The 144,179-nt window shown below is 37.8% G+C and overlaps 5 protein-coding genes and 4 non-coding genes across 9 annotated transcripts; 7 read left to right on the forward strand and 2 right to left on the reverse strand.

Moving 5' to 3' along the window:
- Positions 1 to 828: 828 nt before the first annotated feature.
- pgam2 (phosphoglycerate mutase 2 (muscle)) lies at positions 829 to 4,061 on the reverse strand. The gene is made up of 3 exons (XM_026941156.3): positions 3,523 to 4,061; positions 3,163 to 3,343; positions 829 to 1,776 (listed from the first exon to the last, which is right to left on the reverse strand). The coding sequence occupies exons 1-3, from the start codon at positions 3,937 to 3,939 to the stop codon at positions 1,607 to 1,609; spliced, it is 768 nt and encodes a 255-aa protein (XP_026796957.1). The 5' UTR covers positions 3,940 to 4,061; the 3' UTR covers positions 829 to 1,606.
- Positions 4,055 to 9,375, forward strand: nefla (neurofilament light chain a). Its single transcript, XM_026941155.3, has 5 exons — positions 4,055 to 4,190; positions 6,733 to 7,937; positions 8,119 to 8,243; positions 8,329 to 8,675; positions 8,746 to 9,375. The coding sequence occupies exons 2-5, from the start codon at positions 6,885 to 6,887 to the stop codon at positions 9,159 to 9,161; spliced, it is 1,941 nt and encodes a 646-aa protein (XP_026796956.2). The 5' UTR covers positions 4,055 to 4,190; positions 6,733 to 6,884; the 3' UTR covers positions 9,162 to 9,375.
- Positions 9,376 to 14,923: 5,548 nt separating this feature from the next.
- nefma (neurofilament medium chain a) lies at positions 14,924 to 20,170 on the reverse strand. The gene is made up of 3 exons (XM_026941153.3): positions 19,064 to 20,170; positions 17,966 to 18,090; positions 14,924 to 17,172 (listed from the first exon to the last, which is right to left on the reverse strand). Exons 1-3 carry the CDS (start codon positions 20,063 to 20,065, stop codon positions 15,855 to 15,857), a joined length of 2,445 nt encoding a protein of 814 aa, XP_026796954.1. The 5' UTR covers positions 20,066 to 20,170; the 3' UTR covers positions 14,924 to 15,854.
- A 28,955-nt stretch (positions 20,171 to 49,125) lies between these two features.
- Positions 49,126 to 53,496, forward strand: rpl17 (ribosomal protein L17). Its single transcript, XM_026941368.3, has 7 exons — positions 49,126 to 49,179; positions 50,103 to 50,152; positions 50,245 to 50,285; positions 50,911 to 51,045; positions 52,019 to 52,117; positions 52,988 to 53,179; positions 53,419 to 53,496. Exons 2-7 carry the CDS (start codon positions 50,113 to 50,115, stop codon positions 53,464 to 53,466), a joined length of 555 nt encoding a protein of 184 aa, XP_026797169.1. The 5' UTR covers positions 49,126 to 49,179; positions 50,103 to 50,112; the 3' UTR covers positions 53,467 to 53,496.
- On the forward strand, positions 49,953 to 50,019 carry LOC113543402 (small nucleolar RNA SNORD58). The gene has a single exon (XR_003404410.1). It is a non-coding gene; the product is annotated as a small nucleolar RNA SNORD58 (small nucleolar RNA).
- Positions 50,774 to 50,841, forward strand: LOC113543407 (small nucleolar RNA SNORD58). Its single transcript, XR_003404415.1, has one exon. It is a non-coding gene; the product is annotated as a small nucleolar RNA SNORD58 (small nucleolar RNA).
- On the forward strand, positions 51,874 to 51,942 carry LOC113543406 (small nucleolar RNA SNORD58). The gene has a single exon (XR_003404414.1). It is a non-coding gene; the product is annotated as a small nucleolar RNA SNORD58 (small nucleolar RNA).
- On the forward strand, positions 53,220 to 53,286 carry LOC113543408 (small nucleolar RNA SNORD58). Its single transcript, XR_003404416.1, has one exon. It is a non-coding gene; the product is annotated as a small nucleolar RNA SNORD58 (small nucleolar RNA).
- A 2,854-nt stretch (positions 53,497 to 56,350) lies between the features above and the next one.
- On the forward strand, positions 56,351 to 62,023 carry nkx6.1 (NK6 homeobox 1). The gene is made up of 3 exons (XM_026941292.3): positions 56,351 to 58,312; positions 58,925 to 59,097; positions 59,869 to 62,023. Exons 1-3 carry the CDS (start codon positions 57,775 to 57,777, stop codon positions 60,112 to 60,114), a joined length of 957 nt encoding a protein of 318 aa, XP_026797093.3. The 5' UTR covers positions 56,351 to 57,774; the 3' UTR covers positions 60,115 to 62,023.
- Positions 62,024 to 144,179: the final 82,156 nt, after the last annotated feature.

Consider the following 144,179-nt stretch of genomic DNA (forward strand, 5'->3'; position numbering starts at 1 on the left):
GCTGATAGAGGAGCTCACTAACAGTTTCAGTCATTTGTTCATTTTTAACATGCTAGATTTTAGCATGAACATTTAGGGCTTGGGCATCATTTTTGTTTAGTAGCATATATTTCGAGCCTTATTATTTTCTGTTGTTGAACATTGATGCCTGTGTACCTATAAAAGTAGGTGTAAAGCTTTATTAGCTATGCAAAGCTCTCAACAAGAGCTATAAATAAGCATCCCTACATAATGTATAAGGCCCTAAAGTGATCCTGCAGTTGGGCTGATGCCCAGTGAGAGTGTTTGGTTCTAACATTGTCCTTTTCAGAACAGAAACCTTGACAGAACATGACAGAACCTTACACACACCCACACACACACACCCACACATACACATAATGCACACACGCACATAACGCAAACACGCACACACCCACACAATCCCCACATGCACATAAACCAAACACACACACACACACATAACACACACAGACGTAACACACACACACGTAACACACACACACACGTAACACACACACACACACACACACACACACACCTGTTCTCTTTAATTGTTGTCACTATAGAACCTGATCTGCCTCTAATTGTGGTGTTGGTGGTTTTGGGATGGTCTGATAGAAAGTTGTGTTGGAGAGGTGCAGGCGTGCTGAAGCGACACTGCAGCACTGTGGGACGGGACGGCGGCCAGACCGAACCCTGCGACCTCCCCACACCACGCTCAGCGCTCTTAGCTTACACTGCACTGCGCTGCTCTGCTGAAAATGCTGAAATCATGCCAAGATGGAGGAGAACAGAGAGGAGGGAGGAATGACTCAAGCAAGAAACTACACAAAATGGCGATGGCTTTATTTTGTTAAAGTGGGAGCAGCCCCAACATGAGGGCTTTGTGAATCAGAAGTGCTTTATGGTGGATGACAAATATGTTTCTTATTTATTTATTTATTTATACATAAAATGGGAAGGCAGGCACATCTGTCATGTGACATGGTTTTGACTCCGGTTATTTCACAACCCTTTTCCAATAACAAGATGCTGGTTCTGGTGCATAATCTGGAACCGTTTAATGCTTTCCCACCGCAAAAAAGGTTCTTGGTTGGTCAAAATGCAGCTGGTCTGGAACCCATTTTAGACAGCAATTGATCAAGCTATTAACATGTCTGCCATTAAAATAAGATGTGAATGCTGCTAGAAGGATTTACAATATTTGTTGGCGGAATCAGTGCCAACAGGGCAACAAACCAAACAGAAGCTGCAATGCTAATATTAACGTCTAAAAGCAATAAAACCACACATCTCTCTTGATTGCATCTTGCACAATATTGTTGTTGATAGAGAATTTGGTATTGGATGGTGAAGTGTTCTCAAAGCTACAAATGCAATGTGTAAAATCCTCAAAGGTCACTGCTATTTTTTTACAGTGTGGCACATTTGGAAAACTTTTAAAAAGGTTTGCTGAAGAACTCAATGAGAACCAGTACCATGTTTGGTGGAAAAGGGGTGTCAGTGTGCTCTGATGATGGAATGATGGTCAGTGGAGTCGAGCAGGATGAGCGGGACAAGGTGAGAAGGGCAGTAGGTTCAGTCTTTGTGTCCTTGTCTGGTCTCACTTCTTCACCTTGCCCTGGGCAGCCACAGCCTCCATGGCCTTGCGCACAGTCTCCTCATCCCCGAGGAACTGCATGGGCTTCACAGGCTTCAGGTCCTTGTCCAGCTCATAGACAATGGGAATGCCGGTGGGCAAGTTTAGCTCCATGATGGCTGCATCAGACATGCCTGGAGAGGAGGAGAGGAAAAAGACACAGGTAAAAAGGACAAAAGCTGACCTCTGACCTAAATGAGTGCATATTTTTGGTCTCAGTTTGTTTTGGACAGTTGTAGCAGTATAAAACAGTTGTTTATTATTTCTGACATGTGACATTACTGATGCAGAACTCTGTAAAACTCTTCTCCTGTTTCTTTTGGACCGTTACACTGTGATTTACATCTCCCATGAACTCCTTAAGTCACCTTTCAACTAACAAAGTTAACAGGCTAACCCATGAACTAGCATTATAGGAAACAGGCTAAAGACAAACTAACATTATAGCAATCAGGTTAAAAACAAGCTAGTATTATAGTAAACAAACTAATTCATTAACTAACATTACAGTAAATGGGCTAACTCATGAACTAGCGTTATAGTAAATACACTAACTTATCTATCATTATAGCGAACAGGCTTAGCCATGAACTAGCATTAGTAAACTGGCTAACGACAAAAAAAAGATTATAGCAAACAGGATAACTCAGGATCTAGCATTAGAGAAAATAAGTTAATAATATATATAATTAGTGTTATAGTAAACAGGCTAATTCATGGAATAACAATATAATAAATATGCTAACTTGTGATCTAGCACTATAGTACATTAACTAGCATTGTATTAAACTGGCAAATTTATGAACTAGAATTATGGTAAACAGGCTAATTTGTGAACCAAAATTATCGTTAACAGGCTAACGCATAAATTAGCACTAGAGTGAACAAACATATGAATTGCAATTGATATAAATAGGCTAAATAACTACTGTAAACAGTAAACAGCTTTGGCTACTGGAAAAAGTAGCACAGTAAACAGGCTAACTGCATTACAGTAAGGCAATTAAAAGCGCACTTGTAACTAAAATAGCCTTTATTCAGAAAAACTGTTGTTTGGGAAAAAAAAAACAGCTACTTTATTGTTGAACATTTTCCTGAATGCTTTCCTACATTTCCAAACTTCTAGAGCTTTTCTGTGAACTACACAGAAAACAGGTTTTCACACTAGAAAGTGTTGTAGTGTGTTCAGTTAATTTTCAAAATCTTCTCCTGGGATCCTAAAGTGCTGATATAATCTTTCTGAGGTTGAGTGTGAAGTGATAAGGTTGCCCCTAACCATTCCTGGCCCTTTCTTTCCCTCAGGAATGACTGAGTGAAGCTCAGCTGATGGAGAATGTAAGACCTTTCTGCAGAAAGGTCGCAGCTGTAACGAGAATCTAGCTTGTGGCCTTTTCCTCTGTGTGTGAGCGGGGCCTATTATTAGATGCATGATCATCTGGGAATGTGAAAGCCTCATGGTCAGACTTGCAGTCTGTCGTATGTGTATGTGTGTATTCAGAGTGAAATTGTGTGAAACTCACTCTCCAAGTGCTTGACAATACCACGCAGGCTGTTTCCGTGGGCTGCAATGAGGACGTTCTTGCCGGCTTTGATCTCAGGGACAATGACGTCATTCCAGAAGGGCAGTGCGCGTGCAATGGTGTCCTTCAGACTCTCACAGGTGGGCAGCTCGCCCTCCTTCAGACCCTTATAGCGCCTAGACTGGTGGTAGAAGATGAACCAACCTGGAGTCATGATGCATGATACATTCACGAGACTTGTACAAAAAAATTAGTATAAATATGTGTAACTTTGTTAAGCAATTTCCCTATTACATGACTCATTACTGAATTGGTACTTCAGGGTCTAGGAATAATATTTTTTAAGAATCAGTGTCCAACCTCGCTGATGATCTTGTGGTAGGGATGGTCTTTATCCATGGGTGGAGGAGGGATGTCGAATGAGCGTCTCCAGATCTTCACCTGCTCCTCTCCATGTTTGGCTGCTGTCTCCGCCTTGTTCAGGCCGGTCAATCCACCGTAGTGACGCTCGTTCAGGCGCCAAGTTCTCACCACGGGCAGCCACATCTGGTCTGTGCCTTCCATGATGGTCCACAAGGTCTTGATGGCACGCTTCAGCACGGAGGTATAGCACACATCAAACTTCATGCCTGCTTCCTTGACGGCTTGAGCACCACGCTTGGCCTCTTCCACTCCCTTCTCGCTGAGATCTGCATCAAACCAGCCACAGAAGCGGTTCTCCTGGTTCCAGCTGCTCTCTCCATGCCGCACGATGACCAGACGGTGGACAGCAGTCATGATGAGTGTGTTTTGGATATGAGGTTGACCAAACCCGTGAGGTGCAGTCTTCTTTGCTGTTGCACGCACACACACAGACACACTGTGACAGTGAGCTTGGGAGCCCTGAGTTTATAAGCTTTGCTCTTTTTATAGCATGGTGGAATGTGAAGCTGTGTGGATTCCCGAGATCAGCCGCTCTGAACCAATGGAAACAGCTCGACCTCTAGACAGACGGCTGGGCTCAGCTAGTCAGATAGGGGCTTTTGAAGGTGGGTGGTTTGTCTGCTGGCTCTAAGGGCAAAGGTTATCTATAGATTCAAAATAGCAACATGACTTTTAAACTGAGAGCTGTGGAATAAAAGTGCAAATATCAGAGATAGACTCACAGGCTCATAGTACTTCTGAATAAAATAACCTGTACTGTTTTAATCGACTCTTTAAAGTTTTGAGAGCTTCTGCAGAATGAACTAACCTGAGCAGTTCAGTCCAATATTACAAAACTACATAAGAAAAAGTCTGAAATTTTACACTCAGTATGACGAAACACAAATACCAAACCAATTTAAGGTGCAATGTCAGAAAAATCAGCATAGTAAGCAAAAATTGCCAGAATCACTGCAACATATCAAAAATGCTACTTATTTGTTTCAGAAGATGAGGAGATAGAGCTCTTGGCTTGTGTGCAGAAATCTAATTCACTCTTTTCTCTAAAATTCATCAGTATGTGTGTCATTGCGTCTGGAAAGGCAGATTTAGATTTAGTGAGTGACTTTAGTACAAGGTGTACTAAAGTGAGTAACTAAGTACAAATCAGTGTGTGTTCTGTTTTATGTTTCATCTGTTGGTCTGGTCTCCTCATAAGTGAGAGCATCAGAAGGCTTTTCCAAAATCAGGTCGACAAAATTAGTAGCGTCTGCCATGTCAAGAATAGCAGCAATATCCAGCAACCCAAAACATAACCTTGGGGATGCTGAGCATCCAAAATACACCTTGTAGGAAATGGGCAGTATGGTACCATTTTGTATACCAGTTAGAGATTCTAGTTCTAAGAAATATGATAGATAAATGATAGGAATGGCAGTTATCTCTAGAATACATATAACATGAGCTGTAGGAAAAGGAGGCAGAGGACAAAGCAGTATGTAGGCCTCATGATGAGTAGGAGCTTGTGGGTCTCAGGAGAGAGCCTCGTGAATCTCCAGTGAGAGAGGTCGTGAATCAATAAGTACATCACATCTTTTTTAAAATGATCTGAGTGATCTGGTTATTATAGACAAATGTATAGAGCTAAATAACTAGTGAAGGATATGGATATGACAAACTGCATCTACATCTCTGGTTAATTATCTGTTGAAATCTTTGGATGCAGTACTCATGATAACCAGCAGGGGTAGTCACGTGTCATGTTAGAAGAATTTCAACGTATAAGCTTGTCTATCCCAGTGACTGTACAAAATTCTGTATCCCCAGAGCTTACAGTCTGAGTACAAAGTTGGTAATAAGTTCAGTTTAACATTAAATCTGATTACAGAAATACAACACACTTAACAGCACAATACAGTGCAGTGCATAACTGACTTCACAGTGCAGTACACATAGTTAATATCGCATGGTACACTTAATAGCTGAAACAGGAAAAAGCATTAAAGCAGGGTGTAAATGATATAATGATATTAATGGAAGGAATTCAATAGCTTTCATAATGCCTGTTTTTGGTTAGCTGTGCTGTATAGTGTCAGACAGTGGGGTAAAGATGAAAATGTGTGGGGTTGGATATTTTAGTTTTGTTTCTGTACATTTCTGTGCACATAGTTATTGTTTAAAATAAAAACAGACCTTAATGATAGTAAAGTTAATCTGAGACAATCCAGACAAGATTAACTGTAGAACCCTTAAGGGGTTCACTGATTTGTTTTACTGAGGGAACCCTTAAAAGGTCTGGATTTAACTAACCACCCTATCAAAGAGGGGTTCCAGGTAGTAGTATCCAAATATTTCTGAGTGTGTGTCATAAACATTCAGAACAAATGAAACACTATATTTTTTCTTAAACAAATATTGATGCATTTGTTTTTTCTTAAATAAAAATTGATATATTATTGCTTATTCTGAAAAGCAGGTATTTTTTGGGTTCCATGATTTGTATCTATTCCAATCAGTAATTATATTAGACTGTTTAATCATTTACTATTTTACATATACACTGTATGGCCAAAAGTATGTGGACACCTGACCAACACACCCATATGTGGGCCTTCCATAAACTCTTGGAATACCAACTGTGTGTCAGGCCTCTTCCCCAAAATAAATGCCCAACCTCATTAATGCTCTTGTGGCTGAATGGGCACAAATCTCCATAGCCATGCTCCAAAATATAGTGTAAATCCTTCCCAGAAGAGTGGAGGTTATTATAATAGCAAAGGGGGACTTCATCTGGAATGGGATGTTCAACGAGCACATATGAGTGTGATTGATCTGGTGTCCACATACTTTTGGCCATATAATCTACTTCAATTGGAAGTCTTGGGCTCAAAATGGAAAAGTCCTATTAAAATAATATATAATTATGCAAACAACAACAACAGCAACAACAACAACAACAACAACAACAACAACAATAATAATAATAATAATAATAATAATAATAATAATAATTATTATTATTATTATTATTATTATTCTCTAAATCTTTACAGTCTTGCACTATCCTTTCTCTTCCATAGTGCTTTCAATTCCTCCCACTCTGTCTGTCTCCCCTCCCTTTCTCTCTCTATCTTCCTCACTCTCTGTTCCTCCCACTCTCTCCTTCAGTCGATTCTGCATAGTCAGAGTTTAGAAAAGCACTTGCGTCAGACCTGCTCTTCCTGGCTATATAAGCAGTTGGGACTGCAGCAGAGAGAGCAGTGTCTCAGTCTGCTAGCTGTGAGAGGAAGAAAGAGGCAGAGCAGATTGTCCTTGAAGCCATGAGTGGCATCGGCTTTGATCCTTACTACACCTCCTCATACAAGCGCTGGTATGTGGAGAGTGCACCCCCACGTGTGGCGACACGGACCCGTTCCCGCACCGTGTACTCCAGCCACTCATCTCCGCTATCCTCGGCTCGGTTGCAGTACAGCTCCCCTGGGCGTGTCTCATCCTCCTCCTCCTTGCTGCTGAGCAGCGCTGCCCATCCTCTGGATCTGGACCTGAGCCAAGCAGCGCAGGTAAGCTCTGAGCTTCGAGCGGTACGCACTCAGGAGAAGGCCCAGCTGCAGGAGCTCAATGATCGCTTTGCTGGCTTCATTGAGCGTGTCCATGAGCTCGAGCAGCAGAACCGAGCCCTTGAAGCTGAGCTGCTTCTGCTGAGGCAGAGGCACAGTGAGCCATCCTGCCTGCGTGCCCTGTATGAGCAGGAAGCCCGTGCTCTCCGAGCCGCTGTGGATGAGGCTGAACTGGAGAAGCAAGCTGCAATGAGCCGGAGGGAGCACTTGGAAGAAACACTGAGGGCCCTGCAGAGGCAGTACGATGAGGAGGCACTGGAGCGTGAGAACTCTGAGGCCAGGCTCATGGATGCACGCAAAGAGGCTGACGAGCGAGGTCTTACCCAGGTGGAACTGGAGAAGAGAGTGGGTGTCCTTCTGGATGAGCTGGCCTTCCTCAAGAAGCTCCATGAGGGTGAGATCTCTGAGCTGCAAGCGCAGATCCAGTATGGTGCACAGATAGCTGTTGAAACTGAGACGACCAAACCAGACCTGTCCAGTGCCCTGCGTGACATCCGTGCACAGTACGAGAGGCTGGCAGCACGCAATATGCAGGCTGCAGAAGATTGGTTCCGTGGGAAAGTGGGGCATCTGACGGAGACCGTGGCCCACCACACCAGCGCTGTGAGGACATCCAAGGATGAAGCAGGCGAGTACCGGCGACAACTGCAGGCACGCATCCTGGAAATAGATGCCTGCAAGAGCCTTAATGAATCATTGGAGAAACAGCTGAGGGAGGTGGAAGAAAAGCAGAGCGCAGAAATCACAGCCATGCAGGTTAGTCTATATTGCTGCTGGTTAAAACAAATGAAATTATTTAAAGCAATTGTATAGCTCCAATAGTACTTTTATGTCATAAAATTTCAGATACAACTTTAGCATGTTTTAGCAAACTGATCATTACTCTGTCAAAAAAGGTCACATTATAATGCTAATTCGGCCTTTACATGCCCAACAGGACACAATCAATGAGCTTGACAATGACCTAAGAGCCACTAAAGGTGAAATGGCCAGGTACCTTAAAGATTACCAGGATCTTCTCAATGTCAAGATGGCCCTCGATATTGAAATAGCTGCATACAGGTAGGAAACACAACAGACAGAAAACTGTATATTTTATGTCTGATGAGATAACTGATGGCCTTTTCTTGATGCTCACTTCTAACAGGAAGCTCTTGGAGGGTGAGGAATCCCGCCTCAGTGCTGGCATGGCAGGAGGTTTGGCCAGTTCCTACACGATGGCTCCCTCCTATTCACGCTCCATCTATTCTGTCCCGTCCAGTGTGACCTCTGCTGCCCCCTATCTGCTCAGCTCTCGCCTGGTGAGCACCACCCTGTCTGCAGAACCTTCTAAGGAGGAAGAGGAAGAGGAGGAGGAAGAAGCAAAGGAAGAGGAAGAGGAAGAGAAGGAAGAAGTAAAAGAAGAAGAGGAAGAAGAAAAGAAGGAGGAAAAGGAAGAGGAAGAGGAGGCAGAGGGGGATGAAGAGAAAGAAGAAGCAGGGGAGAAACAAGAGGGTATGCTAGCATTTTAGACTTTCATCCTTCTGATGTCAATATATATTAATAAATAATTTCTATTTTGCAGAAGAAGAAGAGGAGGCTGCAGAGGAGGAAGAAAAGGAAGGAGGTGAAGAGGAAGTTAAAGAGGGTGAGAAGCAGGAAGGAGAAGAAGAAGCTGCACAGGTTGAGGAGGGTGGTGAGAAAGAAGGAGAGGAGGAAGAGGCCGAGAAAGATGAGGAAAAAGGAGAAGATAAGGTCGAGGCTGAGAAAGATGCAGGAAAAGATAAGGAGGATAGTAAGACAGCTGAGCCAGTTAAGGAGGAAGCTGAGACAAAACCCGAACCAGCTAAAGAAAAGGTCAAAGAGGAGCCCGAAAAAGCCAAACCCAAAGAAACAGAAAAACCAAAAGCAAAAGATGAAGGTGATGAAGCTAAAGCTGAGGGAAAGCAAGAGCAGGAAAAGCAGAAAGAGGAAGCAGAAAAACCCAAAGCAGCAAAGTAAAAAATCTCAGGCAGTACCAAAACCTGCACGTATTTACCCTCAGTTCTCTGACGATGGCGCTGAATCCAAAATGCAATGCAAAGATAACTTGCATATAGAATCAGCTAGAACAGCTTTGAAAGCAAATTACTGCACTATATTTATGAATGAAAGAGTACTAAATGTGAAAAAGTGAAATGTTGCTTCTGAAAGTGCAATAAATCTATGCCTCTGATATGCTTCTGAGACTCTCTCATTATTTCATTTACATCAAGCCTTCTGTGTGCAAACACACACACACACACACACACATATATATATATATATATATATATATATATATGCATATATGATACTAAATATTACTCTGTATTTTTTCCAATCCTAATATCATAATATAATTCTTCATGGTTCATTGGTTTTTGGCCCACTTCTGTACTTCAGTTCCAGTGTTGTGCTCATTATGCTTAAAATGATATACACACCAAACCCTAACACTATTTTCCATTAGAGAAAATTGTTCAGGACAGAGTTTACATTTGTGGTTTCTTGGTAACATGACAAGCTATAGTTTGACAAATGATTATAGCTGCTATTAGGTAAGTGATAACAGGAAATAACTTGTCTCCACAATATTAAATGTAATTCTAAATGGAAAATAGTTGTTATAGGAAAATAATCAGCTTTAGGGTGGTAACAGTAACTCCCTGTCACTCAGTATTTTACTATAACACTATAACAGCACCATGCACAGTGTTGTATTCCTTACTTATAGTCAATTTTCTTTTGGAGTAGCATGTGCCAAAAACAATTGGAGTGTACCATATGGCCAGCAGCTGCTAATAATTTCACACTATTGCCAGGACTTTAGGTTGCTGAGGTGGGTGTGGCATTGCCTTTTTTTTTTTTAAAGACTGGCATTTTATTTTTCTTTAATAAAAAGTGACATTGAGTAAAATTCAGTGTCACTTTTTAATAATGTGGTTAATATACTGTATTACTAACAAATCATCATCAAGAAAATAATGTTTTATTTATGACCTCAATAAAGATATTGAGATGCAAATGTGCAACATAAATAACGTTCTTATATACATATTTTGTTTTTTAAACACACACATACACACACAGACATTTGGAGTAGCACCTAGTTATTTTTAATAATCTCTACAAAAAAAAAAAAAAAAAAAAAAAAAAAAAAAAAAAAACAGCACCCACTAATATACATATATTTATTTATTTTTATTTTTTAGTGCAGTGTTTGTGTTTATTAAAGTTGTATCGATTCCTTTTTCCTCCTTTCATACTCCTTTGTGTAGTGTCATTGGGCAACTTAAATTGTGCTTGTAAAAATTTCTAATACATAATTTTAGAAAATTCCAAATCACACATAGATGTACAAAATTTTTTCCATATTTGTATAACATAACACAGGATGGAAATATATTGTTACAGATTATAATATGCTGTAAAATCTGCTTGGTCTGTTTCATGAACCTGTTTCAGTCATATTTTACTCAACACAAATTATTTTATTCATTACAAAATTATACAGTATAGATCTGAACCATGTTAACTGGGCACTGAAAAATAATACGGGTTTTTTTTATATGGTGAAAAGCAATATGTTACTAAAACATAAACAACACACCCCAGTTATTGGTGGAAAGTAATTTTCTCAACAGAGTATCTGGCTTGTGATCTGATTATGTTTAAATATGAGGCCTTCTAGAATTCAACTTTATTAGAATGTAATTTTCGATGCTGTACTGTGTTCCCACTCATTCAGGAATCATCTACAGCACCATACACCATCCTGCACACACACGTAACTCTCCTTATATTTTTACAGCTTCCTGCAAATGATCTGAAAGCTAGTTGCAGCATCATTTTTGGACTGCAATATATATTATATATAGTTGGGCACCCCTGGCTTAATTACATATTTTATTGATTTTTGAAGTGAAAAGAAATAAACACAACCTCTGCAGCAAACTATTTACAAATTTTTTTTTTCTGCATTTTCTTATGTCAATACATAATTAATTTATATTTGATTAACTTAAAAATTATTAAAAAAATTAATTGGAGCCTGTGCAAAACTTTGGACACCCTTCCAGTTTTAAAGTCCTAGAACGTAATTAACTTTTAAGGCATTAATTGACTCATTAGGTCTACTTAGGCATTAGGAATAACAATTCCAGAGCCTAATAAATTCTCAGACTGTTCAAACCACTTGGCAACAACCAAACCATGTGCAGTCAACAACCGTGGGTTCCTCTAAACAGCTGACCAAGGATTAGAAAATGAAGGTAATTGATGTCTATAAAGAAGGGGAAGGCTTTCAAAAATATCAAATCACCTGCAGGAATGTCTACCTGACACAAAATTAGAAGTACACCATTCTACTGGGCAACATTGCCTGTACAAACATGATCTGCATGGAAGAATCATCAGAAGGAAACCTTACCTGCAACAATATTGAATGTCTGATGTATGCAAACCAACATCTAGATAAACGAGAAGCATTTTGGAAACATGTATTGTGGAAGTAAGAATGGAACTCCTTGGCCCCAAAAGTACCAAAGTACACCAAAAGTACTTTTGAAGAAACAAGCAGTTTTTGATGAAAAGAACATCTTACAAACTATTAAGCATGGTATGAATCTATTACGCTTTGGGGTGGCATGTCAGCCAGAAGCACAGGAAACATGGCACATGGAACATGGTAGATGTAAGAATGGAATCCAAGAAATATCAACAATTTTTGGATGCATATATGACACAGTGAGTCTAGAAAGTAAAGCTGACAAGAGATTGGCTTCTATAACAGGACAATGCAAAACATACCTCAAATTCCACCATGAACTGCTTCAAGAACCGGAAACTTAAGCTTTTGGAATGGCCCTCACAGTCCCCTGACTAGAACATCATAGAAAATATGTATGTAGATCTTAAACATGTTGTGCATGCAAGATGCCCATGAATATCTCAGAACTAGAAGCATTCTATAAGGGAGAGTTGGTGAAGATTCCTTAAACAAGAATAGACAGACTCCTAACTGGCTACAAAAAGCTGTGATATCTGCCAAAGTGGGTGTTACTAAGCACTGACTTAGTAGGGTATCCAAACCTTTGCACATGCCACAATTGCTATTCTATATATTCTATTTGTAAAGTAACTTAACTACTAAATGCGTTAACATTAGCAGAAAATGTTATTTGTAAAAATAGTTTGCTGCAACTATGCTGTTTACTTCTTTTCACTGCAAAAATCAACAAAATATGTCATTTGACCAGGGGTGCCCCAACTAATGCATACAACAACATCATATGGATTAGCCAACAAAATAGATTTTATATTATTGTGAAAACTGAGTCCATGCTTTTGAACAGTATATATTTGCTTATTCAGTACATATACAGTTCAGAAGGTAAAAATAGACATTAGGTTTATGCATTATGCTGCAGTGTACTTCAGTGATAAATGGAAGCATGCAAAAACTGTAAAGTAGTACATAAAATCTCGAGGGAAACCGGGCTTTTCGGAATGAGGTTCCATATTAGTGGTGCAGGAAAAATGTTGTAGAAATAACAAAACTAAAAATCTGACCTTTTCAAATCATTTGTAAAAAAGTCCAAAAATACTGACTACCATTGCCAATATATAGTAATATTTACAAAGGATGAGAAAGATTAAATCCAATTCACTGGTGCACATCAAAAGCATTCATACACTAAATGATCTATTATATTTATATTGCTGTATATTAATAATTATATTATACCCCAGTGCTGTCGAATTCTGGATTCTGATTGGTCAGAAGGTGTTAATTTATTTTGTGTAACAGCATCTTTGACAGTAGCGCAGCTGCAAGCCACAGATTTATATTAATATGCTTGATTTTTGTAAGGAGATGTTTAGTTAGGAGGTGACAGCGGAGTTTACACTTTGCAGTTTCTTGGTAACATGACAAACTGCATTTTTATTAACTTTTGTTATTTTTATTAACAATCTTATTAACTTTGAGGGATAGAGAGACAGAGAGAGAGAGGCTGCTGAGGGACAACTGTTTATAACTGCTATAATGTAAGTGATAACAAGAACTAACTTATTCATGGCCTTTCAACAACATTAAATGTAACTATAAACGGCTAAAAATAATAATATCTTGTGCTTTAATAAATAAAAACTTGTTAGTATTGCTATGGTATAAGAAGAACAAAGGTATAAAATACAAGTGTCTTTGTATATTTACAAGATTATATACAAGGACATTCCACGTATCTTATATAGGACAATCACGGCTCCTGCTGTGTTGGAAATTCGCTATTAGGACTTGATATCCTATGTTTGCTTATGAATGTTGAAAACACTGTTATGTTTAAGTTATGTGTAATGTTAGAGATTTGTCAGTGGCAATGTGTGCCAAGAAATCATTCCCCACACCATTACACCACCAACAGCAGCCTGAACTGCTAATATAATGCAGGTTGGGTCCACTGAATAATGCTGTGTTGCCAAATTCTGACCCTACCATCTGCATGTCGCAGCAGAAATCAGACATTTATCATACCAGGTGATGTTTCTTCAGCAATCCAATCTTAGTGAGCCTGTACCCACTGTAGCCTCCGATGGCTGACAGGAGTGGAACCAGATAAGGTCTTCTAAAGGTTTGAAATGTTGTGCATTCTGAGATGCTTTTCTGCTCAAATAAGTTCTTTGAGTTATTTGGTTATTTGAGTTACCATAGACTTTCTGTCAGCTCAAACCAGTCTGGCCATTCTCCTCCAACCTCTCTCACTGGAAGTTATTTTCTCCCTGGAGTTATTTGTTTTTTGCACCATTTTCTGCAACCTCCAGAGACTGTTGTACATGGAAATCCCAGGAGATCAGCAGTTTCTGAAATACTCAGACCAGCCTGTCTGGCACCAATAACTATGCCACAGTTAAAGTCACTGAGATAAATTTTTTCCCCATTCAGACAGCTGATGAACATGTGAACATTATTTATAAGTTTTTTATCTGTATCTGCATGACTTTATGCATTGCGCTGCTGCCACGTGATTGGAAAATTGCATTAATGAGCAGGCGTACAGGAATTCCCAGTAAAGTGGCTGGTGAGTGTCTATTGGAATGTATTAGTCCTGGTTATTCTACCTAAACATGATTGGTCTTGTTTAGTGTTTGAGCTACATAGTCAATGTAGTGATTGATTTATCTGGCAGGAATTAAGATTTTTTTTAACGAGGTGATGCAGCTTCTAGGAACTAGTTCAAGTCCTTAGTGCTACATTTATTGCATGGGAGTGACCAAGAGAACTTCAGCAATCTATTGTACATGAAGTCATTCTGTTGATGTATACACACCCTCTCCTCTGTAGGATTGTAACATTTGTACTTTGACTGCATTGTGACAAGTTTTCTGTGTGTTTAGTCATGCCCCTTTAAAATTTCCACTTTTTTCTTGATATCATGTGATCAGACTCAGTTCTGTTGGCTTGTTGCTTGAACTGCATTCTCACATATACATTAAATATAGCATCACTTCAGAAATAAGCAATTAAATATAATAAATGTGAATGTAAATGTACAGGATCTACCACATTACCCAGCTTATTCCTATCCACTGTTTTACACCAGTTGAGAAATTCCTAGTAGACTTTATTTATAATATATAATGTATTTCCTGTTATACTGAGTGAATGTGGAAAAAATCTGAAATAGAAAAAAAATGAGACACAAACCACGTACACACAACAAAAGCACTTGAAACTCAGCACATTTCAGTATGGTGTTTATTGAGCATATGCTGAAATGCATTACGATGACTAAAGACATGGGATTGCAAACCGTAGCACCTCATTAATGTGTAAGAAGTATATTTCAAGTTCAGTCTATGCATACAAGAATGTATGTGCACATCATTGGGTTTTTATTGTCATTTGCACTCATCACGTAAACATAATAGACAACAGTAAAAAGCATGTTTAAGGCTAGGGAGTTTCTTAATTGCTTTATGTACTGTGTGAATATGATCATGGGCTTGCTTGTATCATCCTGTGTTCAAGACTGTATTTTGTGATTGTTGTTTGGCTCAGTCAGTGTGTCCTCACGCTTTTGTATTAGTAAGGCTACTTTGTTGTAACACAGATTTTTTTGTCACACTCAAATAGTCCTCAAGAGAAACAGCATTCGACAGCACATATATTTCTGCCACTCTCTCAGCATACATTCTTAAGCTGTGCAAATCTGATTTGCTGTCATACATACGGATTTTTCTACCCCGAAGAGTAGGGGAGCATGCTCCCCCCTGAGCTGGCATGCAGACGCGCCCACCCCAAGTGCCCTGCCCACCCCCCATGCCCACCCCCAGGTATTGCAGACAGAAAGGAAGACATTCGAGACCCTGATACCTACACAGCATCTGCAGCAAATCTGATTTAAAGCTGTCACTCAACATGCATTTAAAATTTTTAGCTCGCCGCATCGTATGGCTTCTCTCTATGCATATTTTTTTGTTTTTGTTAAATCGTGTTAAATTTTCAGAGTGGTTAATGTAATTAGATACACTGTTATCTAGCTTTATGGTTTCTTTGTAAAGTTAGCTTGGGTTGGTGCGCTAGCGTCTTCTTCGACTCCTCTTCGCAGTTTAAGTGCTTCTCTACTCGTTTTCTGTGATCTCCTTTACGGTGTGGGTGGAGACTTTCTCCAGTTACTTGGTGGCCGCCATTTTCTCCTCGACTGTCTCATCTACTGCTTTCACTGTTTCAGTGACTGTGACAGACTTGGTGACGTGCTTGGCTCCGTCTTCGCCAGTGGTGATGGTCTCCACTGTTTTGGTGATGACCACCTTCTGGCTAGGGTCATCCTTGGTAGGGCTTTCATCCACTCCATTTGAGATCACATCTTTCTTCTCTGGCTCTTTCTTCTCTGTCTCCTTTTTGTCTTTATCTGCCTTTTCAGTGTCTTCTTTCTTGTCTGCCTTCTTCTCTTCAGACTTTTCGTCCTTGCTGGGTTTTTCATCTGTTTCAGGTTTTGTTTCTTCTTTCTTCAGTGGCTCATCTGTGGCTGTTTCCTTCTTGGGGCTCTCAATTTTTGGAGATTCAGGTTTTGGAGTTTCTTTCTTGGCTTCCTCTGCTTTTGGGGCCTGTGGGCTCTCACTCTTTGGAGAAGTAGCTTTTGGGCTCTCACTCTTTGGAGAAGAAGCTTTTGGGCTCTCACTCTTTGGAGAAGAAGCTTTTGGGCTCTCACTCTTTGGTGATAAAGCCTTTGGAGATTCAGGCTTTGGAGATGGAGCCTTTGGTGATTCCGCTTTAGGAGACTCAGCCTTGTCAGTCTTGGTTTCCTTATCATCTTTTTCTTTTTTGTCCTCTTTCTCAGCCTCATCCTTTTTCTCTGATTCTTTCTCCTCAGTTTCTGCTGCTTTTTCATCAGATTCTTCCTTTCCTTCCTGTTCTTCTCCAGCACCTTCTTCTTCAGCCTTTTCCTTCTCTGGTGAGGCCTTTGACTCAGGTGCCTTGGTGCTCAACACGGTTTCCTCGACTTCTGCTTCCTCCTCACCTTCTCCTTCCTCACCTTCCTCTGCAGCTTCTCCCTTTTCTTCTTCCTTTTCTTCCTCACCTTCTTCTTCTTCCTTTCCTTCCTCTTCACCTTCTTCCTTATCACCTTCTTTAGTCTCAGCTTCCTCAGCCTCATCAGCGGGAGCACTGGCGCTCACTTTGGCCTGGGTGGCAGCGACAACCTCTTCCTCTTCTCCCTCTTTCTCCTCAGCCTCCTCTTCAGCTTCCTCCTCTCCTTTTTCTTCCTCACCCTCATCTTCTTTCTTTTCAGACAGTTCTGCTGCCATCTCTGCCAAGGCCTCTTCCATCTCCAATTTCTCGTCTTCCACTCGAGTCTCCTCAATGATCTCTTCCACAAACTTGTGCTGGACCCTCAGTTTTGGGGGTTCTGCTTTGACCTTGGGGCCTTTGGTGACAGTCTGGCGGTAAGGGTATGTGCTGAAGTGGGTTTCCTCTCCTTCAAGTAGTTTCCTATGTGAATAGATCAGGGGCCAAGATATATTTAGCACTTAAACTTAAACGTAGGTGGCAAATCAAATCAAAAGTAAGAAGACATATCAAACTTGACATAAAGCATTATTATTACTATTAATGTTAAATGTTATTGCTTTGTATTCCAATGCTCCCCAGTTAAGTCTTCAAAGGCCTATCCAAGTTCCAAATTTTTCCTCAAACCAATTACTAAAATGCCTATGAAAGATGGAATTGTGAGTAACCTTGCTCCCCCCTTGCTATTCCTGTTGTAACACAACTGACATAACTTGTTATTTCATTTTAAAGGAATCAGTTCTTCTCCCAGGTGATCTCTAGGGGAAATATTTTACATTCCATAGTTTGAGAGGACACACCGCAACACAACTGGATCTTTGGGTACATTTGAAAAGAAAAATTAGTCTGACGATTTGTTCTCTGTTGTTCCTTATCTTATTCCTTCTGTGGGTGTAAACACATGTCTCACATGTCTGTTGTGTGTCTGTTAAAAATTTAATGTTCAACCCAGCATATTAATCATTTGTGGGTCTCTGCTTTATCAGATATAATTTGCATTTGTATAGATTTCTGTTTACTTTATTCACGACTGTTGATTGTTTTATTAAAGAACTATGAGTATTTTGTAATCCTGTATTTTTTATGCAAATTTTGAGATTTTGGACTCAAAATGAAAATATAAAACACTATAATAATAATAATAATAATAATAATAATAATGTGAAATACAATAAAATACAATGTTAGAGCAGGGACTTTCTGACTAGACTTTTACCTGTATGCTGCAATCTCTATATCTAGGGCCATTTTGACATTCAGCAGGTCTTGGTATTCACGCAGATGTCTTGCCATCTCCCATTTCGTGCTCTTCAGCTCGTTATCCAGCTGGTGGATGGTTTCCTAGTGGGTGCAAACACATGCAGAGTTGCCTAAGGTTACTGCATAAATACATAAAGCAGTAAACAAGCATATTATTAGTCATGAAGCTACAAGTCAATTCCCATCCGGATTCTTTTCATGCCAACCTAATGTATGCATGAATGAATCCAGCTCACTGCAGTACCTCTGTGCTGCAGAAACATAATATTCTACCCTAGCAAAAAAAAAAAAAAAACGCCCTTTTAGTCAACGCCTTTCTTTCTTGGTTGCACACAGTGAAATGACTGCGCTGTTTTAGAAAGAGGGGATTTGAGGCGACAGGAAAATCCGCATTCTGGTTAAGCCAGGGAAACAGCAGGGACTGCAGAGGAGTTTACATACTCTCTCTCTCTCTCTCTCTCTCTCTCTCTCTCAACCTTTACACCATGACACAGCATCTCTGCTGCAGTGGACTCGCCTATGCAACTGCAGCCAATTTTGCAACGTATTTGATTTTTTGTTCTTATTTTGTTGATTACTGTAATGGCAATGTGCATATATTAATTATAATAATAATAATTAAGAATGCATGTTTCATTTACGTTGAGCCTTGTTCCAGCCCAAAGTCACGATCTGCATTTTTATTTTTCTGCACAAGGCTAAAAATGAATGGAAAGGTGTATTATACGTGTAACGCATGTAATAATAATAATAATAGCCTAATTATTAGAATAATAGGCTAGTCAAATGAAAGCTGTTTGATTTAAGTAAAGCCTTTTTCAAAACTCGAATCGCATTACCAAAAAGTTCAGTAAAACTATGCTATTAAATGTTAGTCTTTTAAGTAAGACTTTCTGAGCATACTCAGAAACTCGTGGAATATCGTGTAGTCCTTTTTCTGGTCTCATTAATAGGAAAGCTTCTCTATTTTTGCTAATTATCGATCATTTTTTTAATAATAGGTTAGTTATTCTATCATTGTTTATCGCTGTAATTGTAGGTGAGTGGTGTTTACCTGAAGACTGGCCAGATCGGAGTTGTGTCGTTCCTCGATGTCGCTCAGTTGCCTCTCCAGCGACTCTTTGGTCCCGCGGGCCGCCTCGAGCTCCACGGTTTTGGCCTGCAGCTGGCGCCGGTAGTCTGAGATCTCGTCCCGGGCGGACTTGATGGCGTCCTTGTTCTGCTCCGCGGCCTCCGTCAGTTTGGCGTAGCGGCACATGAACCAGTCTTCGACCTGCTGCAGGTTGCGGTTGGAGTGACCCTCGAGCTGGGCGCGGATCTCCTTCAGGGCGTCGGTGATGTCCGCCTTCTGCCACTCCCTCTTCTCGGCGGAAACGACATGAGATGCCTGGAGCTGTGCGAGCAGCTCGCCGACCTCTTCCTCGTGGTCGCCGCGGACGAATGAGATCTCGTCCTGGAGGGCCTGGATCTTCTTCTCGAGTTCTGCTTTGGCCAGGGTGGCGTCTCCGGCTTCCTTCTTCAGAGTGCGGGTCATGGCTTCGGTGTCGGAGCGCACACGGGCTTCGTCTTCCAGACGCTCGCGCAGGCGCTGGATGTCGTCCTGCAGGCGCTCGGCATCAAGATGCAGGCGAGCCTTGTCGCTGTGCAGCTGCTCGATAGCGGCGCGGAGCTCCTGCAGCTCCCGTTCGTTCTCCTCGCCCAGCTGTGTGCGGGAAACCTGCTTCCGCCGCAGCGCGTTGATCTCTGTCTCGATCTGCTTGTTCTGCTCCTCCAGGAAGTGCACCTTGTCGATGTACACTGCGAAGCGGTCGTTCAGACCCTGCAGCTGCTCTTTCTCGTTGAGTGCAGAAGACGGCGTGGTCAGGTCCATGCCCAGGTCCATGCTCTCCGCGTTCATCGTCCTCTTGTAGGCTACGGATGAGATCGGGGTGGCCCGGGACCATGTCTGCGAGCGGAAGCCGCTGGAGACCGAGCCACCGCTGCTGCGGCTGTAGCTCGTCCTAGTGTCCATCACTCTCCGGAAGGGACTTCCGAGAACGTCTACCGAGTAGCTCATCCGGACAGGTGCAGTGGAGACCGTGTTCAGATGAATGGGGGAAGTGTGAGGTGGAGGCGTGCGCCTGTATGTGTGGTGTGTGTGGCTTTCACAGCGCCCTAGAGCTTGTGCGAGTCCTTTATATACTGCAGGAGTGCAGGATTATTTCGACTGGACCATTGATCCCACCTAGTGGGAGGGTCTTTTTGGACACTGTAGTTATCAGTGGTTTAGCATCCCGGCTGAAAAGAGGACGTGGGACAAGGTTGTGTGTGTGAGAGTGGGTAAGGGTGGGCTCTCAGTGCTTGCCCTGAATTTCCCATGCATTGCAGCAGTCTGATATTATCATATGTGACTTACTTTATTAAACAGTATAGTACATTGTTAACAGTTATATACACACACCAAACTTACATTAAATATATAGTCAAATCACTTTCATTTCTGTAACCATTTTATATTGTTTTATTGGATGTTTTAACACTGCTGTTATTATAATTATCTATCTATCTATCTATCTATCTATCTATCTATCTATCTATCATTATTATTATTATTTTTATTTATTTATTTATTTATTTATAAAGTGATTGGCTGCATTGCAAATGTGGATTCTCTCTCATTGTGTTTTCCTGAAATAAATCCTTATGCATAGCCCCTTCTTTAAAATTTTTTTAAAAAACTGTCTATCTTCAGTTTTCTTGCTAATTTTTTAAACTGTATTTACTATATATATATATATATATATATATATATATATATATATATATATATATATATATATATATATATATATATATATATATATATATTGCTGTATTAACTGAAAAGCTGAAAACATCAATATTCAAATATATAATACACCTCCTTTTCCCAATTCTATTATTTCATATTTTTCCAGGTCTGGAGTTGAGTGACTTGATTTTTTCCAGATCTGCATTCATTATTGTTAAAAGTTTAAAGGGAATTAAATTGAAAACTTAGAAGGCGATGCCAGTGAAGCAGGCAGTCACGACATTATCAGAACCTTGGACAGAGACTAAACATGCAATATGTTCACTAAGCACCAAGGACAGCAGTCTTCATTGTGTCTGTGGTGAACACTTCTATCCTGTAATGATCTTGCAAATAATTGTTACAAGCAGTGACTTCTGTTAAAAAAAAAAAAAAAAAAGAAAAAAAAAAAAGAAAAAAGAAAAAAGAAAAATGTTTTGCCCATGAGGCCTTGCTGATATGGACCACAAATCTTTATTCTTTTAATTTAATCATCTTAAATAAACATGCTATTAGGTTTGTTAAAGCAAAAAAAGTTGTTCTTTCTTTCTTTCTTTCTTCACTTTTGCTTGATACTGGGCTGATGAGTATGTAGAATTGATTAAAGAGGCAATAACTTCTGTCTAAATGGCTTACAAGGTTCACATTATTTTAGCCAAAGAGCCATTTTCTCCAATGTGTTATTGCATTAACTTTTATTAGTGTGCACAGGTTCGGGGGGACAAGAAGATCCATAGTACAGGGGGTAATAATTTTCTGCAGATGGAACTCTAAGCAGACTTATGAATGACTTTTCTGGCTCCAGGAGGAAAATGCACCGTGCTCATCAGCTTTCATATATCAGACACAGGAGCTGTGGCCAGCATTAAGTGCTAAATCAAATTGACATGAATAGTCATTTACATACTTTCTGTTTCAGCTGAGCGCCAAGGTGCTGGGTTTGATACAGAGCTCCGGTTACTTTCTGTGTTCTCCCTATACATCTGTGTGTGTTTCCTTCTGGTGTCCTCCCACCTCCTACGGACATGTCTGTAGATGAGGTGGCTATTATGTACTTTTATTTCATTTATGTAGTGAGTTTGAGTATATTGTCCTGCACATGATTTTTTTTTTTTTTTAGGAGGGGCAGGTCATGCCAATGCTTAGACTAATAATGCTAATCACAGAAAACAGATCTGGAACCTTTATGACATTTCAGCAGATTCAGGGGTGCTATAAAAAGAAATGAGGTGCTCATTTGCATATTTCAAAGGCCAATATTTCAATAACAATATAACAAATGATATATTTTGCAGCCCTAATTCATGCTGAACCAACATGAACCTATTTCTTCTAAGATGTTTCATTCACGACTTTAGTCTCGAAGTCTTCAATCCATCTGTAATATTGATTTTTTTATTCCTTGTGCTGCAGTGTGATGTCACTGCAAACTCATTGACCACACCTGCTGCAGATAATGCAACCATGCAATGTGCTATCTCCTGATTCAAGTGCAGATTGTAATTTTGCAAATGTGTTATGCATTATATCAGAGCAGCAGGAGGTGCCGATTAATCACGTACCATTGAGGGAAAAGCTTTGTGCAATGTTAGTGCCGTTCTTTGTTAGAAAAAGGCAATGTTTTTGTCCTGAATGGGGTGACTTTGTCATATCTGGTATGTTTTTTCCCATAATTGTCTGATGCTGTGCTTCTTGTTTGCGTCTGTGAGTGAATGCAGAGCAACAGTAGCACCCCTGGTGATGCTGCATGTCTTCGTGTTGGCTGTGCACGCCCTCGCTGCCCTGGGTGAAGGAGATCTCCTTCAAATGTGTAAATCAGCCAGGCCCAAGCCAAGCTCAAGGTGCTTTTGTGGTAGAGCTGGGTTTTTTAAAATTCAGCACAGGTTCGTCCAGACGCCGCAGAGCACACAGAGTCATTTTAGGCAGCACTGCAGCAGTAGCATGAGAGACAGATGCAGCCCAGGTCCAATAATGGGTGCTTGTCACATTAGTCATTGCCATCGTGTTTTTAGAGCGGTGGACATATGGGCGCAGAATGAGCAAGTGCTTAAAAGCCCTCTGATTTATTGCTGTGATGTGCAATACAGATTCATTACAGAGGATCTGGAGACACAGGCAGGGAACATAAAAGAGATATAACACTGATTAAACTAAGCTGAATCTCATAATGAATCTGAATATGGCAGCTGTGCAATGCAGCAAATCGTGCAGGTACAGGTCAAGAGCATTCCAGTGACTTTCTTGGTATTTAGGTGTGTCACTGCATGGGACCATCAGAGCTGTCCTGTGTCCAGCTAGCATGTGACAAGTCATTTCTGGGTGTGTAGCGACCATTGCTGTCATTGATTGTGGGTGTTGCCTATCCAGCAGATTAGCAGAGTATCAAAGCAAGCTAACTGTACTAGCTCTATACACTCACCAGAGGCATCAACAATCTCTGCTACTTTATTGCCAAGCTTTATTTTTCTTCATAATGTCACTATACACATTTAATGAGAGGTTGTATATGAGAGGATAAGACGAAACCATGGTTATACGTTTTTCTTCCATTTGCAAGCATCAAACAGTAAATAACTAACTGCAGGTAGGAACTAATTTGTGAGTGGGGAACTGAAGAAACGTTAGACCACACGCACCATAGGATAGGTCAGAAAAATCATTTGAGCCAGTCATTTTAATGCTCCATACCTAATCTGCATAAAATTGAGAAAATCCTACTTCAAATATTGCTTGTCACTGGCACTGAAATTGTGGCTCTGTGTCAACAAAACTTGATGTACCAAAAATGTCTTGGTTGATTGCCTATTTGCTACTTTTTGGCTGAGCTGTTTCTTTGCATTCTCTATATGGAAGATCTGATGGTTGCAACATAAGAGTCCTGGCACTGTCATCACATGATCACATATTGTAGCTTAATATGAAGCACAGCAGCTGATGATTCAAGCCCCAGGATGGTATTTTCACCCCTCAGGGTGCTCTCTAGCCCTCCCTTTTAAACAGCGTGCAGTGATGCAGTGACTCAGCAGATATGAGGGGGCGTAAGGTAATATGCTTCACTGCTGGGAAGCACAATGCAAAAAAACTGCTATCATCTCAGAGAAGCTTTTTAATCTCAGAGTGGCCAAAATCCACTGAACTCCATGCACTCACTCATGATGAATGTCTTTCTCTGACAGTCATGTTTTATTCATTTAGGGAGGAAAAGAAGGAGACAAAGTGTGTGTGTCTGTGTGTGTGTGTGTGTGTGTGTTAGAGAGAAAGAAAATCACTGGAGGTTTGCAGGGGTGCAATTTAAAGGAACAGTTCCGTCAAAAATGACTTTTCCTCTATACCTGCATTGTAGTTGATATATAAGTATATAGGTTTTGCTTCTTTATTTATGCACTGGAGTTATGAGGTTAACATGATTAATAAATTAGGGCAGTTCATAACGTCTTATAACATTTTTTCTGACAGCAAACATGTCTTGGCCACAGTCGATGCACAATGTTAATGAGCTTCCTAACCTGAAGTGGCATATGATCGATCACTGAACTGAAGAGCTAAATTGTTCTTCAAATCTCCACACACACACTTTGTCTTTATCCTTGAATGTCCTGGACACGCCTGTGTCAGACAGGCAGGTCTTATTTTGAGCCTGGAGTTTGGTTAAATAGAGGTGATTGGACAGAGGGATGCTAAAGGACAGACGGCCTGTGCCTGAGGAGACACGGGGAGGAAAGTGGCCCGACGGGCCATAAATATCCTGAAACAACAGCTGCAGTCCCCCCTCCCCCTGTGTCTCAGTCTCATTCTTCCTCTGTCTCTCAGTCTTTCTCCCTCTCTCTCTCTGTCTCTCTCTCTGTCTCATTCTTTCTTTCTCTCTTTTTTCTGTCATCTAGCTCTGTCACATTAGATGTATTACGTATAACGTAAATACTTATTGTTATTTAAAAAATATTTTGTGATTGTAATCAGTGTGCACTGTAATAATCAGCAATGATTCATGTGTAATGATTGATTGATTGATTGACTGATTGATTGATTGCATCCATGCATATATACCCAAGCATCCTGCAGCATCCTGTTTGCTTGTAATGTGATATATGTTATTATAATGTTTTCTGTTCAATGTATGCCTCGGAAGTAAGACACTAAGACAGGTCTGGGCAAAACTATACGATCATATGTCTGCATTGCCTTGATGTTTCTATAAACATGGGTTCTCTGCATTACTAAAGAGCTCTGAAAACCTGCAGTGAGGCTGCACAATATATTTATCCATATATCATTTATTAATCATTATAATCCTAATTGGTCCTAGCAATATTGATATCATATGAAGTTGCAATATTCAGTTAAATAGTATTTGTGTAGCACTTTTTTATAAAAGCATTGTCACAAAGCATCTTCACAGAAATCTGGATGTAGAATTAAATTTCTAACGAACAAACCAGAGATCAGAACCCACCCTCTTCTGGGTGACACAGATAATGGTATTATAAATCGCTACAATATACAAATAGAGAAAATATACAAATAGAGAAAAAAATAAATAAGCCCTACATGTGTCAAAGGGTTACAGACCTGTGACTTTGTGAACATTGGATTTTTGAGCCACTAGAAAACAAAATTCAGAGTATTTTACATTTCTATATCAATACACAGATCCAATAATAAAAGCTCAGGGTAAAATGTGCTGTGTGTCACTGTTTAATATTTTCTTTCAGAATGTATCATATAAGGTCTACTTCATCATTTTCTTTTTTATGTATTGAGTATTTTGTGTTCCTATTTGGACAAATTTTTTGATTTGTTTGACGATTTCCTTTCATGTCTACAATAAAAGTGTAAAGACCAGTTTAAAAAAAGCATTTATAATTATTATTTTACATACATACGTACTTTATTATTATGTACAGTATAATTTGGACATGCAGTTTACTGCAATTGTGTTCATCTTGTGTTAATAAGCTTATAAATTCAGTTAAATCAGGAGCACTAGTGAAAGTCAGAGTTGTGTTTATTAACCTGCTCACGTTCTGGGTGATGAGGCAGTGCTCAGTCTGCTCCTACAGATGATTGAAGACTCCAGCGTCTGATTGAGACTAAAAGTGCTATCTGTGTGTGTGTGTGTGTGTGTGTGTGTGTGAGAAAATGGTGGCTCAACCCATTTGAGACAGTGCCATTAGAGCCATTAAAATGAATAGCAATGAATTTTATTTATACAGCACTTCTTAAAACAGGCTTACAAAATGCTTTACAGAGTCATGAAACAATAATAAAGTAAAATATGAAGAAATAGAAACAATAAAACAATTGAATAGAGCATAGAGGTCGGCTTCTCTGCTGGACAGTGTAGCATGGCAATAAAGAGATGAGTGGATCAGGATACTGACCCCAGTTATTAGATGGTTATTAGATGGTTAACCCACATGGGAACAAATAACTTACAAGGTAAGAACATGTAATAAAGTGTTTAAAAAGTGTTTAAAACCTCAACAACAATATTGCTGTCGCTGATAAACTCGTACCTGCACCACACACACAACCATGTCAGTGTCACTGCCATATTGAGAATGAACCACCAGAAAAATGAGACATTTCTGCTGCAAAACTACTCACTCTTGTCAGTGAGTCAGATCACTGGGCTCAGCATACCAACAGTAGTTGACTCCTTTGCATTCCTATATAACGTGAGTGTGTCTGCTGTGTAAACAGTGTATCTTAATTGCCTACCTCTACAAAAAAAACGGCTCATGAATCTAAGTCGGCTCTTAACGTTCACCTAAAAGAGCCGGCTCAATGAGTCGACTCTTTTGCTGATTCATCTCACTGTTTTATCACATTAAATAATGAATCAGCAAAATTTCTGCTCAGGTTTGAAGCAGCAACAGGATACAAAAGACTGATAAAAGTCTTCTTCTCTTTGTTGAGAAGGTTATTAGTAAGCTGATAAATATTAATGAACACTGGGGAGCCTGCTTTATGAATATTAATGAAGGCGTTAGTTAAATATGTCATGAAAAAGAGGCTCTACAATGACTTTCAGGAATAATACAAAAATGGCTGAAAGTAACACAACATGGAGCCTTTAAATTGTTTATTATTCCATATAGATTATTTTAATAGCTTACAGGTGAATAGGATGCGACAGGTGAATAGGATCGTTTTTTGCCAGTTAATTGCTGATTTTCTTACAAGTATTTATTACATTAAAAGTTTTTCAAAAATTTGCATTTATTTATACAAATGAAGTTGACTAAATACATGTAAACTTGCATACTTAATAAAACCAACACTCCAGCCTTTTGAGGTTTTTTAAATATTTATTTCACTTTGAAGATGCCTTTAATAGAAGATCTTTTTTTATTGTTTGACCAAGAAAATACCATGCACTCTTATAAATAATTATATTATGACATTTTTCTGCAAAAAGGAGTGAATGTGTAAAATGTCATGAATGCAGTTCATAGAAATTGAGATTTTTGGTTCTGAATTAAAAAACAGATGAAAAAAAAGTATCATAATGCCACACACACACACACACACACACACACACACACACACATACATACACAGTATAATCAGAAAGCAAGCTTGTCAAGGATGACATGATGTTATTGTGAAGTGGGCGGAGCGTAAAGCCTTCTTCAGTTGTTTAATTTCAGATAAGGAGGTGGTTGTAAAAAAAAACCCCATAGTGTGTTTAGGAGAAGACATGTTAAAGATGCTTTTTTAAACAAAATGTAGCATATTATAGTGATGAGCGTCACAGTGGTTTTACTGTGGGCCCCGGGCACCGAGTGAGAGAGTGGCTCACACCCGGAGCTTTAGTGAGGAGGTGAGGGTGGAGACATGGTGATGTCATCTGCAATGTCTGGGTGGAAGCGAGGGATGGAGACAAGGGAGGGGTTGCCCAGGATCTGCAGTTTATCTGCAATGCATCAGCAGCTCTCTCTCTCTCTCTCTCTCTCTCTCTCTCTCTTATCTCTGCCTCTGTAATTTCTGAATCTGTACCTTGTGCAACAAATGCAAAACTTTATAAAACTACACTATCTTTTCATAGTATCTACACAGCAAAGCATATAAACATACTGATGATGCTGTCAATCTCAATTCATTTTTTTCTTTTTTTGTTTTTAATCTTATCTTTCCCCTTAGGTATTTTGATATGAAAAGCTGACTAGAAAAACCTTACGTATTATTAAAAAAAGCACTAAACTGCTATTAATATTAGCAAAAACAGCATATACTGTATATTATATAAAAACACCATATATTAAGAAAAATCACTAAACTGCTATTAATATTAGCAAAAACATCATATATATTATATACAAACACCACATATTAAAAAAAGAAAAACACCAAAATGCTTTCCTGAAAAGCTGCAGCAACATCATCTGGACAGCCAGAGTAAAAGGGAGGGGTACGGCACATTATTTATGACCTTGCATCCTGAGGTAACATCATCAGTGCGTGTGGGCTGTGTGGTCACATGGTTTAGCCGACCAATCGCAGCACGAGTCCTCTATCAGGTGAGAGTTCCATCACATCAGTAATGTCTGCGTCTACACAATATACCACACTGGGGACACAAATAACTTTAACCTCCATACAGTCAACGCTGATGATATGACACTCAGCAATAAAGGACACAACACACACCCTGACACACACCTACATATATTTACACATATATACTGATTTATGTTTGTTAACTTGCTGATTATTAGCTCCACCACAAAGACAAGTGAATATGACACAGAAAATGGTGCATGGTGCAGTTTCATGAATCGAATGACTCATCAGACAGTGTCAGCGTGAAGAAAGTGCATAAAGTTTTTTAAATGAGTAAAAATATAATATTTTTGCATTTTTCAAAGTAAATTTACCCAGCGCCCTTCTTTACTCTAAATTAGCCAAGTGGATTAGCTGAGTCATGTTTGGTATCTGATATTTCTTTATTTTTGAAATAGAGCTTTGATGCTAATGTAGCTATCAAGTAAGGGAAGCTCATAGCCTCAAGTTTAGCATTGTGCAGGCTTAACACCTAAACACCTATATATGAACAGCAGAAATGTCAGTAATAACAATACTAATAGCAGTGATCATAATGATAATGACAGTAAAAATACTGGGCATCATTTATCAATATCTTAGTAAAGTTGTCTGTGTAAATGTCTGTGTAAGCTAAACCAGATGAAAATTTTTTGTCAGATTTACAAAAGTTTCGGAAACGCTGAATTTCTTCATACTCGTGTGTATGCTGATCACTCAGAACGTGCAAAGTGTGTTCTCGACACAGCTTATTTGTGTGAAGTATATATATAATATATAAAAGTTCAAGCGCACAGACAGCTGGGAGCACGAAATGAACGATAAAGGTAAATGCTGAAACTCAGACGTGGACATTATAATGACTCACGTCCATGCCAATAAAAATTATGAATATACAATATTAATAATAATAAGGTAAATCAGTCGAATAGTATAAAATGACTTTTTTTTATAAAATTTTTTTTTTTCAGTGGTATTCTTAGTCCCTGACCTTGTGAACTAGCAAGACACTATGAAGCACTTCTGTAAGTCACTGTGGATAAGTGCTGTAAACATAATAAAGATAAGCAAATTTAACCTTGACAGTATATTCCATATATAAAAGTGCAGTAATCCATGCAAATTATATGATATTATATGATATGCAGCTGATCAAGTCTTCTTATGCATAAATTTACACACACTCAGGAGCAGGAGTAGAATACAAACGTTTTTCTGGATTTACAGGATTTTCATGAATACCAGATTTCTAGTGTAAATGCTCATATGGAGGATTTATGAATAAATTGTCAATATGAACAAATAAATAAAGCTTGATAAATGAGCCAATAACAGTAAAAACATTAACAGTAACAATAATGACAACAATAATAACTGAAGGAATGGGGTCAAGTCACCCCATGGCTTTCTCTCTCTCTCTAGTTCTCTCTCTCTTTCAGTCTCTGTTGGTCTCTCTCTATCCCTTTCTCTCTTTCTGTTTATCTTTGTCCCTCTTTATCCTCTCTGTCTCTTTCTCCCTCTGGTTGTATATGTCTCTCTCTCTCCGTCTTTCTCTTTTTTCCTGTGTCTTTCTCACTCTCTCTGTTACTTCTTCTCTCTCTCGATCTCTCTTCCTCTCTCTCTCTGTTCCTCTCTCTGTCTTTCTCACCCTCTCTGTCTCTCGCATTCTCTCTCTCACTCTCTTCCTCTTTCTCTTTCTCTCTCTTCCTCTCTGTCTGTCTTTCTGAGGGTCAGGCAGGACATATTGAACTGCAGACTCTGCCTCTCTGTCACTCTCTCTCTCTCTCTCTCTCTCTCTCTCTGATGGGATCTAAAAGCATTAATGGCTGAAAATAGCCCCACTCTCATTCTGTGCATGTGGACAAATCTATCCTCGCTCTCATTTTTGTTTCCTGATTTTCTCTCCCTTGCCCTTGTGCTCTGTAAATCCTGACATTTTTATAGTAATCATTAAATTGACAGTTTTATTTTTGCAGAGTCATTCTCTCTCTCTCTCTCTCTCTCTCTCTCTCTCCCTCTGGAGTTTTAAATCTGTCGACAGGGCTCTGCTCTGCTCTTATACAGAGCTCTGAAACAGCACAGCACTGAGATTTCACATTTTCCTTGCTCACACCTTCTAATATTGCACATTTGGTCCTGTAGTCCTCCGTGTCAGTCTCAGCTTTCTCCGTGTAGAGAAAAGTTGAAGCAGCACAAAATCTGAGTGCATTTCAGTGTTTAGCTAAGCTACTTATGTTGCTTACAAAGCTATTAGATAGAAACCACTTCTGAACAATCATCTTAAAAATATTTCTGTGACTGTTGGCTGTTTAGCTAGCTATGTTATATGGCCAAAGGTTTGTAGACATCTGACCAATTATAACCATATGTGCTTGTTGAACATCCCATTCCAGATTTAGCGCCCCCTTTGTGGTTATAATAACCTCCACTCTTCTAGGAAGGCTTTCCACTAGATTCTGGAGCATGGCTGTGGAGATGTGTGTCCATTCAGCCACAAGAGCATTAGTGAGGTCAGGCAGTGATGTTGGGTGAGGATGTTGGGGGTGCAGTCAGCTTTCCAGTTCATCCCAAAGGTGTTCAGTGGGGTTGAGGTCAGGGCTCTGTGCAGGCCACTCAAGTTCTTCCACTTCAACCTCAGACCATGTCTTCATGGACCTCACTTTGTGAACATTGTCATGCTGGAACTTGTTTGGGCCTCTTCGTTCCAGTGAAGGGAAATCTTAATGCTACAGCATACGAAGACATTCTATACAATTGTGTGCTTCAAACTTTGTGACAACAGTTTGGGGAATGCTCACATATGATTGTGATGGTCAGGTGTTCACAAACTTTTGGCCATATAGTGAACCTATGAGGTTTTGGATTATGGGGAAGTCTGAGCCACCTGAAATAAAATAAAATTTGAGCTTAGGAGTGGCCAAAAAATGATAAGTAATTGAGAATTCTCTTCTCATTAATAACAACGTATTTTTTTCTTAAAATGTTTAAGAAAAATACGAGTGTAATAAAAGAAATGAAACTCCAAAATCTCATTTCTCTGGAGTTGATGGTGCAAGGACGCAGGAAGTGGGGATGCTGAGGGTGCTGCAGCAACCCTAATTTTCAGGATTCCTGAAAATTTCCAGGATTTCCCAGTCCCGACTAATTTTGGCTCCCCCCAGCTTGGCAAATACTTGCTGTGCGCTCCTGAAGTGACTGCTTGTCTAGTGTGCAGTGTCACGATTTTCTCAGTCTCCAATATTTGCTCCAACGTTTTTAAGCATGTTTGAGAATTTGTCTGACTTCATGTGCAGTAGATTCCTAAACTCAGTTAATCATCTATATATTTGTGTGGGACATTGAGGATAAAACATAAGCACAATATTAAGGCTTCTATAAGAAATTATTTTGCATGTCATACTCAAATGTTTATTAGGAACGGCAAAGTAATACAAACAGTTCTACCTGACTATTTCAAAACAGAAATGCGACATAGCACAAAAAGCCTCAAGAACCATTTAGTTCTGCCCACATAGATTTTTTTTGCTAATTTGCAAAATATGCAAAATATTGTTTTGTGAACTACTCCTAGATTTTTTGACCTATCTTCACAAACTCTGTGTTAATCTCTAACTATTGATCAACTATTGTGAACTTCAATAATTATCAAAACATGTTGAGTTTTGTAAACATTATGGCTGCCAATCATTTCTAAGGATGTGGAGATTTACTCACGTAGCTGTAATTCATGATTGGTAATGTGGATTTGAACCAAACTTGCAAGACATGTTCAGTACAAGGTTCTGAGGACGACTGCAAATATTGGGAGTGTGGTCATCAATAGGGATGGAGTTAAGTTCAAATACCTGCTTCTCAGGAACCAAAAGTCCTGGGAAAATTGTGCTGAAATTTGGTGTGCTGCATCATTCTGCTAATCTGTAACTGGATTTGTAATCATCACAGGATTACTTCAAAAACATGGCCACCTTCATCTAATCAGATTTCAGCAGTCATTTCACACAACTAGCATTGAGCTATTGTCACAAAACTTGATAAGTATGTTCATCTAAGGTTCTGTGTAACTTGCCAAGAATGGAGCCATTGGGGGCGCTATTGCCAAGAGTGTTTGGACTCTGCAGAGTGAGATCAGTCATATGTGCATTTCTATATGGAAAGGCAAAGCATTTCAAAATATATTTTAGCATATATGCACATATTTGAATTTGGCCCATTTTTAAAGATTATATTATAATATAAAATCGACTCCAAAAGTCCGAGACCTCTAGTGAAAATGCTTCTGTTTTGCATTCATTTCTAATTTGATACAACAATTTAAATTAAAATTATATTAATGACAACTACTTGAGTGAAAAGCAGAATTTACATGAACATCTGAGTTTCTTAGCATTTGATATGTCCCCTTTTTGCTTTAATGACAGTGTGCACTCGAGCTGGCATAAGTCTGGCAAAACCTTATAATCCATTTTAGATCAAATCCATCAGAGTGATATTGAACATTTATTTCCTTTGCTTTAAATATTTAAAAATTCTAAATTCTTCTGTTTATTTCTGATTTTAATTAAAAAAAAATCCCAGATTTTCAGTGTGGTGTCAGATTTTGGTCCCCGCTGTAAATAATGTATTTGGTGATTGTGAATATCCTTCATAGTAAAATATACGTCAATATACATGTATTAAATGAATGGCAATATATTGACAATAACGAGCAAATAAATTATTTATACTGCAAAATAGTATTACATATAGTCAACAAGTATTTTTTCTCCAGAAGAAAATGGACCAATTTCAAATATTAGCATATATTCTGAAAAGTATATTTTGAAATATTTTGCTTCTTAAATGTGTGCACATGCAAGCAATGGGAGCTACTTTCTACACACCTGCACTGACAGTTATCCATTATTGTGGTTCTGTAGCTGTTTAAAAGAACATGTGCACATTCACTTTTCCTGTCTGTAATGTTGCTTGCTGTTTTTACTGTAATCTGAGTGAAAGAATCGCATTTCCACTGAGCTTGTGTGGTGATACTCAACAAACATTGCAACCCGAGACCCCTGGTATACCTGCATACAGACGAGCCAGGCTTCTAATCGGATTTTTAGGGAGCCAAAACTTTATTCCTATTTCACTGTTGCAGTGCATTGCTATGTGAACCTATCTGGAGTTTTACAGCTTTTTTTCTTGGGTTGCAGGTATGATTTGGAGGAAGGAGATGAGAGCAGAGGCTGTTTATGGCATCCTGATGTCCTCAATACATCTGTGTTCTCCAGACTACACTACTTTCCATCTGTCTGCTGACTGTAGCACTGAGAGGAAATGTCTTTTTCTGATTGGATTACGAGATGTCTCTGGGTAATCCCTCTCAGTCTAAAGGCAGATACTGCAACATTTTCATACCTGATTATATTCTATCAATATGCACAAAGCTTTAAGTGCTGAGATGACACTGTGCTGCTGCAGACCCTTTAATGCCTGTGTGTGTGTATGTGTGTGTGTGTGTGTGTGTGTGTGGGGACATGTTTTTATATCTTGGTCGGGACAAATTGTCCCTGCAAGGATAGGAATATGATAGTTTTGACCTTGTGGGTGTCTTTTGACCATTTAGCTGGTCCCCACAAAGAAAACAGTTCTTTTTCCCCCAAAAACTGAAAGAGCAAAAGTTATTGAGGTTAATGTTAGAGTTAGAGGTAGGCGTAAGCAGAGCATTATATAGCTGCATTATTACTATTATGTCAGTGGAAGGTCCTCACAAGGATAGTAAGACAAACCTGAGCATGTGTGCTGCTCAGTCATTATTTATCTGGACTATGATGCGGGCGGGTGCAACAATACACCCAGGAGAGAGATGGGAGATTTTTTTTCACGCATTCAGATTGCCGATATGGAATGTGGAATCTAATCAGCGGCTGTTATGTAACTCTGCCACACGCACATACTGGCTCTGATATATGAGTGTGATTACCTGTAGGGCACAGAAAGGCTTGTATCATTAAACAACGCCCTTTTCAAGCTTGCCAGAAAAAGAATAGAAAGAAAACAACAAATAATAGGTTGCTTTCACTCATATTATCCTGTTTGTGAAATACAGCTTAGAGCAATTGATGTTTTTGGATTGTTTGATGTTTGGTTTGGTTTTATTTCAGACTTCAGATTTCAGAATCTAAGAAACCTTAATTATAATATGAACCATTAAAGAATTTTTTTCTTCTAAATAGTGTACCAACTACCAGGTTTCTGGGTATTAAAAACAAAAATAATGAGTAATAATTTATAGGTATTTTAATTATTTTAGTACCCTGCACACCATTTATTTCATAATAACACACACACACACACACAATAAATCACATTAAGAAAAACAAAATAAATCACTAATAAATTTCCTTAAATCTAGGGGAATTATTTAGAATCATGAAAAGTATACTTAACAAAATCTCAGGAACTAAGAATATGGCAAGTTAGAATCTGGATTTTAAAAGAGTTATTGAGCTAGCATTCCTAATGCTATCTGGAACACTATTCCAGTGTTTAGGAGTGATGTAAGAAAAACATCTTTAAAAAAAATCATATTTCTGCAGCATTTCATCTCTGTCCTTTGGGTGAACTGATTTACTAGCACAAATGAATAAAATGTTTCCCCCTGTCTACACACTCTTGTCTCTCTGAATGCTAAAGAGTCACTTTAATGGGTTGCTCAAAAGACTCGTCTCCGTGAAATGAATTATAATGTTCATCACTGGTATGATTAACTAATCACTAAATTGGTGATCGGAGATACATCCAAAAAACATCTTAAGAAAAACTAAATCTTGATGAGCTAAACCTTGATAAACTGGTTCTTGTTGGGAAACTTTCCACATTGTTTAGAGTGAATCAATCTAATCATTTGATGGCTAACATTTCTATCATCTAAACTAAATTGTTCAAAAGAATCAATTCAGTTAAGCGAATCATAATGCCCACTACTAGTGTGTGTGTGTGTGTGTGTGTGTGTGTGTGTGAGCCTAGTTACATAATGTGTAGGCTATGCGTCAGCTTTCACCTGCAGAAACAGTCTAAGTTTGTGTGAGTGTGTGTATGTGTGCATAAGCTCAGATGGTTTAATGTGATTAGATGCAGAACCATTAGAGGAGAAACATATGTAAGTTGTCAGCAGGATGTGCCATGGCACAGTGTCTTCAGCTTCACCTATCTCAACTTCACCACTCTGAGCACTCGCTGTTCCTCTCAAGTTTATCACTGTGCTGTGAGCTGCGAGTTCTCGCTTTGGGTGACTAGAGGATGTACTGTAAGAATGTAAGCTGTCCTAAAATTAGGGGTGGAAAATTTTTAGAGGAAATAAAGACCTAAAGGCTCTTGGAACATAGGACACTGGAATCATGGGGCACTAAGAACATAGGACACAGGGAACATATGATGCTGGGATCTTAGGGCACTTGGAACACAGGGGACTAGAGAAATAAGGCACAGGGATCATAGGGTATTGGGAATATAGGATACTAGGATCATAGGACACAAGGAATGTAATGTCCTGTGAAAACGGGAACATAGGGCACTGGGAATATCAGACATTGGGAACATAGAGCACTAGGACCATAGAGACCTTAAAACATATAGGACCCTGGGATAAAGGGGCCCAAGAAATAAAGGCCCTTGGACCCTTATAGATTTTAGGGAAGATAAATCCCTAGGAACGTAATGCTCTTGGAACAGTACCCTTGACACACAGGACTTCATGAACATAGGGCACTGGGACAATAACTTGAATAACTTTTTTGAGCATTAGGTTTAACATTTTTGAACTATGTGAATGTTCATTGTCAATATGTAGCATAGCTGCTTTGGCTGCCTTGACCTCTATAGGGGCGGTCCTTCATACTGCAGTGCAGATGATCATTAAGGCAGAGATGCTAATTTTAGCTGTGTGAGATTTAATAGAATAATCCCAACACAGACTATAAATTATTCCTGAAAAAAGAGGTGGTGGTTTGCAGTCAGACAGGAAGCTGGATTTGATGCCATGATTTTTACTTTTTAAAAAAAAAATTTTTTTTTCACAGTTTATGGTTGGTTAGTTAGCTAGTTTGTGACTATGACTCAGCTGAATATGTCACAACATTTTTGGAAAGATCAAGGCTGCCATCTGTAGACACTCTCCCCTTTTCAGATGCGTGTGTGTGAGTGAGTGTGAGTGTTAGTGAGCTGCAGGGTTTGTTGCTTTTATTACACCCAGGACTCAAGTAGCTGCAGCTCTCCGCTCCGCACCCTGCGTTTCTAGGCCTGGTCGAATGTGCTGCGTCTGCACGCCGGCCTGCTGATCTACGATGGAGGCGTAATTGATAACAGTGCAGGCGGGTTTCTGCACTGCGGAGTGTGTGTGTGTGTGTCTATATTTTTATGGTGCACTGTTACACTGAAGCAGAGATAACGCTGCCCTCTGTTGGGCAGTAAAACCACAAGGGCTGCCCCCTATCCCCTTGCTAAAGTGCTGACTCAATTAGTGCTGATCCAGCGATAGACTCGATTTGGCTTTATTACCATAAATGCACTTAGTTTATCATATTGTGGCTGCGTTTTCCTCATTTAGAGCTGTTATTGTTCAGCTGTGATAGTGGCCAGCTTTAGAAATTAAGGTGACCTTGGAAAGTGTGTGTGTTTGTGTGTGTGTGTGTGTGTGTGTGTGTGTGTGTGTGTGTGGTGGGGGTGGTGCTGGGGGATTGGTCGCACTCAGAATTCATATCCGTGAACTGCATTACTTGAAGGTCTAATGTATTGTTACAATAAATAATGACTTCTCTGTCTTCTGCTTCTTTAGTTTTTCACTCAAGCTACGAGTCTAAACATTGCTTACAATTTACAGAAGCTAATAACTGCTAGTTTAGCATCATAGTTACAAATTGCATATCTAAACCATCAAACATCTAAAAGACTATATGATAACTATATGACCATCAGAATCACTAATAATCTATAGCTCCATCTTTAAAAGTTAAGCCACGCCTCTCATCTGAGTTTGAGTGACACCAAACTATAGTATGTGATATTTCAGTAGTAAGACAACTAATTCCACATTTTTTTTCTGTGGCTTTGTCCTTTTGCTCATGTTTATAGATAACAGAGTGTTATACAACATAAGAAACCACATCAGTAAGTCGTATGAATTGTTATAAGCAGCTGTAGAGAATGCTTTGGTTGGCCAGCAATTTGTCAAGTTCCAGGTTTGTCAATGTTCCTGATTATTGTGTGATTATTCATAAGTGGCCACATCTTTATATTTTCTCTTCTGACCAACTTCTATGTACAAACAGAATAATTTAGTTTATTATTGCAGTAAAACAACTTTCATTATCTAAAGATGATGAAGAACAATGTTCCAACACCCAGTAAAAGCATTGTGATAGGAATAAACTATAGCATGTTTACTACATTTTTTATTTGAAGTAAAATTTCTGACACTTTTTTAAAATAATATTTTCTGTCCAGAAATGTACATTTTGGACATGTATTTCACAAAAACATCAACACTGTTGAAAGTGCAAAAACTATGATATTTATTATTTTTATTTTTAATTTTATTTTTATTTATTGATTTTTTCACTGTTTTTCTTTTCTTTGTGTTTTAATGTGTTTCTTAACTCATAGTTTTCTAACCGTATTAATTACTATGAAGTTTTAAATATGAATTATTAAATAAAGTCTGTGTGCAGAGGCTGACCATACACTCTCCTTCACCATGCTGCAGAGGGACGCTGTGTTTTTCAGGAGCGCCTATTCATCAAGGTCTTAAAGCCATCTCCTTAAGCTCAGCAACCACATGACGAGCACTGCACAGCCTATACACAACACTCAGAGAGGTGAATACAGAAGAGAGACAGAGAGATCAGATCCCCCACAGAGACTTTTTATCCACTGCTGTCTTGCTTATATTCCGTCTTATAACAGTGTAATCATCTATACATGTAGAAAAGGCCATACACAAGTATTTTTCCTCTATCAGCACAAAGAGACTTTAAAAAACATTATTTAAAATGGAAATGTATTGAAAATGTAAAAAATTGCATATTAAAAACTACATTTTGTTATTCTTTTCTCCATTTTTCTTCAGCCAGTCAGGATGCAGCCAGTTTCCGATATTCAAACCAGACAATATACAATATATAATTAATATTAATATTTAATATGAAAACATTATCAGAACATTTAATATCACTGACTGACTCTATTATTACAAATAGCAGACAACAAAAAGGTGCAGAATGGACATGCTAAAATATTTTTGGTCCTAAGGTTTCATTTACCCTCCTTTCCCATGTACAAAATATATTAAAAGGATCTAATAGGTTTAAAAAAAAAATAGAACTAGTGTTTTTTCACAGTGTCCCAAATAATGTTATATATAATAAATAATATATAGTGTAACCTTTAATATTTAACCGGGGCTCAGTCAATTAATTATTAAAGCTCACGCTTCATGCACACAAGCCAGTGTGTCATAAAGAGTTAGAGTAAGAGTGCTCTTTTAATTTGGAGTCACAAAAACAAGGCACAAAAAGAAACTAAATGTGGGAATGTTTTCTCACTGAAACCATGATTTTATTCACAGTCTACAACTTGTGATTAAAACCTCTTTGTTAAGAAGTTTGTCTGTTCAGATTCATGATGCTCTTTATAGTATTTACGAAGGAATGTTTAATTTCAGTATTTTTTAAGGAATCTTTGCTTCAGAATGTCTTTGTAATAATAATAATAACCTATAAGCAAGCACATATTATAATTGGGCAGTTCAGCTGTTCTGCTATTATCATTTCCCCCAAAATAATTTTTTTGTAGCAGCATACAAATCTTAGACCAGTACATGTTTCTTCAGTGTGCGCATTGCTTGAGGTCTCATATATTTAGTCTTTTAATCATCATAAAAACACTGTAAAACACCACCATGCACAGCTCTGATCAAGTACATACAGAAAATAACGTTGCTTTACTCACACTCTCAAAATCTTTTTAAATTTATTCTTATGACCTTAAGCACATAAGGACACTTATTATACAGGCACACATTACATTGATTTCCCCTAGGTGACATTAAGATATTAAAGCAAAAGCTCTGTGGCAGCTCTTCCATAGGGGCATGTGGAGCAGAGCCCATCCATTTATATCAGCCATTCAACAATCTTCATAAAGTCCTCACTCACAAACTCCACTGAAATACTAATTACCTGTTATGAGTGACCAACACGTTTAAAAAATGTTGCTGTTTCACAGATATAAACGGATGTAGATGTAGTGCAATTGTGGAGCAACATATGGAGTTCTCCATTTAGCTCAGTAGATTTATTATTACACCTAATGGTCAGAAATGGAAAATCCAACAAGTTGCACATCAGAAAGATCGATGAGCTAAATTTCTTTACAATGAGGCAAAGTGAATTGGCAGTGTTACGTCAGAAAGGGAATTGTCTTGTCAACTCTGAGCTGCCTATTACAAGGTTACTCTAAAGTTTCACTAGATAGTAGACTCTTGACCTTATTTTTTTTGAGCCTAAGTCATTAGTAGTGTCTTGCCCCATCAAAACTTATTTTCATGAGCTGCTCCTGCTAAAGTGAAATATTAAAGCTCAAGCGTCTCATGATGGACTCCGAGACCACTGATGTAAAGACATTTATTTATTTATTTATTTATTTATTTATTTAATTTTCAAACATCATATTCAAGAGTCCATTGTAAGAGTCCAAGCTTAACAATCAGTTAATACAGACAAATTCAAACAGAAAAAAACAAAGTCACAGCAGGAAACCAGAGTAAACCGGGTTATAGAAAGGTTAATAGACTACACCGAGCTGGAAACAAGAAATAAGGCCGAGAATCGAGAGGACAGAAACAGGACTCAGAGCCACAATGACACACAGGATGTAATAAATGTGGTGTAAATAAAGGTTTAGCATGAATGTTAACAGACTATGGGCGTTTCTTAATCTGCATCCTTGCTAGTTCACCACAGGAAACAATTACAATGAACCATAATTTGTTGTAAATTTATTGTTGAAATATGACTAAAAAGAACAGGGAATAGAGTCAAAATTTCAAAAAATATTTGCTCATTTGGTACAAATAACACCTAATATGGATGACTTTCATCAACAGTGGGTTACAGTAAGCTAAGTTAGTGAGCTAGCAGTAAACATGTATCTATGAATCTATGAATCTATGAATATGCAAATTAGAAATGCCCTCCAGCCATCACTAATAGCCTAATAAGGCTACTGTTAGTTAATTTAGCTAGTTGGTTAGCTAATTGCTAATCAAGCTCACATTAGTGGGGTTTCAATCAAGATATACATCCTCATTTTCACATTTAACGAGTCTATACCTGGCAGAATATAATGTTACCACCATCTCTAAGCTAGCAAACTACCTCACTTACATCCTGTTTCTCGGGGTAAACATTTCTGAGTGCCACATCATCATCATCATCATCATCATTATCATTCTAATCTTGGGCATGATTGGTGCATTAGTTTTGTGAGGTCATATGTAGCCTCGCCCTAGAATCAGTTTTACACAAAAGTATTGAGAAAAAACATTAAACTGTGACTTTTCTTGCACTGCATTTGAGCTTGACTTGCCAACTTGTTAGCCTTCTGCTCCAATAAGTCCCGTTACCTCCAACATACCCAACCCAACTCCACCCTGCTCTCCATGTCTGTCATTGCTTCTCCTTTTTTTCTCTTTTACTCTCATTAATTTGAAGCCAACGCCCAGCTTCTGCAGTGCTGCAGTCTCTCTGTCTTTCCAAAACACTCCCACTCCTCCTCTTGGTCCTGTCGTTGCTTTTCTGCAGTGAAGAAGAGGAGGAGGAAGAGGAGGGGGAGGGGTTAGAGGAAGAGAGCAAGAGCACTTCACTTCACGGGCAGGACTCACTGCAGCAATGCAGCTGCCAACAGACAGACAGACAGACAGACAGATGCAAGGATAGATAGACAGGCTGTTACTCAGCATGGCTTTCACTCTCACAGCTCACACAGGTTGCTTCAGTAAAAGGGATTCAGTAAATCATTCCTCTCTTATTGCACTCAGCCATAACTCCATCACCTGGTAACATACATGAATAACGAGCGTGCTGCTGACTCAGCATCTGCATTACTCACTTTAATAGTCCTCTCATATAAAGCGTCCCTCAGCTGCATGCTCCATCTGTGTGTGTCAGTGTTAAGGAGTGGGCCAGAATGCTAAATGGCATTGGCATTAAGGATAGAGCCATCAGGATTAGAAATGTATGATAAACTTTTTTCACCATAGATGGTTAAATGGATTAAATGGAAGACCAAAGACTAATCCATTAGCTGAAAATACCAAGATGGTGCCAAGCACCAGCAAGAAATTCTGCAGAGCTGCAAAAAAACTGGCTTATTATTTTGTCCTGATATCATTCAAAAGACAAGTATAATGGAGATACACAAGCTCAGCAGGATAATGCACATACCTCATGCAAGTGTGTGCTGTTTTAAAGGATCGATGTGCTTTTGCTACACAGAACATATCCTCATGTAATGTAATGCTTGTTCTTAAAAAAATGCACATTGATCAGCGATCGGTGCTCAAGCTGTCCCAGGGCTTGTTCTTGTGGGGCGCCGTAAGTCATCTGTCAGCACATTTTCCAGACAGCAGCTCAATACTGCAACACAAACACAAACCTTTCGTTAAGATGAGGATGAGCAGGACGAGTTGTGTATCCATGATTACCTGGAGGAGATGTGCACACTTTGGCTGCTGATTTATAAAAAGAAATAGACCAGGATGATGGAGATTGGGGGTGGGGGTGGGGGTGGGGGTGGGGGGGTGTTAGGAAGCAGGAAGTGGTGAGAAACAGGAGACTCTGCTGCGTGCGACTGATTCAGTGAGCCGGCGCTCCTCCATCAGCACTTGATGCAGAGAAAAGCAGAGAGTTCGCACTATTCGTTCTTTCTCTTGACAGGAGAAAAGCTGTGCTACTCAGATCTTAACTCCTCTGGGAGTACTCTGAGAGAATTTCTGAGCCCTCGCCAAATAGCTCTGTTCCCCCCAGAGTGCCCTGACACCCGGATGTTTTCTGCTGCTCTCATCAAAGTCTAATAGTAATCCTACTACATGCCCCTTAAGATCCCTGTATTTGAAGCACTTCAGTTATAAAGAGAAGTTGACACCCACCAACACACACACACACACATGATATATAGTTATATGACTAAAATCAGCTCTGAACATCAAGGGGTTCCAGAGCTTCACAGTTCAAGGTTATTTTGACTTGGCCTAGCACTATCACCAATATATGAAGGTTGTTTAAATTGGTTGAGAGCATAAAACTGCCTATATGACTGATCAGCCACTTCCGTCATATTAGTCACATTAAGTTGAGATGTTAATCCCAGTAGGAGAACATCATCGTGAGCAAAGTGGAAATTAACCGCTTTAAAATGCATCCAGAATATATAAAGACATTATAAAAACAGCTAAAATGCTATAATGTATTGCCCTTCAGGCATTCACTGTCACGTGGCACCCTATAATTAAAGCTCACCCTAAAGCCTAATGATTCCCCTAACATATAGGCCTATGTAATAAATAATTTACTTGAGATTTATACAGGTCTTTACTGAATGTGTACTTTGTTGCCATCTAGTGGCTGAATAGTGTAATTACAAAATATCCCACAGCAAATCATAATCTGTGATAGTTATGAAATGGTTAAACATCTTTCAGACACACACACACACAATGATATATATATATATATATATATATATATATATATATATATATATATATATATCATTATGCCTCTTTAATAAGATTTGGGAAAAAGGGATTCTTCCTACTAGCTGGAAACATGGGATAACTGTCCCAGTGGCAAAACCAGGAAAGGACTACTCAATAGCTTCCAACTATAGGCCCACTGCATTAACTTCTAATCTGTGCAAGATTATGGACAGAATGGATATATTTAGGTTGAGGCATGTGCTGGAAAGTAAAGGCCTTTTTCCTCCACATCAGAGTGGATTCCAGAAAACATGGAATACTATGGATGTAGTGCTATGATTGGAGTCTGATATTAGGAAGCCTCAAGTTAACAAGGAAATATTAGTAGGAATGCTTTTGATGTGGAGAAAGCCTATTATATGTTGTGGAAAGAAGGGCTTTTAATCAATTTGGATAAGATAGGTATTGGAGGGAAAATGTTTAATTGGATTCATTACGTTCTCTTTAGACAGATCTATTCAAGTCAGGGTGGGATCTTCATATTCTAAAATTTGTTACATAGGAAAAAGTACTCCTCAAGATAGTGTGTGTAGTCCTATCCTTTTTAATGAAATGATTAATGATGTTTTCTCCCAGGTTGGTACAGAAGTTGAGAAGTCTCTATTTGTGGATAACGTGGGGCTCTCAGATCTTCTCCCATCCCTGCTCTGCAGGTAGAAATGTGTGAATTGCTTCTTGACATTCGAAGGCTAAAATTATTCTTGGCATACTGGATGCCAATAAAGGGACATAGTGAATCTCATCCAGTTAAAAACATACTGGTGAACCTCTGGGAGCATTAGTCAGCCAATCTTAGAAGTTTTGGATGGATCGCCAAAAAAGAAGCCCAGTCTACAGGACTGTTAAATATAGATATGAGCCCTACTGTGGGTGTGTCATCTCGTTCCCCTTGGTTATTCCCGATGCCTTCAGTGGATCTCCAATTGCAAGTAATAATTAATGAGAAAAATAGAGTAATACCAGAGGAAGTAGTGGTTAAACAGTATCTAGAGAAGAAATATTACTAAATGATTACAATATTTACGGGATGTTTCTGAAGATCCTGAAACTGATCAAGTTGCAGCAGCTGGGTATATTCCACATTTTCACATTAAAATTGCAAAAAGGACAGTAGGAGTATTCTCAATAGAGACGATAGAAAGTTTGTTAGCTATGTGATGGGTGGAGGATACTCGACCTTTGAGCATGGTGATCTGCTCAGTCTCATTTTCTGCATTATCATGCCTATTAAGTGGTTGATCTTCCAGACAAGATATTTTGTATGAAATATTCTTAAGTTTGTTTAGAGTTAAAAACGTAGGTATAAAGATATTCTTTCTTTGGGTTCCAGCACATGTGGGGGTGGATGGAAATGAAGAGGTAGACCATCTGGCACAGCAGGCTCTGAAATTTTCTAATATAAATATCTCATTAAGTACAACAGAAGTTATGGTTTTAATCAGAACTGATATGAAAAAAAAGTGGCAAGAAGTTGGGATGAGGAAGAAAGGGGAAGACAGCTATATCATATTCAAAATCAGGTTGGTAGAGAAAGAAGAAGAGAAAATACAATTGTAGCTAGACTTCACATTGGGCATACAGCTAAATTATTCTCTCTATGAAATAGGGAAACATGAGTCTGGAAATTGCAGTAAGTGAGGATCAGCAGAAACTGATGAGCATGTTCTATTATATTGTGATGCTTTTGAAAGACAAAGGACCTATCTGTTGGAAGAATGGAGAGGAAGGGAATAGGAAATGTATCACTTAATAATCTGCTGCTTAATGGTTTGGAACAATCTAAAATAAATAAAGCATTATTGAGATATCTAAAGAAAGTAGGACTGTTTAATAGGATTTCAAGTTTTTCTGTTTTCATCAGTGTTCCACACTCCAGCCCACTATGACAGGAATGCACCTATCATTGGTAAAATGACAACATTAGACAAATGAGCTAAATGTTTTAACAAAGTAGTGATGGGAATTCCTGCTCTGTTCAGTGAGTCAGATCAATTGGCTCAGCTTATAAATGAGAGTCGACTCCTTTGGCTCCCAAACGCCTCATTGGTATTTTTTCGAAACCAGTCATAATTAGTGATATTATGAGATATTGCTGTTCTTCTTATGGTCGCAAATGTTTTGAAATCTTTCTCTACATTTTAGTAATATAAAATAACATTACTTTGCATTGCAATTTATAAAATATGCAGACAGGCCCTGTCTGTCATGCTGACTCACACACATGTCACTATTCACACTAATGAAAAGCTCAGATGTTGAACAGAAGTAAATACATCACAAAAGAGAGAGAGAGAAAAAAAAGAAAAACAAACTTTAAGGTGGATTTATTAGTCGCAATAATAATTTAAATCAAGGGTCTCCACAAAAAGAGAAAAAAATACATTGTGCGACTGATGTTACACAAATCTAAAAAACAAACAAACAACCAAACAAAAAAAAAAAAAACAGTTACAATCCATTAGAAAAATCTCTAATGGTTTCCATCACATAATGGGACTTCTGGTGAGGGTATACTATTAGTGAATCCATCTGGACCTTCTTTTACTATAAGATTAAAATTCGACCACAGGTTTAGTCACTGGTTCCCAGCCCTGGTCCTGGTGTTCTCTGTCCTCACTTTTTACTGTGTCCTCTGCTCTAACACATCTGATTCAACTACTCAGCTATCCCATGCAATAGAAACCATTAGAGCTTACACATTCCATTAAACTACCATTACAGACAACCAGAAACTCTTTAAAACCTATTAGGAACTATAGACTAGAAATGTCTAATGGTTTCTCATGATTTTTTCAGCAGGGAAGCCAAATCCAAAAACCCCAAAGCACAAATGTAATACACGAACTCTAGGCACTAAGCAAGTTTTTTTTTTTTTTTTTTTTTTTTTTATAGATATAATGAGTTTCCTGTGTTATATATTATTCTCTATTATTATCATCCATTGGCGTCATTTAGTCACATGGTATATAATTGAAATGCCCCTAAAGGCTAATGACACCTCTATCAGATCAGGAATAATGTACCTAAAAGGCTCTACAAGGTTCTTGTTGTTTTGAGTTTGTCATTTGCTGCCATCTAGTGGCAAAATAAGGAAATTACAGAATTTCTCCAGTAAATCCTTTCTTGAAGATGCACAGTTCTACAGCTTTTTTTTTTTAAACATTATTTTTCAATATTTCAAAGTACATATTTCAAACTCAGGAAGCACCTTCAATCCAAGCAGGGATATGTAGAGTTGATTAGGTAAAAACTGATTTGAGTGCAAGACATAGCAGTCCGAAGGTCCCAAATGAGAACGTTTTGTCTGTGTTTTGAAATCATATTTGCAGTATCAATACCCAGTGCATGACATGCATCTCATTTTCAAAGCTCTAAAAAACTAACTACTAGTCTATCACTGACCCCCTTCTTGACCCAGTGCAGTTTGCTTATAGAGCAAATCACTCAGTGGATGACGCAGTCAACCTGAGTCTATACGATGTCCTCTGGACACTCTAGGCTAATGCCGGAGTCTTGTTTGTAGACTTCAGCTCTGCCTTTAATACAGTTGTGCCAGAATGACTCTACAGCAAACTACTGCAACTGAGTGTGGACCCCTCCAACTGTCAGGTGATGGTTGACTGGTTTGTGTGACTGGGATGCTACCAGTCAGAAAGCCTATCCATCAGCACTGGCTCTCCACAAGACTGTGTGCTCTCAGCTCTCCTGTACTTCTTGTACAACAGTGAATGCACATCCAGCAACCCTTTCATCAAACTGATAAATTTTGCAAACTATAATTCACCTCATTAGCAACAATGATGAGTCTGCTTGTAAGAGAGAAGTGGCCCATCCGGGTTCCTGGAGCTCACAAAATGGTGGTTGATTTTCGCAAGAACCCACCTCATCATCACCCCTCTGGAAATCAACAACCATGCAGTCAGTAATGTGGAGTCATTTGTTATTTAGTATTGCTTAATAAAATGAAGTGGCAAATTTATTTATACTAGAGAAAGCAAAACATGCAGATATTTTAGATAATTTTGTTTATTTAATATGTAAATAATTATGAAAAGATTACCAATTCCTGGATCACATAAAAAAAGTGGGACCAAAAATTGACAGGCTGGCATCTCCTTTGTACCTCTTTTAATCTGTTCCTAGTCTGTAAGGCCTGGACTCTAAAGATGAAGCCCTGAACTCTGTAGTAAGCCTTCAGGTCAACACACTCTGTATTCCTCATCCAGCAGGTCCAGGAGAACCAGAGATCCCTCTATGAGGATTTCAAATTCCTAGGAACCAACATCTCCAAAGACCTCAAATGGGAAATAAACTCAACAACCTTAATCAGGAAAGCTCATCAGAAACTGTGGAAACTCAACATCTCTTCTATCTCAGTTTACAGATCCACTATCGAGAGCATTTTATCATCATCGATAACTCTGCGGTTCAGCTCGGCATCCTCCTGTGAATTGTGTGCACTGCAGAAAGGCTGACTGGTCAGCAGCAGCTGTCGATTCAGGAGCCGTATGACTTCAGGGCAAGAAGCAAGCTGAAAAAATCTTCATGGACCGGACACACCTGGGGAATTATCTGTTTCAGATATAAGAACCAGTTCCACATGACATCTTAACCATTTTTTTTCCCAACAGAGATCATTCTTCTCACCAAGCCATCCACAACAAATGATCAGAACTTGCCCTGCCTTCACCAGACTTTGTATTTATTGTGTTATTGCATTACATGTGTTTTGTATTTATTCTTTAGTGTACAGTATTTGTGTCTGCACATTTGTTGTTCTGTATGTCTGTATGTTACACACTGTTGCACATTATATGTTTCTTGCGCTGATCTGCCAAGTTAAATTCCTATATACATGTACATTTGGGGATTATGGCGAATATGATTCTGATTATTACTCTGATCTAACAACATACCGTATGTATAGATGAATATGTCTGCAGGGTGTCAGTGTGAATATATTTCTGGGATGAATCGACTCATTATCATACAGAATGTTTACAGGCTGTCTATAAGAGGCCCAAACAAAGTGTAAAACACATATGTATGACACAATTGTTTTTTCCTCTTCTGTTTTCACTTTGGACTGACTGGACTTGGATGTAGGGAATGTGACGCAAAATAAAAAAAAGACTAAAATCTCCTTTTTGTTTCACATTTTAAATTAATTTTCGTTTACTTTGTCACTTTGTTTGCTCCAGTTCCTTAGCAAAGTGCACTATAATAGCTGTTTGCACAAAAATATTTTACACTAAAGTTCCCATGCACATTTTTTTATGCTCATTTTATAATATACAGTGGGGTCCAAAAGTCTGGGACCACTAGTGAAACTGCTTCTATTTTGCATTCTTTTCTAATTTAATACAATAATTGTAATTTCCGTTACAAATTGTATTATTGACAACAACTTGAGTGAAAAGTAGAATTTTTAAAAAATTTACATGAATTTCAGAGTTTATTAGTATTTAGTACATCCCCTTTTTGCTTAAATGACATTGTGCACTCGAGCTGGCATGGACTCCACAAGTTTGTGCAAAACCTTACGATCTATTTTAGATCAAATCTTTCAGACTTTCTGAACACATGCTTCAATAGAAGAGGTTAGCCATGAGGAAAATGAGCTTTTGTACAAAGCAGTTAACACCGTCAATATAACAAAGTTGCTTAGAGATCTAGAAATAGTGCAGAATCTTGAATATTAAAATATTCAAGATTTTGAACATTTATTTTCTTTGTTTTAGATATTTCAAAATTCTAAAATCTTCTGTTTATTTCCAATTTTAAATAATAAAAAAACAGACAATGTTCATTGTTAAAAGCGCTATACGAATAAAATTGAATTGATTTGAATTAATAATAATAATTATTATTTTGTTAAAAACGTTATGACAGCATTTGACCGCTGAGTGTCGCTGTGGCGTTTACAGCACCCTCACATGCGCGGTCATATGCGCCGAAGAAAACAGAACTGATTTGATTTCCCAGCATGCCTTGCACTTCCTCTTCCCTTCTGCGGCCCGAGAAGGTAAGTGCCCTAAAAATGGCTGTCATCACAAAGTACAAGATTATCCACTCGATATCTTTGTCATCCTAAAGTTTTAGGTTTGAATTTCACATTTGCGTGGTTATTTGGTCTGTCTTTGATAACATTTGTAATTATGAACTTGTATATTGAGTGATTTTTTTGAGAAATTGTCGCAGTGGTCTCTGCGGTGTTTCAGTGCTGCCATATTGGCCATGGTCACAGTTAGCAAAGGAGTAGTGGCATGCGATACGGATTTATAAGTTTTTAATGTCGGTTTGCTTGTTAATACTGATGTTAATGTTAATATTAGGTTAATGATAGTTAAAAACCTGTCCAACATAATGTGTTATTAGGTTTTGAGAGCTTTAAGATAGGCTTTAAGAGCCTCATGCTAACTTGCATATACACACTTGTGTGTAAATTAGCATTAAAACGATGAGCGTGTAGCTGTGGCCCGTGTTTAAACACAATGCCGTGTTAAATATTTTTATTTCACCCTCCAGTCTGTAATCTTTAAACAGGTTGGTGTGTTTATAATTTGTCTGAATGACTTGGTAGATGAGATTTAGCTGTCATGGATCATGGATGAAGTTGTCTTTAAGGTAGTAGGGAAGTTAAAGAAAGAAATGAATACACTGACCTCAGTGTTTGGTCTGCTCATTCAAAACTTACTGTAATGAAGTTCACTTCATTTATTGATTTTTTTTTTTTGTTTTTGTTTACAATTCTGTGAAACATGCCTGTTTCTTTGGCATCCTTTAAAGTGTTACAGGTTGCAGTGATGACCATCTTAGGACACCTTTGGAAATAAACATGAAACAACCTATCAGTCTGAGCAACCTTGTATTTTTTTCTTCTGTAATTAAAATATTCTTAATCCACTAAATTAATGGCTAAAGGATTTCATTTCATTCTGTCCACAGACCTGCAGAAATGGTCCGCTACTCGCTTGACCCCGAGAACCCGACTAAGTGTGAGATTTCTTCTTCTTTTTTTTTTTTTTGTATTTTTCTGCTTAATAAAGTCACTTCATTTTAACCCGGTTATGTTTGTTCCCCCCAACAGCATGCAAGGCGCGGGGCTCCAACCTTCGCGTCCACTTCAAGGTAAAATTTTACTGCAGTTGTGTTTTATAATAGTATTCATGTTGTATTTTGCAGTGTCCGTAAATTAAACAACTGTAGCCTATTGGAACGGTGCCTCCCTGGCTTTTGTTAAACTTCGTGAAAATTGTCACATAGTGTAGAAAGTCACATTTGATTAACAGATTTTGGGATCACGTAAAATGCTAACGTATTTTTATAACATTTATATATTTGCATAGTAAATTTAATAATTACGTGCAAGAAAGTGCAGAAATGATTGCTCCATGCCCCGAGGTGTGCGGGCCATGATGTTTTTTGTGTAAAATGGGCTTTACAGTAATGAAAATGTTGCAGGAAATGCAGTATGTGAACCAAGTGCCTTTAAGTTTGAATATTTGAACCTTTGAAATGGAGTTAAATTTGGGGTCAAACACTGCCCAGAAATGGTTGATCGAGGCCTGACATGTTTTATTTTTATTTTATTCTATCGTTGTGTATGAGCCTACCAGCTGCTGTGATGACTTCTTAGGACACCTTTGGATTAATGATGAAAAGAATCGAACGAATTCTGAGCAGCTGGGTTTCCCTGTGGAATGTACTTTGTGTTAGTTTTCCATTTTGGTTTGACATGTGGTGTCTTTCCTAGAACACGCGTGAGACAGCTCAGGCCATCAAAGGCATGCACATTCGCAAAGCCACCAAGTACCTGAAGGACGTCGTGGTCAAGCACCAGTGTGTTCCCTTCCGCCGTTACAATGGGGGCGTTGGCCGCTGTGCCCAGGTAAGCCGTACTGTTCCCTGCTTTTTCCTCATCTGTAGGGTTATTGTAACCTGTGTACAGTGTATAAACCTATCACATGTAAAACTATATCATTGTCTTCAGTGTATGAAACAACTAGAATTCGCATTAAGGACTCGCCTATTGCAGCGTCATTTACTCTAACTTCTGGTAAAAGTAATTGTGCTGTACAGTGATATCAGCATATCAACTTGTTCAGGTGTGGTCTGAGTTGGGAGAAATAAGCAGGCCTGCTGTAGGGCAAACTCTTTCTGTTGGGAACGCTGAAGCATTGCTCAGTATTTCCACGTTTAGATCTGCTATTAATAGTGGCTACTAATTTTCTTTTCCTGATGTTCTTTGCAGTTATGCATCTGCATAATACGTGACTTTTCATTTAGTTTCCACAGTGTACACTGTATTGAGAACCTCAGTTGAGTACATTTATAAGGTGGCGTTCTAGCACAGTTCTGGACTAGAATGCATTCAGGATGTTTCAGAAAGAGTTAGAGTATTATGAATGAAGGAGTTAAATGAAGTAGTCAATAGCAGATTAACTCCACTGGTTTGCTTTAGGTAGATTTGTATGCATTTTATTAGATAAAACTATGATGGATACATGAAGTTGGTGAACGTGGCCAAGAACTGCCTGTGTAATAGCAGGCGCTTTGACTAACATGGCAGACTTGACTGTTTCCTGTAGCTTATCAGCAAACACAAGATTCTTGATTACTGCTGTATACATGGAAGTGAGTGGAGTCAGTCAGATTGCAGCTTTCATTGTTTATTTATTATTATAATTTTTATTATCTTAAGCCAAATGTAGTCGGGTTGCAATGATGACCATCTTAGGACACCTTTGGAATTCAACATGAAAACAACAATATTAATCTGAGCAACCCGCAGTGTTTTTGGGAAGACAAGTGATCTAAAGTCCAGTCGCAGAGCTGTAAATGCCAGTTTTTACTCCTCTTAGGCCAAGCAGCATGACTGGACTCAGGGACGCTGGCCTAAGAAAAGCGCAGAGTTCCTCCTCCACATGCTGAAGAACGCAGAGAGCAACGCTGAACTGAAGGTACTTGATTACACACAGAGGCATGCCTTAAAGAAATAGTTTTATATACTGGGATGTAACAGCTTACAACTTTGAGGCAAACATAGCTAATCACTTCAATTTATCTTATATTTGTTTCCATCATTGAGTAACTAAATGCAGTTCTACTGTTCTTGAGTAGAGACCAAGGAGAGACATTTGGCCAGGACTAGAAACACTGCAGATCACTGATTGGTCGAACTCAATGATTGTAGAATCTGTGACTGCCTAAGGCCGGTCTCATACCTGTTAGTCCATTCGCATTGGTCTGAATCAGTGAAATTTATTCTTTTGGTTTGTGTGCTGTTTGGCTTGCTTTCACACTGCATATAATTATCTGAACCAGAAAGTCAAAAATGTCATCTGGGTTGTATCTATATGGCCATATACATAAAACTTATTCATGGGCCAGAATGAGACAGAAAAAGTTACCTACCAGGGTTCCATTCAAATCAGTTATACATTTGTGTGAACCACATAAAATCCATCAAGTGAGACTGAATCACAGTTGGCTATATACTCGCTTCATAGACTATCTAGTGCTATACGTGCAGAATACAACACCATAAAGCTTTTTTGTAGAGAATTTCTGTTTCCTAAGAAACGGTCATTTTATGGAGTATTTTGCATCACTATTTCTCACAACCACAAGAGGAGCTCTTCCTTTTTTCATAAGACTGTGACTCTACCAAAATACTTGGTTTTCTGGATGTGGCTTAAGAGCTCTGCCAGGCCGTATGGCACTGTCCAATGGAAAATCATCATCATCATCATCATCATCATCATATAAATAAATGTAACAGGGTTTTTAGGGTGACTATGTAAAGCTGAGTCTTGGCTCTCCTCCCTCAGGGTTTGGATGTGGACTCTCTGGTGATTGAGCATATCCAGGTGAACAAGGCCCCTAAGATGCGCAGGCGTACCTACCGTGCCCACGGTCGCATCAACCCTTACATGAGCTCCCCCTGCCACATTGAGATGATCCTCACCGAGAAAGAGCAGATTGTCCCCAAACCAGAAGAGGAGGTCGCTCAGAAGAAAAAGGTATGTTTTTATGCTTTTCTTTCCCCTTTCCTCTGTTGGGCTGCAATGATGACTTCTTAGGACACCTTTGGATTAATGATGAAAAGAATCTCATATACCTGAGCAGCCTGCTACTCCAGCTTTATGCACGTTACCTTGTCATAAGTGTAACTATAACAACAGTGTAAAGGTGCTGGTTCTGCTGCTGGTGCTCCCTTGTTTGTAACGATGAATTGATTTCTCTTTAACGTTGTTTGTAGGTTTCCCAGAAGAAGCTGAAGAAGCAGAAACTCATGGCTCGGGAGTAAATGTAAATAAATTCCAACATTTGAACTACAGTGGTCTGATGTGTGTTATTGCTGAATTTTGATCACCTATTTTTATATAATTGAGGGTCTTGTACACAGCAACACGTTGTGCAGACTAAATTGAATCTGGTATAAATGTGCCATCTCTCGTAATTGGGCTAAATAATGCAAATAAAGCCCTTACGAAAATGCAGATTCCATGCTTTATGATCCATATGAGAAATCGGGAGATGAGGTGAATCTTGTTTAGGCTCAGATATCAACATTTAAACATGTGGTATAGCTAAAGGTGCAGTAAAGTGTTGAGGATAATTCAGTGTGTAATAACCATGTATATGCTGATCTGTTAGACATTTATTACAATCGGACAACATGGCATCAATTAATAGATGACTCACTCTGACACTTGGTGATAATCGTGGACAAGATGACAGTCCTATAGAGAGAAACAGTTGTAGCTGAATCACTTTTTCCCCGTCAGCACACAGTTTGATGTCTTTCCGCACGATCAGACTCTGGTGAAGGCAGAGTTGTACATTAGATCACAAGAGATTCAGAGGTACTTCACATTAAATTTTTAAAAAAAATGTACTATGTATTATGAAAGCACAAAAGGTGTTACTGAAGAATATAATATCTGTAGAGGTGCCTGTGACTTAAGAGGCTAAGGGTTAGTTTTCTTTGCATTGTAGCTCCAGTCCGTTTAACTTCAAACACCAAACATAGCAAATATGTTATGTTAAGAGGTATGGGTGGGTATTTTATTTTTGGGCATTTTTATGTTTAAGCTTGAGCCAGTGTTTAAGCCAGTGTCTGTGTTATATAAAGTTTCTTTATGCAAGAAATTTTAGCATGACAAGCTCCATTTTGTTTTAAGTGAGGTTAAAGTTTGAGGTTTGTTAGTGAACAACTATTTATAGCTAATACAACACAAATGACCAAAACTAGCTTGTATTCCACAACATTTAATGTAACTATAAATGGATAAAAAGTACAAAGTATCCTTTCATTAATAAATTTAAAGTTGTAATTGTCAGTTAATTACTGGGGTAGAAGATGAATAAAACATTTGGGATGTGCTGCTGTAGGAGATTCAAGCACTTTGCTGGGCTGTCATTTATTATGTTTATTATAACAGCACACCCAGAAGTCTTATTCCTTACATGTGCAACTGATGAGCAAATTTCTATCTTATTCACACAGAAAAGAAGTTGTTTCACGCCTTTGTTGTGCAGCTTGAGTTCTGGAGCGGCATCCCATTCTGCTTAATACCGTCTCGGCTGTAAACCACCAGATTATAATAACTTGTGTAGATATTTCTACTTTCATCCTCTTGTATATTAGCCCATTGTCGTACCACCAGGGGGCAGTGTAGTGCTGAAAATTAGACTTGATTCTATAGTATTCGTCATGCGGCACGTGTGTGTGTGTTTTATACTACAGTATGTAGTCTATTTAGTGTAGGTCAGTGTTATTAACCACATTATAACATATTATTAAGTACTACCACAGCCCTAGATATATTAGCCTGTTATTTAGCAAAAGTTCTCTATTCTAACTCCAAATCTAACTTTAATCTAATTTTACACCTGATTGTAACATTATTAGTGTCTGTTACATTTTCTCTTTATGCTTAGATTAATTGCTAATTCTTAGACAGTCTGTTTTTTGAATTCACACATGCAAGCCTTTGTTTTGTGGACAGCACGATTGGTAATGTGAGATATGCAAAGAAAAAGAAAACCAGGCAGATGGAACACCACTTAATAGATTTGACATTTATATGACTTGCTGTGTGACTAAGATCTTTAAGAGTTTGCTCAGTAGACTGTATGTTAAATGTGTAAGGGTTGAATTATGGAACATACACAATTTCACTAACCGTAATGCAAATGATTTAACACGTAATAAAGCGCATTACATGGTTTAGAATGGAGATTTTCTGCTGCGGCTCAGTTAAACTGGTTCACCACTAGGTGGCGTTAAAGTTTTAGGAGTTTAACAGGTCTAACCCTTACAAGGGCTGAATCCCGAATAGTTCCCTATTCCCTATATTAAGGCACTACATGGATACATTTATAGCGTCTACACCATATGTGGCGCACTAGATGTCTAATAATGGCGGCTGATCCCTTAATGTAGGGATTGACTGATATGCAGACAGCATGTATAACTACATCAGTGTTTGTCGTTCATTTTCTCACGTGTTTCCGTTTTTAATCTTAAGGACATTTAGGGTGGATTCAGAAACTACAGGACAGCAGGCAGGCATCCTAATAAAGACGTTTTAAATATTTCAACTGGTGTATTTTATCCATATAAACTAAATAACATTGTGAATATTTATTATAGTTTAATAAGAAATTGAGATAAATTGTTTTGGTAATTAGGACTGTTTATGAAATTGCTGTCGTGTCATAATAGCTGAATGCTCTGTCCATTTGCATGCTGCTGTAGATTAATATTCGTTTTCTGGCGACTGAAAGACTGCAGTCTGTCTGTGGACTCGTGTCTTTATTATTTATGGCACCGTTAAGCTATCGATAAAATATCTGATCAGGTCTGAAACCCTAAAATCAGGTAGATCAATCCGAAACATAAACCGCAGGGCACAGACAAGTGAAGAGTCCAAAAGGAAAAATCACGATGATGAGTTTATTATTATTATTATTATTGAGGCACAGTCAGACCAGCTATAACTAATGTAAAATAATCAATATAATATAAACATTTATTAATATAGAACCTGTAGCTTTTATATTCGTACCAATGATGCATGGATTTATTTATTTAACAACAACAACAACAACAACAATAATAATAATGATAATAATAATAATAGTGTATTAAAATTTATTATTATTATTATTATTAAAAGTAAAAAAATGTATTTATTTATTTTACATTTTTACACTCTAAAGAACAACTGGTGCTTCTTATTCCTCACTCCTTGTGTAACTATCTTTTTATATGATATATAAGCTCATGGCCTAAAACACGGAGGTGTCACATGGAAGCTGCCACTCTGTTCTTTCAGTTTATGTATTTTTCCTCCTGCACATTTCTCTATAAGCAATCAAACCTTCCGACGAGTCAGGATTGAATATGAACCTTTTGGGAGAAATTTAACATCAGTTTAACAAGTATGGATAAATCATGTCTCAAACGAAGGGGCTGATTCTCAGGATTATAAATCGAGGATTATAAATCTTAATTGTGTAAAAGGTTCATTTTTCCATTTTTACTGTCGGAAATATTGGTAATTCCTGACCACTGATGTTGTACTTAAAATGATTGCTCGGCTTTGCGCAAAACTGTCGTGTGTATAGATACAAAATACACCGGCAATTACTAAATAATTAGGCTTTTATACTATCAAATGGAAAAAAAAACAAACAAAAAAAAACTGGATAAGCTGATTTGAAATTGAAAAAATGAAGGTGTAGTCTGTTCTACCTGTACAGCCTGCCTGGATGATGTCCTATTATTTAGAAAAATAGATCTCAGATGAACTAGGTTGATTTTGTTCATTTTTTGAAAGTTTATATGTATTTAATAGCGGGTGGCAGCTCTTTTAATGTGCAAATTTAAAGCGGTGACAGAAAGCGCCAATGAAAACAGACTCCTAAATTCAGTCCGCCACTTTTTCCGCCTGTGACAGCCATTACGTCACTGTCGGCTTTAGCCAATCACAGCGGGGTACGAGCCCTTCTACTTTCCAAGTGACACGCTCAAAGTTTGGACTTTTTCAGCAAAAGGACAGCGGGTCGATGAAAATGTTTTATTATCTTCCAGGTCTTCATATGTGAACTACCAAGAAAGACTGGCATTTTATTTATAGAAGATTTCAAAACAACACTGAATAGCTGCCTATAGCTGTCGAGGCGAACTGTCTCTCTCTCTTTCTCTCTCTCTCTCTTTTTTCTCTCTCTCTTTCTGTCTTCCTCTTTATTCAGAGAGAATGCCAAAGCTTGAACATTTGCAATGTTTTTAACTCAGCGACTGGATTTCGCCTGGGAGGAGATGGCTAGAACGCAGCATTCTGATTAATTCGGAATTTTAAACGCCCAAAAAAAAAAAAAAAAAAAAAAAAAAAATCTAGCGTTAAGCCTATTTTTGTTAATGCAATGCTTTTTATGCGCGGTTTTGCAATTTCGTGCACTTGGTTGCAGAGTAACCTGCTCTTTTTGTCCTGTGGGCGCTTTTATGCACAGTAAATAACCTCATTTTATTTTTTGAAATCACACTTTTTACAACTCTCCGCGTACTTGCACATTTTAAGCCGTTTTGAGCTGTAGTTGCTCGGTTATGTTAGCTGTGGGGCAAATGGACGGACCTCGTCAGGGCGCCTTCCTCCTCAACACCTCGCCTTTATCCGCTCTGCACAGCATGACCGAGATGAAGACGCCTCTGTACCCGGCTTACCCGCTACCGTCTACCGGCCCGGCGTCGTCCACCTCCCCTACCTCCACCTCTCCCAACCCGGGCGGGGTCCCGGTGTCTTCCCCGGGGATCAAAACGTCAACGGCTGGACTCTCGACTCTCGTATCCCAGCAGTGCGGGGCCTCAGCCACCCCACATGGGATAAACGACATCCTCAGTCGGCCGTCGGTGGTCTCTTCTGGAGCAGCGTCCTCTCCAGCCGGTCTGCTGACTGGTCTGCCCCGCTTCAGCAGCCTGAGTCCACCTCCTCCTCCGGGGCTTTACTTCAGCCCGAGCGCAGCCGCCGTGGCCGTGGCCCGCTACCCCAAACCTCTGGCCGAGCTGCCCGGCAGGACCCCTATATTCTGGCCGGGAGTGGTGCAAAGCCCGCACTGGAGAGATGCCAGATTTGCGTGTTCGCCTCGTAAGTCCATTCTCTTTCTCTTTTTCAAAATTTGTACTTCAATACACACACTTCGCATCTAATAGAATTTACTGAAGGCACTGCAAATGTTTGCATGCACATTAAAAATCTGTGTTAAATGAATGATGAACACATGAAAAACTGAACGCTATTTAAATGGACACTGTTCATTTGGGATTTGCTGTGTGCATGCATGTTCAGTTTAATTCACGTTTCTCTGAGCCAAGACTGTTGATTTAGTTCCTAGGTGATCATTTTTGATAGTGTCTTGCTGGGGTTAAATACTGCATGCACGTGTTATTTCAATGCTACAAAGCAAAGAGTCCACTGTTAAATTCACATCAAGACCTACAGTGTAGAACTACAGCGTTGAACTCCATCTTCCAGCTCATTTGTGTCCTGCTGGGTTTAAACACTGTATGCATCAGTGTTGAGCTGGCACTTATAGACATGCATGTGGTGTAGTGTATATAAATCCAGAGCTGAATGAAGTGAATCCTGCTCAGAGTTAATTTAATACTCAAGATGTTAATTAATGAATATTAATTTATGAGGTGTTTTTGCTGTGGAAACATGGCCGTAATTAAAAAGCAGTTAATTTGTTGTGTTTAGATCAGAACTCAGTGCTGCTGGATAAAGACGGAAAGAGGAAACACACACGACCCACGTTTTCCGGTCAGCAAATTTTCGCGCTGGAAAAGACTTTTGAACAGACCAAGTATTTAGCAGGACCTGAGAGAGCGCGTCTGGCCTACTCCCTGGGCATGACAGAGAGCCAAGTGAAGGTAAGACTTCCAAACTCCCACAGCAAGAGTGTCTGAAACTAATGGCACACTGTATAAAAACACTAGAGGGACAAGATTGACTGTTTTATACCGTGGGCTTGAAAAGTGGTATTTTGGTTAATCTGCACAGCAAGATCACTAGTGCTGAATGAACACCTTATAATGTTGAATCAACTCTTATTTTTTAATGAACACAATAAGTGCTAATTACACTGAGGAGTCTGCCTATAGGCATATAATAATAATAATAATAATAATAATAATAATAAATATGGGCCCATTATTCTTGAATAATTTATCTGGTTATATGTGTGGAATAATATTTTTATTTATCTTTGCTATTTCTTTGCTTAAATTAATTACTTGAAACGAAAATTGAAGTAAAAATTAAATTTGAATAATTCATTTTTTTTAAAAAAAAAAATATTTTTGGATGCTATGTGAAATGTATTTCAGTTTAATCCAGCAGGCAAAATTTGCATACATATTTATAAGTTAAATAATAATAAATAATTAAGCCTTATAGACACAGTTACTGGTGTTATTTTATTTCAGCTAAACAGCTATAATATTAATGTCGCAAAATTTAGTAATATACCGAAAATATTGAACTCTGCATTATTTGATGATGCATTATTTAACGAAATATGCATCATTTAAAAAAAAAAAAAAAAAAAATTTATACAGCACGTATTCTTGTTTATTATGCAGCACCGATGCAGGCGGGTTTGTTCCGCTAAATGAAAAGATTTTTATGGATATTTATTTAAGGTGTGGTTTCAAAACCGGAGGACGAAGTGGCGGAAGCGGCACGCGGCTGAAATGGCCTCGGCCAAGAAGAAACAAGACTCGGAGACCGAGCGGCTGAAGGGCGCGTCGGAAAACGAAGACGACGACGACGATTACAACAAGCCTTTAGATCCAAACTCGGACGACGAGAAAATCACGCAACTGCTAAAGAAACACAAACCGAGCCCCGGGCTCATAGTGCACGCAGGAGACCCCGACAGCTCGTAAACAAGCCGCAGAGGAGCCGTGTAGACTCTCCAGTGCACAATCACTCCAATAACTGCGTGTTTTCATTCCCTTGTGAAATGTCTGTGAGTGTGTTTTGGCGAGGAAAAAGGATGCAGAGATCTCATGCACTGCCGGAGGAACTGAGCGCATCACACACTGCAAGCGGACCTTTATGTAAAACAACAGCGTGAGTTGTATTGAATAGAAATTATATTACTGTGAATATTTATGTGTAAAATATCCTTTTGTATAGTAAACGCTATAGGCTCTTTTTTCTAATCTCGATTATGTCCTGTTTGCATCCCCACACCGGAATAAGCGCATCTCATTTTCATTTTAACACTGTTTTTCTTTCTTTCTTTCTATTTTTTTTTTAAATTTCTTTCCAAATAGCATTTCAATTTAAAACCAGTGTAGGCCTGTTTCTGCCCCAGCTGGCCCAAGACACCTGACAGCCAGTTCTACAGTTTAAGTTGTTAAGTTTTCAGTGTAAATAATCAACACAGTTTAACAATATTTGTAAAATAACCCCTAGTGTTCGTCTCACAATAATAGGATGTTCCCTTTTTCCTTTTCACACTTAATTTATAAAACTTTACGTTTGGAACGGTGTTGGATGCAGGAAATGCGCTTTGCATATTCGTGTGATATTGCACTTTTATTTAATAAAAAGTGAATATTATTATTATTATTATGAACCTTGATTTATTTATTGACATGGTCAGTTTTTTTTTATTTGCATATATGTTTCTGGAAATGGTTTAAACCTCTGAAAATATGAACCATAGTTACAACACATGAACATAAAGCCTATTTATAAGCATACATTTATTAGCCCTGTATTTAACATTTTTTATAAGCACACGGCTGTTCATATTATTCACTATTATTAATAGTGCTGACGCTATAATAAGCACTGTGAATTGAACTAGTGGAATTCTTACATACATCATGAAAAGATCTGAACACATCTCTCTGAAATTTTAGTTTTGATTTAAAAAAAAAAAAAAGGGTCCCTAGAGGACATGTGGATTAATTAGAATGTGTAATTTTTGGAGATTAGGCCACACAGGGATCTGAGCTGAAACAGGGAAAGGCTGCATTAGACTATAGCAGGTGACAGATGAATGAGAGTTGAGAGTTGAGAGTTTACAGTTTGTGCAGGAATATCCTGCATGATCACATCTGCGTGTTCTTCGCAAATTGGAAACCAGTCAACCGATTTGTTCTCGCTACAGAACAATATCTAATTTATGATATGCGAGTGAAAGAGATGCAGAAGTTTGGCTTAAACGGAATCAGTGTTAGTTAAGAAGGAGGTTCAATTGTTTTAGCTTGGAATGGCTGGAACTTCCACTCTGTCACATCATCGGATGGTGCTGAACAAGTGCTGAACTATTTCTTTACAATGAAATACTCATTATTTTTCATCATTATTATTTGTTATAGCCGTCAAAAACTCATAGAGCTGCTTTATGATCATTGTAAGTGATGGGTTTGATTTTTAATTAGCTCACTGATTTCAAAAAATGTCAGCTTTCTTAACTAGGAACCACAGATTAATAGCAGTAACAGTGTCTTATTTTAGTTTAGTGTAGGTTTACAGCTGAGGAAACACAGGATAGTCCAAAATGTCAAATCTAAAATTTTTATCCTAAAGTTATGAATATGAGATTTTATTTTTATAGGTAGTAATTCCTATATGCTCATTTTCACTTCTTACATCACACTCAAAATGACTTGTGACTTAAAATATTATTTATATTTATTTAAACACAGTAGAGCAAAAACAGGTACATAATCAAACACTCACAGAAACTACAGTTTAACTTGGCAGTGGGATATTATCTATATTTGTCGCAATATCTGTTTACAGCTTTTAAATCTGGTAATTTTGTTTAATAACTGGTTTATTTGGTTTAGGGCCAATTTCTTTCTCTATTTTGATATGAACCCCACACTCAAACTTAGTTAGTCGTACATACATGGGCATTGAATATCCAGTTTCTGTAGTGTTTATTAAGTTATTAATTATTAATCATCATTTGATGCTGGGTGAATGTAATGATTATCTTTAAAGTGTTCACATTCTAATGAGTGTCCTTATTTGGCTACACGTGTAGGCCAGTGACCTGATTTCAATAAGGTATCAAATGACTTTGAGTGAGTAGTTAATGAACTCTTATCTGTGATAATTAATCTTTGATTGCTTCAAACTCTAATATCTATATTAGCATGCTCATTAACATTGGAGCCTGGGCTGTTTCATTTGGAGCACATGCTGTTAGTGTGCTGATGGGGAGATACCTCAGATAATCACTACCACCACTGGTATTATATATATTATATTATACTTATTATAGTAAATCAGGAAATATCATTTATGCATTTTTTTTGCAGCAAATATCTGAATTTAGACCTTGAAATTTCTATCTATATCTATCTATCTGTCTATATATGTATATATATGTATATATATATATATATATATATATATATATATATATATATATGTGAGACTATATCATATATCATATTAGTCTGCCATGAATAACATGCTCAACATAATGAGCACCTCAGTCAGCTGGTGCAGTTAGTGGACTCAACGATTTCACTTGGGTCTGGATGCTTTTCTATTTGTCATTCTATCAGATGCTACTTTTCAATTTCTATTTAACACCTCTGCTATAATCTCAGCTAACGTTCAATCCACGGGCTTATATGGATTCCTGGCATAAATGAAAGCTTTTAGACTCTATATGAATCCTGTGTATGCGCTATAGCTGAGGGAGGATGAAGTCTTGTGGTTCCACACTTCCACTCCTCTCTCCTATAGTGTACTCTTACAGTAGTCTGACCATTGTGCATTGCTTCTATGTAGTTCCTGGATAATAACCATAAAAGTTGGGTTAGACCTTATAGCCTCCCATGCGTAATGCATATTATTAATTAGTTTGTAGAATGCAATCAGTTTTATTAATGCGGGGTTTTTTTTTTCCTTTGGAACAGTGGAACTGTTTAATCTTGGGGAAAATATATGCACATAAAATTGCCCACTTTTTGATAAAGTAGGTCGGTGTTCTAATGATTTGTCCTAGCTTATCAAACTGTCCTATACCGTAGCGCCGCATTTAAAGGTCTATTTTGTGCTACTTCATTACTGTGAACATTTCATAAAATGCTTTCAACATAAAACTCTAGATTGCACACTTTCATAGTTTATCGAATGATGAAAAATGCCTCCAGCATTAAAGTATAGCAAAAAGCATGAATTTCTAGGCGTGCAAAAATTAAGTGCGCGTGCGCACAAACCCTTTGACAGCACAATTTGTCAGGACGCAGGGACGGCGATGCATCAGCGTGCTCCAGGTGTGATGAACATGAGAACATGGCTTACACACCTCTGGGACTGGCGCTAGCATCTGCTGGGTGCCTGCGCCGCCGTCATGGTGCTGCAGATGGCCATGCGCTCCAGGGTCAACTTCACTTTCCCATCACACACTTGTTGGACGTGAGGTTAATTATTCGAAAAATAGCCTAACTACTGTGCCTTCCGTCCCTTCAAGCCGCAGAACAACTCGTGTCCACTGTATTTTTGTGCGTCGTGTCCATGCACGTGCGCAAACAGCAGTATTAATTAGGCTGCAGTTGGGATAAATGGATAAATGGTTTGAGACAATAACGCAGCACCTTGCTTACTCTGAAGATGACCATAAATCAGCTGTAGTCCTGTCCTCACATTTATTTCCCCGGCACTTCTCTGAGATATCGTATGGCATTTAGTGAAGCGGCTAATGTGTGTGTTTGGGATAAAGAGCCCATTGATGTGCTTTCAGTTGAACGTGTACTACAAGAGATTACGCAAGGCTATGTGTCACAGGAGGCCACAGAGCCAGCAAATGAATCCTGGCTTGCTACATATGCCTGCAGCCTTATCTCCTTCACACCCGTTTGCAGACTTCTGATAAAGAGCGTCTGGGGAGCCTCTATTACTAAAAGCTCGCCAGCCATATCAGGGAAGAAATGTTTCCCCAGCAGTCCGATTCTTCTCCATGTCTCATTCTCATACTCCGTTTCAGCTGCAGGTGGTTTGGCTCACATCACTGAAGGGGGACGGCTCTGTCTCAAATTACGCACAATACACTGTATACTTGGATGTTTGTAAGGCAGCAGGGTTGCCAGGTCTGCGCGACAAAACCAGCCCAAAAAAACCCCAAACTCAAACCCTGTAAGTCAACATCATGATTAGCAAATTAGCAAACTGTAATAATATAATAATAATATTTCAAAGTCATGCCATACAAATTACATTTCTTAATGAAAAGGCATTAAAATAGGCTACAGTCTGACCAATTCACTCACACAAAGTAACACATTTATATTAAAGCTAATCTTGAGGATAGGATCAAGAGACTCATGCATGAAGGAATCGCCTCCTGTAGCAGCTGATGCATGTAATGTATTTTTGAAAAATATATGGATATGATTAATATAATGTATGAAAAAACATCCAAACCCCAACTCGCATTTCAGAAACCCCCAATTCCGCAGGACAACAACAGACACCGGCACCCCAAAACTAACTGCATATATCTCAAATTTATGAAATAGAAATAAATTAATTAGCTGTATTATAGATTATTATACCATAGCACTGTTGAATTCAGGTCAGAAGATGATGATTAATTTTCTAAAACACCATGCTTTGACAGTAGTGTTAGGTGCAAGTCACAGGTTTATATTATTGCACGATCCGTTATCATTTTTGTAGTAACAGCTCAGTCAAAGACACTTGTATGACGGATGCTCTACCTGTGTAATGAGTGCAGTTGTTGACATGGTGAAATTTTCTCTAAGGAAACGTTTTCTAATATTTATGGAAGGAGTCTCCAATGTCAGTGCTTTCTAACAGTAACTTTAAGTTTCCCAACATGGGAAATTCTTTGTGGTTTCTTTGTAATAGGACAAGCTACATTTTATTACTTCAAGAGAGAGAAAAGAGAGAGGCTGGTGAGAGCATGACTGTTTCTAGCTGCTGTAACATAAGTATTAACAGGAACTAACGTTTTGAGGATGTTCCACAACAATAAATGTAACTATAAATGGATAAAAAGTATGATGCGTGTATCGTTGGGAAATTGCTGTGGCATGCCCTGCCATCTTTTCTTCATTACTTATTCTATCTTGTTTAAACAAATATGCAACAATTCATTATGGTCTGTTTCTGTCCTGGTGAATTGGATATTAATCACAAGTGTGTTGCATGCAAATTCATCATTTTCTTCTTCACACTCATTTTTGATTTTTTCGTTTTTTCGTTACTATCAAACCTTTTTTTATTACACAAATTCAATGTCACATTAGATTTATTGAAGCCTTAAAAGGTGCCAACAGATAAACTGTGCAAAATTCACAGGCAGATTATCAAACTGTGTATCAAAATGTGGGATGATAAACACTTATACACAAACTTCTTTATGCTCAGCACCACAGGTTTACTTGTTAAAAAGACTGGTAAATTTTATCCAGTATCCAATATGTTACCCATCAGTGCCATAATTTATCTTTATTTTGCTAATTGCATGCTCTGACTATAGCTCGCTGAATTTCCATTGTAAAGACACTATTCCTTGGAGACAATTTGATTTAAAATATATCAAGTCCACACTTGGAAACTTTGCAATGCGACCATAACTGATCGAAAACATTGAATGTGACTAGCTAAAACAAAAAATTGCACAATGACTGCTGTAAAGACTGTCACTAGTAAAAATGTAAATAAGATAATTAGCAGCTTTACACCATCACTGAATGATTCTCCACTTGTTTGCTTTTAATTATTTGTAAACACTTATAAATACAGCATGCACTTTTTGTATAAAGAATGTAATTTGTTCGCCCCTATTGTTAAACAATAATGAGCATGAGCAAAAGCTGTATGAACTTAATTAAAGACTGTTCACCTAATCTGTTAAGCAAATGAACCAGTTGGTTAATCATTTGTGTACGCAGCAGGTCGTGGGGAGGCGGCGATGTGGGTGGAAATGGAGGTAAGGTTGAGATGCAGGTGATGAGGTTGTCAATCACAAGTGTTAGGGCTGGTGTGTGTGTGTGTGTGTGTGTGTGTCTGTGTGTGTGTGAGATTGGTCTGCAGGTAATATTTGCAGTGATGTCTGAGACTTTTATTTCTGAAGGCTGATGCTTGGGGCACCCATGGTGGGATGAACATGCTCCGGTCTTTATAATCTCTCCTAATCTTCTCTAATGATACTTTCTTACCATGTCAGAGTGAACACTCGTAGTGGCTTACAAACAGATCCAGATGCACAATACAATCGTCATAAATAACCCAAGATAAGCATTTACAAAGTAATCTGTCACATCAGGCTCATTCTGTAGCATTTATGTCAGCCAAATTCTGGCTTAAAAAAATACATAACATTTTTCTTGGCTTTGGCCTACTTCAGAGGTTTTCTGGAGGCTGATGCAAACTTGCTTTAAAGACTAACAATGGTCAGAGAGACATTGCTCTGGATTTGAAATGTTTTCCAATTAGGTCCACTGATGGATTTGTAGTGTTGAGTGATGATATGCTTTTATAAAGTTACCAAGCTCAATTAGCATCATTAATTCCATCTTAGAAAACACAGTTCAGTGAAAACTCAAATTTTACAGAGATCCTCACCTCATTTGCCCCAAATGTAGACAGCCAAAACTTGTTTGCTGTCTAGCTAATGTGGCTAACAAGTATTGGAAGTCTGTGTCACGCAGAATCTTTGGTATAAATATCCAGTTCTTCAGTGATGTCAGACAGACATTATTATTTAGGACACAATGGGACTTTTTGTCATCTATAAACAAAACCAAACTTAATGTTAACCTAATTTTAACCTAATAACCTAATGTTCTGTGTTACCCCTCCTAACCGCTAGGGGTGGTGTTTCAACACCTGGATAACCCATACTTGAGGAACTTACTCACTCTAAGAATGACCGGAAAGGCGTCCAGATATGATTGCCATGCTCACCTCACTGGGAGGGGTGATGTTGAGCTTACAGAATGTGAAGAAGTTGCATGGCGCTGCATTGCATGCCTCTGAATACTGCCCATGAGGAGGAGATACTTTCAGCAACATGCGACAGGGGCCTGACTCCTGGCCTATGTATAGGCCAAGCTGATGACATCCACCAATCAATGGCTCAGCATCTGCCTAAAGACGGGAGTATGGGACAGACAAATGTTCCAACGTGACAGACAAACAGCCAATTTGTCACCTGAATCACTACCATTCAGCTCACATAGTAGACACAGAATGTCATTGTGAAAGAAACCTATTTCAGTTTGACATCTTGTTTGGACTCAAGCTGGACTTTTGGGAGAGGTCAACTAGCGGAGGCATCTCTCCTATCAGAAAAGTTGCAACCAGTTTATGAACACCCCCTGGGACCCTGTCCCTAATGCTACTATGCACAGCATTTACTACACTGCTGGATTACAATCTATGGCCTTTGCGTCCCTCTGAGGGGCCATATCCAAAGGTACGGTTGTTCTGGTTGAGGGTACTAGATTGTTCCTTCCATCAGAGTCAGCAAATCTTGTTGATGGGGAAGTCTCCAAGTTGATCCCTCTGTCAGTGAGATTAACAGAGGAAACCAGGGCTAGGTTTCATTTTGAAGTCCCCGAAAGAAGTCTGTGGCTTGACCTCTGAACTCTGTGCACTGTTGGCAGGATCAGATATGTTCCATCCTGAAATGGGGACCCCATGTGCCCTCTGTGTAACCACACTACTTTCCACCTGGTGAAGGAGGCATCTGTGGTAACTAGTTCCATTCATGGGAACAATGCTACTAGGTGGACTCCTTTCTTAGGCTTAGGGCCCATGACCCTTTCATTGAGTCAAGTACATGTCTCTGTCTGTGGTTCCAAACAGCAGGGTGTACTGGAACCCCACTGGAACCCCTTTTCCAAACAACAGGGTCTACTGCTATTTACAAAATTAAATAAAATATCAAAATATCAGGTTAAAGTAAATTTGACTGGATCTGTAACTGACAAGGCCCTGAGCCCCAAAAAGGGTTGAGGGCCACAGGCAAAACTGAAGCCTGTGTTATTGTCAACAGGACCCACTGGCCCAGTGAGAAATGTTTTTCAACTGTGAGGGGTTCCAATAGCAGACCCTTACCATCATGGTCGTGCTCTACTGGATTATTCAGTATTGGTGGGGTGGGGGGGTTTCCTGTGCCCGCTAGATGTCTGTGAGTGCAGTTCTGACCATCTAGTACAGGGGTCTTCAATCTTATCCACAAAGGGCCCGTGTGGCTGCAGGCTTTCATTTCAACCAAGCAGAAGCCACACCTGATTTCACTTGTTAAATCAGTTCACCTTAGTCTTCCATCAACTAGTAAGTCTGCCTCCAACTTGGCTGTAATAAAAGCCTGCAGCCATACTGGCCCTTTTCAGATAAAATTGAAGACCCCTGATCTAGTGTCTGCCTAGGGCTAATGAGACCTGTATGGCTCATCCAGTGATGAGCTGGGTTGCAGAAACTTAGATGTGCTTTGTCTCCGTTGCATTCTTTTTATATTTCTCTTAACGCTTTTTGCCCTACTGAAGGATAATACCCCAATGTACTGAATAAGAGGGTTGGTAATCCAAGTACTTGCTACTAAGAGCTCTATTCTGAGTACAACTCTTTCTGGAATGAGGTGCTGAAGAAGAAACCATGCTGTACTATGGATAGTGAGGTCAGCACTTCTGCAAATCACCACCAAGAGAACTCTTCCAAGGACAGACTCCTCTGCAACTCTGCATTGAAGGAGAAGAAGCCATAGTGTTGCTAAGCTATAGACCTCTGTGACTGAATAGTTTGCTGAGTGGGTCAGCTCTGAGTGAATGAAACCACAGCCGACAACCTGAAGTTGATGACCAGTATGCCTTGATAAGAGCACGAAGGGCTTCTTGTGTGTTGACAAGGAGCTGATGGAGGGCAGCCCACTCCCACTCGTACACTATATGGCCAAAAGTATGTGGACATCTGACCATCACACCAATATGTGGGCATTCCTCATACTGTTGCCACAAAGTTGAAAGCACACAATTGTCTAGAATGTCTTGTTGAATGAATATATGCTGTAGCGTTCTTTTCACTGCAATTTTAGCTTAGCCCAAAACTGTTCCAAAATGACAATTCTGCTGTGCACGAAGTGAGCTCCAGAAAGACATGGTGTGGAAGAAGAATGGCCTGCACAGAGCCTAGACCTCAACTCCACTGAACACCTTTGTGATGAATTGGAATGCCGACTGTGAGCCAAGTCTTCTTGCTTGAAATCAGTAACTGACCTCTCTAATGCTTTTGTGGCTGAATTGGAAATGTCCACAGCCATGCTCCAAAATCTAGGGGAAAGCCTTTCTAAAAGAGTGAAGGCTGTAAAGTGGGGACCAACTTTGGAATGGGATGTTCAACAAGTACATATGGGTATAATGGTCAGGTGTCCACCTACATTTGGCCATACAGTGTATATGCGAGTTTGTGACGAGCACTAATGAATCAGCATTATGAGTGTGGAATTTTGAGGACACCCCACTCTACCACACCTGCGACCTTCTCACACGCCATGATTCCCAGAGGGCCTTGCATTCCGAGAGACACCATACTCGGCTACAATGCAATGTAAGCATTGCATGGATCAATCCAATACTAGTAGCCAATTGAAAAAAATATGAAGTTAATATCAGACTATTGCCAGCTTTGGAGGACAGGTTTACCTGTAGCTCTGATCGTAGTCACAAACTGTTACATAGATAGCTCAAAAGAAAAGTAAAAGGAACTGTTAGCTATTACTAATGGCATTTTATCGTGTCATTTGGTCACCAGGTCATTTTGTGTTAAAGATCTAAGGCATGATTCTAAGTATCCAGGTGTTGAAAGAAGGTATCCAGATGTAGAAAAACTGCTCCTGATGGTTAGGGGTGAATGTAAAATTCAAATGTAAAATTCAAATATATATATTTTTCACTGTGATATATTTTTTGGTGAAACGTGATGTCTCAGGGAAAAACACTGAACAAAACTGTGTTATGACTGACAGAATGGAGATAGTCACTCAAGCACCTCTACATTTCCCTTCTACTGTGGTTCTGGGGTGTGGGGAGGGAGAGCATGAAACATGGTATGAAATGATTGATAATTCTCCAGTGATGTAGTGAAAAACTTGCAATTCTACAGTGATGTAGTCAAAAATCTGTAACCATTTAGAGATGAAAACTTATGTTACGCTTTACAGATTAAAGACTAAGAAGAAATGTGATTAGTACAGCTGAATCAAGCAAAATCTGACAGCTAACAATGTAAAAAACTTCAGTTTAGATTTCAGGGTGTCTTTAAATAAGTAGATAGACTTTTTTCTGCTATTTTACAAAGCAAACTTCACACACCAAACATGTTTCGGCTTGGGACTACAATTGCTATGAACAGTTTTGCACTCAAGTCTCCATCATTGAGCAGTTGATAACTTCAACATGTGAACAACTTCATGTGAAAACTATAATTAATTTCCTATTTACAGAATTGCGCTTTTTGACACTTTGACACTTTTTGATGTAATACACAGTTATAAGAAGGAATTATTTACAACTGCACTATTTGTTGCCACCCAGATGACAATGGGTTCCCTTTTGAGTCTGGTTCCTCTCAAGTTTTATTCCTCATGTCATCTCAGGGAGTTTGTCCTTGCCACCATCACCTCTTGCCTGCTCATTAGTTATAAATTTATAAATTTATAAATTTATAAGTTTAATACTTATATCCTGAATTTATATATTTTTGTAAAGCTGCTTTGTGACAATGGCCATTGTTAAAAATGCTATACAAATAAAATTGAATAGAATTGAATTGATTGACTACATTCGGGTTAAAAGATAAAATAGTGTAAACTCTAGTGAAAAGATAAAAATAGGATCAGTGCATTCCTTAATCAAGATCATTTAGAGCCAGGGGTTGCAGGGGATCAGGTTGGAGAAATAATGACAAAATGAGCACCTTCAGTAGATGACTGTGACCATGTTAAAAAAACCTGCTCTCATCGTCCCCAGCCTTTTGTTTGGAATTTTATTAACAATAGCCATGCTAAAATAACCTGTTAACATGTATCAGAGTGCAGCAATAATAACCTCCTCAATCATATTTTAAAAGTCACGTCAAGGCGGCCCCGTATAATTCATCTCTATGCAAATACATCAGTGTCAGCCCATTAGTTTATTGCCTAAAGGGGGGTTTTATTAAAACGCTTTCTTGTCTCCTCTGTTTTTTATTCAGGACCATTAAAGCACGAGTTCTATCGGCTAAGAATTATAGCAACTATTAGAGTAACATATGGACAGCATGCACTCTGAAAATAAAAACCAACAGATAAAGTGGCAGGGTCATGGCGGGGTGCAAACACTTAGGAAAATGGCAGTGGAGTAATAGATTTGTCTCTGGCTCACTGTGGAGGCCTGGCCTGCCACCCAAATCAAAGCCTTATTATACATTCATTTAGGCCTGTAGCGCATGGCAGGACGCAGCGCCCCTCACTCACCGCCAGAAAAGTTATGACTGGCACCGTGAGGAATGGAGCAATGAATTAAAGAGACAATAAAAAGGTGATAAAGTGCACTCTGAATATATTGTGTCTTTTAATGAAATTGAAGCGGCGCACTGGGTTTGTCGACTCTGATCATTCAACAATAGTGATGTCAGTGTGTGTGTATGTGTGAGTGTTAGAGGATGTAAAGCCTATTACGGACTTATGGCTTTTAGAGGACACAAAGTGTCAGCTTCGTTCTGAGTTCCAAGTAAAGAAAAGCACAAATTCAACAAGTTCTTTGGAAAAGACCTTAAAGGTTATAGGCTTCTTCACAGAATCTCAGGGAAAACTAAACAACCCTTATTGGTTTTATATTGAACTTTTTTTTTTTTTAATTGTTTGTATTACATGTCATTATCTATTTTATATTCAGTATAAAATTCTGCCTGCTTAAAAACCATCAACATATAATTTTTTTAGTGTATATTTTTGCACTACAATATTTAGGTATCCTTAAGCGTTCTTTGATAGTCCCCGCAACAGAATGTTTCCCTGGATCAGGATGCTAAGAACCCTTTTTGGAGCCTAAAAACCCTTAATTATACACTGAACCCTTTTTTTCTAACAGTAATTTAATATTTGTGCTGTTAGTGTTGCCATAATTCAACATGGTATTGTTCTGGATACAATTCTGATCTAATCTATGGCAGAAATCCTGTCTAATCTATACGTGCCAAGATTTTGTTACCCTGCAATAATAATATTCTGAAAAGTGTCTTATAAATACATACTTACAACATAATTTATTAAATAATAATTTAAAAACCAAATGTAACACTATTGTTTAAAATGAAGTCGTCAGAAAAATATACACTGAAGACACTGGACAAATAAAAAACCAAAACTCAAAATAATCTGTATGTATTATGATCTTCAGTAAATTGTGAGGAAATACTAAAGTACTTTAAGCACACCAAAACAATGATCAAATACAGTGTGTACTACTACTACTACTACTACTACTACTAATAATAATATTAATAATAACAAATAATAATATTGTAATACTAATTACAGTGTGCCTCTTTCCACCATCTTAATAATCTCCATAATCTTTGGAGAATATGGGATTTTCTAGGTATCTTTTTTTCATCTCAATGGATATTTGAGCCTTATTTTGCAGGACTGATATCAATTATCAGGAAAAATCTGACAATAGGAAAGTGATTAAGCAGGTTCCATAAACAGAATATTAAGTTAAAGTTCACCCTGAAGCAATGTGCAGCTTTCTTGCAGTAACATTTTTCTACCACAGAGGTCTCCAAATCCCCACATCCTAAAAATGCACATACAGCTGCTTTAATGCAGAAACACTGTCATTCACTTCATAAGCATAAGACAATGCTAATTTCCACTTGTAAAAATCACACTATGGGATTTGCTGTGTTGTATAAGGGCCAGGTTAAGCTTCCTGTAACTGCTGGAGTATCACCTACCATAAAAATACAATTTAGTCAGTGCAAAACATCACAGCACCTGTTAGAAGGTCACAAAAAAGCATTTTATTACTGGAAAATATACTTTATTTCATGCATCGTAAATACAAATAAGTATGTATTAACGTCTTATTATACCAGAGCATTACACCATTAGTCAGAAGGTGTTGAATAATTTTAACAGCCTGGCTCAGACATTAGTTCTGGCTGTAATGTTTATATTAATTAAGTTTTCTGTAAGGAGCTATTTATTTAACATTTATGGAAAGAGCCTCCAGTGTTAGTGTTTTGTAACAGTCAGAATGAAACCTGTAATTTTAAATTTTTTGACATGGGGAAGTCTTCAGGATAGAGGAGTTTAGGAGTAGAGGTTTCTTGGTAACATGACAAGCTGAGCTTTTTTTGTCTTATTAACTTAAAGAGAGAGAAAAAAGAGGCTGGTGAGAGAGTGACATTATAATAATCTGATTATTTTCCTTTAGTTTTATTCCTTACATATCTTATATAAGCAAAAGAATAAAAGTATTTTGAATATTTTGAGTAATTAGTTTTATAATTAATCCATCTTGCTTTCTTACTCTGTTACAGCATTGTGTATTTTTCTGATGTTGTGGGATTGAAGGGCTCAGACTGAACAGGTGAGCAGTGTTTTATGATCTCAGAACAGCAGGTATATTAGAGTCCTTGTAGAATTCTCCATGTCATGTTTGGCTCAGTGTTTAGCTCCGTGTTCAGCTCAGTGTTTGGCTCTGTGGTGTGTATTTTTGGGGGTCTGATTATGCTCCTGCTCCGATTCTCCTTCGTTTAGTGCATTATCAGGGCCAGTGGATCCTGTCAGACCCACGCGAATGGTGGATTTTTCTTTTTTATAGCATCATTAATTTCCTGCGGATCATTAGCTCTCATACAAACTCGTGTTTTGACAAATGTAAGCAGTGAATTATGTACATAATGTACCGCACCCACCCGCGAATGCATCACATGATAAACAGGGGCCACCCTGGAATATTACCCAAATGTGCTTTAGGATTGGGGTGGTGGGAGGGAGGAGTCTGTCTCCAGCTTGTCACTCCATTATAGAGCGACAGCTCACTCAATAGTGAGAGAGCGAGACACACATGTGGCCACTGACAGGGTTTTACTGTGATCACCAGTGCATTTTGGGTAACAGCCTTAAAAAATGAGCCTAATGAAAAACTATAAACTATAAAACATTGAAATATTATCATGACACTTCAGCAGAAATATCATTTTCCACACGTCTTTGATTGATGGGATTTCACTATATTCTTGGAGATTCTATGTAGACCTCTTTTTTTAAAATAAGAGTTTAAAGTTTCAAAGTCTTCTTTCTTTTATTTGTCTGATAAAAGTCTAATTAAAAATAAATTACACTTACACCCTTAAAACTAAAAGTAAAAAAGTTTTAGCGCATTGCTGAAAAAGAACTGTTTTTCTGTTTGTTTCTGAAGAACCTTTCGATTGATGGATCTTTAATTTTTGGTGGTGTCACAGAAAACTAAAATTTCCACTGTAGATGTTTCCATTAATTTGTAGAATCCCTGTCATGGGAAAAAAATTATTCAGGTTATTTTTGCAACAAAAAATGTTTAAATGTTTTCTTTAAGGAACCAAAAATGGTTATTTTATACTGTTTCTGGCACGGGTATTTTTAAAGAGTGCACCCCAAATACACCAATCAGCCCTAACATTAAATCCACTGACAGGTGAAGTGAATAACATTGATTATCTCGTTACATTGGCACCTGTCACGGGGTGGGATATATTAGGCAGCAAGCGAACAGTCAGTTCTCAAAGTTGATGTGTTGGAAGCAGGAAAAATGGGCAAATGTAAGTGACTTTGACAAGGGCCAAATTGTGATGGCTAGACAACTGGGTCAGAGCATCTCCAAAACGGCAGGTCTTGTGGGGTGTTCCAGGGATGCAGTTGTTAGTACCTACCAAAGGAAGGACAACTGGACAACTGTAGCACAAATTGCTGAAAAATTTAATGCTGTCTATGATAGAAAGGTGTCAGAACAGACAGTGCATAGCAGCTTGCTGTGTATGGGGCTGTGTAGCCGCACACCAGTCAGAGAGCCCATGCTGACCCCTGTCCACCGCTAAAAAAAGTGCCTACAATGGGCACGTGAGCATCAGAACTGGACCATGAAGTAATGGAAGAATGTTTTCTTTTACATCATGTGGACTCTTTCAGCAGGATAATGTGCACTGCCGCACTGCAAAAATTGTTCAGGAATGGTTTGAGGAACATGACAGGAAGTTCAAGGTGTTGACTTGGCCTCCAAATTCCCCAGATCTCAATCCAATCAAGCATCAGTGGGATGTGCTGGACAAACAAGTCCAATCCATGGAGGCCACACCTCGCAACTTACAGAACTTAAAGGATCTGCTGCTAATGTCTTGGTGCCAGATACCACAGCACACCTTCAGCGGTCTTGTGGAGTCCATGCCTCGATGGATCAGAGCTGTTTTGGCAGCACAAGGGGGACCTACAAATATTACTACAGTAGTGGAGCTGCAAATCACAGGTTTATATTAATGTGCTCATTGTAATACATTATTGTTTCTGTAGCAACAGCTCATTCACAGGGGCTTTGATGGCAGATGCTCCACATAAGTGGATGAAAATGTGTAATCTTTGATATAGTGACGTTTTCCGTAAGGAGACACTTATTTAACATGTATGGACAGAGTGTCCAGTGTCAGTGCTTTGTAAACTTCAGAGGTAAAGCTGTACGTTTTCTGACACAGGGAAGTCCTCAGTAACATGACAAGCTATGTTTTTTTCGTATTAAATTTAAGAGAAAAAAAGGGAAGCTGGTTTGAGAACAACTGTTTATATCTCCTAACTATAAACAGATTAAAATATGATGTGTTGTCAATTAAAAAAATTGTAATCATTGACAAATTGTCGATGTATAAGTGGAATAAAACACTTCTGGAAATGCTGTTATAGGCAAATAATCAACTTTGGGACGGTAACAGTAACTCCATTACACCATAGTTATTTCACTATAACTGCACCACACACAGTGGTTTATTTATTATTATAACATGATAAAATAAATTTATAGCCAATTTAACAAATTTAGAGTAATAAACGTATCTTATTTTATTGCCAGATATTTTTTCTTTTAAGCAGTTTTATCTAGTAATGAATTATTACAAATTTACACTAAAAAAATCTGTAAAAATCTTTAGGAATGCATCATCTCATAATTATGTTATAAAAATGTCATGATGTAAAATATTAGGTAAATTAGTTTATAATAATACTGTTTTCACATGTTAAGCATTTTTTGCAGTGAAATTCAAAGTGGAACTTTATTATCATCTACATCACTTCCTGTTTTTCAGTACAATTCCTCCTTCAAACTTTGGTGAAGTGGGAATTACGTGTAAGGGATGGGGTTATACCAAACTGCACTATAAGAATAAAAAATTATTCCAGTTATAAAATATAGTATCATCCATAAATGAGGTTCAGTTCTGCTCCTGTTTATAAATGACAGGAAGCTCCACTGTGTCTAAAACTATGTCAGCACGTCTGTGTGACTAGGATGCTGAAGTGTACACGATTAAATGTATTTTTCACTGAAATTTGGTATCATCCTGTGTACTATTTGTACTACAGGTCTGTAAAAGTATTGGCTTGTTTTTCCACAGCAGGGACTATCATCCACCTCATCTCTCTTTTTCTACAGCCGTCTATTGAATTTGGATGATTCATGTGTATTTTTTCTGTGTTTTATTGCTTGGGTGAGAGTTTAAGTGAGAGGCCAGAGCATGAACTCTGGAGAAGCCTCTTTCTAGCCAGCGCTAATATCTGAAATGCTTCTTATGACCTACTTATGAAGTCAATCTTTGAAAATCTATTGATCTGAATGCCAAATCAAAGGACACGGCCCCATGCAGACAGAGGCAGAATGACGGAGGAGGCAGGGCGTAAGTGCATTGCTCTGACCTCTTGGCTTTCTCGTCTCTGTCTCATCATGTGTCCCAGCATCCCAGACGTGTCCTTCTGTCAAAAGTCAAAGGTCAAATGTTGCACCTGAGGTTGTTCACCATCAACATCACTGGGCCTTTAATTTAATTCTTGAATTAGCCGAGTGTACACGTAAAAGGATGAAATTCTTTTAAAAGAGGAAACATTTTAATCAGGAGGGGCACTAATTAAATCGGCCACTGACAAAGTTGTTTTGCTGTGTATTTAATCAATGCTTAAGACTCAACATGCACAGCCATGACATATTTCAGCAAACAGTAGAGATGAGACCTGAAGGTCACCATGTTAGGATACTTATATTCAATCCTCATTTTTTATAAAGGTTTATATTGCAGTGAAAACGTTAAATGACTGCTCAGCTGTATTTTAGCCCAGCACACTGCTCAAGCTATATATTGTAGGTATCCTATTTATTAAATGTACAGGAAGCAACGAATCTCTTATCGGACCTCGTTTATCAAACTTTTAGTAAAGTTGTATGTAAATGCCAGATTTACAAAGTTTCGCTGATTTATTTCCTACTCAAATATTGATAAATGCCAATCAGCTATAAATTACCAAGTGCATTCAGGACAAAACTGATTTACGCTTAGTCACACCTGCAGAATTCCATAAAAGGCAAAGATCACAAAGAGCTGAAAATGGCTAAATGAGGACTAAATGGTGAAAGAGCACCTCCTAAGCGTGGCGTGCTCTAAATCTTCCAGTAATGCAGCTCAGCGATTGAGGCATGTCAGCGATCACTGACACACTAACTCTTTCACCTTTTATTGAGTGCCATTACTTTTGTCCTGATTGATTGGCTTGTCTTATTTGTTTTAATGTATGGATTTGTTTTGGATTGCTGTCTTTCAAGTCATTAAATTTAAATGACTGAGTTTCAGAAAATGTTCATTAAATTTGCATGTGTGTAACTGAAATTAAATAAGTGACTTAAATTTGACACCATAATCCATATATAAAATCACAGTAACTCATTCTCACTTTGAAGACAATCAATCGAGGCTCATGTTAGTGAGCTTCCTTATGCAGTGTATAAATTTACACAGACTCAGGAGGAAAACCTAGGATATGAACATTTTTTCCCAACTAACTGAATTCTTATGGCCTTTAGGGTAGATTATTTGTATGCCACATATCACAGTGCATTGTGAGATTATAAGAATGCCATGAATTTTCTCCACTATGTTTTCAGACACTACTACAAAATAGCAGACCCTGAAAATAGTTCGTTATATCATGAATAGGGCTTCCATTTTGATTAGGTGGACCTTTACTTTGCAATGATCAATAATAAACAGGTTTCAGGGGTCCTGACACTCTGGTACAGAGAATCATATGCGTTTTAGACATCTGTTTGGTTGTGAAAAAGCCTTTAGCCTTTTTTTGCATAAAGTGACTTAAAATTGAACTGATATGTTGTTAGAGCTTACCAGCCTTACAGCCTTTAACCATAATCTTTATCATAAACACGTTTCACACAACATAACACCACCGCCCCATCACTATCAATTAATTCCTTGGGGTTAATGTGTGTGAGGTGTTACGTTCCATTTTGCTGAAGGTTTTCCCATCTCACTTTGATTTTTATTTCATTTTTGTTTGATTTTATAAGTGTCCATTTAACACAGCATGGATGCCCTGAGCTGTTAAACTTTAAAGAGCTGCAGTAAAACACCTCAGTCGCTGGCCTGCCAATAAAAAATGAAAAGCCATTTAGTACAATGGACGTACCTCACTGGTCTGTGGTCAGTCAATAAACCGAACAGGAAACCGGTCGAAACTGATGTTGCTTGTTTGTAGTAAAGAATGCAAGGTCAAAGGCAAAGTTGTGTGTCTTTACACATACAGTATGGACTGTTTCTTTCTTTCTTTCTTTCTTTCTTTCTTCATTTATTCACTTTTTAAAATTTATTCACTCTTTTCTTCATTTTAACTCAAATACCATTTACATTTTTCCCAATTTTAGTTTTTATTTATTTGATTTGAACAAATTTATATGATTTTTACCCTTTATTGCTAATTTTATGCATGATATATAATGGTCCTAAAATGCAGTGGACATCGCTAAATGATTCTGACTTTAAATGCAAGATATGATCATTTCTCATCAGTTTATTCCTTTAGCATGCTTAGAGTAGGCTTAGTCTCTCAGAATTTATTGATCTTATATTGCAACCTAATGGACAGGTGGCCAAAATCCAACACAAAGTGCAGCCGAAGTCACTCTGTTAATGAACGGACAGAATAGTGAAATCGCTTTCTATTGAAAGCCCTCTGTGGCTGTGGAGGGGCCTCCCATCAGGGTGAAAGACTCTCGGAGTGTGTGACGAGCATCTGTATGAGGCATCAAGCTCATTGTTTACACTGGATTCGATTCCCTCAGAAATGAGGGTGATTACGGCGCTCTGAGACACAGACCAGGGTCAAGAGCCGAGCCTCCTGAGAGCTGTCGTCTTAGTGTCTTAGGGTTGGGGAGATACACAGACCTATTATAACTGGAGGTCTATTCCTGTCACACACTGCTATACATTCATAGAAGATCAGTATTGACCTGGAGTTATTCTCTGAATGCTGGCTTTCCATCAGCATGGAATAAGAAACATGTTTGTGTAACTGCCCTGAATATAAACATTATAGACAAGTTTCAAAAAAGATTCAGAAAAGACACTTTATCAAATGACTCTTGATAATTTTTGTCTTCTGTGCAACATTTTTCAGTACTACCCTAAGCATAGCATAATCGTGATACCCTAATGCATGACAGGCACTTCAGGAAGCAATGTGACTCAGTCACTGGTTAAATTCCTCCGTATGACATTATAAGGAGCAGCAGATTCCTAAACCATTCCTCACTGACCTCTTGGTAACTCCCTGTCCAAAATTCCCCACTGGAAACAGTTCAGGCTTGAGAGAAGCGAGACAGAGGTGCCTCAGCTGCTCTTCCACAGTTTAGGGTGACATAACTAAACAGGCATTAACACCCAATTGCGAGATGGCTGAGCAAACGTCCGGGCCTTGGCGAGCATGGGAAAACAGCATTATAGCCTGGGAGCAAATTGACAGCAGGGAAAACACACAATCCCACCCTTGTTTTGTTCACCCTATCTACATGGACCTGACAACTTTCTATCATGTATACCAACTTTCCCAGGCAGGATTAGGTACATAAAAGAGCATTCTCTGCGAAGGCTGGCCATAAATCATGCTCTCCTGCCTTAAACCTTGCTCTTTCCTCACTCTCTCTCTCACCTTTGCCACTACACAAGTTGTGTCTGTTCGCAAGCAGGAAGAGAGTAAACAGTAACCTTTTCAGAGCTGAATGTGATTTAACATGTCACCATTGTAAAATTCATAATTTGAATTCTTCATAACCTGGCTAATTCATGTTGTGGTTAATTCTTTCTGCCATATTGCTGCTTTTCTATAATTATTTTCTATACCTTTAAATAATGTGCTCAGTAATGCACCAATAACACTTCACTATACAGAGTCATGTATTATGCATTATACCACAGCGCTGTTGAATTCTGCGTTGTGATTGGTCAGGAGGTGTTGATTAAGTTTCTATACCAGCAGCTCTGACCGTAGTGCTACTGCAAAATCACAGGTTTATATTAATGCACTTCTTCTGATATGTTATTGTTTTTATAGTAACAGTTCCACATATACAGTTTAAAATATGTATAATTGTTGATATAGTGATGTTTTCTGTAAGGAAGTGGTTATTTTACATTTATGGAAGGAGGCTCCTATGTCAGCGCTTTGTAACAGTCAGAGGCAAAGCTGTAACTTTACGTTTTCTGACATGGGAAAGTCTTCAGGACAGAGGAGTTTACGATTTGTGGTTTCTTGGTAACATAACAAACTGCTTTTTTTTTTGGCTTTTTAACATAAAAAAGAGAGGCTGGTGCTGGAATGACTGTTTATAGCTGCTATAATGTAAGTGATAATTTGCTTTCATGGATTTTCCACACCATTAAAAGTAACTATAAATGGACAAATAGTATGATAGGTTATTCTTTAATAAAAAAAGGAAAAAATCTATTTGCAGGCAACAGTTCATTAAATATTAAACATCTGACAGGTATTAGATAGTGTGTGTGTGAGTTTGTGTGTGTGTGTGTGTGAAAAGAGAATAAAGGCTTCATGGGGTCTCTTTGTTATGCTGTCAAGTGAAAATTCACAATTTGTAGTAATTTGTCTCACAGCAGTTGTGTCTGTTTAAAAAGAACAAATCACTTGACAGAGTCAAAATGTCCCCATTTTATAATCAGTTTATTAGATGTTATCACATTACATGCATTCATATATTTTGAAACTCTTACACATATATTTCTAATTTCAGATTAGCTCATCAAAATTAGGGAGGACTGTAAACCATAAAAAAACTTACCATCCACCCTAAAACATGACTGCAATTAATCTGTCAGAGCTGGCAGCTGAAGCTGGCTTTAACACGGGTAAGAGACTTCTTACATTCACTATACTAACTTTTAATATATGTTTTGTTATACACTCACCAGCCATTTTATTAGGAACACCATACTAAGCCTGGCTAGGACTGCCTTTGCTCTCATAACAGCCTCAGTTCTTCATGGCATGGCACACTGATTTTACATTTACTTTTATGGCATTTGGCAGATGCCCTTATCCAGAGCGACTTACATTTATCTCATTTTTTTTTTTTTTTTTATACAACTGAGCAGTTAAGGGTCAAGGGCCTTTCTCAAGGGCCCAGCAGTGGCAGCTTGGTGGTTCTGGGGATTGAACTCATGACCTTCCGATCAGTAGTCCAACCTCTTAACGACTGATATTAAACACTTAATATTGCAGAAATTTTTGTTACACCTAAAACAGTAGGCTCCTTTTTTTTTTTTTTTTTTTTTACATTTTCTTAAAGAATCTATGTAAGGAATAGGTTTAAAGTGAGAAGTGTGTAATTATAACCAAACCTACTCTAATTAAGCCAACATAGTGTCACATGAATGCATAACAATTCACATGACTCAGTTTATATGAAGATTTATGAAGCTTAGAGGGGTGAAGTTAGGAGAAGGTTTAGGGTGGGGTTGCATGCTTTCCCTGATGACGGAACTGAGATGGCTGAGTGAAACCATGGCTGGATTTGCCAAAAAAAAGTCCACTAGAAATCAAGCAGCTTATCTCTTACAACCTCTTTTCTACAAAATCTCAGACCTACAGCCCATGGACTGGGACTGGCCTCATGAAGGAACTTCATATATGTATATATATATATATATATACATATATATATATATATATATATATATATATATATATATATATATATATATATATATATATATACATACATACATACATATATATATACATACATACATTCACCATCCACCTTTTTAGGACACCTGCAGAGTCATGCAGTTATATGGAAAATTCCCAGAGATCACACTTTTTCATCATTCTGATATTTGATGTCAATATTAGCTAAAGCTCTTGACCTGTACTTGCATGATTTTTTGCACTGCGCTGGTGCCACATGATTAGATAACTGCATGAATGTGCAGTTGTACAGGTCTTCCTAATAAAAAGTGGACAGTGTGTGTATATGTATGTATGTATGTGTAAGATAAAGTTTTAAGAGTAAATAACCCACATGAGTCTGTGCACCAATCATACTGGTCAGATGGACGTAAAAAGGCTGTGTCACCCGAGCCTTCAGGAACACGCAGGTGTCTTCTGTTCGGTCGGAAACAGAAAAAAAAAATCAACTTTTATTTGCTGGTATCTTTTTATTGCAGCCGTCTTTATGGCTTTCAGCTTAATTTCCCAGCCTGATAGAAGTCACAGAAAATGAAGAGGGCGATGCAGTACAGGACAAAGACTGAATTTGAGGAATGGTAATTCGATTACCATGCCGAGTAAAGCCCAGATGGGAAATATATAATATAATGATGAAGAAATTATAATGAAAATGGGTTAGAGGGAGGCGGGCCAGACCATCTTAAAGCAAACCATTACAGAATTAGGAGCTTGTGGATCAATCTGTCTTTTCTTGCACAAACCCTGTGGTAATATAAACATGCTTGTGAATGCATTGGGTAACACACCATCTCAAAAACTTGTGTGTTTGCACTTAAAGATGAAAAAATAGACCCAATTAGTTCTCCACACAATTAGATGATTGAATTTGTAGCATTTAAGCAATTTATGTGCACTTACTCATAAACAACAATGCGCAATATCACAGAAAACAGCAAAGTAATAAAATTGACTAAAGTGTGAAAGAAATTAAGTAAAGATCAATGTCTAATATTGTAGGGTGTAGACGTAGAGTTTAAAAAGTGGAAAATATTTTAAAAAATTATACCATGATTTGTAGAGAGAACAGTTGTAGAGGGAATTCTTTGAGATCGACCAGGATGCCCACGCCATGGCATGCATCCTAACATTTCATTTAATAAGGTTGCCATTGTTGTCCTCTTGTCATTTTCAGAATTTGTACAGTGAAATCTAATCGTTATTTCTTTCTTTCTTTCTTTCTTTCTTTCTTTATTTACTTTGTTACTCAGAATTTTGTGCCTATACATTTGAGACCCAATTAACAACCATTCACCAGTCAGAAGCTTTGATATTCAGTCTCTGATCAATCAGACCTTTTCTTACATAGCAGCGTAGAGATAAGGTGAACCTCTACATACAGATCAGCTCAATTCCAGAGAAGAGTTTGTGGAAAAAAAGTTTACAGTGGAAGAAGTGTCAATAGTTGATGCAGAGATGGGAAATGCCTTGGTCATCATATTTCTGTAAACATCCCTTGCAAACATATGTTGACTGTCTTTTTTTAATTTTAAAAGTAAGTGCTTGGACATTTTTTGAATTTTTTGTATAGAAAACAGCTATATGACCAAGGAGTTGTGAAGATGCTTTATTGCAATTTATAGTTCTTGCTGCAAAAATGATATAAAACATGATGGGGAAAGTTTCATTTACAAAATTCTAAATATACATTACAACAATACGAATTTGGACAAATGCAAAAGTAGTCCAATTTATTCTGGCACAATGTTTTTTTTTAACTCTCAAAAATATAAAAAAAATATATAAAAATATATATATATTTACATATATTTCATATATTTATGTGTGTAAATAAATAAATAAATAAATCACAGCTAAGACCATAATAGATTCTCCCTCATTCTCAGACATCATTTTAATAAAACACACAATTTATTTCTGAAATCATATAGCTGTTACTATCAATGTTTTAAAAAATGTTTATATCAAATTCTAAAGAAGCATATACATATCACACATATTATATACATATATATATATATATATATATATATATATATATATATATATATATATATATATATATATACATACATTACACACACACACACACTCACACACATATGCATAATATGTGTGATATGTTTATCATGAGAATTTTATTACCATAACCTGCATAAACTGTTACATGATGTCCTATGAATTCATGTTATTTCCATCAGGCACTTCCACTGCAAGGGATTAGTGACATTAGTTTTGATTTTCATTAGTTTTGATCAGACCAGAAGAAAAATACTTCTAATACTAAGTTTAACTGTCTCAATTAATCTCAATTCAACCTATCTTTTTTTTGCCTGTCTGTTTGCATTTACATAGATTTTTATCTATGCATTTTGCATTATGCTGGGGTTGTGGGAGTTTGTGGGAGGTTATAGATTTAGGTTTAGCCAAATGGAAACCTGGCATGAAGCATGTACAATTAATAACTGAGAAGTGGATAGTGAAATCATGGAAACTGAGTGGGGAGGAAATTCAGACACCTCACAGCACACCAAGGCGGCTGTCCAGCTGAATAAACCCTGTGATACTGTTCGCAAAATGTTCAGCATGGCTTCGGTTCTGCTGCTCAAATAAATAATTCGCCGTAACAGTATAAAGAGACTTTTCTGTTTCTCTCCAAATTCAGCACGCAGCTCATTAGTGGTGTGGTTGAATGATGGGAACGGCCCATTTCACTAATGAAGCATTAGAGGGATAAGAAGTAGCTAATGCTTTCAATGGCTCTCAGTTAAAGCTGCTCAGTGAAAGGTGCTGCATTGTGTGTTATAACGCTTACAGATGAAACCATCATATAAAAATCAATATTGGAAATGACTCCAGGGGAAAAAGGTGTCAGCATTTAGTCTTATCAATCTTTCTGACATTAGCATCAATATCTTAATGTGAAACGTCCATAATTTTGATTCAGGTATCACTTTCTATTGAAATAATATCCTCTTTGTCCATAATATAAATCTTGTTAAATATAAAAATGGGCTGTAGATGGTTTTCTTTTTTAATGACATATACTGTCAATCCTGATGCAGCTATGAATATGAAAATATATCTAATAAATATATAAATCTTGGAAAATCTTGGCTTTTGAAAGAGCAGCCAAAATGTTTCAGAACACACATATTTAGCCAATTAAGTTCACTTCTTGATCTAAGAATGTAATGCAGCTAACAATTAAAGGAAGCTTCCAGCCTTCAGGTTAACATGATAATTTTAACTGCGTGTCTGTCATTAGATAAATGAATGATCAGCGAGAAAAAACATTGTTCATATGAACAGTGTTGATATGGTGAAGTTTTCTGTAAAAAGATGTTTCTGTTAGGAGACTTTTTTCTGTAAGGAGTAGCTATCTGGAAGGAGTCTCTAGTGTAAGTTTTCTGTCTGTTTTCTGTTTTCTGAGGAGTTTACCCTTTGTGGTTTATTGGTAACATGACAATCTGAGTTTTTTTAAAATTTTTTTTTACTTTGGATGGAAAAAAAGAGAGGCTGTTGAAGGAACTAATGTTTATAGCTCCTATTACATAACTGAAATCAGGAACTAATTTGTTTTGCAGACATTCCGCAAAAGTAAATGTAACTATAAATGGATAATAATTGAAGAATTGTAATAGCTGTCAAATTGATCTGGTGTAAGAGGAATAAAACACTTGGGGGCATGTAGTTATAGGAAAATAATCATCTTTGGGGTGGAAACAGTAACTCCACTTAATCACCCCACCCTGTCATTGATTATTTTCTTATACCAACACATCCAGGAGTGTTTTATTTCTTACTTGATTAATTATGGAACTAGAAAAAGGCCTTGTTTTTCAGTTAATAATTTGGTTCGGTTTAGATTATGTTTAGCTTCAGAGACTTAAAATAAATTTGCTATTTGAATGGGTATGAATTTCCACCATCAAATACAACTTTCAGCAAACCCTCTCTTTCTCTCTCTTAGCCGTGTCGAAAAAGGTGACAGAAACGTTTCCATCATGATCTTCTTCTTCTATTCATCCGTCCTATAGTGTGACATGCTATTGAAGAATTGTTGTTTTTTATTCATTTCATGGATTATTTGCTCATTAGGCATTAATCATTGTGCCCCATCTGGATGGTGTGCCTGTGAATATGCGAGAAACAGCTATTCTGATCTCAATTAGATTATGCCTCTCTTTTTTGCCTGCCCATAAATCATTCCCCCAAAGTGAAATTAACAGTTACTGGAGCGCATTAATAATCTGCGTCGAGCATTTGGGGGGAATTCAGTGAGTGGAACAGCCCGTCTCAGGCCTACGGTGAAAACATCATTTTGTTTATGAAATATAAACATTGCACGGTGGGGTTCCTCCGCAAATTCCTCCCCCTGCGATTCTGACAGGAAAAATGATGGTGCGCAGCGGGGCTGAGCGAGCAGTCACCCGAACACGATGTGTACAGAGGCACAGCCTGACCGAGAACCAGATGCTCACTGTGGTTCTCCACTACACTCAGTGCAGAACATAATAACATAATAATAACATATAATAATGATGTGGACAAAAATGAAGCTGCAGATTGGATTCTGTAGCAGAGATTTAATTACTAACTTCAGCTAGATCTTTTATTTGTACTTGTTATGTGAATGTGGGTGGATTACATATAGTGCATATACTATACAGTCTTAAGGGTCCTATGGAGGAGACGTTAAAGTTTCTAAGCAAAAGGCTACAACAGGAGTTTTTCTCTATAAGAAATGGTTCCAAGTAGAATTCCTTTTTTGGAAATTAAGCACCCTTACATATCAAATGAACACTTAAAGAACCCCGTTTTCACCCCAAGATGAACCCTACAGCAGAGAAGTTCCCTTTTCATAGATATTTTAAAGTAAAGCCCCCTTTTTGGAAGCTAAGAACCCTTAATTATCCTTATGTAACCCTTAAGTATTTTTTAAGAGAGTATTAAGTATATACTGTAAGACTGTACTTTATATCCTGTACACTCTTTAAAATATAGAACTTTTAAGCGTTTCTGATTGTCCTTGTGGGGGAACCTTTAAAGTCTCCTTAAATCCTTTTTGGAAGCTAAGAACCCTAATTATCCAAAGAACCCTTCAAGAATCCTTGAAGAACCCTTGTTTTTTGAGATTGTTAACTGGGTAAGTATGTGTTGCAAACTCCAAGTTATTGCTCATTACTTTCTTCTTAATAACTAGAACCTGTTAGGCATTTAACATTTGGCTGAATTGTCTTGGTACTTAATACACTCTATATAGAATTACAGTATATATTTATTTAATATATACCTAGAAAAGGCTTCCACAAGGGTTCTTTGGATATTTAAGGGTAACTCTTTTTTGAGATTATGTAAGGTCTTTGGATAGTTAATGTTTCAAAGCTTCTCAAAAAGGAGTTTACCTTAAAATCTTACCAAAAAGTAAACTCTTTATTATAGAGGTTACTTTATTGTATTTATTACATTCTTAAAAAGAGTTCTTTAAGGGTGCATTGGATAATTAAGAGTTACGACCTAGGAACCATTTTGGATAAAGAAAGCTGTTCTAGGGTTCTAAGACTTTACACTATAGTACAGACATACATATTTATTTAATACACTCTTTGGATACTTAAGGTAGAGTGTAACTGTTTGTTGTAGGATTCTGTAAGGGGTCACTGGATGAACAAGGGTTCCAATGAGGGTACTAGTTGCTGACACTGAAAAATTTCCACTCTCACCCTGTCCCTTTTTCACACCCAGAGGGACAACCAAAGAACCTTTCAAGATATATACAGTATATACTATGTGTATATAGTATGTGTTAACCACAAAGATGGCTGTGGATGTTCTTCCTTGGATAGCCTTAGGACTGCAATTGCTATGAACAGTTATGCAGTCAAGTTCTCCATCCATCAACAGCTGATAACGTCAACAAAATAGATTTCAAGTTATAATGAATTCAGAAATGACTCAGATGCTCATAAGTTGCTCATAAGCTCATAAGTTCCTGATTACACAAGTGCACTTTTTGACTATACAGTATACAGTTATAAAAGAGAAATTATTTACAATCGCAATATCCGGTGTCACACAGATGAGGATGAGTTCCCTTTTGAGTCTGGTTCCTCTTAAGGTTTCTTCCTCATGTCGTCTCGTGGAGTTTTTTCTTTTTCTTTGCCTCTGGCTTGATCATTAGGGATACATTTATGAATTGAAAATTTATATCTGGAATTTAGAAAGTAACGTAAAGCTGCTTTGTGACAATGTCCATTGTTAAAAGCACTAGACAAATAAAATTGAATTGAATTGAATTGAATGTGTGTGTATGTTTCACATTCCTGTTTGGATGATAATAATGATTAGGGACAGTGAGGAGCATCTCAATAGGATGTGGATCTATTAGCGGAATCCCAAACAAGCAGATTATTGACACACAGCTAAGTGGATGGGGTTCACTTCTTCTCTCATTCCCCCAGTGGATAGAAGCACAGGAGATGAGTATGAAGATTAGGATGAGGATAAGGATGAAGATGAGGAGATGCTCCACACCGTCATTGAGAACTACAGTCCTCCAGCTTGAGCTGTTCTAGCACTCGAGGTGATGGACAGTGAGATACGGAGAGCCGTGGTGACTATTAGAGCAGTGAAAGCACACAGGGTGGGTGATAGATGAAGCTCGCTTAATGCCTTCGTGTCGCGTACATTGCATCTCTGACAGATTAGGAGTGTGACATTAAAATGGAAATTACTTCCCTTGAGCTTGACGAGGCACTCTGTGTAACCTCTGACCTCCCAGCGAGACCACACACCGACCTTTTAGAGAAGGAGCTGGTCATGGAGAAGTCGGCGGATGAGGACAGACACGTGATATTCGGCATGTGGACAAACTCAATTTTCCAATAGCACTTAATCCTCCAGGCAGGACAGCGAGCGCAGGATGAGTTCAGCTCATTGATCAGTCCTAATTGTACTCTGCTTTTAATATGTGTGTTCTGGAGCTGAGCAGTGACTCTGCCCACTTTTCTTCTGTTCCTTCTTCTGTTTTTTTATTCATTCTTTGTCTTTATAGAAAAAATCCTTAAATGATGAATCACCATTTAGTATGTTTCTTGTTTGTTGTTATACACTTGTCTTATAAAGTGTTTAAAGTTTTTCACATTAAAGTGTGAAACGTACTGACCAAATGTTGGACAAATTACAGTTCAGCTGCCAGTTGATGATGTCATAATTGGCGTTACAGCAGCCGACCAATCAGCAGCCTCATTTTAACTCACACTCGATGGAACTGCACAGTTGTGTGAGAACTGAGCGCTTTCATTCTTTCTGCCCATCTCTCTCTCTCTCTCTCTCTCTCTCTCTATTTTTCTCATTTTTTCCTTTTTCTTTTTTCTTCCTTTCCTACTTTCTGTCTCTTTATTTGTTTTCTTTATTGTTTGTTTCTTTAGATTATTTTTCCCTTCTCTCTCTTTCCTTTTCACTGTATCTTTTTATTTGTAGTTTATTTTTTTCTCCCTTTCTTGCTGTCTTATTTTAATTTAATTTCTTCCTTCCTTTCTTCTTTCACAATCTTTCTACCCAATTTTCCTTACATAACTTTTAAACCAGTAAACACTTCAGAGCTTTTAAAAATACTTGAAAAAAAAAACTTCATCACAGTCAGCTTTGTAAGTGCCAGATGTTCTTTATGAAAAAAATAGATTTAATGATTTATCAGGATCAATCTTTTCCTGATGGCTGTATAAGAGGTTAGCAGAGGAGGACGTATCGGAACAGTTGTGTGATCTCACTGAGCTTCATCTGAAACACATTCATTTTTACGTGGCTGTAAACGAGAGCTGAGTCCCCTGCGACGCCTGCCCACTCCTCCGTGTCTCATATCTGTCCATCGTCACTGTTTCTCAGCCTGAGGAGACGAGCGCACTGACACAAGTCTATCAGTCGTGATGGCAAGCAGTTAAAAACCAGGGAGGAGGAACGAGTGAGTGATGTAAATGAAGAAATAGATCTGGGCACAGATGAATTCCCTGAACAACTCTGATCCCTCCTTTAACATCCGTCACACTGGAGGCGTTTCTCTCATCAATGAGCCGACACCAACATCTATAATTAATTACATCATTTACATCACACTATTGACTAAACAAATGCAGAAATGCATAAACAGTCCTGTGTCAATAGATGGAGACATATTTAATCATGTTCTATAATGATTACTGTTCCTTTAATGTAATAAGAATTTTCATCAGTTGACTGCAATAAATCCTGTGTGTGTGTGTGTGTGTGTGTGTGTAGAGAATAAAGGCTCATTAAAGGCTGCTGTGTGAGTAAGTCCTGATTTTGCAGTGAACAGGGGAGGAGATTCAGTTAAAACCAGTCGGCCAATCACAAACAACTTGAGCACTTGAGCAACTCTTTGACTAAATATGATGTCACATGATAACATTCACAATTGGCTGATCGGTTAACTTAAGCCATGCCTCTTGTTGACCCAAGGACCCCCGTCCAGTGTTACCAACTTGGTGACTTTTTTTTAGACTGTTTAATGTGTGAGCCTTTGGTCCCAATTATCAATCACTGATCACCGTTGTTCCCATTGTCTAATCACTGATCACCGTTGTTCCCAAAAACCAATCACTGATCATCATTGTTCCCAATGACCAATCACTGCTCACCATTGTTCTCACTTCCCAATCATTGATCACCTTTGTTTGTCCACCTGGCCATTTCTTTGTTCTTCTTCTTTATTTTAAACACTCTTCTTGTCAATATTTACAGTAATAAAAGAAAGTTTTTTCATCCGTAACCATTTTCTTCGTGTCTGTTTCCTAACTCCCTACTACCACTGCTTTATTTTGTCTGCATTCTTGAGAAAAAATTTCTATGTAGTTAATACGTAGTGCTATTACCAAAGATGACTTCTTTCTATAAGAAAAAAATTATATTATTTTCTATTCTGATAGAAATCTATTCTATTCTATTCTATTCTTCATGTAACATGTTTTGATATGCAAATTATCATGATGATTTAATGGATATGCAAATTAGTTTCTGATGTCATTTGGCCACTTCTAATGACTTTCTGATCATGCATTAGCTACTTTCCTCTGAAAAGAATTGGCAAAACTGCATCCATCACTCAGCAAATTCAGGACGTGTGAAAATAAACACACTTCTCTTTATGTGGAGTGGCAGGTGAAAAGTGGGTGTCAAAAAATGCACTGGATATTTGGCGTTTTGTTTATCAGCCGAAAGAAGGAGGAGTAACATGTCATTGCCTGTCGGCGTACCTTTTTATCTGCTGTTTAAATGGGCCAGGGGATTGGAGAGTGAAGTTTATTCCCACACACACACACACACACACACACACAAAACCACACACTCCCTCTGACTGTGAAACCATTTAGAGCCGAGCGTGAAGGAGACATTGCTGTGGCACCAGAGACGCCGCTTCAAATCAGCTCCTGAAATGTCTGGCTGTTTGGGTCACGTCTAAATGCCAATCACAGAGACACGCTGCTTATTGTCTCTTCATGTTCTACTATAGTGTGTCGCTCCTGTCTGCTGCTTTTGTCCCCAACATGCAGGATATTTTCCTCCTCTAAAAAACCCCCACAATATTCTGGTTCAATTCTTTATTTCATGCATTATGAATAAAGTGCCCCTGAAATAAACAAATGGGTGGTTTTTACCTTTCTTTTAGTGTTATGGACACCAATACGATAGTACATCTAGAAGAAAATCCTCGTTTTAATTTTATAGTTTGGCACTTCTGGGAAAACAATAATTTTTTATTATTGTACTAGTGATGTGTTTTGATCATCCAACTAAATGATCTCAAGAATGTATTCTATGTGCAAGGACAACAAGCTCTCTCACAGTGCCCTCTAAATGTCCTCTAAGACTAAAGAGATGGTTGTGGACTTCAGGAGGACCGAGCATCTCACACTCCTCTACATATCGGTGGACACCTCGTCCTTAGTGAAGAAGACACAACATTGCCTCTACTTCCTAAGAAGACTGAAAAGGACCAGCAGGCACACACCCACCCTCAACTGTTTCATAGTGTGCCATAGAGAGCATTCTGACATACAGCATTTCTGTTTGGTACAGAAACTCTTCTCTGTCTCAGATAATAATGTTTTCCTGCCATCAGAACCATCTACACCAAGAGATGTATAAGAAAGGCCTGCAGCATCAATCAGGGTCCCTCTCACACCTCCCATGGGCTGTTTACACTCCTTTCATCTGGAAGAAGGCTACAGAGAGTCCAGGCCAAGTTGACCAAATTCATGACCAGCTATTTCCCCACAGAAGCCTTAGAAGACTGGTCTGATGAAGACCTCACCTCATTTCATTTCATTTCACTTCCATGATCACAACACTCAGTGACTTTACAAGAGACACAATTTTTTAAAAATCCATGCACAAGTCACTTTACATGTTCTACTGCTGCACAAGTCACTTTACATGTTCTACTGTTGCACAAGTCACTTTACATGTTCTACTGCTGCACAAGTCACTTTACATGTTCTACTGTTGCACAAGTCACTTCACATGTTCTGCTGCACAAGTCACTTTACATGTTCTACTGCTGCACAAGTCGCTTCATATGTTCTCCTGCTGCACAAGTCACTTTACATGTTCTACTGCTGCACAAGTCACTTCACATGTTATACTGCTGCACAAGTCACTTTACATGTTCTACTGCTGCACAAGTCACTTCACATGCTCTACTGCTGCACAAGTCACTTTACGTGTTCTACTGTTGCACAAGTCACTTTACGTGTTCTACTGTTGCACAAGTCACTTCACATGTTATACTGCTGCACAAGTCACTTTACATGTTCTCCTGCTGCACAAGTCACTTCACATGTTCTCCTGCTGCACAAGTCACTTTACGTGTTCTCCTGCTGCACAAGTCATTTCACATGTTTATAGCTCCTCTTTCAAAAGGAAATACATCAACAGATGGAATCAAATAACGTCTCTCAGGTCATTTCATGGCTACTTTAAATCAGAATTTGTATTCAAATACCACATTGGCGCCACACAGTATATTAGAAATAACTAATGGAGATCTGTGTAGGTTAACAACTGTCAGTGTCGGTGAGAAATCTATTAAATGACACCATTTTTTTCTGACACCTCCAAGACTCTTGGGAATTCCTTTCCCAAACAATCAGATGGCGAGGCAGCATTTTGCTGGGGCCTCCAATTCATTAGGGTCAGAGGTTAATGACTTTGTGTTTACCGCCTAACCTGTCCTTTGATAAAAACGGTTCCCTCCCTGCTGCAGGGCATTTATACCCTAAAGACACTCGGTGTAGCAACAGGAAACAGGAATGCAACACTGGCCAGGACTTTTGTGAGAAGTTGGATGGTGAGAACTGCTAATATTTATTCATGATAAAGAGAAAGTGCTGGTGTGTTGGCACAGGCTACTTCATTTCCATGTTCTTATAGACTGTTTGCCTGAATCTCAGGCTCTCTGTCTGTCACACAGCAGATTCACTGATTCTCCTGACAAATAGCAATTTTAGTTTAGCACAATAATCTACAAAAGTTTAATTTAATTAATCAGTCACACACACCATCATCATCTCACATCACTGTAATGCCACCTTTTTTTTGTGTACTTCTGATACAACTTCTGGAATTTGCTCCCTATTGTGTTTACATTTTTAAAAAAGGCACACGTTAATTACACAATTAACTGTTTGTCTAACGTTAGATAGCTATGTAATGTCAGATAGCTAAAGAGGTAATATTAGCAGTAATACTAGCTAAACTACACACATCCAATTTGGTCAAATCTTCTATTTATAAATGCAAAAATTTTAGCCATAGGAATATTTGCAGCAAATCTATAATGTAGAAACGTTCATTTCTGTAATGTTATGTGCTCGTATTAAAACTACTGTGTACATCCGAATATTTACTCTGGATATATAGTGTTGTCTGTGTGTGTGTGTGGATGAAAGAGAGTGAGTGAGTGTGAGAGAAGACCCCCTGAGCAGGTTCTACTCAATCACTGGTGCAGGAACAGGGTGGAGATAAGAGCGATTGAGGCTCGTAACTCCGCACACAGGACACATCGACCAGCAGCCTCTTAAACAACACACAAATGTGTTGCTTCTCACAAGACGATACCCATATCAGACATCTGTTCCAAGGCTGCTGATTCAATGGCATGACAAATTGTCTAAAGGCAAATATGCTGTAGTTTTAAAGCTAAACTCCAGAGTCGGGTTCACACATAACACTTTATTACCGGGTTATCTTTCTCACCTCTCTTTTTGGAAAAGCAGCCACAAGATTTTCACATTTTATTTTTAGCATATACCACAGCACTGCTGAATTCTGAATTCTGATTGGTTAGAATGTGTTGATTAATTTTCTAGAACAGCAGCTCTTACAATAGTTCAGCTGCAAATCATTTTATTAAGCTGCTTATATTAATTCATGTGTTCTAATCCATTACAGTTTCTATAGAATCAGCTAATTTCCAGGAATGTGTATGGGGGAAGGCTCCATATAAATGGATTAAAATGTGTGTAATTGTTCATATGGTGAAGTTTTCTGTAAGGAGACATTTATTTAACATTTATGGAAGGAGTCTCCAGTGTCAGCATTTGGTAACAGTTAGTGGTAATGTTATAAATAAAAAAGGAAAAAAGTATTTGTAGGAATGGAGATGATTACAGTGCAGTTTATTGCTTATTGTTCGTTGTATAATTGTTGTTCCTGCTGTTTTCAGGTCTTCCTGCAACTCTTTTCATGTGACTGCTGCCTTCTCTTACTTTCCTTATCATTAGTCTGAGAGTGCAATATCTGAAGCAAGACACTGTATAACAGATGTTACAGGTACGCTATTGGTCTCAATTTTTCTCACAATCTTGCAAACAAAAGTACACTATATGGCCACCTGACCAATCACAGCCAAATGTGTTGAACATCCCAGATTGAATCCCCCTTTGCTGGTATAACAGCCTCTACTCTTCTGGGAAGGCTTTCCACTGAATATAGAACACATTTTGGAACGTGGCTGTGAGGATTTGAGCCCGTTCCCTCACAAGAGCATTAGTGAAGTCGGGCAGTGATGTTGGCCGAGAAGGCCTGGCGCATAGTCAGTGTTCCAGTTCATCTCAGATGTAATCAGTGGGGTTGATGTCAGGGCTCTGTGCAGACCACTAGAGTTCTTCTGCATTAACCTTGGCAAACCGTGTTTTCATGGACCTCGCTTTGTACATGGGGGCATTGTCATGTTGGAACAGGTTTGGACAACTTAGTTCCAGTGAAGGAAAATCTTAATGCTACAGCATGCAAGACTTTCTCAATAATTCTGTCCATCCAACTTTGTGGCAACAGTTTGGCGAAGACCCACATATGGGTATGAAGGTCAGGTGTCCACATACTTTTGGCCATATACTGTAGCATGGACAAACTCTGAAAATTATGCTAACAGTTAGTGTAGAGATAAATGTACACAAATGCACACATTTCAGTTTTTGAATAAGTAAGAAAAAATAATATGATAGAAAATACTTATGGTATTTTTTTTTTTTTAAACTTTCCTGGCACAAATGGACTTTTCAGAAATGTCTCCAATAAGAGTGGACAGATCCCGCTCTTTTATTCAAATGGACACGAAGAAGTGACACACTTGTATGCTCTCCTAACTGGTGACGAATTGCTGTTGTGTAAGAGGAATAAAACACTTGAGGATGTGCTATTATCTAAAAATAATCAACTTTGGGTTGGTAACAGTAATTCTGCTTCACACCACCCCATTGCTTATTATTTTCCTACAACAGCATGACAGAGTGTTTTAGTCCTTACTTAATTATCAGTAACTGAGCAGAGTCCTGTATACATTGCTCAGTGCTGAAGCAGTGATAACAGTAATTATGATTTAACAGGTGTGGATGGCATGGTTAAACAGTTCCACAGTTAAACAGTTAAACAGAGCCCAAATCAAGCAAGACCATATTGTAAATGTAGTGCACTAGAGGTGAAGCAGTTCCATATTTAAACAGCTGCGTGTCAACAAGTGTCCCTCTCTGGAATGAGCTCCGTCTTCAGCTCTGTTTGACCATTGTTCCAAATCACACATCTCCATCTGAGCTAAATACAGCCACTGACAGCTTACTTTTTACCTCCTGTCTTGGTATAACACATCTTCATAAAACACTGGAATGGAAGCTGGGTTAATAGTTCAGCATATTAGACAATTTTGTACAGTGAATATAATATACAAGAAATAAGAAAATCCTAGCATGCAGAGAGAAAATACTCTGTGTGGGTGGCTCCATGCTAACAACATAAATAATAAAACATGTACTGAACTGATATTTACATGTACTGAACTAACTACAGAAATTTTACATTTATAAGCAACCAGCTGAGTGTACAAGCTTACTTTATACAATTATATGCACGTAATATTAAAGTATATAAGTGCATAATAAGTATGCAGACCAAAAAATTGGTCATTACATTTTTATTACTGACATGAAAGGAAATCATTAATCATTTTACCTTCACTTTTATTATTCAATGATGAGTTTATTGATACAGAAATTCAAAATGCTCACCCTTTTGTTTTCTACTGGCTCACATGACTGAGGTTTGCGAATTCACTAGAAGTTCACCTTAAAAAAAACATGAATGTAACAGTAACTCCTTTTCCCCTCAGTGAAGTGGAGAGAATTTAATTTAATTTTTGGTTTAGCTGAGAAAGCAGAAAAGGTTTCTGTTGTCTGCCATATTAATGTAGAAACAGCTAAAAAAAAAATCATAAAATGCCACAGGTAAACTGTAAATCTTGTTTGTTAGTGTATTTATGGTAGGCCAGCTGCTCCAGCACTTACATACCCAGATAGGGCTTGCTTTGTTTCCTAATTAAGTTTTTCATCCTTGAACGTTATTTCATTTGTCAAACTCTTGTTTAGTGAGACAATCCAGTTCATCACGGATCTGCTGTCATTTATATGTTTTCCCTCCCACACCTCACACAGCTCACACACCAAGCCCTGATGAATAGGCAGAGAAAAACTCCCAAAAAAGTCAATTCAACTTTGAAGAATACATTGGAACTCGAGCATTGTGTCATTTTGAATGTGTGTGCGTTAAAAACAGGATTTGATGCAGCCTGGTTATGCTGGAGATCGACTGCTTGAGTCACACTGAAATCGATACACCTTCAGCACAAACACACAAAATAAAAAGCTCGTTCATGGGGGTCTGAGATTCTCCTCCACCTCCGCAGCCCACATCGATGGCAGAATTGAGCGCTCTGGGCTCTTTACTAGCTGGATAATCAATGAGGCGAGAGGGTGAGAGCTGCTGATTTACTCCATCTGCAGGTTCCTTACAGTTCTAAAAAGATGAGGGGATCATTCGGTGTGAATTTTAATGTATTACACAACATATAGTCTGGAGGAATACATGCACCTTTATGCAAAAAACAAATAACCAAATAAACAACAACAACAACAACAATAATAATAATAATAAACTTTCCTTGTTGCTGGGATCATACCCTTATATTTTCTATCTTCAATATGTAACTTTAATCTGTTAAAAAAGATTTAAGATAAATTGGACTATAATTACATTTTATCTTTAAAGGTATGCTACATGCACCTTTCTAGGTAAAAGATACATGAGGCGTATGCTTGAGGTTTCCATCCAAGTGACAGGAAAAGGTACAGTTTAATACCTCTTTTTTTCTGAGTGTTTGCATCTATTCTCTGTTGGCAGGATTTCTATGATTTTTAACTGATAACACTGAAGGAAAAGCAGTGTGATTTAGGGAGAAAAAATTGGTCTGTTGACCCTTCTTAGATTGAATTTAGGAGCATGCAGGCCAGCAGTTGTAGACATGATGGATTATTGTAATGACCACCTCTATGGCCTTTTTGTCATGTTTAAATGGCAATAAATTTAACTAAGAAGAGGCCGATTTAACAAAGCGGGGTTCACGGGGAGCTGCTGTGTTTGAGCTGTAAATAAAACGCACCTCATTACACATGCACATATTAAAGTCCTGCTGAACTGCAGTATTTAGACTGTTAATATTTAATCTGTATGGAAAAGAGTCTATCATTACCATGTCCATGTGGCAAATGAATCAATATTGGAATCAGGGATGTGTTGTACAGGTCTAATTTTCCCACAATGTATAAACAACAGTCCTTATTGGGCTGAGTTTCATTGAATAGTAGAGCCAGCATCGTATTACACACTTAACCAGTTAAGGTGATCTTGACAATGCTTTTCAAAATGTAGTTGATCATCCAAGACACGTTTGCTGTCTAAAGCTTCTTAGTTTTGCACTTTAGCTACTAGGCTAATGTAGCTAAAAGGAAACGGAAGTGTATAGCCGCCAGTTTAGCATGGTGCAGTAAATGTACATGTGTAAATCATCACACAGTGGCATCTCCTCAATCAGCTGTGAGGAGTTGTTCTGTGTCTCACACAAACCTGCTGATGAGGTTTCTGACTCTGTATAATACACTATACTATACACACTGACTCTGTATATACACTATAATACTAAAAACAGTCATAGCCCCATCTCGAATATGAATCATTTTCTTCCTCAGCATAGTGCAAAGCCTAAAGAATCACTTCATACACCAAAATTGTTTCAGCTGATCAATGACTTTTGTGGTAACTGGGACATTTGGCCAAATGATTCCTTTTTTTTTAAAAAAATCATGAAATCTTGATGTTGTTGCTGATTGTGATTATAAATCTGACTGCATAAAAGAAACCTTGGTGTTCGGTGCCCTATTAGGAATCCTGTTTGAGTCTAGCTTTGCATTTTTTGTACATATTTGGGATAAAATTGCTTCTGTGTCCAGTATTAAAGTTGTAATTTTTGTGCAATGACAAGTTGGGCAGGAATATGATTGATTCTTTGAGTTGTGATTTTCTTTTGAATGATATTTCACCAATAACAATACCATAAAACATCAGAATCTGGTATTTAGATGGATGGATAAATTATTCAGAATTAAAAAATGTAAACAATACCAAATATTTCAGGTTACTCATGTACACTACGGCTATCAACTAATTTAAAAACTGCATTTAAAAGCCTGTAATTTTTTATTTCTGCAGACAAAGTAATTAATGAACTATTTATCTGGTTAATTGACACAAAATATAAAATATGTGAAAAGAAAAGTTTAAATAATTACTCAAAAAAAAGATGATGATGATGATGATGATTATAAAAATAAATATAAAATATTATTTAAAAAATGTGATGGCCATAATGTAAATACAGTGCTTTTGATGATAGATACAATCCATACAACATTGCTCTCCTGTATTAAAGTTGTAATTCACACCAGGACACCCCAGGGGCCACAGAATCGTTCACTCCATCCTTGGTTTGTCAGATGTTTACAGCTCGATGGTGAAGGTGCTGTGAGTGAACTGGCTTTAATGCGCTCCACAGTATTTGAAATACATAAATATGTCAAGTAAAGGGCCCTTAATAGACCTGCTTTGGGCTGGCTATTGCGCCAGTATTGTTTCCTACTGATTAGAGCAAAAACACACCCTGAGGACCTCCCATCTCCGAGCCATTTAATCAGCATTAGCTTCCTTTTAGCCTCTCTTTAATCTGCTTTTCCTCCAGGTATTTTGAATAAATCAATAAGAATACATGATTGCCTAATGATTTTCGGAGGCCATCTCTTCGACCACGGCTACATGATTTAGAATGACTAATTCCACTTTTTACCATTGATCCTCCTCCATCGAGGACATGCATCCTTGCCAAATAGTGTCTAGAGGAATGGAGAGAGGGAGGGAGGGAGGGAGTAAGAGCAGATAGAAAGCACTACACAAGCCTACTTAGAGTATTATGGTTATACTTGTATCCTTGGCCTGTTAACATTTATATTAAAAGATCTATTTTTACCTAGAGGAATGTAACACTCTCAACAATCGACCAATCAATTGAACATTTCACCTCAGTGTCCAGTTGAAGTCCTTCCTCCTGTAGGTGTGAACAGCAGCGTTTCTTGTAGATGGACACCATAATCACAGGAGAAAAGCTGATTAATTATAGAGCATCCACTGGCTGCCAGATCCTCATTAGCTTTCTGCTGGTCTTCCACTTTACCTGAGCACAAAGACACCATTAAAACCTTCACACAGCTCAGTTTCAAGCACTGCTGCACTGTATGTGGTGTATTTGCAGTGTCTGTGCTTGTTTTAAAGGAACACTTTGGTTAAAAATAGAATTTACATAATCACTCCAAAATGTAGTCAATCAGCCACAACATATGTGTATAGGATCTGAAGTTTCTTTCCTTTTGCATTGCAGCTATGAGGTTAATGTAACTAACAAATAACAAAAGTTTATAGCCTCCAGTCTTCATATTTCCACTCTCTTAAATCAGAATTAAACACCCTGTGTCATGCAAACATTGATTAGTGTCTTAAATGCATTGATTAGCATCCCAAACATTGACTAGCATCCCAAATATTAGTGGATGTATTGCAGGTGATTTCCAAAGAATAATTGCTTAAATGATGGGACATGCAAAATCTCAAACACTGACTTTAATCTTTCTCATTTTCAGGTGACCTAAATTATGCTAAGACATAATTTTGAGAAATGTTAATAAACAATTTGTTTTAAAGTGGTGTAAACAGGCTTCTGCAAATTTATTACCTGCCCTTCAGTTGTATTAGTTTGCTTGCACAATCTCTGTTCCTGAAGTGACTTATAGGCTGTGATAAATCCCACTGCAGGTGATAAATTAATCTATTGGCAGAATCACCCCAAATGCCCAAATAGGAAGCCATAAAGTTCACATTCTATGATATTTATTAAGGTAAACACACAAAGTTAACAAGACGCAATCCTTTGTAGAGCACGTTATTACATTTTTTGTGGGTTTCACACACACACACACACAGGCCTTTGGTGAATATGTCAAACACATCTCCCCCCATACCCCCACTTACTGTTCTCCTCACTAATCCTTCTCTTTGCTTTTCCTAAGTGGCTGAACCAGCAAAGCGGTTAAAAGTCACTTCCTGTGCCACCCACACCATCTTTTCCTCTCTTTCTCTTCCAGATTAGCCTACGCTAGCTTGTTTACCCTGAGAGTAAACTTATTAACTCAGTGATGTCAGATTACAGGAAGAATGGGCTCCAAATCAACGGATGGCGAAAAAAATTCCTTTTCCGCACACCACGTCGCTATGTGTTCAGAAATGTTAGTGGCTTTTTGTCCGGTCTAAACTCCATGTCTAATAAACCACCCTGCTTATTATTTCCTGTGGGCTTTAGGAGTTTGGACAGAAATGAGCTGAGAGCAGCCAAACAAAGAATCTCAGACAGTCGCAATGAACTGCCCTTAGCCTTTTTCTCAACCATAGCTTTTTAATCAAAATTACCTTGTAATTGGTGTTTGACTAGATTAGTTTGAATAAAATCAGCCCCAGTTTAAATGGATTAAACAGAATGAAAAGCAGCTTGGGAAAAGTGGTTCATTTCTAAAGCCTGAGAAATGGATGAAAATCTTGAATATGTTAAAAAAAACAAGGAAAAACGACGAATAAAAAGGTTGGACTTGTTGGGAATGCAAATCGCCCCAATCTCATTTTATGCTAATAAATAAATGGTAAAATGTTTCAATGTATTCTTGTCTTGTTACAGGCCGGCTAAGAGCTTCTAAATCCCTACCATTTACCAAATTAAACTAATTTAAAGTGCTTCCAAAAGGCACATCTGCAGGCTGACGTGGGTCCCCGGCCTCGGAGTGGGCTTCACCGTGCATTCTGTGTCCCATTGATCCTTGAATAGTCATGCCTGTCAGGCAGCCATATCAACCATTATCATTCTAATTTTACTGCCTTTCTTGCTCGCTAATCTAATTTGCAATGATGCTGGAGCATTTCGCGAGGCCACAGCACTTTCTTCAGAATTTCAACAAGGGCATTAAAGCTCCCCAATTTACATTAATGAAGTGCACATTTAATTACGGGGGAAAAGAGGGGAAATGGAGGGCTCTTGAAGATCAGTGATGACTCGGATATGATAGGGTGTGCCGGGAGATTCTCTCTTTCTCTCTTTTTTTGTGGGTGTTTGACCCCCCCCCCCCCTTTCCCCCATATGACACCTCACTCATTTGTTTTATATTAGCAAAAATTAGGTTACTGGATCATTCTAATCAAATAGTCTCAGTCATGGTTATTGCTTTACATGTTTCTTTTAATGTGATCTTGACAATTTTACAGTACACATTCATTTTCTCCTTGTGGTTTGTTGGTGTTTTGACATCTGGTTGTCTGTAGCAGGTTTGAAAAAATAGATTTAACTGGTTATTGTTAGTGTTATTAGTACTGTTACTGTTATTAGGCAGGAAAAAGTGAAATGAAAAAATAATTTTGAAATAGGGAGAAAAACCAGGGTAATTTAGCCCAGTAAATGATAGTAAATATGCTACTACTATTACTACTATTACTACTATTAATAATAATAATAATAATAATAATAATAACACTTTTCATCTGGTAGCTGTTTTTTCCACTTTCTACTGTGTGTGTGTATATTTGTCTGTGCATGTGTCCTGTAATGGTAGCTTATAAAACTTTTGTAATAATATTTGTAAAGCATACTCTGAGTTTGAAAGGATCCATATTATTATCATTATCATTATCATTATCATCAAAAATGCCCCTATTTCAGCAATTTCAGATGCCAGTTATATGTTTTTTGTATTTGCTTTGGTGTTTTGATATCATTCTTATTTTGAATTTTATTTACAACAGTAAAGATTTTCCCAAAGGAATTTGTACTCAAACACTGAGGTCTTTGGCAGTGCTGAATCTGTCCTCCATTTTCTTCCCCCTGCTCTCTGTCTTCAGCTTGGATTTGAATTGGACTGGATTGTCTCTTGCCCCCTTTCTTCAGCTGTGTGCCATGAGCTTTGGGGGAATAAGGGAGGTGGGCCAACACCGCTGACCCAAACCTCCTCAGAATAAGGAAGGCCAGACTCAGTTTGGGTGGCACAGACAAAACATGTTTTCACCGAGGCTCCCAGTCTCTGCGGAGGGGACGGGCGGGAGGGGGCGGAGCACGTCCCAGCGAAACAATCTCGCCTCTTTAATGTGAAAAGGCTAAGTTATAAATTCATCTATTTGCTCTCTTCTGACCCGGGGCTTTCAGGGAACCTCCTGCTGGGAGGGGCGATCCGGACACAATGCATTAGCCTGTCACAATATTGAGAAAAATTCGAAACGGGGGAAGAAAGACCACCAGATGCTTTATTGTCTTTGCTGTTTTCCACATAATTAGCCAGGAAGAAAGTCTGGCTGCACGGTTCTGAATGAACTTGAGGGCCATGAAGCTTGGTGTAGCAACCTCCACCCTCTCCTGTCCTGTCCTCCTGTCTCTCCGTCCCCATCCCTGAGTCCTGAGTCCCGGGTCAGCCTCCTCCCATAACCAATGCTGTGCAAAGTTTAACTGTGCGTGACAGATGGCCGTGAAATTTGTTAACACACAACACACCGGGCTCTCTGAAGACAATTTGGCTGCCCCATGCTGACTGTTGGTGTAGCTGAACAGATTAGAGGGAATCAATCTGTTAACGCCTTCACCGCATTAAGCGTGACTTTAACTGCACCCTTCAGGCTCGCTGGAACTCTGCATCATGGCTGCTGGTGTTATTTAACATTCAGAGTGTGCCACAATTAAAGCAACATTACTTTGGCCTAATTCGCTTTTGACGTTTCATGGGAACAAATGAGAATGATGTGAATACAGTCTGAATTGAAAAACTATTGACAACAGTCTAAAAATCAAAAAAAAAAAAAAAAAATCCCAAAGTTTGATATTTAGTTATATTTACATCTACGTATCAAGCATACCTTTTTGTGTGTTTTGAATTAATTATCAAATAATTAATGGAGTAAACTGTTTTTTTATATGCTGAATCTGTATTTGGATTTATAGATTAATTTAAGGTTTAATATTGCAATAAATCTAATCATTTTTGCTGTAATCTGTATTAATTATCAAGTAATTTGTAGCGCAATCTGTATCAAATTAATCAAGTTATGTTCAATCTGGTGTATGGTGTTATCTGTGTATTTTAATGTCAGTATCTGACTTTTTCGTTCTTTCTTTAGTTAACTGGGACAATGCACATTAACTGACATCAGGATTTATGATGTAAATGTGTCAGATTTAGCCAGATGGTATAATCTATGCTGTACATTTCACATCTTTATGGTATTAATGATCTGTGTTTTAGATGGAATAAATTATGCTGTAGTTTGACTAACTTAAAGTATCAGATATGTTTAATTTGTATAGTTTGACAAAAAACTAATATTTTATGCTGCAATTTGTGTGTAGTAACTTAAATATAAAGTAATATTTGATGTAGTATGTATATTTGATTTAACTATCAGTGATTCTGTGTATTTGGTCTGAAGTATCATATTATAAGGTTAATTTGTGCAGTCTGACATAAGAATAAAATATTTTATGCTATATTTGTGTTTGTATTTATGTTTGTGTACTTTATCAAATAATATATGCTGCAATTTGTGGATTTTAACTAAAGTATCAAATAATGGGTTTAATTTGTGTAGTTGACATAAGAAACAAATATGGTATGCTGTAATTTGTGTTTTGCATTAAATATATATAAAGTAATTTGTTTAATTTTGCAGTCTGAGATAGGAGCCTATAATTTTTGCTTTGTCTTTTGCTGTGATCTGAGTATTTAAACAAATTTATTATTATAAAAGTATTTTTGTCATCATCTGTGTATTTTGATGAAAAAATCAAATAAAATCAAATAAGATCTGTGTATTGTAGTTTAATTGATAACAAAATTCATTGTAGTTCACTGTATTTTTCATTATGTGCTTCTCTTACAAAACTGCCATTTGCTGTAGAAATCTCTCTCATTGTTCCACACTGTCACTAATAGAAAAAAAAAAAAAAAAGGAGTCAGTTGGATTGTTTCACTTCTGTTGCACTTTGGTGCACCATTTCAAACTGGACACTCAGTGCTAATCTCATCACCAGCACAGGTCCTTCACAAAAGCTTTGTTGGGGGGTGGAGGGGAGGCAAAGGAAGTGGCGAGAGAAAAGGCATCTTAAGATATGTGCGCATGAATCAAGAGATCCATTAAATCTATTGCGCCGGCTTTCCTTGGCACTCCATACATAAGCACCCTTGCCTAAATTCCGCCCCATAGTGAGTCAGTGAAAGGGAGCAGGGATGAATAGCGCACTTTATTAGAGCATGCCATGAGCAGTCAAACAGCAGTGGCGGGCCCATTCATCGCCCTCTCGGCCCCATTATTAAAAGGGGCTTTACGGACGGCTTGTAAAAGTGTTTTCTCCTCGGGGGGCCTGCATAGTAAAAATTGAAGTCAAATTAAAGCCCCGCTGAGCAAAGGACTGTGGGTGGGCTGACTCCAAGACACAGCAGCAGCAACAGCAGCAACAACATCGCTGATGTCCCCATTCCCACCAGTCGTAGCATGACCCCTGGGCCAGGCCACTTTTATTTGGCTGACAGCTTCATGAAGGACAGGAACACAAAGTCGTACATGGCATGAAATCGGCCACAAAAGCTGAACGAACGGCTGAACAATTCCCAAAACAGGATGTGATCAGAGAAGCACTGAGCAGCCACAAGAAACAAACGATGTGCCACCCGGAAGCAATACTATTTGAGACTTAAAAAAAAATAAAGAGTAAAAAGTTTAAAAAATGAGTAGAGAAAAGTTGAGTAAAGTGGTTGAGGGAGGGGCTAAGTTTTAACCAGCAAGAGTTTGAGGCGAAAGCCAATGAATAAATTAGGGTCTGCTAACAACACGGGCATAAAAGGCCGAGGAGGTTTGAATATGCTAAAAAGGTTTTTCGAGGAGAATGTCGCCCTGCTCCCTTTGCAGCTGTAACACTTTACACACAATAACCACTCAACAGATGGGAGTCATGAGGGAAAAAAAGCTCAGTGTTCCTTAGTTATGGAAAGTCCCACCCCCAGATCGGCCTCACCATCCCACCACTTTGGCCGTCTGCCTCTGCAGGTGTCCTAAAAAATATAGAGGAGCAATAGAGTGCAAACGCACTGAGGAAAGGGACCATTGTAGTTTGTAGAGGAGCTGTGACTGTAGATTAAAGCCCAGATAAAAAGTTCTTCAACTCTGGAAGCGAAGATTTTATCATGGAGCAAATTGTGTTCAAGTATGCGTAAACTCAAAACCACGATTTCTGAGTTTGATGGTTAACTCCTTTCAGATGACTAATTCCCATTATCCACTTTAATAACAGAAAATTAGCATCCTGGAGGTATCTTCAGAGTGTATAGATTTGCACTAAATACACATTTTTGTACTAATGCTGATGGTACGAATGAGCGTAGCTTGTGATGTCACAAAATTGGTGAAAATGATGAAATGTTGGTTGTTATAGTAACATTATGTTTTAACCGTTTTGGATGCTATTTAAATCATAAATTAAGTAAAGATGAGCTCTGGGATCTTTGTATTCATATTTGTAGAATAATTTATGTTTGATTATTTGTATTTTGACTTATTATTGCAATCTGTGTATTTTATATAATTATCAAGCAATATATGGTGTAATGTGTTTTCTTTCTTAAATGGCAAATAATTTAGAAGGCAATCTGTATGAAAATCATTAAATTATGTTTAAGTTATATATTTTAAAAAATATCCAATTTCATTATTCAATATATAACAAATTTGAATTTATCAAATATCTTATGGTGTAATCTGTTTATTTTGCCATCATTATCATTTAAATTTAGTATGCACTGTTTGTTTATTAATATTTATTTTGATTGATTTTGACATTACTATGTGATAATGTATGCTGTAATCAGTAGGCTGACTGTGTAATTTGATATAAGAATAAAATATTTTATACTGTATTTTGTGTGTTTTGACCCAAATATCAAATCATTTATACTGTAATCTGTGCATTTTTATTAATGTATGAAACAATTTATGCTATAATGTGTATATTTTGATTTATGTAATAGTATTCTATGTTTAGTCTGTGTATTTAGACTGACGTATAAAATTATTTGCTTAATATTTGTAGTCTAACAGAAGAAACACATATATTATGCTGTAATTTGTGTATTGTGACTATTAAATTCATCAAATACTTTCTGATGTAATCTGTGTACTTTAACTAAAGCGATCATTTGTGCAATTTAACTTTAACTATGAGGTCATTTGTGCAATTTGAGTAATAAAAATAATATTTTTTTTATGGCTTTAGTTAAGGCAAAAGTTAAGCTTTTGGACAATTCTGCATCTTTTCCATTGTCTCTGTGCCTTTAACAATCACATGCTAGCTAGCAACAATATTCTCACGACTTTAACCATTTGAATGCCAAGTGCGTAAGGTGTTCACCTCCTCATCAATCCACAAGTTATTTTAAAATTATACACTGCAAAAAATGATATCTGCAAGTGAGAATATCTCGAATATCTCGAATATCTTCTTTAATATTTCTTATTTTGTAATTTTATAAATCAAATACAAGATTATTCAGCTTGTTTGTAGACGCTGTTATTCATTTCAAGCGTTTTTTATTCTACTGGCATATACTTTTGTTTCTTTCCAGAAAAAATTGCTTAAAATTAGAAAAATGAAAAGCCAATAGAACAAGACTATTTCAAGCTTGAACTCAGTAGAAAAAAGAGAAATAGATTTAATAATCATATATTTGGTTTTAGTGAAATATTATATTAGGGAATACTGATAAATTCAACTATTTCCAAGATATCTTCACTTAGTAAGATGTCATTGTTTGCAGTGTAGTTAGGAAAAGTTACTATAAACTGTATTATGGTTAAAAATAAGGTGCCAGAACATTTTAAGAACATAAAAATAAAAATAAGGTGCCAGTGCATGTAGGAAAAATTCACAGAAGCTCAGACTCCTTTTACCTAAAATCTTAGAAGGAGATTCCACAGAAATGGCCCACTTTTGTGCCATTCACAACTTTAGAAGACACACATTTTTAATGCAACCTTGGGGTAGTTCAGGCCACCCAACTATCTTTCTCGCCTCACATTGCTAACATGACTGGGTTATGCAGGTTTCTTCTTAACAACATCAGAAGGATCTGACCTTTCCTGTCCACTGAGGCCACTCAGGTGCTTGTTCAGTTCTTTGTCATCTCCAGATTGGACTACTGCAACTCGTTCCTCGCAGGTCTGCCTCTGTTCATAATCCAACCTTTAAAAACTAATCTAGAAGTAAGTTAGAATGTATGCACTATTAGATAATAATATTTAATATACTAATCATAATAAAGTTTTTTTAAAATATATTATCTATTATATAAAATATATATAATCATTTTCAGGGAAACTACCATAAAGGTATTTTATAGCAATGTAATTAGCATGGAATTATTGTTTGATGATAGATTGTGCCTTAAATGATTAAATAAAAATTAGTGTCATAAAGTGGTGGTAAACACTTACCAGTTTTATTGTGCAGATTGGGAAAACAATTGTGATTTATTTTGTACCGTCCCCTACAAAAGTATTGGAATAGCAAGGCCAATTCTTTTGCTTTTGTTATACGCTGAAGATGTTTGGCTTTGAGATCAAAACATGAATATGAGACGATAGGTCAGAATTTCAGTTTCATTTCCTGATATTTACATCTAGATGCGTTAAACAACTCACAACATGGCACCTTTTGTTTTAAACCACACATTTTTCAAGTGATCAAAAAGTTTGGAACATGTTTCTGTGGGCAGGTGTTTCTTGTTGCGCAGGCGTGCCCTGTTAGATTGATTGTTTAAACGATTAAAAGCTCTGAATATCTACTCTTGTTTAAACCCTGGATTTTGCCTGTGAAGACTGTATTTGTTGTTAAAAAGAATAAACCAAGATGAAGACCAGAGAGCTGTATAAGGGAGAAAAGCAAGTCATTTTGAAGCTGAGAAAAAAGGAAAAAAATTATCGGAGCCATTACACAAGCATTGGACACAACCAGTAAAACAATTTGGAATGACCTGAAAAAGAAAGAAACCACTGGTGTACTAACAACCAGGCATTGAACAAGGAACACAGCAGCAGTTGATGACAGAAACATTGTGAGAGCTGTGAAGAAAAATCCAAAAACAACAGTCAGTGACATCACCAACAACTTCCACAGGGCAGGGGTGAAGGTTTCACAATCCACCATTCGAAGAAGACTTCAAGTGCAGAAATATAGAGGCCATACCACAAGATGCAACGCACTCATCAGCAGCAAGATTCAGAAGGCCAGATTGGAATTCACAAAGAAATACAGAGATGAGCCACAAAAGTTCTGGAACCAAGATTAACCTCTACCAAAGTGATGGAAAGGCCAAAGTGTGGAGAAAAAAAAGGATCTTCTCACTTCAAAACATATGAGGTCATAGATCAAGCATGGTGGAGGTAGTGTCATGGCTGCTTCTGGAATGGGCGCACTAATCTTTATTGATGATGTAAATCATGATGGTAGCAGCAGAATGAATTCAGAAGTTTACAAAAACATTTTGTCTGGCAATTTACAGAGAAATTCATCCAGTCTAATTGGCAGGAACTTTACCATGCAGCAGGGCAATAACCCAAAACACACTGCCAACGTAACAAAGGAACTCATCAGGGATAAAAAGCGGAAGGATTTAGACTGGCCAAGTCACTCACCAGATAGAATTGGTCTTGCTGTTCCAGTACTTTCGGAGTGGACTGTATATTTCCTCATCCCACTGAAATTAATTTCTGGTTACACCCCTGCCAGCACAAAACACACGACTTGATTTAGACATGAGTGTGACTTACATCAAGTGCAGCACACAGCAGCACACATGGCGCTTTATGATAACTACACTTCTGATGGGGAAAAAGCTGCTGCTAATCGGTTTTAGTTAAGCACTGTGAAATGTGAGCCCACGCTCGCTGTACAATGGTGGTCACAATGTTATGGATCTGCTGTGAATTCTGGTTAGTATGAAAATGTTGAGCAGTCATGTCCTTCAGGCCATTTCACTATTAATTTTTCAATGTTTACAAATGAAATGAGGCTGCAGGCCGAATGTGGCCCACGGACCTTGTGTTTGACACTTGCTCTCGAATTCTCTCTCGAATTCTCAGGTATCCATAGAAATCAACGAAATAGATCAATTAAAAACTCTTCACTAAGCATTACATTGCATTACATTTTATAAATGACGACTTCACATCTAGTTTCTCAAGAGTGACTCTTTAGAAATAAATAAAACATAGTACATTGTGAAAATGGAGAAATGGCTGATCCGAGGTATTTAGATTTGAGCATAGCTTAGCACTAAAGTGATTTAGTTATCACTCCTACTGAGCTAGATTTAATTTCCAAAATCCTCCCAGGTTCTCTTGAATCCATATTTGCTTTTACGTGACATGCACAGAAAGAATATTAATGTGGAGAGGAGCATATTATGTATTTCGCCTGGATGATGCCAGAGCCGATTTGTAATTTCGCCATCATAACTAATGGCTGAAGAAATTGTTCAGGAAGGTGCGATTTTCACATTTATCTTGGGTACTGTTTTACTCACACTCTTTAAGGTGATAGACCTAATCTGTCTGTCCAGCATTTATTGCTAATTTAAAAGTGGAGCTCTACGGTCATAAATGTGGTTATTATGACTTAGTTAAAAAAACAGATCCCTAATCTCTCTCTCTGTCTCTCTATTTCTCACTGATGTATGCGTTTGACACGTCTTGAAAAAATATTTCTCTTTTCTGGATTTGTCAACATCCACTCACCGTTGACATAAGAGGGTTAACTCTCCTTGGGAAATATTGCAGGAACATGATGCTAAACATTATCTATACTCATTTTACAGTTACTCAAATCTGTTTTTGTTCTACTAAGAGTTTACACCAAAACAACATACCTTCTAATGAAGTGGCTCGCCTTTAATTTAATCATCTAAATTTGACTGTTTGTTGCTTTTTGTTATTCACTGAGTATGTAGCAGCTCAGATAAGATTGACACTGGAAACTCCTTCATAAATTGTAATAAAACACATTTTCGAAATTCATTTATGTGGAGTGTCCTCCATAAATGTCCCTGTTACTATAGAAACGCTGATATATTATAACAAGCGCATTAATATAAACCTGTGATCTGGAGCTGCACTACTGTCGAAGCTGCTGTTATAGAAAATTAATCAACACCTTCTGACCAATCAGAATCCAGAACTCAACAGCATTGTGGTATAATCTGAATTAGTGTCTATATTTGGAGGTGATGCATACTTTGGTATGAAATTCCAATAAAAATGATATGAGTAATGACATGCAGTCTGTCACACAGTTTGACAGGTTATTATCTGCTTAATTCATGCCTCTGTGATTGTCGTGTCAAACTGGATTGAAAGATCATCTTATTTCTGAACACTGCAGAAGAATCTTTATGTTTATATTATTAAGTTCGTACTTATGAAATGTATGGCTGGGAAAGATGATTATATGACATCAATAGGGTGATATATTAATAAAATATATAATAATAGTATTGTGTGTATTATCAGGCATTGCTCCATTATGACATATTGTAACAAGAAACTATTTTGTATCAAAATTTGTATCAGTTGTTTTGTTTAATTTTCACAAGCAAAACAAACAAACAAATAAATAAAACCATTGAAAAATTTTATATATGAAAATTGCACTTAAAGGTCTAAATTAAATCTAGCTGGCTTTTCGATTTAAAAAATGACCTTATGCTTTTATTATGAAGCTTTGCCGTGTTGCATCATTCTCACAACTAATTGATAATTTAATTGTTTGCATAACCACTGTATACATATTAATCCCATTTGATGTGAACAAAAGGTTCCAAGCTGTGATGGAATCTTATGCCGCATGTTGTTGATAGATTTTGCTCTTCTGCCACTTTAAAATTTGGAAGTGAAGGCATTCAGCAGACCTGCAGTTGGCTTGTTTAAAAAAAAACCCTGCTTATTTAGACACCTCGTCTCCCAATTTGGCTGAGATATATTCATTATCCTATCCTGGCTCACTTGATTAAAGAGTAAGCCTCCATGACTGTCACCTCCACCCAGCGTGACATCTCCTTTTCCGGGCCGGCCGTCTGAATGGCGAACCCTGCTGCTTCCCCGTTGCCTCTCGTGCATAGCTTGGATCATGTGACGGCGATTATTAATGGCTGCCGTCTCTCCGCCACTTGACACAGCGCTCCAGCTGTCAGTGGGCTTGTGGGCTGTATGATTCTGGCGCTGGTGTGGTGCCAGTCCTGGGCCTGACCCATCCGTCACTGTCACTGGCGTCTGGGTGATGAATGGGCCGGTGAGGTGCAGCATGGGGAGAGGCGCAGGACCTTGCTCCCTCGCTTGATCCTCTCTCAGAGCTGCCCATGCCAGCTGAGGCCCTCTGTGAAGCCCATGATGGAGCCCACAGTGAGGCTCACGGCAAAGCCCATGATGGAGCTCATGGTGATGCTCATGGTGAAGCCCACTGGTTAAGTCCACAGTGAGGTTGAAGTCTACAGTAAAGCTCAAGGCGCATGCCTACCCTTAGATTCAACTGCATGACAAGCCTGGGTCCAAATTTGTACAAATCATGATTGGCTGAATTAATGTGCTTTCTTTTTTTTTTTATCTGCTTTTTAAAGGGATAGTTTTCAGAAAATACATCACTGAATCTCTCCGCAACACATGACCTGAGAGCTGCTAATGATCACCTTATGGAAATGCCCTCTGTAAAATACAAATTGGAGTGAAATTAAGCAGTCAAGCTTGGCACACTCTTTTAAAAAGCCTTTAAAAAATGTTTACTACGATTACTTTTTAATCATGTCATTTTAACAACACTTGTACAGCACTATGAGCTACCATGTGTATGATAAGTGCTCTATAAAAAAGTTTCTTGTTCTCATTCTACTTCTTCTTCATCTTCTTACGAATTCATTTATGATCCTAAACTGTCTGTGTGGATTTTGCATGTTCTCTCCATGTTTAAGTGGGTTTCCTCTGGGTTTCTCCGGTTTCTTCCCACCTCCCAAAAACATGCCAGTAGGTGAATTGGTTATGCTAAATTTTCCCCATGAAAATGACTGAATGAGTGAATGAGTTTGTGAATGTGTGTGTGCATGGTGCTCTGCAATGGACTGGCATCCCATCCAGGATGTAGTCTTGCCTCACACCCTGTGTTCCTAGGATAAACTCTGGATCCATTGCGAACCTGCCCAGGATTATGAATGAATGATCATTTCTAGACTCTAAGAGGCGTGGGCTATGGGGGGGTGGAGTCATACCAAACTGAAGAAAAAAGTGATCCTGGTTGTCCAAAGATGGCGGCTTCCATAAGGTTCTGGTGTTGAGCAACACACTGAAGAACTGAATGTGGTTTGAGCAACATCTAGGCTGATCAACTGCTTTTCACACACACACACCCTATTACCTCCCTGCTCTCTCTCTCACATGCACAAACCCAAAAGACCCTATGCTAATATAATTGTATCACTAATTATGCATTTAATTCAGTTATAAGGAGCGAACAGCTCCCTCAGTGACAGCTTTCGCTGCTAAAAAGCAATTCATTCCTGAGATAAAGAAATCTAATTAGCAGGAAACGCTTAGTTGAGAAATCCTTTTTCGGATAATCCTATTTGCTGGCATTAACATCCCAGCTGTGGCTGATGTTTGCCCATTATGAAAGAGTGTGTGCATTCACATTCAGAGTAATGGGAAGTGTATATACACACACACACGGGCTTATGTCAACTGTTTTGAGTTGAGCACCTGCATACTGATCAATAAAGCATGCCTTTTCTTTAAACAGTTGTGCAGTTTGGAGTATCGAGCCCAAGACTGAGGGGGCAGCGGGATCTCCTAATCAATCTCTGATATGTTTATATTGATCAGAACTCTTTACTTACAATAAGACAATAATCAGAATACACTCAAATTATTAGCATGACCGATGGACTGCAATCAAATATGCTTTTATACCTACTTAAAGTTAAGCCTGTATCCTTCCATCTTCCATTCAGCAGGCTTCTGAACATCTTAAAGGCACTTAGGAGTGAGGTAGTTTGGGAAAGTAGCTTTTTGAAACCAAAGCTTCAAAACTGAGCAACCCACCTCCCCTGTGATTGGCTGTCTGATGATACTGTAATTGTTGGTATGACATAGTTTTCTGTAAGAAGACGCATATTTAACATATAGACATATATGGTTGGGCATTATTAATGGCATAGCCTCAAGCAAAATTAAATAAAGAGGCTTTCAGACTTGACTTATATACATTATTATATTAGAGTGAACCCATAATAGGCAGTTTAGTGTCCAAGTCTTGTTTTGAGTGGGTGAAGACATATACTTTTGTTCAACTGTATTGGATACAACAGGTGTGTTTCTCATGTGTAAAACAAGCACAGTAGAGCTAATATCGTTAACCAGGGTTGCCAGGTTTGAGCAAAATTTCCAGCCCAACTGTATCTTTAGATCCACACAAAAGACTTAAAACTAGCTCATTTTCTTCTTTATTCACAGTCCTTGCATTAGGAACAAGATAACTGTGGTGCACACACCTCTCTGATGTATGGACATTATCCACTCCATATCCCTTTTAGTTACTTAAATATTTTCCACCACTACATATGCCCTACCCCATTCCAAGGTTTGAAAGCAAAATTGAGCAGAAAATACAGTCTATCGTTGCTATTTTAGCACTTTGTGGCATATAACACCTTTCCCTTAAGTACAAAACTTAAATCTTGTGTTTTTCCTTAGCTCTGATCATATTGTGGTTGAATTTAGTTTTAGAAAGAAACAAATTTGCAAATTTCCTTTTCTGTCTCCTAGTCTTTGCAATATATCTTACAGTAGAAATAGGAAAGTCTTCAGGACAGAAGAGTTTATGATTTGCGGGCTCTTGGTAATATGACAATCTGCATATTTTCATCTTATTAACTTAATGAGAAAAAAGAGAAGCTGGTGATGGAACTACTGTTTAATGATAACAGGAACTAACTTGTTCATGGACATACCACAACATTTAATGTCACTATAAACAGATAAACAGTACAATGTGCCATTGTTTAATAAGTAAATAAAATACAATGAAATTAATTGTATTGTTCGCAATTGCTGTCATATAAGAGGAATAAAACATTTAATAATGCTGTTATAGGAAAATAATCAACTTCAGGGTGATAGCATTTACTCCTCTTCATCACACTACCTCGTCATCCCGTAATTTTCCTGTTTGTTTTTCTTAATATAACATTAATATTGTTTTTATTGATATAATATCAATCCAAAACCATGCACTGGCTCACAAAAATTCCTGGATGTGAAGTGTGGCGTTTCAGAGACACACGTGTGAACAACGTACACATGATTGGCTCAGCGACACGGCTATGCTCTCTACACACTCGTAATAACAGTTTTTAAATGGAAGTCATCCATAAGAACCCAGGGGCCCACACACGCACACACACACACACACAAACACACACACACGCAATGCTTTGATGAATTCAAATGTGGAAGTTCTCCAGCGTGCTGTGAGAAGGGGGAGGGGCCAGCGTGATCAACCGGAACCCCCGGTTCTCCTTTTCTGGAACCCCCAAACCACCAACCTCCCCCCCATCCCCACTTCCTCTCCATCACTGTCAATAAGGCAAACCGAGGGCCTCTTTTACGTCCTTTAATTTACTATTTCAATGATTCCATAGCTCATTGCCTCGCCATTGTATCGCTGATGGCTTTAATTAAGTTGGTATTAATCAAGGCAGGTGATATTTAATGTTTTGGGGAGAGCAAGAAGAAAAAAGAGTGGAACTGCCCTGAGACGGAGAATATCACTCGCAGTCACTTCGCTGAACAGGAGGTCACAGGAAGATTAATACGCTGTAAGGACAGGGGGTTAAAAAATAAATTTCCTGCACGTTCTGGCTCTTTGGTTTTCTTTTGCTCTCTTCATTTTTCCCCATCTCGAGCCACTGGCCTCCCCGCCCCATTCTTTACCTTTTGTTGATTAGTTCTCGCAGGATGTGAGACGACAGCGTGGAGAGGTCAGATGAATTATGACGGCAGCCTTTCAGAAGTGAACACACACACACACACACACTGTGAACACACAGTTACTGTAATCTACATGTGGAGCACTTTTAATTCCCATCAGCACCCTCTAATGAGCTATTGGCCCTTTATTTCAGTGCTTATTTGATATGTCTGTATATCATCATACGGAGATGAGAATATTTCGCATCTTCTCCCAAATATGAGAATATTTCACATCAAATGACTCGCTCATCTCAGAGGTCTAAATTTTTACACATTTTCCCATTTTATTTCAATCAGTCCATCCGCCAAGACATGTTTGAGGTCATTTTTTTGGCTTTGCACTACAGCATCAAAGCTAAAGGACATCTGTCTCAACCAAAATCTTTTGAGTAAATCTTTTCTTTAGCAAAAGCATTTCTTTAGTAATGTCACACTGATGTGGTTTAGGGCACAGTCTGACTTCCTAAATCCAACTATATTCAAGATATTATCATTTGATAAGATATAATTTTTGCAGTGAATTTATTTTGTATGTACACAGCAGATAATACAGTTAATTATTATATATTTACATATTAAAAATTCAATAGTTACCATAGTGTAAAATAAAGTGTTTTAAAATAAGTATATGAAGATTTACATGTGTATTTATGGAGTATATTTGTTGAGATTGACCACAATGACTAAAAAAACCCAAACGTCTTTATTGAGTTCTTTTGGCATTAAAGCAATCATTATATTATATTATTTTTTAAATGTGATTTTCCCCCTAAAGTATTGTAATAACAGCTTTACTATGACTGATCAGTTTCATGTGATGTCCAGATTTTGCAATGTGATGTCCAGATTTATTGTTAGAAAGCTGGATTTACAGCTTTAAGTAAAAAGTTCTCGCTCAGCGATTGTGCTAGTATAACATATAAAATATAAAATCTCCTGTACATTCGTCACATTTATGCAGGTAGTGGAATTACGCTACAGTCATCTGTGTTGGACCATAACGCCAAGTGGAGTGTGATGATTTCCGCTAGGCCGAGCCTCACCTGTTACCATCTGAGCAGAAGATAACCGTGCTCGCTCCTGACAATGGGAGGAGTGGATCTATCAGAGCTTGGGGAAAATTAAAAGGGGGCAAGACGGTCCCTTGATGAGAGCACATGGCACACGCTGAGCAGCTAAATGGAGCAATCTCTGTGCTATCAGTCCGCCAAATCTACTCGCACACGCGCACACACACACACACACACACACATGTGCCCCTTCGTACAGCCGCTGCATGGCTCCATCTGAGGACAAAAAGCTGCTGAGATGGAGCTGAGGGACTCCCCAGGCTCGTGCCACATATGTTCCTGGCTGCGTTACTGCCTCATCTAGGAAAGCCATCTTTTGGCGTGGCTCGTATTGTGATCTTACACGGAAAAGCTTTGAATGTAATTATTTGTCCAGGGCTCTGTGATCATTAACATTGTAATAGGGCATCTGTCAGTGTTGCGACCTGCTGCTCCACTTGGACTGGAAGCTCGTGCTGTTTTTTTTTTATCTGAGCTTGGATCAGTGCGGTAATTAACCTGCGTCTCAGGTCTCACGTATGCCACACGCCGCATGCGACCCACGCGCCTCTTGTTATCCTGCTGCTTGGGCTTTTATGATTGCCATCTTCTTATCAGAATAAATAAGGGTGGCTGACCGAACCCAGTCATGCATGCAGATTAATTTGGAATAATCGTGCCAAAAATTAAACCAAGAAACCCAAACATGTTTGATGTCTGAAGTTTGCTCTTAGTTTTATTGTGGAGCTGTGAGGCTTATGGAAGATTATAGCTTATAGCCTCCTAAATCATCATACACTCATCTCGAGCTGTTCAGTAGTTCAAAAAGATTTGCTGAACACAATATCTGACACTGTATTACCCACTGTTGTCTATAAACAGTGTAGATGTAGAAAAAGCTTCTATAGCTCCATCTGAAATCATCTGCTTCCTCAGCACACAGTTTGGTGTCACTTTGCAGGAGCATCAGGTTCAGGTAGAGGCTGTGGCCTTTAAAATTGATTCCAATTATAATATTGTTCACATTTGATTTGTATATTTAGTCTTTTGCGGTAGGTGTATGCCAATAATCTGGTGGCTAAATGCGTCCATTACTTGTTAGCAATGTTAGCCTCATAGAAGTAAAGAAACAAATTCCAGACACCAAACATACTGGCTGATCATTTACTTTTGGTGAAACTATTTCTTTAAATGCATGTAAATCAAATGACCTTACCTAAAATTCCTGGTTTAATTAAATAATAAATTACACAGATTTTAAAGATATAACAATATTTTTTAAAAGGCAATGTTTTAAAAACACTTTTAAAGCTAACTTGGGAATAAAATGACCAGGTAATAAAAGACAACGCTACGTGACAGATGAGCTCTGGATTTTGCACGTGATGTTTGCAGCTGAAATACGCTTTTCCACTTGATTATATGTCTATATAAATAATAGGTGATGCCAGAATGATCATTAAATCATTCGGTTTTGGAATGATCATTAAATCACTGCTATGGTTTTTGTTTGTGACCAGATGATCACGCTACTGTGGGCCATCTGTTACTAGCGTCTTATCTGTTTTCTCCCTGGACCATTTCATTGAGCCACTTGCATCCTGGACATCTCTCCTCACCCAGGACCCAATCTGCTCTGTAGGTGACTGTGTAGGGCCCCTAGGTAGGCCCTGGTGTGCTGAAAGGGACTGAGTGGAAAATAATAAATCACAGGATGGTGTGATGAAACGGAGTTATTGTCACCACCTTAAAGTTGATTACTTTTCTAACAGCATGTCCCCAAGTGTTTTATTTCTCTTATACCACAGCAATTTGGCAATAAGAACAAGTTTTATTTATTAAAGTATAACTTTATACTTTTTACTCTACATTTAATGTTGTGGAATGTCCTCAAAACAAGATAGCTCCTGTTATGACTTGTAATAGTAGCTATAAGCAGCCATATCCTCATCAACCTTTCTTTTTTCTGTACTGAAGTTAATAAGACAGAAAAGTGCAGCTTGTCATGTTACCACGAAACCACAAACCACAAATCCCTCTCTCCTGCAGACTTTCACATGTCAGAAAATAGCTTTAGTTAACTTTTCCTCTGACTATTATAAATTGCTGACTCTGGGGACTCTGGAGAAAACTCCACCATCTCAACAATTACATATGTTTTTGATCTGTTATGTGGAGTGTCCACCATACAAATCCCTGTGAAGGCGATTTACTATAGAAATGATGCAGCTACTCTATTATCAGAGATGCTGTCATAAAAAATTAATCATCACCTTCTGACCAATCAGAATCCAGAATTCAGCAGCACTGTGGTATAAAATGAATATCAGGCATTTCAACATTATCCTGTGGTTAAATTTGTGCAAAATGGTCCTGCGTAATAGATGTTGTGTTTGTGAATGATTCATTTGTTATGAATGAGTCACTAAGGTGAATTAACTTGCATCGGTCATACCTTTGCTTAATTAATTACTGCTTTGCAATTGTAAACCATTTATTGGTCTTTTTTGGGCAAATAAGCTAACAGCCTCATAGGGGTAGGCTGTTTTTCATCAGAGGATGTCCTTTGGCTGTGAGAACTAACTGAATGTGTACTGAATGTAGGAATCACTGAATCATGTATATAAGTATTCACTGTATAAAATTAATGCTGAATGTTGCTGCGCCTCTCTGGTCTTTCAGGAGATTTTTAAGTAGCAGGTAACAAGGTCTAACAGGAAGTTGGGACTGTCAGCAGCATTAGCTGCAGATAAAGGCAGAATGAACGTGTCGGTGTGAATTACCCAAGAAATATTCCTGCGAGTGAGCTAAAGGTCAGGAGCAGAGAAAAAAAAACTTGTTTCACCACAGGGAGAGTGTAGCGCGGCCCTAGATTTCAGGCTGGATTTAATCTCAGATTAATAATTATGCATCCGCATGTGAATAACTTTGAATGTGAAATAGAGGAGAGGATACATCCCGGGATTAATTTAGCTCCACACCCGGATGAAAAAAATAGAGGGCGCTGAAAAACAGAGCGTTTACGGAACACTGCTTGAAAGATTAGAATATATGTGTGCATTTATATTGCCTCCTTTAGCGTCTCCTAAATTATTCATATCATCCAGATCAATTCAGTCAGAATGTGTTCTCTGGCGGAGGTCATACATCTAACAGGGTTTTTTTTTTTTTAACCTCACTCTGCATTTATTTCACTTTAATACAGATCTCATAGTCACATGCCTGGACGCTTTTTGATGATACGCTGATGTGCTGACATTAATGCATGCAGTTGCTGTACAGTAGGCCTGCATGTCCCTGTTTTGCACATGCTGAGTGCAGAGAGGACTAAAGAGTTTTCAATTATGCTTCATAAACACGATGATATCATATGCACGGAAGGAGTGTTGTTTGCAAAACAGATTTGTGTTGCTGAGCCTCATTTTGTCGGCATGTTGGCCACAGGAGCATTATGTGTGAATAATGGGATATAGTGAATGGAAGAATTAGTGGGGTTCGGTATTTGTATTTTGATAAAACTGCTGGTTATACTACATTAATAGAATTTAAACTTGTCCCCTGAGGGCCTTGTGTTTGGATTTATTGTATAAAATCAAGACCAGGCTACATTATGGTTCTTCATTGGGTCTGAAACCCTTCATCATCCCCTCTCATAGGAACTGTTTAGGGTTATAAGCTTATAATGCTTCCCCCAGAGTGATAACAGAAGAACCCTTAAGTGCTTTTCAAGTGTGATTTTACCTTTTTCTCTAAGACTATGTCCAAGTTTAATCTATAAGTAGTAAACACTATGTAGTGCTGTTATAGTAAGTAAGGTGTGATGGGGTGGTGTGATGAAGCAGAATTACTGTTACAACCCCCTAAATTGATAATTTTCCTATAGCACCACATTCTGAAGTGTTTTACTCCACTTCTGCAAACCCCACACTCTTGCAGAAATGTTCTCCGTTTTATGAAGTAACGACAGAATTTAAGTTTGTTCTTTGTGTTCTCGATATTGAGATACACCTTGCATCATGGTCTTGTCAATGTTTCTTTACATTTGTGTCATTCACGTCACCCATCTCGGGACCCCTGTGCTGAGTAGATCTCTGTGAACCTCCTGCTGGGCGTCAGAGCAGACCTGCTGTCAGACCTTTGTCTCCATGGACAGACCTCATGAGACCTTCTTTTTCCCTTGGCCCTGTCTCAGCATCTCTTTCTCTGTCTGCATTCCAGCCTCCTCCAGCCGTGCTATCAGTTGTCTTCATTACTCCTGACCCCAGTTTGGTCATCAGTCACTTAGTAGAACAAGCCCACAATTGGTCCTGACTAGGCCACTTCAGTTGTGTGGGTGATGTGCTTCAGCTCCAATCATCTGCCTGCTGAGGCCGTCACACACCTGATGGGGAAACTCGACACATCACTCTCACCTGTCCACTCTTTCACCAGCGCTCACTCGCTCCCGTCCTCTCTCTGTCCAACTTAATCTTTCAGAATCACGTAATTTGGGGTTGCTCTGAGGGCCTCAGATTAGTGGATGTGTGTTTAAACCTGTATATCCTTATAAAGGGATGTTCATCAAATATTCTGAATATTCTCAAATATTCTTAAATGTTATTGTATGTTAGCCAGCTAGCTAGCATTAGCAGTAAATATTATGTACATCCATGAATATGCCCTAAAAAAATTCTTTCAGAAATCCTGTTAGGTTAGTTTATCTTAGCTGGTTAGCTAGCATTAGCGGTGAAGTTTATGAACATATGGCTTTAAATGAATATAAAAATCCTGTCAGGTTAGCATGTATTAGCCAGATAGTAAGGATTAGTGGAGATTATGAACACACGGCTATGTCTCTCTCAGAAATCCCATCAGGTTAGCTTATGTTACCCAGCTGGCTATTATTAGTAGTGAAGATTATGAACTTTTATAAATATGGCTAAAATGTTTCTCGGAAACCTTGTCAGGTTAGCATATGTTAATTAACTAGGCAGTGCAGTGGAGATTATATTATAACATTTTGGATATGACTTGAAATTTTCTCTTAGATATCATATCAATTTAGCTTATTTTACCCAGCTAGCTAGAATTAGCCTGTTATAAAAGTTAATCTGATCTCCATTATTGGAGATAAAGGTTAATCTGATCTCCACTTTCTGTCCTGAATTAAAGTGGTCCAGAAATAGACATTGTTATTGTTTAGTTGTTGTCTATCTTGATTTGACCCCTAAATATACAAAGGCTTGTCCAAATTAAGTTTGTTGTCCATGTAAATCACACCTACAATCATCTTTTTTCATGATTTCACAAGACTTCACAAGAGACATTTACATTTTATATTTACTTCGTTTTGCTGTTGCTTTTATATTTTTGTGACTTTTAAGCATCTTTGTGCTCACTGGAAATATGAATTGTGTCATGTTAGTCTTGTTAGCTAAAATTGTATCATGTTAGCCTTGTTAGCCATGCTATATGTACTAGACATTTTAGATGTTTGTTGAACATATGTAATCTTACAATTCAGTCATTGTTACTGGTCTGGTTCGCAATAAATGGACATGCCCACTCATCCATTTCCATGTGGACATCATAAGATGCTTTGCTAAAATAAAAGTAAAAGGTTGTATGCTCTTTTTTCTGCATAATCATTGCTATGTAGTAACAAATTTAAGAGATCAATAACAGTACAATTACTCTCTTTTTTAAAGCTGGAAATTGCTTTTCTCAGGACAGCAAAAGATCACGTAGAAGGCCCTATCTTCCTACATGCTTTTTGAAAATGTCCTTCAGATTTGTCATGTCTAGTTCATTAAGGGGTGTAGTCATCCTGAGACAATTGCCCTTTAAAAGATTTCCTTATGTCCTAAAAAAGGACTTTTCCTCCTTCATTTCTCCCTGTCGCGACTTTCAGGCTTCTCAGTGATGAATTCACAATTATTGATGGCTTCATATAAGCAGTGAACTTCTCCAATCGCCCCGTGTGGTAATTGTAAGGGAAGTCATATGCATAAAATTAATTATACCATGCATTAAGGGCCATAAATCAGTTCACTATCAATTCAGTGGAAAATGCTTCAAGCACACACTCTTTTACATAGTTCAAGGTAAAAATAAAAGAGATTTTATGTTTTCCTGAAATTATATTGCTCATCATATTTTTACATGTTACCTAGCCATCTTTTGTCCATCTACTGCAACAAGATAAAGCGGTCAGAGGTAAAGTTATAAGTTTTCATATATAGGAAAGTCTTCAGGACAGAGGAGTTTATACTTTGCGGTAACATGACATGCTGCATTTTTTGTCTTATTAACTTCAAGGCTGTTCATAGCTGCTATAATGTAAGACTTTTCACAACATTAAATATAACTGTAAATTTATAAAAATATAACATGCTGTACTTTAATGAATAAAAAAATGATAATGTTAGCATAGGAAAGTAACTGCAGGGTGATAATAGTAACTCTGCTTCATTATACCACTCTATCACTCAGTATTTTCCCATATTATCCCATAATATGGAATAAAATGCTCTGATGTTGTACAAATGGAGTTTTTTATTCCTTACTCATTCCATAACAAATTGACAACACTAGCAGCCAATATTGAAGTTACTGGTGACATAATGAAGTGATTGACAAGTTAGAATGCAGGGAGAAACAAATTCTGTGTTTGAAAAGCTTGAGAAAACAGATGAGTCTTAAGATGAGTTTTAGAAACAGAACATTTGTGAGATGTATGACATTTTTAAAGGAGATGTGATCTGGAGAGTCGAGGTGCCACCACAGAAAAGTCTCAATCTCTGAAACAGTGGATGTCAGATGGAGGGTCAGTGAACAGGGCAGGAGAGGAGGATCAGGAGAAGGTCACGCACACAGAAGGGACATTATTGTGGAAGATTATTTGATGCGTTAATTTTAATGAGATGTCCCAAGTTCACTGTAGTTCATTTCAGGTGCAAGCTTTCTGCTAATTCAGATTACTGGCAAGTCATTTATTCTGACACACTAAAAGGAATCTAATTACCCAGACAGGCTGCTTAATGAGCACTCAGGCAATTAATACTCAAACTCAAAAAAAATTTGTGTTTTGTAACCTAATGGAGTCATTTCACTTTCTCTGATTGCTTTTCTAATCACTCGGCCTGGTTGTAAACTGACAAGCCATACATAAGAGCATAATAATGCTTTATGAACCCCTTTCATGTAAGAACAACAGAGATGTTGAACTTCTACCTCTGAATATGAAAAAATCTTGCAGTATTGTTCTGAAAAATATTTTCCCCCATCATGTAAGTTTTTTATTTCAACTTTGATCATGGGAATATGCTGAGCATGGCACCTGAGCCAATGTATGATTAATATTTTACACTAAAAATTAACAACAAGGTTACTTTTTTTTTGATTTACTAAGCCCTGATTTACTAAGATCCCAAATAAAGAGATTAATTTGGGAAATAAAGGTGAAACTGAAACTGAAAAATACATCTGTGTAAGTAAGCATCATGTATAATACTGATTAAAGGCAGTTAGATACCTCAAAAGTGTTCACAATTTGATATGAAGGATAAATAAAAGACACGAGCATTTATTATAATGTAAATGTGATGAAAACGTCTTTTAATGCTGTTGGTATTATTACTGTGAATGTGCAGTGGTTATTAAGATTATAAATAGTAGATTTATAGCTTAAATGCAAATTTATGACCATTTATGACACACACTGTCCACACTGTACTCTGTCCATTTTAATTCATTTAATTATTTAAATCATTTTATCTAAAATTGCATGTTTATTAAGACAAATATGCAAAAAAATGGACAAGATGTGTTATTCTGCTTATATGAAAGACAGAATGAACCACAGAGCCTGTAAGTCAGTGTGCACTTTTTTTTTACTCAAAAACCTAATATATAAAGATTAGGTTTTTGAGTAAAAAAAAAAGTGCAATGTTTAGGTAGGTGGTACGTGTCAAAGTAATATCCACATGAATGCCAGGACCCAAGGTTTCCCAGCAGAACATTGCCCAGAGCATCACCGTGCCTTCTTCTTATAGTGCATCCTGGTGCCATCTCTTCCCCAGCTAAGCACCGCACATGCATCAGGCCTTCAACATGATGTAAAAGAAAAGGTGATTCTTCCAGCATGGGCACTTTGACTGGTCTGCAGCTACGCAGCCCCATACGCAGCTACGCTGCAATGCACTGTGTGTTCTGATACCTTTCTATCACAGCCAGTTTTAACTTTTTCAGCAATTTGTGCTACAGTAGCTCTCCTGTGGGATTGGACCAGACGTGCATCTATGAGCCTTGGGTCCCATGAGCCTGTCGCCAGTTCAATGGTTGTTCTTCCTTGGACCATTTTTGATAGGTACTAACCACTGCATACTGGGAACACCACACATGACCTGCCGTTTTGGAGATGCTCTGACCCAGTTATCTAGCCATCACAATTTGGTCCTTGTCAAAGTCGCTCAGATCCTTACGCTTGCCCATTTTTCCTGCTTCAAACACATCAACTTCCAGAACTGACTGTTCACATGCTGCCTAATATATCCCACCCCTTGACAGGTGCCATTGTTACAAAATAATCAATATTATTCACTTCATCTGTTAGTGGTTTTAATGTTATGGCTGATCGGTGTATAGTGAAGACTTACAGTACAAACTTATATAACACAATCTTATTAAAGGGTTCCTCAAGCGTTCTGTGGAGAGTTCTTAGCTTCCGAAAAAAGGTTCTACTTGTAACCCTTTCTGAAATGGTAAGCACTGTTGTTGTTGTTGTTGTTGTTGTTGTTTTTAGTATAAACTACCAATTAAAAGACCATACAATACAAAATTTTAAAGAGAATATAAAGATTACACTGCCATATGCAATATTTGAGTTGATAAATTTATTAGAATATGCACTCATAACATTTTAGCAACCAAAAACAATTAAAACACTGTAGTAAAAAAAAAAAAAAATATGTTTGCTCTCACATGCAGATTTCATGTGAGAAATAATTTTATTTTTTCCCTGTTGTTTGGACTACTAGAGACTGTAGGCTTTTATTCTCAGTTGAAATAATTCTCTCCATAACCAACTTGTCACATAACAACAACATTTGCAATAATATTAGTCAGAGAGGTTACGCTGTTCGCTGTGAAGCTCCTCCAGACTATCAAGCCTTATCAGATCACACAAACTGTGGAGCTTATGAGTGCAAGTGTGGCTGGTATTTTAATGAGGTGTTCGAGCGATCAGCTGTCCACCACCGCACTGTGTTATCACAAAGGCTGTCTGATGTTAGCGAACCATGTTAGTTGAATCCTCATCAGATCCATAAAACTGCAGGTGTGAACGAGTGAACAAGTCATTTAGATGTGTTTGACTGTATGTGTATGACCAGTAAAGATTCTAAGCATGACTTTATGGGGTTGTCTGGTAAATTCTGGTGTTTTTTCCAACTACCTTTTCTATCACCCTGACAATTTTTGTAGAAATTGTAGAAATCATCAAGCTCACATTTGATTGAGCTCGCAGCCCCAAACCCAATTCAACCCTCTATTGTTTTTTTTTTTCTGTTATTTCTTAAAGTTTTCTTAAATATACGTAAAGGAACAGTTAATAGTTCAGCCATAAATGTGATGCTAACGTACCTAACGTTCTCTTCGTGCCCACATGGGTTTCCTTTGGGTCTTCCTGATTCCTCAAACCTTCCAAACATGCCAGTAGGTGTATTGTTGACTCTAAATTGCTCCTCAGTGTGAATGAGTGACTGGACATGGACTGACAACCCATCCAGGCTATGCCCAGAGTGCTCGGGATAGGCACCAGATCCACTGCGACCCTGACCAGGAAAAAGCGTTTGCTGGAGATGAATGAAAAATAACAAATCTAACAAATAAAGTGAGCCTATAGCAAGTCTGTTTCAGAGACTGAAGAACTCTATAAAGCTGAGTGAGAAGACACCACTGTGGGATGATTTACACATTCCCATTTAGTGCACCATGCTAAACTGGAGGCCATACGCTTTAAGTACTAGTTAACTACACTAGAAGTTTAGTTTTGCACTTGTAGCTTGGGTGCAAAACTAAAGAAGGAAACTTCACACACAAAACCTGTCTTGGATGATTTGGGGTAAATGACTACATTTGAGGTAAATAAAAAGACTTTTAAGAAAAGGGACATTTCTTAATTATTCTTGGCTGTCACTGACTTACATGTTTTCACTAATGATGGTATTATTTTTCTTTTTAGTATTCAGAGTGAGTCTGATTTTACAGGGTGGGTTTTATAGGATCACTTTAATGAAATGCCCTCCAACTTCCTTCTGCAAACATCCGAGTCAGTCCTGAACATTCAACTCTTATAACAAACAGAACAAAACTCTTATAAAGCCTTTAATTATCCTGCTGTGGTAATTTCACTGATTATTTAAAATTCCCTCAATTACTTTAGTGTGGAAGAATCAATAAAAAAAGCCACCGCATCAAGATGCAGTCTTGTGTGTTAATGTTTTAAGCTGTGTGTGTGTGTGTGTGTGTGTGTGTGTTTGTGTACCTGTGCCTCTGCAGAAAGTAATTGATATCAATACAAAATGGGTTTCTTATGATGATTTATTGTTTGGACTAATTTTATGAGGAGGCCATATGAAAGGGGAACGATGGGCTCCTTTATTATTGCATTTAACTCCTGTGTTAAAGTCGCTATTAATCACATATGGCAGCAGGATAATTTATCACACACCATACCACTGCGTCAGTGAACAACTCCTACAACAGACTGCACCAATATAATTAAGACAACGTGCATATATTCTCCCAAGATCATTATTATTATTATTCCCAGGGATGAACCGAGCCATTCCTGAATATCATTATGGGATTGATATCGAGCTAAAATGCTGGATCAGTTTTTCATCATGAACATGTGTGAGGTTGACTTTAATCATTTACATCGTTAAACTTTCATCCTTAACTGAAAATTAATAACAGGTAATGATGAGCGATTCACAGCTGAATCATTTTTTGAATGACTCCTTTAAGCAAATAAAATTTAATTTAACAATGATCTTTTCACCATACTATCTTGCTTTACTTAGAGCACCGAATGTTACAGTACACAGTATGTTGTCTTTAATTATTTATAATATAATATAATGTAATTTCTTCCATTTTGCCAAGTAAGTACTAAGTACTGTAACTAAGAACCTTTGCTGAATTTGTTTCCCCTTCTTTCTAATCAGGGACATGTGGGTGGAGTCTGAAACAGTGCACACCACTGATTGGTCAAATATAATTTTTTATTTATTCACCCACAGGAAACAAAACCAAATATTGCGATTCTTATAATATATAATGAAAACATCTACAAATATGTTCATATGATATTTTGCCATATTTGCCACATTATATAGCCATTTTTGCATTATGTGTAGGTCTGACACCTTTAACAGTTTTCACTCAATGTTGTATTTAGTTAGTTTTTTTTAAAGTTTTATTTCATAAATTTATAAATTTACCTCATGAGCTTTTTTTTTTGCATTGTCTCTAGTTCTGACCCTTTTAACAGTTCCAAAAAGAATCTTTTTTATGCATTTATTCAACAATGTAAGAGTTGTTTTTTTTTTTTTTTTTTTATTACCCATTTTTTCTCTATTAGAATATTTTTTTAAATCTCAAACTGAAATTTTACTTTTCAGTTTGCATTTTTCTCTTTTTCCTCTTAGTTTTTTTTTTTCTATTTATGGTTTCATCTTTATCTACCGTTATCTTTATATTTTATTCGGTTAAAATGGCACTGTAAAGTACATTTTACCCATAATTTTCTCAGTATAAATAAACTCATCTTTAGACTAAATATACAAAGACTAAATATGAAATTATTATTGATATCAGTAAGCATTATATTCCACAATTTAATGACTGTACCAAAAACAAATTCGCCTTCTACCTGCATGGACTCTACACTATGCTTTCTAGATTGCAAAACAATTGAGGATCCCATCTAGTTAAAACAAAATTAACCTTCACACATCTTCTCTTCACCTATCAAATGAGAGTTTTTTTTTTTTTGAAAGAGTGGTATTCCCCGAGTTTCAAATGGCAAGTGGGAGACATTAAACCTCACAATGGAATCCATTATAGATTTCAGTGTTACTAATGATCATCACTGTCCTCTTCAGCTGAAATTATTTATAACCAGAGGAGAGAGAGAGAGAGAGAGAGAGAGAGGAAGAGAGAGAGAGAGAGGGAGAGAGAGAAAGAGATCACGTGAATGACAGTTCCTGCCTATCAGAAAGAAATAAGAAAGAAAGGGAAAAAGTAAGTGGTATAAAGCTGCTTGAATGGTTTTACTGTAAGGCTAATTCACTTAATGAATGCTTCCCTCCTCTTTGTCTTTATCTGCCACCCCCTCAGTGTTTGTGTGTGAAGACCACCCAAGAGGCCTGTATAGGTACACTGCTGTTATCTGGGGTTCAAAAGATCAGACAGACTGGACACCTTATTAGGCCTGTTATCAACATTAAATCTAAAAACACATGCATCTAACCATAAATTGTGTTTTTACAAGTATCCATTCCTGCATTTTGCTCTTAAATGATTTGAAACTAACATTTGACTTTTGTAGCAACCATGCTGATGGATTAGAACATTAACGACTTTCTAACAATTGACGTAAAATAACTTTTTTAAATGAATCATTTATTTCAATCTATAATTTGGGTAACAGAATTACACTATCATTATCATACTGCAATATCAAGTACAATATCAATATCACAATATCAAAGAAAATAAAGAAAAAAGAATTACAGAACTTTTTTTCTTCTCATGATCTTCAGAAAATCTGGATAATGCAACTTCCTGTTCAGCATGTGACATGTGTAATGGCCCAAATATTTCGTAGGGGTTAATGTGTCAGTTAACAGGGTTGAATGAATGTTAATTAAAATGTCCATTTTTGTAATGTATTATGGAGAATGTTTCAGGCACAAGATGTTAAATGGATTCACACATCAATATAAAATGATCAGACTTCTGAACTAATTTAATGGTTATATTTCAAGGTAAATTGTCGTTATAATGGGTTGGGACAAGCATACATGCTGTTTTAGGTTTTATTGATTTTTTTTTACATAACAAACATATTCACATAAAAACGTATTTACCTAAAGACATATTTGTATGATTTACATGAAATATGCACATATGTCTTTTACCTTTACTTTACATACATATTTGTAAATGTAATATCATTCGAACAGAAATGGCACACAAAATCTTGGAATCAACCTCCTAATGTTAGTTAGCTAGCTAACTTTTTTTTTTTTTTCCAGATGTGTTCCAAGAAACATTAAGAAAATAGAGAGACACCAAAAGTCTGGAATGAGTGATACTTAATAAATAGTAATTTTGCCATTTTGAACAGCCCACAGCTACGCATTCAGGTTTTCTATTAGCTCATCCAGCCAGTGTTAGCAAAATAGAGCTTGAGGCAGATTTAAATGCATCTATTGCGTCTCACTTTCTTTCCTGTTCAGGTTAATTGGCTATTACACCAGACATTTTCTGTAACTTTCATAACTTCTCACCATGGTTCTTAAATTGGATTTGGCTGGAAAATGTGTCAGAATCTTTATTCTATCTGCATTGAAAAAAATCCAATGGCTAGGGTTAATTTTACATAACAGAGTGGAAACACAGTAAAGCCGGCTTTACACTGTACAATTTTTGGCCTGATTAAAAAGTTTTCTCTTGACACAGGTCACATTAGAGCTGCTTGTTTAGATCTGATCATTTCATGACTGGTTAACATTCATTAGAGTGAAGGTTCAGTCTCACTGATGGCCATGTGGAGGAGGAGGAGGAGGAGGAGGAGGGACTATGAGAGGGAGGGGCTGAGCAGAGAGTGCTTTAATGTGCCCTATTCATTACACACTCTTAATTCAGCCAAAGAAATAACACACAATGTCTGTGGGCTCTAGAGAGCCAGACTTCATTTAAAGGGCTTTATATATCGATGGACCTGGCTGATGCTGCCTCTCCCTCTTTTTCTTTCTTTCTCTCTCAGGGTGCGTTTTCATATTCTAGTTTTCTAACATGTGTAGGTGGTTGTGTGTGTGTCTATGCTGTACCTCAGGCCGAGGGGTGTGGAATTGGGGCTCGGAGACATCTGGCTTGGCAGCGAACACAAAGGCCATCAAAGTGACAGAGGTTAAGTCAACCCATGGCACGGCAGCTGCTCTCCCTCCCCGTCCATGTCCCCTTCTGCCCATTCACACAGCTTTACCCCCTTTGGAAACGCCCCTCACTTCCCCCTGATGGATTGCAACTAATGTCATTAGCTTAAACATTCAACTAATTATACTTAAACCTCATTCGGCACAGACACTTAAACTCATATAAGTCACCTTGCGTTTTAATTCATTTATTACATTTTAGAAAATGGGATTTGCATACAATACCACCTTAATGAGTGTGTGTGTATGTGTGTATGCATGGTGGGTTCAGGGGGGAGAGGAAAATCAATTAAGTCTTAAACTGTTAGCCATTTATTTAACCAGGCGGGAGCAACACACAATGCATGCATGGAAAGTTAAATCAATTGTATGAGCCTTTTTGAATAGGGAGGGTAAAGAGAATTTAAATGGAGGTTAATAGGCTTCTATATGCAGCACAACTGCTGTTATTTTGTACTTGGGGAATTGATTGAAATACACTCCACATAATCAGTATATAATCATCGATATACAGTCGACTGCAAAAGTAGTAAAACGTATGCACACCCTAAGGACAGAATAAAGAAGATAACATCTCTTCAGGATAATTTTACTGTGAAATATGTCTTATGTTTCGATTGTGGATTGTTGTCTTGTTTCAGAATGAACCCACACTTTATTTTTAATGTCATGCAAATCCGTTGTTTTGGAGATCAATTGTAACATAAATGCATTACAACTGAGTGCAGTGACTCAAACTGTGTCTCAAAAAATACACATTTAACCAAACACTAATCATTTTGTGCTTAATATTAAAAAGATTTGTGTGATGATCCTGAGGTTCAGCTTATGTTAGCTCACTAACTTAACCAACAATGTTTGCTAGCAGTGTCTTGTTTTATACTTTATTGTAAAGTTAATTAACATTTACAGTTTGAAGTCAGAGACAGAAGACAAACTCCACAGCAGTAATCATGTCGGTTCTGCCCGTTATCTTTTACGAGCTCCGCCCCTTCTGTTCCATGGTGCATGGTGGGAAAATGTGTCCATCGCTGTCCAATGTTCAGCTCTTTGTACTGTCCTACATTTGTTCTTATTTCTCAAACAGTTGTGCTACACTCAGACACCATGTACTGTGTCTATTTTTGTATTAACTATCACTGTATACAGTATAGTTTGTTTGTGGGGAATAAAGAAAGAAATACGGAATGTGTACTATTAATTTTAAGAACAATAACAGCACTTTATTTGAAGGCTCTTTATATACCACCCGCGCTACCATGCGCTATTGAATTCTGGATTCTGATTGGACAGAAGCTGTTGAATAAGCTTCTGTAACAGCAGCTCTGACAGAACTGTGGCTGCAAATCACAGGTCTAGATTACTACACTCATTTTAATAAATTATCATTCCTATAGCAACAGCACACTCACAGAGACTTGTATGGACACACGATCTAAGTCTAATAAAAAAACATATTATTTAATACAGAAAATGTATAATCATTCATATGATGAATCATATGAGTTTTCTATAAGGAAACATTTTAAAAAAAAAAGATTATTTAACAGACAGAGGTAAAATTTGAAGTTTTCCAACATGGGAAGGAGTGGCCAGGGGAGTTTACACTTTGTGGTTTCTTGGTCACATGACAAGCTGTGATTATTTTTTTGTCTTATTAACTTCAAGAGAGAGACAAAGAGAGGCTGGTGAACAAATGACTGTTTATAGCTGCTATAAAGTGATAACAGGAACTAACTTCGTTCAACAGGATTAAAAGTAACTATAAATGGATAAAAAAAGTATGACATGTCTTCCTATAATAAAGAAAAAGGGTAATCATTGTCAAATTGCTGTGGTATAAGAGGATGTGCTGTCGTAAAGAAATAATTAACTTTGGGGTGATAGCAATAACTTCACCTCATCACTCCATCCTAATCATTGATCATTTAAAAAAAATACCACACAGAATTTTTTATTCCTTATATAACACAGTTACTGAATAACATTTACACAGTAATGCATATGCTTACATGAAACACATGTCAAGCTTCACACAAAAGCAATACTTTTTTTTCTCCCAAGCTGCTTTACATAACCATGTTGTAACACATGTATAAGCATGGTTAATAACAGTGTTATAAGCAGAAAATGGCCTGCCACTATAGAATCATTTGTAAAATCAATTGTAAAAAAAAATTGATTTGTAAAATCAATAATAAGTATTTCTTAATTATAATAATAATGTGTCATTATGGCACTATGACAGTAAATCGCCATTAAAAGCATTTATTTCATTGAGCAGGATACACAGATACATACTGCACAGAAAAAAGTTAATAATGTACAGAATGACATACATAAGGCATACAAACACCTGTTAAAAATGCCCACTTTACAAAACACCATGTCATCTGAATGAATGGTGACTACTGAATATTCTCAAGCATTATAAATGTGTTATTCAGTGCTTATGCATGTGTTATGAAGTTATAATAATGTCTTATAAACAACAAACAAACGTTGACTCAGTTGTGTCATTATTATGTACATAGAATGAAGTAAACACAGACAATGCATTTAATCTAAAACATATATTTTATATAATCTCATAGTTATGCTAGATGTAAAGTGGAAGGAACTTGTATTTCGTAAATGCGATTATTGATGCTTTCTAATTTAAAGGACCCTGAGACTCAAAATTTAAATGTGATATATTGATATATAACAACAACAACAACAACAACAACAACAATAATAATAATAATAAGAATAAGAATAAGAATAAGAAGAAGAACACGCTGCTATTTCTTGAGTTAGCAAGACTATCTGAAAAGAAAAAAAAATGTCTTTACGTGAATTCATTTAGTTTAAAAAACAAAGGTCTGTAACTGAAGTGGTAAATCAGAAATCTCTCGTAAATATTACAGAATTATAGTGAATAAAATGCATTATGACTTTTCTAATGCTGCTCAATTTCAGTCCCTCATGTTTAATAATTCTCTTTCATTAATTGCTGCTGTATCATCACACTCTTGTTGTTTGGGGGTGAACTGGAGATAAAAAAAAGTTAGTCTGTATGTAGTGTGTGTGCGTTTTTGTGTGTGTGTGTGTGTGTGTGTGTGTGTGTGTGTGTGTGTGTGTGTGTGTGTGTGTCTTACACTGACATCTATAGGACAAATACTGAATTACGGGACAATTTTCTGACCTCGTATTTGGAGCACTTTGTGCATCAGCTATTTCTGCATGAAGGTCTTACATTAAAGCTTTCAGAGATTACTTTTTTCATGAATAACCATTTCATTCTTTATTTTTCTTATGGCAATAAAAGATTCAACCAACATGTGTGATGATGTGATAGAAAATAATTTTTAAACAATGCCGATAATACCATACACAATACTTTTGCTGTCAAATTTCATTTGAGCACAGTCCTTAAAAAAAGAAAAGAAACGAAAAAAAAAACTAGGTTTGTCACCCTTTTATAACAACTTTAATGCTGTTTGTTTTATTTAATGCATTAGGAGAGCTCATTTATAAATTAGGGACCAAGTTCACATAGCTATAGGCTACTGTTATCAGATTAACTGGAACACATCTGACCCAGACATCCAATGCTTACTTTAATCAACATTCATCAGCAGGATACAATAAATACCAGAACAATAAACCAACATAAATAAATTTTACTGAGTCCTGAAGGATTGAAAAGCTACATGGTTAAAAGTTGAATAAAAAATCCTGTCAGTTCAATCATTAGGGAGGACAGGAATACAGTACTACTACTACCAACAGCAACAACAACAATACTACTACTACTACTACGACTACTACTACTAATACTACTACTAATAATAATAATAATCATCATCATCATCTGATTGATTTTTGATTTATTAAGAAATATACTGACTGCAAACCAGTAATAGTTTTATGCAAAATTGAAAGAATTGAAAAAAATGTACTTTGAAATACAAAACAATACAATAAGAAATACTATAAATAATACACACTTTACAAAGTTTAAGATTTACTGCTGGGAATTTTTCCAGTCTAAAGTGCTTTTATACAACGTCATGTATTAAAATAATTGTTTTATTCAGATTTAAAATATGGTTACATGGAGTTATTCCTGTAATGACCTGGCATAATGATCTGTTATGTACATAGGCTTTATTGTCTACAATATTCAATGAACAGATATTATAATACATAATGCACTATTCATGGTTTTGCAAAGTGTAATGCATGTAACTATAATGACATGTGACTAATTGAATATATTACAAATGCATGTTATTGCATTGTGCATTCAGGATTCATACTGTGTTACTGTGATTTTCCCACTTTAATACAGCTTTTTTAAGGTGTCCGTGTATTAAAATGAAACCTGACCCATTAATGAAAAAATAAAGTAAATCATTGGCATGGTGTAATGCCCTATTATGTGTTATATACACTGAAGTAGAATATAATTTGAGAGACAAAAGTTGTGTATTGTAATGCATTATAATCTTTGGGACAGATATAACAAAAGGACTGGCGTAACAGTGCATTATAACATGAGTGTCCACAATGTCCAGATATTATAATACATTATGTAGGATGTCATTATGAATTCATACACTTATGCTTTATATATTGTTATGCATGTAACTATAACTGCATACAAGCATTTATACAGGCATGTTAGGCATTAAAAGGTATTGCAAATGCTATATTGTATAAATTTGAACTTAAATGGACTGTATAATAACTGACTGAGTGCTTTTTTTTTTACATTGTTTATTTAAAAATTAGATTACGAAAGTTAATGTTGTAAATTGAAGTAGCAATAGCTAATGCCAGTTCAAAACTAAACCCTGACTTTCACATAATCATGGTTAGGATTTAGCAGCTCCACACACAAACGTACAAGATGACTTTATATGTTGTGTTTCACTCACACACTCTCCCCTTCAGCCATGAGGAAGGACCAATCATGTAAATCACAGCTGGCGGAGAAAATAATAATAATAAAAAAGCACTCCGTCCTCGTCATGGAGACACACATCAAAAGTGAAGAGTGGTTATAAAAAAGTGATGAAGGCCCAGATACAGCTTCACTAGCAAACAGAGCTTCGCGAAACCTTTCGGCTCTTTTAGTTGTTGTTTTTTTTTAAATAAAAGTTGCACTTTGAAGAAAAAAAAAATAAAGCAGATTCCCTCATGTGGACCAACCAAATGTCCCCAGAAGGTCAAAACTGTCAGATATTCCTATTCTTGTGAGGAAATTTGGTCCTCACCATGATATAAAAACATGCTCCAACACACACTATGGGTTGAGCGACTCTCACACTGAGTGATTAAATATACTTCCCAAGACTCGCCATTTAAAACCTCTCTTTGATGTAAATTTGTGGACGGATGTTCATCACTCGAGCAGAACCTCACACAAACTTTAGGAGACGTTTTTCTCCCTGCGCAAACATAACAGATTCTTTCATGTCCCCAGACAGGACAATCCATTTATCAATGTCCAAACGGGGACATTTTTAAAGTTAAGGGCAAAGAAAATGACAGATAAATGCCTTGTGAAGGACAGAGAAAAGAGAAGAACACAAATTCCCCTGACATGTAAAAGTCCAAAAGAGCAAACTCTAAACTGTACTTAAAGCATAAAAGGAAAACATTGTCTGTAAAATTGCATTTTAAATCAAATTTACAGTAAAACAGTGTATATTTCACCTGACAAAACATTTTTTGTTGAGATTCTTCCAAATATGTCAAGAGGTCATCAAACCACCACACAAGTTATAATGATGAGACAAAAGAGGAGGAAAAGAGTCCTTACTGCTGCACTGGAAAGCACTGTGTTACTTCTGTCAGCCTCAATCTCATGAGAAATATGGCGAGGGTGAGAAGTCAGGAGCGGTGGAATAGAGTCGACACTTATGACGATGGAGAATGGGTGTGAAATCTTTCGAATGGATAGGAAAACATTTAACATTTTCGTGTGATCGTGTGCATACACAACTGTCCCATAATAAAACAACATTTCACCACACTATCTCTCTGCATAAACGTGTTACAGTATGGTGGCTTGTGACAGGAGCCAGCCATCACACTCTGAGACATTTTTTGTTACATAATAAGAGTGATAACTTCTGAATTAACATGAAAATTGGATGTGAGCATTCAGATGATGTCATGTCATTTTCAGATTTAGAACCTTCTTTGAATATGGCCCTATCAGATGTAATAAAAATCCGATCTGGGCTTTTCAGATGTATGCAACAATATTCGATCTGTGTCAGAATTCAATTTGGTTGGCAATGTACAGTAAATGCAGCATAAGGCTACCACATGTGTACAAAGCTAAAGTCCTCAGACTAGCAAACTCAGTTACTTAGCATGCTAACAGCCCTGACAAAACAAACAAAAAGTAGATAACTACAGCCACACATGTATCAAGTCTACAAGTGTAGGGCAGAGCCTAGGTTAAATTTGATTAGTCAAGTGAAGCTGACTACTGTTTTCTGTTTGTTTCTTTCTCACTTATGCTTTCTTTTTTCTCACGCTAGCTTGCTTACGAAGCTCAGCTAGCTCAGATAGCTCCTGCTGTAGAGGTAACACTGCATTTAGTGAATGTTGCTGAGTAAGGAATGATACACTCAGTGTGGGGCTGTTATCAGAAATTAATCAACCTATGGTGTGGTGCGTTGAAGCAGAATTGATTATTTTCCTATTTTTATTCCTCTTATACCACAGCAGTTTGCCAATAATTATATTTTTTTATTTAACAAAAAACGACACATCATTCTTTTTATTCATTTATAGTTACATTTAACGCTCTGGAACGTCTGTGAAATAAGTTAGTTCCTGTAATCGCTTTTTTATAGCAGCTATAAAGTTATTCCCTTACCAGTCTTTTTTCTTTCTCTTGAAGTTAACAAGACAAAAAAAAAAAAAAGCAGCACAAAGCCCCGCGTCCTGAATGCTTACAGCTTTACTAGAGACCCCTTCCACAAATGCTAAAAATAGTCTCCTTACAGAAAACTTCATATCAACAATTACACACACGTTTAACATCTCTTTATGTGGATTGTCCACTTTACAAAACCCTGTTACTATATAAATGATAACAAGTGCATTAATATCACTTGTTATAAATCTGTGATTTGCCCTACAGCCAAACTTCTGTCTGAGCTGTGCTATTCTGACCAATCAGAACTGAGAATACAACAGTGTGTAGTATAAGCTAATATAATATCTAATCACATTATAACCAGTATTTTATGCTGAGCATTATGTCAGCTTGAGGACATGAAAAGTTGTTAGTGGTGATGTCACATGATGGAATTCAGGACGTGAAATCAGGACATGGATTTTTAAAGGCTTGTTTGTTTGCGTTAGCTCTGTATATCAGTTCAGCGGGATAATGAAGCACACGGTCCTGCTTGGCCTTGGTGGTTTTGTGAAGCTCATGGCTGTGCTTTGATCAGATAGATAATTTCTCAGGGAGGTCAGGGCTACGGGAATCGCCCAAACACTCGATGGGAACACTTTCAAACAAAGGTCAGGCCTACAATAATATTTTCTCTGAGTGATTTTCTGATCGGACAGGCCATCTGCGACTCCAAAGCTGAGTAAACCTTTCAGAAGTGGGACTGGAAAAAAATAAGAAAACATAAAAGAAGGTCTGGGTCACTGTCTGAGCATGTGCTGCTGTATTATTAGCGATGTATTATTGTGTATTATGGATATAACCAAATACAAAAACATTATTGAGATTGAACAGATATTCAGTTCTAAACAAGTACAAATACAGAAATGGGTAGGAGGAGCACTAGCTTGCCAGAAAGGGCATACATTTGAGACTAGATCCCACTGAGACTGATTTGTTTACTTTTATGCGATGTGAGTGTAATTATGAAGTGGGACAAACAAAGATCATGATCATGAATATGAACATGTGGTGGTCCTTAGTAACTGCTTGGTAAGGGTCACAGTGGTTTAAATTAGGATACTAGCTTGTTTATATTTTGGGAAGTAGGACCAACTAAATTTAAACTTTCCCACTCCCACTTTGGATTTAAACTCGAATACAGATTCAGTTGGACCGCTAACAGATACATATAAAGATAATAGCATTGTGTTACACTCACAGAGTGTATATGTGTGTATACTGTGTGTGTATATGTGCGTCTGTGCAATGGACAGCTGATCTGTGCTTTAGAGCGACATGCTTATCAGAGGCTGATTGAAGGCTTAGATCACCTCCATTTGTTCTTCATGGTCCTCCTCCATATCCCTTCTCATTATCTCAGCTCCTTGACTTTTCTAGCCACGGCTACAGTGAATCCCTGTGTGGAGCTTAGCGTGTCCCAGGGTGGACAGCTCTATGAGAGGACGTGTGAGACATGTCATGTGAGACGGCTCGCCTCCCCATCAGAGAGATTATCCCCAACCCTGCTCTGTGTTCTGTGTTCACTGGATATTCATGTTATTCACTAAACACACGTTCATGCTACTTCTTTTCCTCCAACTGCTTTCTTAACCAATCAGCAGTTTCACTTTAATTCACACTCTCTCATTCTTCATTTTGCATTTCTTCCCTCCATCCATTTTCTCTTTTTCTTACTTTTCTTTCTTTACTTACTTTCTTTCTTTCACTTTATCTCACTTTTTCATTTTTTTCCCACTTTAAATTCGCTTGCGCCTTCTCTTCCTTTCTCTTCCTTTATCAATTTCTTTCTCCCTTTATCTCTTTTTATTTCTCTTTTACCCACTCATCACCTTATCCCTTTAGTCACAAACATTAACTTTGAATCAGATCTTAAATGGTTTTAAATGTATATATATATATATATATATATATATATATTTTTTCATCTTCTTGAAGATGCACTGTGCATCTATTTTATTATGAATTAGAGAATCTCTTTACATTATATAGATATAATGGTTAGCATTATGTTTATAATTTCTCCATGATCTTTATTTTTTACCAGCTGATGCTTATGCTACACACTTGCGGTTGTGGTGGTAGGTCTTGGAATCCTCCTGTGGCTTGGGGAAATGGGAATGTCTCCAGAGAAATGTGATTTTTCCAGAGCAGTGTGCTGAGATGGAGAACGTGGGTGGACGGCTGGCCAGCGGATAGTGTGTTTGATGTGGGAGGTCTGGACTTCACCCCGCTGGGCTGGACCCCGAGACTTCTCATTAACCGTGTCATCAAAGGCCCTCGGCCCGAGTAATCATAACATTAGCGTTGACATTACCACACAGCTACGAGCTTCTTCTGAGCGCTCCACAAACATGGCCGAGCGGGACTGAGTCATTCCTGCACAGCGAGGGGGCTTGAGACGACGTGAACTTTGCAGGCCCTCAGTACACCATGACAGCACACATGATGCAGGAACGCTAAGAGGAACAGTTCAGGAAAAATGTAAATCACCAAACGTTCCCTTTACCTCAAACACAGTCGATTAGCCAGAGACAGAGCTCGGCGTCTGAGGTTTCACACTGGAGCTACATGGCGAATGTCACTGTGATGCAGTGTGATGATGTAGTCATGATGCTAATCTGTTAGCTAGAAACGTCTCTGATTTGTTATTAGCCTCAAAACTCCACTGTGAGCCTACAGATGCAAGCTTCAGACACCGAACATGACTAACACTTTATCCATTAGAGTGATGAACTTCTTTCTTTCTTTTTCTCTCTTTCTTTCTTTTCTTAGTTCATTTTGTTATTATCCCTTTATTTACTCATTTGGTCCTGTCTTTCTTTATTTCTTTCTTTCTTAAATAATTTAGTCTTCCTTCTCTATCTATCTATCTATCTATCTATCTATCTATCGTTCTTTCTTTTCTCAATTCATTTTGTCACTCTTCCTTTATTTTCTCTTCAGTTTTCCCCTCTTTATGTTTGCTTGTTTTTTTCTTTATTTATTTTCTTTCCTCCTTCCCACCTTCCTTCTTTCCTTCTGTTCTTCCTTCTTTCTTTCTTAAATAATGTATTCTTTACTCCCTATATCCATCTTTCTTTCTTTCTTTCTTAAATAATTTAGTCTTTCTTCTCTATCTATCTATCTATCTATCTATCTATCTATCTATCTATCTGTCTATCTTTCTTTTCTCAATTCATTTTGTCACTCTTCCTTTATTTTCTCTTCAGTTTTCCCCTCTTTATTTGTTTGTTTGTTTTTTTCTTTATTTATTTTCTTTCCTCCTTCCCACCTTCCTTCTTTCCTTCTGTCCTTCCTTCTTTCTTTCTTAAATAATGAATTCTTTACTCCCTATATCCATCTTTCTTTCTTTCTTTCTTTCTTAAATAATTCAGCCTTTATTCCCTATATAAATCTTTCTTTCTTTCTTTCTTTCTTTCTTTTTTAAAAATCTACACGTTTTGTGTATCAGTGTCACTAGAACCAGACATTTATTGTCCACTATTTTCTCCACTTCTTCCTCTCTATCAAGCAAGCTCTCTCCAACTCACTACCCCACCTCTATTCCATACGTCGATGGCTCTCCTGTACTTTTAAGCCATCATCTCCCTCATGAGGCATGTGATGATCTGTCTCTGTCACTGTCTCTGAAGGACACCCTTCAGACCCGACTCCCACAGGAACCTGAAACTTCCGACACCTTCGTTTGGGAGGTCATTATATACACCATCCTTCCCTTAAACCAATTAGAGAGAGTGTCCACCATTGAATGCCACTTTTAGTGCAAACCTGGGCACACGGCTGCATGTTTATTATGCAGAAGCCATTATTACAGCTGAAGGTCACTCTTTGGAGGAAACGGGGATGTGTGTTTTTTTTGGCTGATGTCTCAGGTCGTCTGGTTATGCCAGTGTGCTTCATTATTATTGGATCTGAGTTTATCTGATGAGTTGAAAGAAAAAAAGCCCTGCAGTAGAACATTGGTAAATGGAGAACATGAAAAGGTTAGAGCAGTCAAGCTCATCTCCTGCTGCTCTGAAAGCCTTTACACACGTTTTCTCCGTCTCCCAAAAGGCATCATCATCGTCATGACTTTGATTTGAAAGAAAAACCTCTGAGCTCTCGACAGGCTCGTCATTGTTCCCCTGAAAATGCAGCTCCCCGTGTGCGACTATCAAACGACTTTTTAAAAGGTAATTAAACAGCAGGCGTCCTTCGCTGGGGGAGCGATGGGTTTCACTTCATTAGCATTTGTGTGTGTATTAACTCTTCGCAGGGTGCAATCGTGGAATTATGAACTGCCACGTAACCGAATGCTGCTTTCTGCTCACCAGACAGAACCACGGTGTGAAGGCTTCTTTTTTTTTTTTTTTTTGTTATTGTTGAATTGATGAAAGATTTCCTGTATGCAGCGCTAAACAGAGAGGCCTGTTGAGAGCAAAGATGTCAGATTGGAAAATATTTTCTCTGGAACAGGATGACTCAGCTGTGGATGAGATGATAAACATTTGGATAAAAACTCATTGACTTCCTGATGAAACAATGAAGAAGATGCATTTTACACTTTACAAAAGCATTTACATTGTCCATAGAGTCATTCAACAAGCATAAAAAGCTTCTTGTTTCTTTGTTCATTTATTATTTATTTAGGCTAGTTAGTTAGCTTACTTTGTAATGCTGCTTTCAGATCATGTGGGGAAAATGTTGATATTTACCAATTTATTTAGTTTTGCAAGTCACTGGGACTACAGTGTGTTATAAGAACACTTTAAGCTGTGGTGTGATGTGAGATTTTCAGTGAGTCAGATCATTTGACTCAGATCATCAAGTGGATCATTGCCATTTTTTTTTTCTAAACTGGACAAAATTTGTCATATTTTCATCAGCAATTGTTTTTCCAAACTATGGCCTTTATGTAAATGATTTCATGAAATCTTACTCTACCTTCTAATTAACAGTAGAAACATCATTTTGCATTGCATTTTATAAAATCAATTTAAATAATTAAATCATTCAGCAAGGCACTAATGTGCACTGACAAATAGACTACATTTAGCGACCCTGAATTGTAACCCTACACTCACACTAGTGAGTGACGAAGCAGCAGATTACCATTCGTTTTCTATGTATGTGGACGTCACAGAGTCGCAATTTCAGTGACAGCACGACAAATTGACATTCGAACTGCGATCTTCTCAATTCTGTACAATATGACATAATAAAGCGACAAATCCCAACAAGAAAAAAAAAAAAACAAGTTGAATGATTCCTCGGACCAGTTTTGTTGCGTGTGTTTTTTCAGTTCCCCTCTGACAACTTTATTTCCTACATGTAATTGGTTCCCATTTACTGTTAGAAGCACAGTGAAAAGAAAGAAACACATATAACCATGGTTTCATCTTATCCTGTCATTTATGAT

Source organism: Pangasianodon hypophthalmus, chromosome 15 (assembly GCF_027358585.1).
Source record: "Pangasianodon hypophthalmus isolate fPanHyp1 chromosome 15, fPanHyp1.pri, whole genome shotgun sequence".
NCBI lineage: Eukaryota > Metazoa > Chordata > Actinopteri > Siluriformes > Pangasiidae > Pangasianodon > Pangasianodon hypophthalmus.

Bases quoted from the DNA above. Each gene is read 5' to 3' on its own strand.
- nefma (XM_026941153.3), bottom strand. From the start codon at position 20,065: ATGAGCTACTCGGTAGACGTTCTCGGAAGTCCCTTCCGGAGAGTGATG. The intron at 18,091-19,063 runs GTAAACACCACT...TGCACCCACTAG, and splicing joins CCGATCTGGCCAGTCTTCAG to GAAACCATCCACCAGCTGGA. The intron at 17,173-17,965 runs GTAAAAGTCTAG...CTATTCACATAG, and splicing joins ATAGAGATTGCAGCATACAG to GAAACTACTTGAAGGAGAGG.
- rpl17 (XM_026941368.3), top strand. From the start codon at position 50,113: ATGGTCCGCTACTCGCTTGACCCCGAGAACCCGACTAAGT. The intron at 50,286-50,910 runs GTAAAATTTTAC...TGTCTTTCCTAG, and splicing joins ACCTTCGCGTCCACTTCAAG to AACACGCGTGAGACAGCTCA. The intron at 53,180-53,418 runs GTATGTTTTTAT...CGTTGTTTGTAG, and splicing joins AGGTCGCTCAGAAGAAAAAG to GTTTCCCAGAAGAAGCTGAA.
- nkx6.1 (XM_026941292.3), top strand. From the start codon at position 57,775: ATGTTAGCTGTGGGGCAAATGGACGGACCTCGTCAGGGCGCCTTCCTC. The intron at 58,313-58,924 runs GTAAGTCCATTC...TGTTGTGTTTAG, and splicing joins CAGATTTGCGTGTTCGCCTC to ATCAGAACTCAGTGCTGCTG. The intron at 59,098-59,868 runs GTAAGACTTCCA...TATTTATTTAAG, and splicing joins TGACAGAGAGCCAAGTGAAG to GTGTGGTTTCAAAACCGGAG.
- nefla (XM_026941155.3), top strand. From the start codon at position 6,885: ATGAGTGGCATCGGCTTTGATCCTTACTACACCTCCTCATACAAGCGC. The intron at 7,938-8,118 runs GTTAGTCTATAT...CATGCCCAACAG, and splicing joins CAGAAATCACAGCCATGCAG to GACACAATCAATGAGCTTGA. The intron at 8,244-8,328 runs GTAGGAAACACA...CACTTCTAACAG, and splicing joins ATTGAAATAGCTGCATACAG to GAAGCTCTTGGAGGGTGAGG.
- pgam2 (XM_026941156.3), bottom strand. From the start codon at position 3,939: ATGACTGCTGTCCACCGTCTGGTCATCGTGCGGCATGGAGAGAGCAGC. The intron at 3,344-3,522 runs GTTGGACACTGA...TTCTACCACCAG, and splicing joins ACCACAAGATCATCAGCGAG to TCTAGGCGCTATAAGGGTCT. The intron at 1,777-3,162 runs GTGAGTTTCACA...CCTCCTCTCCAG, and splicing joins TATTGTCAAGCACTTGGAGA to GCATGTCTGATGCAGCCATC.